We start from the raw sequence: 144179 nt of genomic DNA, 5'->3' as shown, positions 1-144179 counted from the left end.
ATTCTGGTCCAACCTTCATTTCTTAGTAAATGTTTCTTCCTTTCTCCCAAGTGATCACTTTGGAGATCTAGAATCACCTTTGAGTCCTCTCCATATCAGATCCATTCACACATTCTTATGCATTTGCCTTCAAAATGTCTTTTAAAAATGTTTTGAATCTGAACCTTATTCCCCCCCACCCATCATTGCTCCCACTCTGTACTCAGCCACCCTCATGCCTTATCTCATCTATGACAGTGTTCTTGTAATGCTCACCCTGCTTCTATATGGATCTCCTTCTGGCTTGTTCTCTGACTGTTATTTTAAACTCACGCATTGGATTACTTCATTTCTTAGCTCTGACTCTCGCTGAGCCTTCTTGTCCTGCTAAGAGCAAATCCCGCAGCTGCTACAGAGGTCAACAAAGTTGACATGCACTTCTGCCACTAATTATGCCTCAAACGACATCACTTATGGCACTTTTTATTAAATATTCTGCTCCATCTACATGATACTTGCTGATCATCAAATCTTGGATTAACTGTCCCCTCTGCCTGGAGTGATCTTTTGCTTGGCAGCCCATCCAGACTTCTATTCATATTTTCATCTGATTGTCTTCCTTTAGAGACTTTTCACTAACATGCCAGGGGGACATTCTTCCTTGTCTGCTCTATTCCATTTTCTTTTCCTGCTGTGTTATTTCCTTCGCAAGCATTAGCATAGTGTGACATTCGTATTTATCACCTACCTCCAGCCTTTGCATTATAAGGCCCCTGAATCAGAGATTACTTTTTAAATTTGAAATTTTAAACATTTAAAGCCTCTATACTTAGACAAGTACACTAGAATATGGCAGGCAAGAGGAATATGATGAATGAGCAAATAAAACTATCAAGAAAGGGATTCCTCTTTGCAATAGCTTACATATCCAGAACATTCTTTAAAAATATATACGATAGCTGCAACAATTTCTGAAAATCCTACCAGCTACGGTTACTGCCTTTTGGAAAAAGCTCATGTCACGTGACCAAAGAATGATGCAGTCTTATATTTAAAACCAATCTGGGAGAACATTTAATACATACTTTTATGTTGGTCCTGTATATTCAAAAAAAAAATGTTTCAACCACTTCACAGCTACCAAGAAACCCATCTTCTGCCCTTGTAGTTTGGATTGAAATCTGTCACGTCTCTTTTTTTGAGCCTAAGTCCTGGAGCACTAGTTGAATGTATTATCCTCATGACAGTCCTTCAAATGTTGCAGACAGCTGGCTTGGTCTCTTTTGGACTTAGTTTTCCAGACTGAACACCTGTCATTCTTTCAATTGTTCTATATGCAACATGATTTTGAGCTCCCCTCCAGACCTCTACTGAATTCTTTTGAATTTGTTGTGCTTTTTCCATTCTATTGGGTTCCCAAAGTGAACCCAACACTTTAGCTACAGCCTCTGTCTCAGAACTCAGGTCTCTGTATTCTTTCTTTCTTTTTCTTATAATGCATTTTTAATTGAAAAAAGTTTATATAATGTATTCTGAATACAGTTTCTTCTTCCCCACCTCCTTTCAGATCTTCCCTACTTGCCTACTCATGAAACTCCATACCCTTTCTTTTTCTCGCATCAGAAAACAGACAAAAGGATAAACATCCATTAAAAAGCCCAACAAACCAGAATAAAACAAGAAACACACATACAAACATGCCACATAAATCCATACAATTAGAAATCACAATATATGTAAGGAAATACCAATAAGACAAAAAGATGTTCAAACAAAGCAATCTGAGACAAAAAGTCTACAAAAACACCACTGAGTTTGTTTTGTATTCACCATCGACTGTGGGGCATGGGATCTACACTAAGTATTGATAACACTCAGCAAGACTCCGTTGGAAAAACTAATTTTCCTATTATAAGCAGATATCAATTGGAGATAGCTTCTTGGTTAGATATGGGATCCCTCTCTTAGGAATCCCATCTGGCTCAAACCTGTGCAGTCCCAACACATGTTTCCACAGTCTTTGTGAATTCATATATATACACCAGTCGTGTGTTTCCTTGCTGTCTTCTATCCCCTCTGGATCTTACAATCTTTCTGCCTTCTCTTCCACAAAGTTCCCAGATCCAGGGCTTTGAGTTGACCAACTCTAGGATCTATTCCATCTATGAAATGTTACCTCACATGAAGGCATCAGTCCTGGAGAACCAAAGCTATAAGATCTCCATGACACAGGGTAACAATAGGATATCTATTACGAGTCCTGGTGAGAACCCAGTATTGATAGTGTAGCAGAAACCAGAGACTTTGAAACAGACCAATGACTAACTGCAATGAACATTTGCAAGAACAGGTGTTTGGGCAAAAGGGTATATTGTGTGATACCCTTAGCTTCCATAGCAATGTTTTTTGTTCGTTTTCTCTTGAGGGCAAGAGGTTGCAAGGGTGGAGGATGGATATGGAGGGACAGGGAGATGAGTAGGATTTGGGGGCATGGTGTGAAATACATGGAGAATCAACAAAAAATTAAAAAAATAGAAGACACGCACCTGAACTATTTCTGCATGCTCTTAGTTCCCTTTCCCTTCCTGTTGTTTCTTTAAAAAAAAAAAATCCACATTCTTCTTCTTTTTTCTTCTTCTTCTTCTTCTTCTTCTTCTTCTTCTTCTTCTTCTTCTTCTTCTTCTTCTTCTTCTTCTTCTTCTTCTTCTTCTTCTTCTTCTTCTTCTCCTTCTTATCAATGGAAATTATGAATAAGTTGTTCTGTCCAGGCCTTGAAAAGTCTGATTTTGAGAAAATTTAAAAATCTTTGAATAGGACTTCACTTTGATCTCTGAACATTTTTTATCTATGCTTCAGTTCCCTCTTACTGTCTTTGAAAAATTAAAACACTTCGACACGTCATTTCTTAATCATCCTACATGTATTCTCAGTCTCCTATGTTTTAAAATCATATCTTAAGTCTCTGTGTTTTAGTCATGTGTGGGCTGGGCAAGCATGTGAGCTTCAAAAGAGCTATCTTTTCTGAATTAACACACTGATGGCTCCATCAAGGCCCTGGCCCAGTGGTAATCCTGAACACATGGCTCCACTGACCATTGCTGAGGCATTTCAGATAACTTGATAAGAATTCACCAAGAGCTGTTGTCCATATTATGCTCTTCTTTTGTATCATAGACTACCACAGGAGATCTCAAGAGCTTTTATGTTGGCCCAGGATCAGGATCACAGGTGAGGAGGACACAACATCTGCCCCAATACCAGAAGTAACTGGGACCAGCGGGACCTGGTCACCCAGAAACTCTGCCCGACCAGTGGCACAGTGTCCTTCCTGTCTGGGCTGGAGCCCTGAGCAGACGTTGAGTTCAAGCTCCAAAGCCAGTCCCACAACACCCAGAGGAAGATCCACTTCTAGGCGCTCTAGCACACCAAGGGTCATAGGATCAGAGGTGAGGAGGACACAAAATCTGCCCCAACACTTTAAGTAACTAGGACCAGCAGGACCCAGGCACCTAAGAACTCCCCCCAACCAGTGGCACTGGTTCCTTCTTGTCTGAATCAGTGCCGTGAGTAGACCTTGGGCACGAACTCCATAGCCAGGCCCACACCACTCAGAGGAAATTCCACTCTCAGGCTCTCTAACATGCCCAGGACTACAGGATCCCAGGACCACAGGATCCCAGAATCTCAGGATTCCATGATCCCAAGAGCTTGGTCATACCAGGATTTCAGAGTCCCAGAGGCAGCCTGACTCCCAGTAGGTCTGACACACCCAGGGTCTCAGGATCCCAGGATCCCAGAATCAAAGGATCACAGAGACAGCTAAACTCTGAGGAAGCTCTGACACAACCAGGATCACAGGAAGGACTAAAGCTCAAAGCACACATTGTACCCCACACAATAATAGTGGGAGACTTCAACACCCTATTCTAAGCAATGGACTGATCATGGAAACAGAAACTAAGCAGAGACACAGTGAAGCTAACAGAAGTTATGAACCAAATGGATTAACAGATATTTATAGAATATTTCATCCTAAAGCAAAAGAATATACCTTCTTCTCAGCATCTCACAGTACCTTCTCCAAAACTGACCATATGATTGGTCACAAAACAAGCCTCAACAGATACAAGAAGATTGAAATAATCCCATGCACCCTAGCAGATCACCATAGACTAAGGCTGGTCTTAAATATCAACAAAAACAACAGAAAGCACACATATACATGGAAGCTGAACAATGCTCTACTCAATGATAACTTGGTCAAGGAGGAAATAAAGAAAGAAATTAAAGGCATTTTAGAATGTAATAAAAATGAAGACATATCATACTAAAACTTATGGGACACAATGAAATCAGTGGTAAGAGGAAAACCCATAGCTCTAAGTGCCTCTAAAAAGAAACGGAATAGAGTTTACATTAGCAGTTTGACAGCACACCTGAAAGCTCTAGAACAAAAAGAAGCAAATACACCCAAGAGGAGTAGAGGGCAGGAAATAATCAAATTCAGGGCTGAAATCAGCCAAATAGAAACAAAAAGAACTATACAAAGAATCAACGAAACCAAGAGCTGGTTCTTTGAGAAAACCAACAAGATAGGTAAACCGTTGGCTAGACTAACTAGAAGGTATAGAGACAGTATTCAAATTAATAAAATCAGCAATGAAAGGGGAAAGATAACAATGAAATACATCTTAAAATAATTATGTTTGTTGAAAATTAACAGTTGAAAATATTAAAATCATGTTCTATCAAAAAGGAAAAAAAAAGAAAAGAAAAGAAAAAATCTTTTCTGTTACCACTAACCACAATGTTTAGAAAATTTCCAGTTTGCGTCCTTAGTAAGACTTGAACATAAAGGCTTGCTATGGATAAATTGATATTAGCTTCTAGCTCATTGAGGCTTTTTGAAGAAGCCTAAAATGACAACATACAGCCAGGTTAGGCAGTAAAGTAAGTATAAACACACATTCCAGTCCATTTGGCTGAAGGAGGACTTTCTTTGTGCTCAGTATTAACTCATTAAACATGTAGATATAACATGTTATCAACATGCTAGTTGATAATAGGGAAGATTAAAGTGAGTCACAAGGATGTGAAGTCATTTTCTTGGGTCATTTATCTACTGAGCAGTGGAGTTCAGCCACTCATTTACTTTCAGAACTTTAACACTTTCCTTTACGCTGTTGTTCACACCTTTCCCTCTGTTCATGTGTTCCTCTTGGTTTGTAGCTCTGTTCTCTGCTATCTCCTCTGAGTAACAGTGTAATGATAACTGATCGGAGTTTAGGAGTATGAACTTAGCTATGCCTGAGTTCAATCTCAAGTTGTTTTATGTAAGTCACATCATACTTCTGAGCCTTGTTTTCTATATCTTTATTAGGTTGAAGCTTGTAATATCCACTTTGTAGGGTTGAGATAAAGATTCAGTGTGAAACGTGCTCAGTACAGGGTGTGTCACACTTTGGAGATGTCCCACAGAACAGATGTTGTTGTTGTTGCCACAGCATTGAAATCATTGTTATTATATAAGGTGGGTATGACTTCTACTCAAAGCTTCAAGAGTCCCGTGAAAGGACTTGAGATTATCAACCCATTGGCTCCATTTCAGCTTAGAGAGCTCTCCTTCTAGCTATCTAAGGGACATTCTAACCAAATGCTGGGTTTACAAATTATCCTGCATCATTTAATGAAAGAATCATCTTTCCAAGTATCCATGGTCCACTCATTAATAACATGTCTGGGATTTGGTTAGGGTTTAACATTTAGCTCATTCTTATTTCAGTGTCTCTCAGTGACAAGCTTCATGTCACATTAAAGTGTCCCCTAGGCATTTCTGCATTTCTGATCTTTCTTTCTTTCTTTTCTTTTTCTTCCTTCCTTCCTTCCTTCCTTCCTTCCTTCCTTCCTTCCTTCCTTCCTTCCTTCCTTCCTTCCTCCCTCCCTCCCTCCCTCCCTCCCTCCCTCCCTCCCTTCCTTCCTTCCTTCCTTCCTTCCTTCCTTCCTTCCTTCCTTCCCCCCCTCTCCCTCTCCCTCCTCCTTCCCCTCCCCCCTCCCCCCTTCTCTCTCAAAGATTTTTCTTTATTTTATGTGTATGAATACAGCTATACACTGTAGCTGTCTTCAGACTCACCAGAAGAGGGCATCAAATTCCATTACAGATGGTTTTGAGCCACCATGTGGTTGCTGGGAATTGAACTCAGGACCTCTGGAAGAGCAGTCAATACTTTTCACTGCTGAGCCATCTCTCCAGCCACATTTCTGCTTTCTTTTCCAGATGAAAATTCCTCTGGAGTTTGGGCTCTTCAAAATTGTAAGTTGCTCCCGCATAATTCCCTAGCTTCTTTGGGCTTTCTAGTACCTGCTTATTATTCTTGTTTTACTTTTAGTCAGAGGAACTTCCTTACAGGATAAGTGGGCTCAAGCCTTCAAGGGTGTCATCTTCATCTCCTGGGATTCATCAAAACACTGGTGACACCTTTCTAACTATGTCCCAGATTTCCAAGCATTTTTTACGCATTGTCTCCTCTGATCTCCACACAGGGCACTATCCACAAGATACATTGCCATTAGCCTAGCATCTCTCATTTCCTTGGAGATTTTTTTTTTTAAGCAAATATTTTGTTCACCAAAGTACTGGGTTGTTTTTAATCAAGAAAAGAAAATCGTAATTGCTTTTAGTGTGAGACTGAATTGTGTTGGCTCATTGATAACTGCTACCATTTTTCTGATATAGTCTCTTAATGGGAGACATGCAATAATCCTTCATTAAAGATTCATGAGGATGCTAGCAATGCAGACACTGCAGAAACTGAGATTTGACTAGAGTCCCGGTCTGTCTTTCACAAGCTGTACGATTTTGAGTCAGGCACTTGTTTAATTTCTTCTGCTAAAATCAGGTTACCTCGTTCACTGTCCTCATGGAGTTGGTACAGGTATTAGAGAACATGAAATATTTAACACAGTCTCTGACCCATAGGATGCACTGGAAGATAGTTTTAAACTGAATATTCTTACCCATGGTATAACCATCCTTGTTTCAGCTGCTTCATATATATCATGTCAATAAATATTCCCAGAAGTGTTTCAAGAGCTCTGTGACAGATTTTGAGTGTATTGGCCTTGAGTCCAACTAACCATGATGAATAAAAGGCAGCACCTATCTAGATTCATCTGCTGCTGAAATGTTTGTGTTTCCTTCCGTCTTCCCTAGTCTTCAAGTTTGCCTTATTCTAAATATCTTTGAGGTCTTAGTTGGTTCTTGCTTAAACTTATTGATCCAAGCTGACATCTTTAATATCTATATAGATACACTTCACACATGGTTGTTGATACCTTTCTGTTATCTGTCAACCATTATGTCTAAGGCTGGGTTATATAGGTGAAGAAACAGGGAATTTTCTCTGGGGGAAGTCACAGAATGATATAAAGTTCTATTAAAGGATGTTAACCCAAAAATGCTAAGATAATATATAGCCATATTCTCAAATGAGATGGACCACCCAGGGAAAACATGTGGAAGGTGTTGGTGATTAAGAACACTTAGCAACCTGAGTGTCTCATATCCATAAAAATATAGAAACACCAGGTATGGAGATGATTTGAAGTGGACTTCCTGGAAATGTAAGCTTGTATACTTAGAATTGGAGCTCAATTCTATTCCGAAGGGCTAAGCAATGCCTGCAGCCTACCCTAGTCTTTTGAGGAAGGCTTTATTTAGCAAGAGCCACCAGAGTGTATCGATTGTAACGGAAAGTGGCAATCTGAAATAAGCATTAGATTGTTGTTCTCTCAAGATATTGTATGATTAATGGTCCACAGGAGAGATGGATGAATCAGCTAGGGTGTCCTTAGAAGTATGGCTATTTTAATGCATCTAACATGAATATAAGCATAAGAAATCAGTATGGCTCTAGTCTGGACACAGGTCTCAGATGGAGCTTTGGGCACATTTCTGGGATTTGTTGAGGTTGTAAAAAAATTTTAAAAACTCAGTTGCACTAATTGGTAGTGAGAAAAAATTTACAAAGGTAGGGGATAATTTTTCCCACTGAATACATTTTATAGGGAATATAGTGAAATAGCTTCCTGTTCAAATTCCATGTATGCATAACATTAGTTACACTGGGTACCTGGGTGGACCTTGTTCAATGGGTGCTGAGACTACAAAAAGGTTCTTTGTTATCTTTTTTTTTTTCAGCATTATCTCCACCGGTGAAATTATTTCCAATTCACCTTTATCTCCCTATTCTCTGTATTCCATACCTGGACTCAGTTTTTCAAGGTACGTGTCCATTCCCATTCTTCCCATCCTGGCTACATAGAGTTTTCTATGAACTTCCATAACATTCCCTTCCTTCTTCACTATTTGTTCTATGTTCCCTCATTGCTCTGTGAAAAACCAAGATTTCAATACTCACGAATAGAACATTTCTGCCCTGCTTTAAAGGACAAGCTAGCTTATTGCATTAAAAAAACTGGCTGTGCTCTTTCCTTCACACCTACGTTGTCTTGAAAACCCTTTTGGCATAGCCTGTTAGGAAGAATTTGTGGAGAACACAGACACTATTCAGTGTTGACTTGGACCCATTCCTAGGGTTGGTCTCTATTTCAGGAGGGGTAACATTGGTACTCTGCTGACTAGTGCTCACACCCCTGTAGTATCACTCCTAGTTTTCCCATAGTATTACAAAGAATCAAACTGAAAACTGCATGCTGTGGATAGCAGAAATCTATTTTTGTTTATTTCTGGAAGACTGAATACTAACATCAAGTTGTTTGATAGATACTTGATTGTTTTAATACCAAGACTGTTCCACAAGGCTTGCCTAAATTCTGGTCATCCATGGGTCAAATCTTTGAGTTATATGCACTGTTCCAATACTGCCTTTATCTTCACGTGGGATCCCACCTGTATGCATTCATGCTTCTAAATTTTTTTCTCTATGAGAAATCCAGTTGTTTTCAGGCAGCAGCACAGACCAGGACAGCTGAATGGCTTTTGGTGGTAACAGCATGGACATGGGCATCACCATGGTTTTAGGTGGTGGCATAGATCATGGACATCAGCAATGTCTTTGCTGGTAACGTGGGTCAAAGACATCAACTCAGCCCCTGGATGCTTCAGAGTCATAGACCCCTTGGCAGTAGTTTAGACCATAGACATCAACATGGTCTCAGATGGTAGCATAGGGTATTCTTATCTGCATGGCCTCCAGTGGCATCATTGCCCATGGACATCAACATGGTTTTAGGTGGCAGCATAGGGTAGAGTACATTATGTTATATCCCCAAATAATCAATAAAATATTATTTTAAATAATAATGATAATAATAATAATAGCAATGATAAAATACTACCAGTTGTATTATGCTAGGAACCCTGTCTTCATTTTAAATGAATTAATCTTATTTGCCATATCTTGATGTTCACATAATCTCACATAATTTGCCATATCTTGATCACATAATCCTCATAATTCTGAGTATTAGAATATCAGCATATAAATTGGGAGTTAGGGGTAAAGCATCTACAAAATGTATCCCACAACAATTATCTGTAATCTTTTCTAACTCTTCTAGAATATATTTATTTGTTCCTAGCTCTTCAGGGAAGCCTGACCCATGTGCACATTAGACACCCTTGGTCTCTCAAAACAACCCCCCTGTAGAAGCTGGGCCAATTGTGTTTGAGTGCCTTTCCTATTCCCATTGGAAATAGTCTTATTTTTTCCCCCAAATTTTCCTTTTTTTTTTTTTTTTCCTTCTTAACTTTTTGGCTCTGAAATTCAATTTGTATTTCTGATTTGGACTCCAGTCTTCTGGGTATTAAAATATCAGCTTTCTCCAACCAGTAGCCTTTGGCTCAGCTTTCTTTTGGCTCTTGGGGCCTTAAATTTGTTCTTGCTCCAGACTTATGGAATCCAACTCCTATCTTGCCAGAATCCAGGCTGGCAGTTTTGCCTCTGCTTGAAGCCACTTAGTGAATTTGGCAAGGGTCTCAAGAAACCCTTGTGGTACACCAAGACAGTAGCAGAAGAGATGTAAGTTCAGCGAATGAATTTCCCTCTCCTTGAGAACACATAGCCAGGTCGCATAGCCTTGTCCTCAGATAGGTTTCTGGTTCTAAGAGATGGAATATAATAACAAGCTTTATATGTGCCTGGGGCCTTATACAGAATAACCATCTTTGGCATTCTTTGTGTTCCCATCTGTAGTTTGGGTGCATGGGACTTGAAGGCTCTAAAAAAGCTTCTACAATGAAATTTTGCCTAGGTATAATGAATTACATTATAGATAAACTATCCACTGAATCCTTGAGTTGAAGACTGTTACAATAAGGAAAAAAAATTCTCATGGCATTTGAAGAGTTTTTAAGTAAGTAGATATAATTGCCCAAACTAAGAAGTCTGAGTACAAAAAGGAGGAAAGGTGAATTTTCCATCTCAGTTTGCTTGTTGGTTTTGAAAAATGGAATGCACACCTCTGTTGGCTAAAGGGAAAGAGTCCTTATCAAATGTGCCAGGGTTGAAGTTCAGCTTCTACTAAGGGACAGGGACCATGTTGAACCCTTCATTACTTACTTTCTCTCTCTCTTCATCCATGTCCCCCTTTACACACACACACACACACACACACGCACACACACACACACACACACAATCTTATTTAGCTTTCTTGGCGGTTATATAGCTACTTGTTAAACAGTTCAAATCTTTTGGAAGGTGAAGTTCAGATGTGGTTGGGGAGAAGAGTGAAATGGACAGGAATAGAAATTCTCTGACAGGGACAGAAGGGAAGGTCACCAAGTAAGCCAGTCTTCCGTGGAGTCTCCCAGAATGTGGAGCATTCAGTAAGCAAAGCACTGAATGAAGAGGAATGGAGAGAGGGTAACATGGAAATGGAATGGAGAGGAATGGAGAGAGGAATGGAGAGAGGGTAACATGGAAATGGAATGGAGAGGAATGGAGAGAGGAATGGAGAGAGGGTAACATGGAAATGGAATGGAGAGGAATGGAGAGAGGAATGGAGAGAGGGTAACATGGAAATGGAATGGAGAGGAATGGAGAGAGGAATGGAGAGAGGGTAACATGGAAATGGAATGGAGAGGAATGGAGAGAGGAATGGAGAGAGGGTAACATGGAAATGGAATGGAGAGGAATGGAGAGAGGAATGGAGAGAGGGTAACATGGAAATGGAATGGAGAGGAATGGAGAGAGGAATGGAGAGAGGGTAACATGGAAATGGAATGGAGAGGAATGGAGAGAGGAATGGAGAGAGGGTAACATGGAAATGGAATGGAGAGGAATGGAGAGAGGAATGGAGAGAGGGTAACATGGAAATGGGGTGAGAGAAACCTGGAGACTTCAACTGGCAGATACTTTCAAACATACAAACATGATGCAAGCAGGCTGTTTTCTTCCTCCTTTATTTTCTTCTTTTCTCTTTTCTTTTTTTTTCTTTCCTTTTCCTTTCTGATTTTGTTTTTGTTTTGAGACAAGGGTCTCCTGCAGCCCACACTGGCTTCCAACTTGCTATATAGCTGAGGATGACTTTGGTCTTCGAATATTCCTGCTTTCTGTGCTTACCTCCCTCATGCTGGGATTCTAAGCATATGTCATCTACCCAGCTGACGTGCTTCTGAGGAACTGAACCTAAGACCTTGAGTGTGCAAATCAAGCACCCTACCAGTCGGCCACATTTAAAGTTCCAAAGCTTTAGAGTTTTAGAGTATGTTTTCAGATTGTTTTGAGGTGGTTGTAGCCTATCAAAAGGAGCCCAGAACTGGGCTTGTATTCTGGAAGTGAATGTGCATCTCAGCCTCAATTCTGCCAACTCCTGTCTGAAAGACTCTGAGGACCAGGGCCCCAGGCCCTCTTTCCTTCTCTGCCAAACAAATATGCTCCTATCTTACAGGGTTGCAATACCTAATTTTCCTGAACTCTGGCCTGGCCTTTCAACTTAGCTGCTTTGCCAGTGTATGCAGTAATGTTGGGTCCCAACTTTTCCCATCACGGTATGTTCCCTAGAATGAGGACAGATTGTGAATGATTTTGCAAGCCAGGCTGGGGAGTTTGGATCTGCCCTGGGGTGAAGGAGAAATGTCAAGGATAATGAAGGCCATTAGAACCTTCAAGACTGGCTGTACTAACCAGTTGCCTGGAGCATTGCTTAGTTTTCATTTTTCCTCTTTGGAGTATTAGGAAACGAGAATATTGGATGGTTCCATGTTCATTTTAAAGTCCTATGTTATTCCCTCCTGACCTTTCCCTTTAGGGGATGCAGAGGGGCCACTGCAGCACCTCCTCTGTATATACAGAGCTGGATTTCTATTGTTCTGGGGTATTTATACTCAGAGTCCTAAGTGGCAGTTGTCATTATGTATGTTGTCTTCCCAGCATCTATAAGGTCCACCAACAGCTTTCAAATGCCTTCTAACCAGATGTCTGAGGAGACTCAGACTTTAGACTCAGTAGCAACAGGGCTCTTGGTAAAAATAAAAATATTGTTTCAGGGTCCTTACTTCCAACACAGGGATCCCAGAGGCTTTCAAAGGCGTCATTGACTCTTCTAACCATCATCACTGTTGATATACACAAAATAAGACTTCTTTATGGATCCAAGAATCTTAAGCAGGAAGAGGCTCTGCCAGGCTAACCAAGTGTTCCCTTGTTGCAGGATTTTCCCTGTCCAATTACATTAGGGCATCAGGAGGCCTATGATTGGACAGGGAAAGGGAGGCAGAGCTAAGAGTTGGAGAGACAGAGAGCGTCTCAGGGGAGAAGGGGAAGGCAAAATTGGAGGCAGACACGAATCAGCATGGCTTTAACCAGCCACAGGTAGTTATGGTATCATAAGGTTAGAATAATTGAGATAAAGCTTTTATCATTATCAATTTGTTCAGAAACTGGCATCTTGTAAATTGTGATTTTAACGATACATAAATTTGATTGGTTAATTATAAGTTTTAAGAGTTTTGATTCTACTGGGTAAATGGGTGTTGTGGTAGTTGACCATGGGGTAGACAGTCGATACGTGGGGCTGGCATGGTATCGAAAAGAACTAGGGAGCTCCAGCCCTGGAGAGTTGGCTGGTAGACAGACAGAGGAACTGCAGAGAGACCGCTGAGATGGGGTTACTCAGCTGGAGTCATAGGGTTCACAGTTTGCCAGCAGTAGCATGAGAAGCCTGCACGTTCATTTCGGTGCAGGAGTGTGCTAGTTCTTTTTTAATATTTCCCACAATGTTCCCTTATAGAAGGCCTTGGAAGGCTGCTGATAAACCATCTAAGGGATATATTTTTCTCTGAAAAATACGTAGCTTTGAAATTATTGCAAAGGTTGAAGGTGTCAAGCTAAATCTATCTTCTTTTTAGGCATGTCTGTGAAAGCTAAATCAGAGGTTGTTGCTAGGGAGGGTCAAGTATTCTGAACAGTAGCTAAGATGATCAGCCATCCTGACAACTGAAACATGCTGGGGAGGAATGGGGTTCTGATGCACAGAGAGCGCACATCAGACTAAAGAATGGTCAGTAAGCAGAAGAGAAACTATAGGCAGTGAAAAAGGCTGCGCTTCTACACTTTCTCTGAGGTTATCTTTTATCAGAAAAGCTTCAAAGCACATGCTTTTACTCTTGGGGAAGACTTTCAATCCATCCATCCTAGGATTCTTCTTTGCCCTGTTAATATTAGCAAACAACTTGTCTCTGCTGCTCACTGTGTGCCGAGTATTCACCTGATGTATATATATTATTTTAATTCTTAAAAGTGTACCTACTTTAAAAATTTAATGAATTTATTTTATATTAATTTTTTCGTACAATGTATTTTGATATTACTTTCCCAACTACAAGGCTTCCCAGATCATCCCCACCTTTCTACCCACTCTCATATGTAAAAATAATTTTAATTTGCCAAATGTAATTGCCGTCTTAAAGGCTTATTACTGAATAAACTCATCCTTTCTTATTCTGTCTGAGCATGGGCTGGCTGGTTCATCTATGGCTATTTTGGCTCAAAACTCCTTTCCAAGATGACTGACTCAAATTGGCTTCTTTCTCTGCTTCTCACTGCATGGCTCTGCTTGGGAAGACTTCCTCTGAATTCCAGAAACTGAACTGCAGTGACTGCAGTGACTGCATGAACTCAACTGAATTGAACTGCATTTAATCAGACTGCACTGAACTGCACTCAACTGAAGTCCACTGAATTGCCTGAACTCACCTGAACTGTGCTCACTGAACTGCCCTTCCCTCCTCACTCACTCTGTCAAATCTTTCTCTGATTCATCACTTTGTCTACCTGTCAGTTAGATGTCACTTTCAAACATGGCTGCTTCTTTCTACAAACAATTTTTTTTTTTTCGAGACAGGGTTTCTCTGTGTAGCCCTGTCTGTCCTGGAACTCACTTTGTAGACCAGGCTGGCCTCGAACTCAGAAATTTGCCTGCCTCTGCCTCCTGAGTGCTGGGATTAAAGGTGTGCGCCACCATACCTGGTTTACAAACAATTTTTACTTTCATTATTTGGGATTAAAGGTGTGTACTAAGGGTGCGTCTGAATTCCAACCAAATCATACTGCAATCCAAGGCATATCTGCATTCCACATAGACAACAGAAACAATTAGATTTTAGGCCAAGTCTATGTGATCTGGCTGGACAATAGACATGGCCCTAGTACATACATTGTTTAATCCCAAACAATTAAAGTAAAGTTAGTTTGTAGAAGGAAGTAGCTATGTTGTCGGATTAAAATTTCTGACACTTATATTCTTTAATTTTATTTTTAATTTATTTTTTACACTCCATATTCCATTCCCTGCCCCTCCCCATCCACCCTCCGACTGCTCTACATCTCACAACTCCTTCCCACCCTATCCTGTCTCTATGTGGATGCCCCCACTCCCCACCCCACCTGACCCCTAAACTCCCTGGGGCCTCCGGTCTCTTGAGGGTTAGGTGCTTCATCTCTGAAAGAACATAGACCTGGAAGCCCTCTACTATATGTGTATTGGGGGTCTCATATCAGCTGGTGTATGCTGTCTGTTTGGTGGTCCAGTGTTTGAGAGATCTCAGAGGTCCAGATTAATTGAGACTGATGGTCCTCCTATAGAATCACCCTTCTCCTCAGCTTCTTTCAACTTTCCTAATTCAACAACAGGGATCAGCTGCTTCTGTCCATTGGTTGGGTGAAAATATCTGCATCTGACTCTTTCAGATGCTTGTTGGGTCTTTCGGAGGGCAGTCATGATAGATCCCTTTTTGTGAGTGCTCCGTAGCTTCAGTAATAGTGTCAGGCCTTGGGACCTCCCCTTGAGCTGGATCCCACTTTGGGTCTGTTGCTATTGGAAATAGATCTACCTGAAGACCCAGTTATACCACTCTTGGGAATATACCCAAAAGATGTCCCACCATGCCACAGGGGCACCTGTTCTACTATGTTTACAGCAGCCTTATTTATGATAGCCAGAAGCTGGAAACAACCTAGATGTCCCACGGCAGAAGAATGGATACCGAAAATATGGTTCATTTATACAATGGAATACTATTCAGCTATTAAGAATGAGGACATCTTAACTTTTGCAGGCAAATGGATGGAACTAGAAATTAAAATCCTGAGTGAGGTAACTCAGACCCAAAAGGACATGCATGGTATGTACTCACTAATAAGTGGATATTAGCCAAAACAAACAAACAAACAAACAAACAAACAAACCATGTACAAAATACCCAAGATACAGTCCATAGAGCTCAAAAAGCCCAACAAGCTGAAGTGCCCAAGTGAGGATGCCTCAGTCACACTTGGGAGAGAGAAGTATGGAATCACAAGTGGGGAGGGAGGGAGGGACTTGAGAGGGAAAGTGGATGAGGTGGGAGGAAGGGGGGGGGAGGGGAACCTGATCTGGTATTGGGTGAGGGAAAAGGACTGAAGCCCTGAGGGCCAGCAGAAAGAATGTAAACAGGAAACCTCAGGAAATAAGAGGTTAGGAGGACCCCCCAGAATGCACCAGAAACCTAGGAGGTGAGAGACTCTCAGGACTCAAAGGGAGGGAACTTATAGAGCCCACCTCCAGCAGGAAGACAGGACATCAAACGAGGGATGGGGCTGCCATCCCACAGTCACATTTCTGACCCATAATTGTTCCTGTCTGAAAGAATTACAGAGATGGAAATGGAGAGGAGCCTGACACTCATATTTTTAAATTCTTTCTTACTGTGAAGAAAGAGAACCTTAGAGATATTGAACCATATTTCAAGGCCTATATTTCAGCTAGGAAGTGGCAACCAGAAACTTGACATCCTGAAGCTACCCTGCTTGCTGCTGTAGCCAGCTCCAAGAGTGATATTGGAAACAAACAAGTGTCAGAAGTTTTTTGTAAGTGAGAGATTTGGACTTCAGGGCCCAAAACATCATGCTGTTCTGACTCAGGGTTGCCAAAATATTCTGATGAGGTGGCTGTCTGGAGAGCTGGTTTCACTCTTTTAAGCACATGCTATCGTTTAGCATAGAATTAGTTGCACTGATGGTTTTGAGATCCACAGTAAGACTGCACAGAAGATGGAGGGAAATTCTCTCTGGGTGCTACATACTCTTCATAGGCAAAGGGACTTTCAGGTCAGATGACCTGACAGCAGTGAAGGAATTTGGCAGCTAGAAGAAGACAGATACCCAGGCTCAATTTTTTCAAGCTTGTCTGACTGCTTCCTCTGTCAGGTATTCTAGGGTCCTGCTGGCCCTGCCTCCCATCATGTAGGAGTACAGGCTGATTTTTAACACAGGGCTCCTATTGAGCTATTTTCCTCTCTCAATGTTTCGTTTGCAGGATCTGCAATATGTTGTTTTCTAAGATTCATGCATCTACTGAAGCCAGTAGCACTCCACCACCCCATCCCTATGTTCTTCTGAACATTGCTCAGGGACCATAGCACGCAATGTCAAACACGTAAGGTCATTTTTCAGTTCCTAAAAATCTACACATGCATTTGAATAGCATCTTTATTCCTAATTGTCCAAACTTTGTAACCATCAAGATGTACTTCAATTGGCACAGAGATCAACTAGGAACACGTTCAGACAATACAATGTTACTCACTAACACATAAATGATAGACCAGGCTGGCTTCGAACTCAGAAATCTGCCTGCCTCTGCCCCCCACCCCCACCCCCCACCCCGAGTGCTGGGATTAAAGGCATGCGCCACCACGCCTGGCTTTATTCTCCAGTTTTTAATGGCAAATACTCTGTTATGTATCTGTCTGAACCTGTAGAATGGATAATGCCAAGTGTAAGCCCCAATGTAAGCCATAGTTGCAGGGTGGTAGCAGGCCAAAATAGACTCAGTTGTTACCAATGTAACATTCTGATGAGAAATATTGATGATGGTGGAGGCACATGAGGATGAAATCCCTCCATCTTCTATCCGGTTTTACTGTGGATCTCAAAACTGCTAATATATAAAAGTCATTAGATGAAAAGAAGCACCAAGGCACAGTTGGAGAGGACCAAGCCACACGTCCCCTTGTCTGACAGGTATTCTACAACCCATTTCCACTGTGCATGGCCCTAATAAATGGATAAAATAAATATGAGTCAAGATATAAGGAAATTGCCTGGAAAAGAATTTTCCTATCTGGTCTTAAAGTAAGTAGACTGCTCAAGTAGACTCTTGTAGGTCTCCCCTAGTTCTCATTTCTTAGGCCTTCAAGAATCTGTCTGAAGTTACTGAGGATGGCAGGTGAACTGATCAGGGTTCCTGTGTGGTTAGCTTCCTCGCTACACCCTAGGTTTCTTTTTACAACAATTGCTTTTCTTTTTCTTTTCTGATTTTTTTCTTTTCTTTTCTTTTTATTCACTTTACATCTCAATCATAGAGCCCTCCCCCGAGTCCCGCCCTTACAAATCCCTCCCCTCATCACATCTCCCCTTCTTCTCAGAGAAGGGAAAGTACCTCTTGCGTATCACCATACCCTGGAACATCTAGTACTAGCAGGACTAGGCACATCCTCTTCCACTGAGGCCCAACAGGTAGTCCAGGAAGGAGAAGGGGATCCAATGGCAAGCAACAGGATCAGAGACTGCCCCTGTACCAATCGCTAGAGGGTCACATGAAGACCAAGTTGTGCATCTGCTACAAATGTGTCGAGGATCTATGCTCAGTCATTGCATGCTCTTTGGTTGGTGGTTCAGGCTCTATGAGCTTACCCTACCCAGACCCTGGGCCCAGGTTAATTGACTCTGTAGGTCTTCTTGTGGTGTTCTTGACCTCTCTGGCTTGCTTAATTCTATCTCCCACTCTTTTACAAGCTTCCCTGAGCTCTGCTTGATGTTTGGCTGTGGGTCTTTGCATCTGTTTCCATCCACTTACAGCATGACCCCCTTTGGGGTTGCATATCAGATATTTACATTTTAATTCATAACAGCAAGAAAATTACAGATATGAAGTATCATGAAATAATTTTATGGTTGGGGGTCACCACAACATGATGAACTGTATAAAAGGGTTGCAGCCTTAGGAAGACTGAGAACTACTGCTTTAGAGGAAAGAGCCATCATTTGTGAAAAACTGCTGTGAGTTTCCCTTCATTTCCCTTTTTAAACCATGCTTGTGTGCCTAACACTTCCTTTGCTGGGCCTGACTCAGACTCTGCTCCTCCTGACATCTTTATACAGACCAGCCTCTCTCCTATTGCTGGCCTGCCATCTCTTAATTTCTTCAGCCTTCATTTGCCACAGAATGAGAGATTTTTTGGATTCTCTATAAAGCCTTGTGCCTTCTCTCAAATGAACACTTATATATCTAATTTCCTTGTATGCTCTTTTTATCCACAGTGGGCTTTGAAATTTTTTAGGAGTTCAGATACTTGAAGATTTAGCCATTACTGGGAAGAAAAGTCATGGCTCATCAGGGGATCAGAACTTCTGTGTTGTTAAGATGCTGACTAGGATGCTCTATATTGTCTATATTGTTAGGAGATGATGTATGCACTGTGGGGTAACTTGAAGTGTTCCCTAGTCTCTGCCCATCATGTTCTAGCAACATTGTTCCCCAAGTTATAATGATCACAAACACCTCCAGACATTGTCAAACATATTCTGGGGACAAGGACATCCTGGTTGGGAAGAATAGGTCTAAATTAGCAACCATCCTAGTGTTCCTATTTGGTGCCCAACAGTGCTCTCATTTCTGGGAAAGCCCAGGCCTTCCACTCAATTATAAGAAGATCTGGCTTTGGAGAAGGCTCTTACAGGAAGCCATAAAGTCATTCTCTGCTCTCTCACCTTGGTTGTGAAGATAACACAATCAGGCTGCAGACGCAGGGGTTTGGGAACTTCAAAGATAAGCCGAAGGGAGTGGAGGGGCAGGAGCTGGGGCCAGAGGTCTTATCTGAAGCTTGAATATTCTCCCCATTATCATCTCAGCAAAGGGGACCTTGGGAGAATATGGGAGGAATCAAAGGCCAGATTGCTGTCTCTACCTTTCCAGAGTTAGAAAAGGGACAAGGAATTAAGAAAGGGAAGTAAAGCCTGATAGTGAGGTTCTGAGACATTTGAGGGTGAGAGAATGTGGATGCAGCGATCTATCTAGACTCTATACAGCCTGTGCTGGCTTAACAATCCAGAGTGGTGCTCTCCCTTCATAAAGGAGAATGGAATGGGGATGGAATGAGGGGCTACTGGGAAGAGAGGGGGCTGATACTGGGATGTATAAAATATTTAAATATAAAAAAATTAGCAGAGAGAGAGAAGAGAAGAGAAGAGAAGAAGGGAGGGGAGGGGAGGGGAGGGGAGGGGAGGGGAGGGGAGGGGAGGGGAGGGGAGGGGAGGGGAGGGGAGAGGAGAGGAGAGGAGAGGAGAGGAGAGGAGAGGAAGGGAGAGGAGAGGAGAGAAGAGAAGAGAAGAGAAGAGAAGAGAAGAGAAGAGAAGAGAAGAGAAGAGAAGAGAAGCAGGATGGCAAGGAGGAAGATGAGGAGGAGGGTGAGGAGGAATCCAGACCTCTAGGTCTTGAGAATGTGAAAATCTTGGTCTTCGTTGCATGGACACCTGCTAAATGTTCTTGGACCTAAACCATCACATCTTCCTTTGATAAGAGATGCTTGCACATTTTGGCATCATTCTGTTTTTCTGGACTTTATGATTGATAGTTTACTTTTTACTTTTCTGTTAAACCCACTTCATTGAAATCCGTCCTGCATACTGTAGCTGTGGCAGTTTATCTAAATAGCTTTGACCATTCTACATCTATTCAGTGACTCCTTCTTTATGGTTTCAGGGGCATCTACCAGGTAGGAGGAATCAGGTGTAGCCACTATGACAACTTCATCACAGATAATAAAGGCCTGAGCCAAGATGGCAATAACTGAGAGTGGAGAAATGAAGATCTAAATGGGTTAAGTTTCTTAAGCTTGAGGGCAAATCATTTGTCAAGGTTTAAGGAGGTGGAGAAAGTAATTATGAACACTTATAGATAATTTACTCTGGGCTAGAGTGTGATGTAATTTGCATGCATATTAACTCTTTCCATCCATCCAACAACCCTGTGAGATAGGAATCATAAATGTACTCATTTTATACATCAGGCACAGAGATATTTAGTGACTTGAAGATTACAGAGCACATAAGAACTGGGTGGGACTGAGACCCAGCCAGTCTGGTTATTTTGCTCTGATTCACCAGATTATAGTTACGTAGCAAACAGACCTCCAGCAGCTAAGTGGATAATAAGGCCATTAACCTAGGTATGAATGGAAGGAGGATGAACTTGAGAGCAGAACAATGGGTTTGGCTTGGGGATGTTATGTCTATAACTCAGGTCAGTCTAGGGATCCAGGATGCTGAAGCTACTGCATTGGATGTGTACTCAGGGGGATGTGTGCAGTCAGAAGACAAGAGGAGCAAAGAAACCCTGGAACACCAACACTTAAAGACAGATGAGAAAAGCCAAGCAAAGAGAACGAAAGAGAAATCTATCCTCATGGAGGGTGGTGCTCTGGGAATCGAGGGTGAATGAGGTTGAGAAAGGAAGACAAGGTCGACAGGGAGAAAGCTATAAAGGACTTCATTGAGATAAGGCTTGAAAAAGGCATTGTTCTTTGTTGGCCTCATGAGCTTCTAAGTTAATTTCCTCAACAAGATGGGATACCTCTTGAGGTCATGTACAATTTCTAGTAAAGAGCTGAGTGTGCAAGAGAAATTTATCACAACGTCTCTTTGCTTTGGAGGTTCAGGCTCCTGTTGTTTTTCCTCTTTGTTAAGACAGGAATTTTATTAGGTTTGTCCACACCTAGAGGGGAGGAGATAGGGTATTCCCAATCTTCCATGCACTTGACAGCGCTGGTGCGGATGGCTGCCAGATGCAGCTTTGTGGTTCTTTCTTTTTCAGTACTAGGGATAAATACAAAGGATCTGCTATGTGCCTCTATATACCAGACAGCTGATGTCTATAGCTAGAGTCCTCAAAACCTGCAAAGCTGGACATTACTATCCTTTCTCAGATAACGTGACTGGGGTGAATGTGTATGTCCTGAACAAAGAAAAAGATTTCACCAAGATAGTTCATAGCCACCTGAGTTCAAAGCCCTAGAACCTGATGCACCAAAGACTGAACGTCTTCTTTCCTCTTTTCTGGTTCTTCATAACTTCAGGCAACAGCACCATTTAGGAGGAGGTTGGCATAGTTTCCTCCTATTCTCCCATTAAATCGCTATCCTCAGGATCCAAAAGAGCCTCTGTCATATTTGCCTTCTTGAGAGGCTCCCCCCCATGTTGTGTTTTATAGGACATGGCATTGTAATGTGAAGCCCAAGGCCCCAGGCATCCATCATCTTACCATTTCTGTTCCTTTATTGTTTGTTCTCACTTAATGGTATAACCCTCAGCCTAAGCACAACCACTTGGGTCCTGTGTGATGGTACCCTGATTTTACCTTGCATGCTCTGTTTCCAGGGTTCATCCCGTGCCTTTCTCGTCTATATTTTGTGATGACTTTCTTTTCTGTTCCCCGTTATTTCTGTTCCTTCCTTTCCCTTTCCATGTCATACTTCCTTTTCCTTCTCTTTCTTCTCTTTTGGAGACAGAGTCTCTCTCTATAGTAGTGCTGGGTATCCTGGAGCTCTCTATGACGTGAACTCATAGAGATCTGCATGATTCCACCTCTCAAGTGCTGGCATTAAAGGCATGTGCCATCACACCTAATGCAGTCTTCCTTTCTCCCTCCCTCCCTCCCTCCCTCCCTCCCTCCCTCCCTCCCTCCCTCCCTCCTTCCTTCCTTCCTTCCTTCCTTCCATCTTCTCTGTATCCCTCCCTCCTTCTCCATTTCCCTCCCTTTCTTCTTTCTTTTCTTTTTTCATCTTCTCTGTCTTCTCCCTCCCTTCTTCCTTCCCTTCCTTTCTCATCCCTTTGCTCTTCTTTTCCTCTTTTTTCTTTTTTTCATCCCTCACCGACTCCATTTCCTCTTCCTTCTTCAGTTTTGGAAGTAGGGTTTTCTATTGCAGCATTGGCTGACTTTGAACTCAAGATATTCCTGTTTGAGTTACCCACATTCTAGGGATTATAAGCATGTGCCACGATGCCTAATAACTTATTCTTTTTATATTTTGTTTTTTTCTCTTAAAACATTTACCCGAAATTCCTAGAACTTAGAAAATTTATGCACTACTTCTCTATTTTGAGTCCCTTAGGGTAAGGGCAGTGATGCTTCTGTTCTGTGTCACTCTGTACTCTGTTTACCATTTTCTTGTTTCTTTCACTTGGTCAATCAGCTTCAGAAGAGAATGAACATACATGGTTTTATCTCTCCACTGGAACTGATTTCATACTTTTTAAGATGTGTCTAGATTTGGCGTTGGTGGCAGATGGTATCAATGTCTTAAGAAGGTGGGGAGTAGAAAGAAAGCAGGCAGTTGGGGAGCTGCCACTTCTGCATCATCATGGGCAACAGTACAATGCATCTCTTACATTTTCTTCTTCCTGCCCCTTTAGAAGGTGTAAGGGACACCTCACCCCTGCTTTCAGATACTGATAATTCTGCAGGACCCCCTGAGCCAAGGCTTGTCCCATCTTTGGAGTCTGGTTTTCTTTTTGCAAGATGCAAATAGACATACATGCATGGCAAATTTCCTCTGCTTTAGGATTGGTGTTGGGACATAGGCGAGGACAGAGGAAAATGCCTCCAAAGTCTTTGATTGGGTACAAAGGTAGGTATTCATCCCTCTCTTTGAAAACATGCACAAAATAAACTAGGCTCACTCATTGGAAGTGTTGTAAAGGACAGGGAGACTTGGACAGTGAGAGGTAAGCAGCTGGGATACAAAGGAAGTATTCCCTCTTCTACACACCTCCAACCTGCCCTCTTCACACTGGAAAAGCATCTCAGAGGAACTTGACTGCCTCCACTAAAAGAAACACCTAACACTGAGATTTTTCAGACAAAAAAAAAAGGGGGTGGGCAAGATAGTCTCTATGGGAGGAATAAATCCTCTCAAACCGTACACCATGGATGACCCATGATCTTTTCTGCTCATGAACCTGCCCTATGTAATCATACCATATAAAGACTAGGAATGGTTGACAGCGTCCTAGTGTATGATATCTGACTTGATCTGCACAATAGACCGGTGAGGAAGGCAACTCTTTCCTCCCCCTTCCTTCCCTCCATTCTACACAAGAGGACATTGAACCACAGAAAGTTCAAGTGACATTCCTTGTTTTGTTCACTCTCTCATTGTTATTAAATACTGTCACTATCCAGAAGTGATTTCGGTGCTGGTGATGCAGTGCTGTCTAGGATATACAGGATCTTGGCCTCAGGATCTTAATCTTACATAGGAACCCCAGCACCGTACCCTTTCCAATCTGGATCCCATCAACTGCATTTAATGGGTTATGAAAACAAATAAGTAAATAAAACGACATGAAATTGGGATGGGGATTATGTTAAGGGAATATAGTGAGAATTGGAAGGAAAAATAAGGAGATGTATATGATTATATATGCATGTATATATGTAGTTTGCAGATTTCTATATGTATTTATATTTCCTTTATATATGAAATTATTAAAAATGAAAGAGAAATTGCCATCAGGTCGCAGCACGTATTATGAAGAAAAGGAAGAGCTCTGCATGCACCGAGCTCATTGTTGATGTTGGTGTCTATGACATTTCCACCCCCAGCATTTAGATTTTTAGTGCTGGGATTTTATGAATCCTAGGTAAGCAGTCCACCATGGAGCTATAACCCCACCCTTAGGTGCATGCTTTTTAAAGAGTGATTGGGGAAGGATGGAGGAAGAAACAAAGACAGAGTCTAAGGGGAAATCTAAGAGAAGAGAAATTCTCAGTTCTTTTCATTACATGCCCACCACAGAGGCCTGACACAAGGACTTCCCTATCCACCTCTGTCTTCTAATTACATGTACACTACAGTTTCCTGACACAAGGACTTCTTTCCTCTAAATTTTCAGTTGTCTTTGGTCCTCGTAGACTCTTTTATATGATACAATAAGAAGACTATTCCTTAGGGCTGAAAAAAAAAAGACACTTGGCCGCTACCCAGGGACAGCTCAGTTATTGGGTAAACGTAGGGGCAGCCTCACCCTGGCAGTAGGTTGGCAGCTGCCCTGGAAAATAAAAATATAGACCGTTTACATATTCAGGAAGCTGATGTGTATTATGGGCACAGTCATCAAAATCAAACAAAGACAGATTTCTAGACAATATCTACAGGAAGCCATTTACCTGGACAATAGTAGTCCAAGAGGAAATTTCGGTCTTCAAATATTTGAAGGAATGTCATGTGGCTAGAGAGCCAGCCTGGTTTGGGGTGGCTACAAGGAAGGGCAGAAAAATCAGTGGTAAGAAATGAGAGGGAGGCAGGTGCAGCTTGGTGTCTGGGCAAAAACATTTCAACAGTCTCAACTGGCCGGGGAAATAATGGGGTGGCTTTGAGTGGCAATGAGATGCCTCCTTCCACCATTAGAAGTATGCATGTGAGGGGGTGACAATACCAGTTTAATAAATGCCTTTTATAATTCATTCATTTTCTTAACTAATACTTACTAAGCAACTGGTATATGATAGACAAATAGGTACCACATTGTAAAAAAACAATAAGCAAATGAACAAAGAGATATAAAGAGAATTGTAATGAGGTAGGACTGACATAAACATCACAAAGGCAAGGAACAAGACAGACATGACAACTGTGTGCAAGTATGTATGCATGCCTGTGTTTGTGTTTATGTATGTTTGCATGTACAAGCACATGTGTGTCTGAGTAACAGATCAATTGCACTCTGTTGGAGAGTTAGACTATGCATTCCTGAGGAGACAACTTTTGTGGTGAAGTCTGTGACCAGAAAGGTCAGAAAAGATAACAGTGTAGGTGGTGGAACTAGCTTGGTTGACCTAGAACTGAAAGCATGGGCACAGTTCATAGCAGTTTGAGACAAAGGTCATGAAGGTTCTTACTGGTTATGGCAAAACACTTAGCTATCTTGTAAGGGACGGTGAGGCCATATTTTCTGGATGGAAAATTGAACAAACAGACTGATTTAGCTTTTTAAAAAATTACATGTATGTATGTATGAATGAATGTATATATGTATACATGTGCACATGCTTGTGTGAGCCATGGTGCTAATGAACAACTCATAATAGTCAGTTGCCTCATTCTACAATGTGGATACTGGGAATCACAGTTCCCAATCAGGCTTGGGAACAAGGGCCTTGACTTGCTGAACCTTCTTGCTGATTCTCAAAAGAGTGGTTTGAACACAAGTAAGTCAACTAAGATGCCCTGGGTTCATACTTGAGATTCAGTCATCTATGTAGGTACAGCTATTGCATTAATGGTAAAGGTTTAAGGCAATATGAGCTTCTACTTAGGGTTATGCTACTGGTGCTATGCTGGCCATAGGGACTCTGTTAATGTATTATCTACACACCAGTTTATTAGATGGATGCTGGACAAGTTTAATTCACTTCAGTAGTCACTTGCTGGATTGTCTTCCATGTGCAAGGCTACAAGAGTCCACAAGGCATAAAGGGTAAAATGCCTTGACTGGCAAAGACCAGGTATTCTATAAATAACAGAATAAACAACCAGATGAATATGGTAGACATTCTACTGGGAGGAAAAGGAGATGTATAAGAAGTGGGTAAGAGATGCTGACTTTATAGTCTCCAAGGGGAGGACTCTGATAGAAATTTTGCAAGCTGTCGTTGGAAAGGAAGGTAGAAATGGAGCTTGGTGGGCATGCCTGAAGCCCCAGCTACTCATCAACAGGAAGGTTGCCAGCCAGCATGAGCAACTTAGTGATATCATGTCTCAAGAAGAAAACAAAAAAAGAAATTTGGTCTATAGTGCTAATGAGCATCAACCCAGCACTTATGAGGCTAAAGGTTCACATCCCAGCATCACATACAAAAATATTAACTAATAAAAGAATGAGTAAGAGAGTAGAATTTGTGAGTATTAAGAATCCACATGCGAATTTAGGTAAAGGAGTCCATAGAACATTCTTGAGGGCAGAGAACACTGAGACCATTTGCAACATCCGAGTTCTTTCCTTCCCAGATTGCTGGCTTCTGGCTTTTAGTGACACAGAAGACTTTTGCCTCTTGTTTCATAAAGAGAGAAGAACAGACCCCAGTTTTTCATGAAGACTTAGTAGCCAAGATGCTACTAAGTCTTCAAGGCACTAGGCTCCCTGGCTCTTTGCTTTGGCTCAACAACAGGGGATTTTTCTACCAGTCAGCTCACTCACTGCTCAGAATGCCTGGAACTCCAAGCGTTTGCAGATTGTAACATGGCCAGATCACTATGTGCTGCAGCCTGGACTCACCTAGTCAAATTACCACCAACTGGCCTGAAGCCACAGCCAAATCAGACCCACAGTTTTCCTGCCTTATTTAATCACCTGGGAGTGGAGTTCTGGAATGGCCTCTAATCTAGTGAACATACAGTAAAGAGTCTAAATGGAACAATCAATCCTTTTCTAGGGCTGAAGAGTCATAATTTTGGCATCTGGAACTAGATTTAAATGTTTCATACATTCCAGGAAGGAGAGAAGGGACTTTGATCTGCTAGGGCAGACACTCTGCCAGATGCTAATACTGCTTTCTTGTGTGTGTTGGTACTGTGAGAAAAGTATTATTACCAATTCACCCCAAATGCAAGAAACCGAGCTCCCGAGACTTGAAGGGCGGTAGTCAAGGACAAACAGTTTACTAAGTGTCAGAATTTGATTCTCAGCCCATCATTACCCAAACTTAGGTGTTTTCTGGAAATTTATTGTTGTATTTTGAGACAGGGTCTCACTATGTGTCCTTGAGTGGCCTGAAGCCAGAGATAGACATGCCTAGCCACTTGAGAATCTGCAATAATGCTCATCTTTTGAGATTTGACCTTCAATTCTCTTGTAGCTGAAGAATAGGTTTTTTTTTATTTTAATTTTCTAAGCTACATGGATTTACCCTCACACTATGCTAGATTCTGTGCCTTAAATTTTTTTAAAAATCATTTTTTAATTAGATATTTTCTTTATTTACATTTCGAATGTTATCCCCTTTCCTAGTTGCCCCTCCGAAAACCCCCTATTCCCTCCCTCCTCCCCCTGCTCACCAACCCACCCACTCCTGCTTCCTGGCATAGGCATTCCCCTATATTGGGGCATAGAACCTTCACAGGACCAAGGGCCTCTCCTCCCACTGATGATCAACTAAGCCATTCTCAGCTACGTATGCAGTTAGAGCCATGAGTCTCTCCGTGTGTTTTCTTTGATTGGTGGTTTAGTTCCAGGGAACTCTGGGGTTACTGTTACTTGTTTATGAGAAAGTTGCCATATTCTTCATCTCCTGGATCAGAAACAGAGACCAAGAGGCGTGAAATATCTTCTCTAAGATCGTGCTTCTCAGGAGACAGAATATAAACCAAGCTGCCCAAGCTAAAGCCAGTCCTCTTAGATCTGTTCCTCTGCAGTTTCTACTGGGATGCAGTTACATTGAAGAAGAGAGTGGAAAGACACTGGTTCATTTTATGAGGTGCAAAGCCCAGGCTCGAATAGGCTCAGCGTAAACATCTGTTAAACGGGGCTAAGGTTCATTGTGTGCAAAATGTTACCTGTGCATATTCTTTTTTGTGTGTGTGTGTGTTGGATAAAGGATGGAACGTAAGATCTTGTGCTTCTCAGGCAAGCCCTGGACTACAGAGCTATATCTCCAGCCCCTTAGATGCCACTTTCTACCTATATCCATTTGATACTTGCCCACATTTGTGGTAGTCTTTTTTTCCCCCCTACATTTTTTATTAGATATTTTCTTCATTTACATTTCAAATGCTATCCCAAAAGTCCCCTATACCCTCCCCTCACCCTGTTCCCCTACTCATTCACTTCCACTTGGCCCTGGCGTTCCCCTGTACTGGGGCATATAAAATTTGCTAGACCAAGGGGCCTCTCTTCCCAATAATGACCGACTAGGCCATCTTCTGTGTGCAGCTAGAGACACGAGCTCTGGGGTTACTGATTAGTTCATATTGTTGTTCCACCTATAGGGTTGCAGACCCCTTTAGCTCCTTGGGTACTTTCTCTAGCTCCTCAGTTGAGGGCCCTGTGTTCCATCCTATAGATGACTGTGAGCATCCACATCTGCATTTGTAGTAGTCTTAACACAAGTCAGAATTGGGCTACCTTGACTAGTATGACTACCAAGGCTTCTACACATGGTTTAGGATGTTGAGCAATACTATTTAGACAATGTAGCAGCATTGGGGGGCTCTACTCTACAAAGACCCCCTCTGGAGGGTAGGAAGAAATCAGATAGGGAGAAGGGAGGAGTTTTTTGTGCCTGCTTAGCCTCAGAATTCTGAAAAAGGAAGGTGGCCCTCCATGACAAGTGCTAGCAGGAGCAAGAAGGCAGGCAGGAGTGGAACACAGCAAATGAGTGAGTCTCATAAACTCACATGTGCACAGGTGCTGACCCTGCTCCTACAGTGTAAATTACTTCTCATCACTTCTCAGCATCCACAGCTGGGGAAATTTTCTCCTTACATTTTTTGAATGAAGTTCTATTTTACTTTTCCTCTAGAAGGAGTGTCTCTTCTTGCCCTCAAAGGAGTTATGGTGGCACATTCTATTTCTCTCAGTTAATCAATGGGTAACTCTTTAAAACTGGCAATGCTTTATACTTTATTGGGAGTTTCAGGAGGGCAGAAGCTATGCCTTCCTGTACTTTCTCTCTCTGGTCTGACTCTTTGATGAATGGGATGTGGCTCAGTGGTAAAGTGCTTGCTCAGCAAGTGCAAGGGCTCAGGTTCCACCCCAGAACTAAAGTGAGCATGCTCAGTCCATTTCAGACAAGCATCTGTTACAGCATTGCTCATCTCTCCCAGGAAGTTTGTAAGGAAGGCAGAACAGTAAGTCAGTCCATGGCTTAGAGAGAAGGCTGGGCCTGGAACAGATGATGGAGGGGACTTACATTTTTACTCAACCTGGACCGTGCTGATGTACAATGGAGGGATGGTCCAACCATCTCCACATCTTCAGTTGGCATGGTGTGGATGTTACAGTGCTAGGTATGGGAATAGCTCGGAATAAGAAAGTCACCTGCACTCAGAACTTCATTTTCCTAGAGAGAGGGTGTGCAGGGCTTCTGTGTGGATAAATATGAGAAATGAAAATAACAATACCTTGGGCTAACTGCTCGCACCAAGGTGATGGACACTGACACAGAAGACCTCAGTGAAGACCTCAAGTCACTATACAAGGGAAGCACCATTCACATCCCAGTTTGCCGACAAGGAAATGGGCCATAACTAATTGAATAACTTGACCAAGGGATTTACACCAAGCCTGGCTTGTTCACTAAGCAATGACTGACATACCATCCTGTGCTGGATGATCAAGAGCTGGGGCTGTGTGTTTGGGGCTCAACAAAGACAGTTTCAAGCCATCCTTAAAGGACATTTATATAACCCAATTCTAGGTTTTTGGTGGCAATTTTAGCATTAGTATTTTCTGTTTTTTTTTTTTTTTTTTTTTTTTTTTGTGGGAGGGGGTATGGGTGTGGGTATATGTGTGGGTGTATGTGTGCTTGTGTGTGTGTATAACTATATGATTTTTCCCCCTCTTCCAGTTCTCTATTCTTCCCCAGGAGAGCAGTGCAGTTGATTGCCTAATATGGTCCCACCCCAGTGTCTCTGTATTTGGAGAGAGCAGCTTCTTGCTGCTGGTTTACGAGGAAATGGAAATGATTGTTCCTGGCAGTGAATCAAAAACAGGAGAGAAAGGAGTTTGGAAGTACAGAAGAAGAAACTGGTTCACAAGGAGAAGCCTGGACTCTTAGACGTGCTGGTTGGGAGCTATAAATATTTATGTGAAAGCGACACAAAGTTTGTATATTATTTGTATCCAGGCACGTCTTTGCTCCCATTGACACTGATTGTAGCCAAGGATCTCAGGAGTGGCACGAGGAGCCTGGAAGACTGCTAAAAATAAGGGCAGCCATCAGAGGACAGGAACATACTTTGTATCTGACACATAAATACTTCCTCAGACTTCTCAGTAATAGGGAGAGGTACAGAGCCTTGGCTGGGAAACAGGGAAGAGAATAGCCATCGATGGACAACAGTAAGTATCTCAGGCTCTAGTTTGAGAATAGGTGTCGAGGGGAAAGTGTATAGCTTCAGAAAGCTGGGTTTTGGGAATTTTTGTTCTTAACTGAGGGGGCCTGAGGTTATATGAGCCAGTGAAGAATTGGGAAAGGAAGGCTAACATTAATCAACACCAACTAAGGATAGGTATGGCATCATCAAGTCATGTATGGCTGTCAAGCCCAAGAGATGACATCACTATCCCAACTATAGAACAAATATACATGATGTTCTCAGGAATTTCCAAGATCATTCTGCCAAGTGGCAGGAGGCATAACCAATATATAATACATATATGCATGAGCTTTGGCATAGGGGAATAGCCATGCATATAACTGTGAGTGAATATCTCTTGCTCAGAGGTGCTCTGTGCTTCTTTTGCTTGAGAGCTCATGCTCATCTCTGAGAAGCTAAGCACCATTTCACTGTGGAGCTTAGCTTATATAGTGTTCTTTCCTATGTGTATTTCAGGTATAGTCTTCATCTTTCTATAGTCACCTCTTTCTATCTAGCTTCTGTCTATTTGATTGTAAGGCCTCGCGGCGCTGAGTCTAGAAGCTATTGCTGCACAGTAAAGATGTGCTCCAAGTGATCATTCTCAGTAGTGGCTAAGGGGGTCACTACATGTGCTGTGTGCTATAGGCAACCTGAGAACAGCATTGTATCCAACTGCCACACAATATCATGAGTACAAAAAGTTAGCTCTTAGATTTGTGGTCCACAGAAACACAGAACTCACAATATTCTCCAATGTGGAAGTCAATTTATTGGAGATATAAATCAAGATTTCCTAGTTGGGAAGTGGAAGGGGGGATGATATTACCTAGTGCTCATTCCTGAATGAGTCACAGATATCTAGTATTCAAGTGTTCTCTGCAGAACACTGTGGGGAGGTGTAGAGGCTGAGGTGTGGTTATACCTTCCTCTGCTTGAGATAGTAGTGGTGGTCATACTTAGTCAATGACAGAACAAAACACAAATACTTAGCTCCTCCACTTAGCTAGCTCTCTAGTGCAAATCTTGCTTCAGGTATGTCCACTCTATCGACCTAGCCCCAATCTAAATCTACACCACTGCTAAATGACCTCCTCTGTTGCCATTTGTCCTGAGAGTGCATGCCCTCTCTATTTTTCCTCTCAATCTCTTCTAGCAGAGAACTTGATTCAAGGCAAGAGCTCTCTGCTCCTGGACCTCTGAGTCTCCAGCTCTAGATTCAATGTGGCTTCTGCCAGCAGACCAGAGCGTGGGAAAGTGCAGTGAAGGAAGCTACGTGATTCGGGGTTGAAAGTGGCACCTAATGCTTCCTCCCACATTAGGTTGTTCCAGACAGTGCAAGTGAGGCTGAGAGACAACTGTCATTGAGCTGTGTGCCACAAAGAGAGGATTATGGAGTTTGGGACTTGCTAAGCTAGTCACTGGGATAACAGCCCATTTCAGCAGTGAGAAAGATGTGTGTTAGCAGTTTTAAGTCACCCAGCCAAGGTCATAAAGTCATGTCATAGGCTTGATGTAGGACACATAAGCCTATCTGCAAGTCTTCATTAACACACACAGTCAAGGTGTTGAGTGTGTTCAGTGGCTGGAAATGCTAAGGTTTCCATTTAGGGTAGGGGCTGCACCTCTATAACCTCATGGATGAAGTTTTCCATAATCAATGCGTTGGATTTCTCTCTTACTCAGCTACCGGGTTTCTTATTAGATTATAAAATAAACTATAATAAAATCTACTACTATGCGGGGACCACTGGAGCAGCAAATACCTAGGTTTCAATGTCTGAAGCAAGACACTTGTAATGATAAGTGCAGAGCAAAAAAGCCAGGTAAACAGGGTTTCCAAATAATGCCAGGGCCCTTTCTCCAAGGCTGCAAATTTATGCTAGAACTTGCCTAAAAACCAAAACCAAACCAAAACAAAACAACAAACAAAGTTGCATGCTTTTCAGGGAGCCTCTGGGTAGACCAATGTAACTTGTTTCTGAGTGAAAACACAAGAGTTTTCAGAATGGCCTGCTTGGAAGAGATAGTGATTTTGTTTTTCTTCTTCCTTTCATAATTTCTTATCTCCTTCCTCCCCAGTTAAAATCTCTGTTCTAATTTTTCCCATTTCTCCCTTCATCACACCTGTATCCTGCTGTCTACCTTCTCTAGATGACGTCATTTTCTAACAGTGGTTGTGAACAAGTACACACACACACACACACACACACACACGAACAAGTATATCCTTGTTTTTGATCTGTACAATGAGGATAGTAGTGCAGGGCTGAATTTTAGTGAGTACTTTGTGTAGGATAAAGACTGTATATGCCAGTCATTGCTTATGTGTTTATCATCCCTGAACAATCTCCACCTAGATTTATTCCTGCCAGATCCCCATGAAGTCCTTATATTCATTCATTCTGCAGGCCTACATTTCATGTGCATACTGAGGCTTTCTCATTCTCAAGTCCCCTAGTCTAGGACTGAGGCTTATTTGGGAAGCTTGGTCAACAGACAGACAGACAGACACACACACACACAGACACACACACAGACACACACACAGACACACACAGACACACACACACACACACACACACACAGAATCTCTATGTTTTGTGCATGTAATGTAAATGGCTGTCCCTGCAAAACTTGTTCAAATTTGGGACACAGTATATATTAATGAAATACTGTTAGATATAAAAATGAGTGTAAAGTGTACACGAGGAACACAATCACAGATTTAAATGAAGACCTATGCTGTTTTGAATAAAATAGGTACACAAAACCAAAGAGAAAGGCTGTACTCCTGGATTTATTGGAAATGCTTGAAAATGATTTTCAGTGTCTACTTCTCTCCTTTATTTTTGTTTTCCTTGGAGATAATCATCATGTTTGACTGTTTTGCCTGATGCGTGAGCTAAAGCTGATGTAAGTACATTGAATATTATAAATTATCTCACAAATACACCATATACACAAATATTGCTTGACATTTAAAAAGTTTTAAAAATGTTAAATAATGAAAAAGTATTAAAAACATCTCACTGAATGATATCTTGCTTAGTATCTCCAAGAATCAGCATCAGAAGAAGAGAGAGGAGACCTGCCTTGTTCCCACTGTATCTGTTAGCTCCTGGTTAAGACTTGTAGACAGTTTAGGATTAACGGCATGTGAGAGTGAGATGGGAGGCAGCAGGGCAGGGAGAGAGAGGGAATTGGGTGTGCTGAGAGAGAACGTTGTGAGAGCAAAGAAGTGGAATAGTCACTCATCCTAGACGTTTAGAGGCAAAAGCCAGTGTATGGATGATGTGTGAGTCAAGTGATGGAGAGAAGCAGAACCTAGGCAGTGAAACAAATGGATAACTAGACTTTTGAGGAGAGAACCAGGCTATGGATAGTAAGAGAGCATGCTATCCTGGTGTGGAGACTCCTAGATGCTTAGTACTCTCAGAGTATTTTATGAAGTGCTGGAAGTCAGCTTGAATAGCCTTGTAGGAGTGGCCTGGGAGATTTACACTGGGAGATCATGCCAGTGACAGCATGTACTAATGAGCTAGGGACCAGTGTAATGTCTTCTCCAAGGAGGATGAAATTGTCTTCCCTAAGCTTTTGTGGGGAATGCATGGTGGGTTGTCTTCCAAGATGACCAGAGACATAGCTCAGAAGAAACCTAGTTACAGTGCTAAACAAGTAGTGGTAGTGCCAAACATTTCTCAACCAAACCCCGAAACACAATCAGTTCAACAAGTCCCTCTCCACCCTTTGATATGGGTCCAGGGTTGTCACCTGCCTGGTTTAGTAGAACTGATTTCCTTCTTGAAACAATCCCAGATAGGTCCTAACACCAGATAGAGTGTGTTCCTGGGCTTAAGCCCTGGATGTCTGTTACAGCTCTTTGGTCCAAAGTCACACTCGAAGCAGTGGACACCACCCCTTTGCCAAACAATTGTCAGCCCCTGGTACTGTTCTTGGAGAGCTTATCATGCAGGCCTGGTGGAGCTTCCTGTCATAACTTTGTAGAAGGCATGGGGTTATCTTTCGGGAGAAGCTTTGGAGTTGAGAATAGACCTGCAAGCCCTTCCCTGCGGCCCATTTCATCCTGAGATGAGTGTGGGGAGGCAGATGAAAAGGGCCCTGCCCAGGTTGTTAAGGTTTCTATTATCAGCGTCTTGAGCCTGCATCAAAAAGCCATTTGTGAAAGGCATTTAACACTATTGAAGGATCCAGGCCATCTGACTGCTATTGCAGCAAGTTTATCTGCATCTGTAAACTCCCCAAGGTGGCAGCTTCCTACCAATGACCTGCTTTTAGCCATGAGCTGTTAGAGAGAACAAATTCTGCCAGGGACCAAGGCATTTGGCCATGTCAGCCAGGCTAAGGGGACGCCACTGCGTCTGGGAGAAAAGAGTTCTTCTGTAATTACCTCATTCAATTCTCCTTCACATGGGGAGATCTTGGGCTCCTGTTTTCTCCAGCTGTGAGAATGGAGAGCCCACAGCTCTCCATTTTGGGCGGATCAGAACGAGGCTGAGATTCCGATGCACAATGAATATCCCACCACGATCTGGTGACTCGTGTACATGTTTTTTTCTTCTTCTTCTTGTGCTGTGTGTGTGTGTGTGTTTCCTGTGCTCCCATGTCTACTCTGATCAGAAAAGAAAAAAGGAAATGTAGATGTAGCTGGCATAGATGAAGTTCATATATAAGACCTCAGATCCTAATAGAAAATATCAGGCTTCAAATTTGGGTCCTTATAATGACATTAGGGTGTTTTTGATTTATTATTTATTTTTAGCAGATCTCTTTTTTTATCTAGTTTATTTCATATTTATTATGCTATTGTAGAAGTACAGTTTATTTTTCTTCCTGGAACTTCTTTGGGAAAAAAAGCTATGTGTGTTGAGCCTTTATTTGACCTTTGATCCTGACTGAGGTCTGTAGACTTGTCTAAAGCCACCTAAGAACTGCAGGGCGCAGTGCTTAGTTTACCAGCACATGGCCTCCGATCCCACGTATTCGTCTTGCTTTATTTCTCTAAAGCATTTACTTGTGCAATCAAGTAGTCAATGACTGATCAGGGTGTTCCCCAAGAGACTTTAAACCCAGTGACCCCCTTTACAGATACCACTGAAATGCACTCTACCTATCTTTTAGGTTTCTGGTGGGGTTAGAAAGGTTGTTCCTGACAACAGAGGGCACCTTGTAAAGAGAAACGAAATTTCCTTTACCTTTCACATGACAATCCAGTCTCAGTACTTAAGCCTAAGTAAAGAAAACCAGGATATAGTATTTCACCTGACAGTCCATAACCTAAGTACCAAGTTGAGTGACAGATGAACAGACAAATGATAGATTGGTTTCCATCAAGTTTAGTTGTTCCAAACTGTAGTGAGAATTCTACAGTCTGAAACATTCTGAGGCATTTTTGTGCTTTTCTATGTAAAAAACATCCAACACTTTTTGCCCCAATATCAAAATATATTTTAAAAGCATTTTAAATGTCAAAAACACTAACAGGGAGAGAATATGTAAATTTGGATATCATGGAATTAATTTCGATTTCTTTTTAAAAATGTACTTATTTTTTCATAATTTTATTCATATCTAATTGATTATAATCTTCCCACTATCCTCCCTTTAAATTGAATCCCTCTTTTTCCTAACAAGTCTCTCTCCCCGTCTCTCTCTCCTTCAAACCAAATCCCCTTTTTCTAACAAGTCTCTCTCATTTTCTCTCTTTCCTTCCCCTATAAACCGAATCCCTTCTTTTTCCTAACAAGCTTCTGTCTCTGTCTCTCTGTCTCTCTGTCTCTCTGTCTCTGTCTCTCTGTCTGTCTCTCTCTCTCTCCTTCATTGTATTTAGTTAGGGTATCTTTTATCAACATCAGTGGGAGATCATTTATTTGATCAAGGACAAGGGCCACAATACTGGGGAATATGACTTCTCTTCTTCCAAAACCCAACTTACTAGCCTGCCTCAGGGAGTGGTTGGTCCTCATAATCCCCTTCCCCAGTCACATTGCTCATTGATGTGCTCAGCAGATAGCCACTGCTGTTGGGAGTTTCTTGGAACATTACCACTCCATCACTAGGAAACAGCAGCGTCTCCCAGCATTTATTTATCCTCCTGCTCTTACTTTCTTCCCATCCCTCTCACACAATGTTCCCTGAGCATCAGAGGGGATGACACGGATATCATGTTTAGGACTGAACACTCCACAATGATCTACTTTCACCGTGTTAACCAGTTATGAATCTCAAATGGGCATTGCCTGCTGTGAGCAGAAGCTTCTCTGGCTAAGGTTGGTCTAGCTGCTCTGCAGCCCTTACCCACTGCCATCGCTGACGCGTTGTAACATGGAACATTCTTCATTCTTCTCTACTGGGTGATCCTGGAGAGTTGCTGCCTCAGCCTCATTCCATAAAACAAGGTGCTACTATGGGGTGGTTTTAAATGGCTTCTTTTGGATGTCTTTCTATTGCTAAGGCTCTGTATAGCCTAGTCATTGCAATGGTTACTTCTCCCTTACTAATGGTCCAAGATCCCTTCTGTGGCATGATGCTGCTGCCTTGAGTTGTAGGTTTTATCAATAGGTAGATCTGAGCTTAAACCTTCCAAACTACCATTTTGAGATGATTAATGGACCTAAATGTCTTATCAGTAATAGAAGAAATAAATACATGAACAGCCACTTTCTCAAAATATATGACTGATGGACATGGATATTTTAGTGTCATATGTTCATATCTATCACATTCTTTTAATTTTTCAGCAATTTAATAAATTATAATCATTCCTCATTTGTGGATAGTACCAAAGCAGGCAATAGGCCAGATATCACCTTGAGCTGTAATTTTCCATCTTTTTCTAGTTTTCTCTTCCTTTATGATTCAGCCCTATAAAGCTCGTGTCTTCAGATCTTATCATTGAGACAGCAAGGGAATTCAAGGCATTGGTGTTTTTTGTATCTCTGAAGCTCCAGCCTCTTTTGGCCAGAGATACAGGGAGAGGTGCCTATGAGTGTTGCCTCCCCCCTCAGTCTCTGCTCACACCCACACTATTTGGCACCATCTTAGGAAATATTGTTAACAGATGGCTTGTCTATATAGCTCATTTATGTAGGTGTCTTATTCATTTTTTCCCTCCTTCTCTTCCACATTGATCCCTAAGCCAGAAAGAGAGGGTTTTGATAGAGAAATCCCCCACTTAAAATGTCTGTCTATCTATCTATCTATCTATCTATCTATCTATCTATCTATCTATCCATAATCCTATCATTTACTTTATTCTCTTTCCATCTCAATTGCTGTCCCTCCTCCCACAGCTGCTCCCCCTCCCTTCTCCTTCTACTCTGATAGAGTGGATGTGCCCTTGGGTATCCCTCCCCACACCCTGTTGCATCAAGTCTCTGCAGGGCAAAGCCCTTTTTCTCCTACTGAGGCCAGACAAGATAGCCAAGTTAGGGGAACAGATTACACAGACAGTCAATAGCTTTAGGGATAGCTGTGGCTCCAGTTGTTTAGGATCCAGTTGTTCACATGAAGACTGAGCTGCACATCTGCTACATATATGTGGAGGGCCTAGGTCCAGTAAATGGACCTCTTTGGTTGGTGGTTCAGTCTCTGAGAGCCCGAAGGGTCCAGGTGAGTTGACTCTGTTGGTCTTCCTGTGGAGCTCCTATCCTCTTCTGGGCCCTAATCCTTCACTCAATTCTTTCATAAGGGCCCCCTTTCTCTGTCCAGTGTTTGGCTGTGGGTCTCTACATCTGTCTGAAATGGCTGCTGGGTGCAACCTCTCAGAGGACAGCCATGCTAGGTGCCTGTCTATAAGCATAACAGTATATCATTAATAGTGTCAGGGATCAGGACTTATGCATGGGATGGGTCCCTAACTGGACTGGGTATTTCTTGGCCATTTCCTCAAGTCTCTGCTCCATCCCATTTTACAAGCTCCAGGAAATAAAGTTTTAGAGAAAAATAAGATCAATTACTTAAATATTTGATGTTTTAAAAATACCTTTATTCATAAAATTCTCCAATGGATTAAAGGATACATAACCAAGTCAAATAAAATTTCTGTAATACTGATAAAAAAACAAAAGAAAAATATCATTTACAAGATGGGATATTCAGTGGATCTTAGGGAAATCTTAAACTTTGCTGCTTTGAGTTTGAGAAGCTATTGACTGTTCTCAAAATTTAGAACAGGTAGCTCACCCAGGTGGCTGTTTCTAACTCAGAAAGTAAAAGGATGAGAGGCTGAGTGAGTTCATAAGGTCCAGCCAGGTCCCTGAATGTCACCTGCCTTCTATTTATCATATGTGGAAGCTTAGGCAAAGTAAATTAAAATAAAGACTGTTGATTGAACGTTGAAAAAAAAAGAAAGAATAAGAAATCCTGTTTAGGACAGTGTTCCAAATCTCTAAGGTAAGAGATGCAAATCAAGAGATGCAAATCTCTAAGGCAAAGAACCCGTGAATTGATTATTATTTCTCTGCTCTATAGCTTTGTCAAACATTCTTAATGTGACTCGTTTCTTTTCCCACCCTAGCCTTCTGTATTTTTTTCTTTTAGCTCCTTCCTAGTTAAGTCTGTCTTCTGTAACAGCTCTTAAAATGTCTTAATTTTTTAATTAAAATTTTCTTTCACAGAACCCAGATGTCCTTCAACAGAGGAATGGATACAGAAAACGTGGTACATTTACACAATGGAATACTACTCAGCTATTAAAAACAACGTCTTCATAAAATTCTTAGGCAAACGGATGGAACTAGAAAGTATTATCCTGAGTTAGATAACTCAGTTATAGAAAGAACACACATGCTATGCACTCACTGATAAGTGGATAATAACCCAAAATCTTGGAATATCCAAGATACCATTCACAGATCATGTGAAGCTCTCAAGAAGAAGGAAGACCAAAGTGTGGATGGCTCATTCCTTCTTAGAAGGGGAACAAAGCACTGATGGGAGGAAATACAGAGACAAAGTGTGGAACAGAGACTGAAGGAAAGGCTATGTAGAGACTGCCCCACCTGGGGCTCCATCCCATATACAGACACCAAACCCAGACACTATTGTGGATGCCAAGAAGTGTTTCCTGACAGGAGCCTGATATAGCTATCTCCCAAGAGGCTCTTTCAGAGCCTGGCAAATACAGAGACAGATGCTCGCAGCCAACCATTGGACTTAGTATGGGGTCTCTAATGGAGGAGTTAGAGAAAGAAGTGAAGGAGCTGAAAAACTCATAGGAAGAACAACAATATCAACTAACCAGACCCTACAGAGCTCACAGGAACTAAACCACCAAATCAAAGAGTACACATGGAGGGTCCCATGGCTCCAACTGCGTATGTAGCAGAGGATGGCCTTGTTGGGCATCAGTGGGAAGAGAGGTCCTTGCTCCTGGGAAGGCTCCATGCCCCAGTGTAGGGGAATGCCAGAGTAGGGAGGTGGGAGTGGGTGGGTGAGCACCCTCAAAGAAGCAGGGGGAGGGAAGATGGGATAGGGGCTTCCCGGAGGGGAAACTGGGAAAGGGGATAACATTTGAAATGTAAATGAATACAATATCCAATAAAAATGATATTAAAAGAAAAAATGTAATAAAATTTTTCTTTCACATATTCATTATATTCTTTTATATTTTCCCTTTCTATACCTCCTCCCAGATCCTTCCCACCTCATATCCATACAACTTTATATTCTTTCTCTATATCTCTCTCAGTCTCTCTGTTTCTCTCTTTTTGTCTCTGTCTTACACTCTCACTATCTCCCTCAAAAGAAGAAACAAACTACAAAGGTCAAGACAAACAAATAAAAAATATCCAGACAAAAAATTGTCAAAATAAAACAAAAAGCACACAAAAAACCACGGCATTTGATTTGAGTTGTTGAGCTGCTCCTGGTTATGGGGTCAGCGTTGGAGTGTGGTTGGTATACCTGATGATACTCCATCACAGAAAATAGATTTTTCTTTTTCTCAGCAGGAGTTGATTGCAAATAACTTCTTGGTAGAGCTGGGGTTCTGTGTCTACCTCCCCTTCTTAACATTGGGAGTTGGTTTGAATTGAACCTAGTCGGGTCCTGTGTATGTTGTCACTATCTCTGGGAGTCATATGTACTAGTCTCATTTGATCTACATGATAATCTTTCCTTGGAGTTTGCCACCTCTGGTTCTTACAGTTTTTCTCCCTCCTCTTTCACATAGATGCATGAGCCTTCAGGGTAGAGATTTGATAAAGACATCCTAATTTGGTCCAAGTACCTCAAAATCTCTCACTTGCAAACTGTCTGGATGTGGATTTTTTTTTTCTCCGAGTCAGGGTTTCTCTGTGTAGCCCTGGTTGTCCTGGAACTCACTTTGTAGACCAGGCTGGCCTCGAACTCAGAAATCTGCCTGCCTCTGCCTCCCAAGTGCTGGGATTAAAGGCGTGCGCCACTACGCCTAGCTTTTCTTTTTCTTTTCTTTTCATTTTTTTGGGGGGGATTTGGATCTTATCTAATTGCCATCTACTGTATGAGGAAGCTTCTCTGGTGAGGATTGTACAATGATGAAGGACGCTGATCTACGGTTTTAGCAATATGCCATTTGGAGTCATTTTATTGATATATTCATTTTGCAGAATAGTAAGAGAAGGTTTTCCTGTAGAACCCAAGACCTATGTAGTCTCAGGTTCTTGGCCACTTTAGCTGTGTCAGGTATAGGTTACATCTTATGAAGTGGGACATAAAACCAATTAAAAAGTATGGGTTATTCCTGTAACATATGTACAACTCTTGAATCAGTATAATTTTCAGACAAATCTCTATTATAGGTCACAGGGTTTGTAGCAGGGCAATACTGATGATGGTGATGATGGTTATGATTATTTTTTCCTGGTAGAATGAAAAGTATCTTGCAGTACCATGAATATAAGTCAGTATGAGTGAAATTTTTAGTAGGGCAGCAGCTTGATTTCTCCATGTCCAAAGGCCTAAGTATGATGTATCTTCAGCAATAGAGCTTTATCTTCAGATTGAAGAGGGCAACCCGTAGTCTTTACAATAGCCTGTGATATTTAGTGGTGGGTGACTTGACTTTATTATTAATCTTACAATGTTTTATGTTTATGAAAAATTAAGTACAGAGAGTGCAACGTTGCATTATTTCTAACATTCACATCCCAAGGTGAAAGTCACATGGTTGACAACGTTAACAAGTTGACATCGTTTGATGTTTGATCACTGAGTAGCTTGAAACCTCGAGTCTCAGTGTGCCCACACAAGCTAAGAACAATACAAATAGCGTCTGGCTGCCTAGAAGGAAGGGATTAGGTCATCTTCCTCTTAGTGGGAAAAGGATCAGATAACACGTGATTGTCTTTAATCTACTTCTAGAGTGGTTCTGGAAGACACAGATACCCAACCCTACCTATATGCAGGCTGGTGGCTGACCCAAACACTCAATAAAATGACATACAGCCTTTTTCTTTGAGGAATTTACAACCTGAGAGGAAACACATACAGATAAATAAGAAATTCCACAGAATAATGTTAAACTTCAGACAGTGGGAGATAAGAGTGGAAGAAACTTTAAACCCTCATTTTATAAGAGGGAAGCTTCCTTGAACAGATGCGCTTTCATCCTGCCTTTAAGAGTCCAGAGAAACAAAGACGTGGGGCTCCTGGGTCAGAAGATCCTGTAGAGGGTTTCTCTTAGGTAATGAACTGGGGTGGAGCTCTTTGCTGTAGGGTGTGGCTCAGGAGGTGGGTTTGTATGTCTCTTGGTGGATAATTTGTGAGTGCATTGCTGTCTGATGACAGACTAAGAACTGCTCATGTGTTTGCATCTGTGACTTGAGAAACACAAGCTTCAGGGCTGGAAGAGTCTTAGTCTAGTCCACTCTTTGTCCTCTTCACAATTTATAAGTGATTTAATGAGGACTTGTCCAAGCCATTCAGCTAATTAGATGGCACATTCCTCATTGGTACAACAAGTTCCACAGTATAAGGCCGTGTAAGTTCTGGGTGAACTGGTGAACTCCATCGAGTTGAGATAACATTCTCTCACTGGCCCTACCTGACTTGGGACTGGCAGAAGAAGGCAGCAAGAGTTCAGGTAAGATAGATGGCCACACCTATTAAGAAGGATTAGGCAAGTGCTAAGTGCATCTTTGGAAAAGGATAGTTAATCTGAACCTGGATTTTGATTATGCATCATCAGAAGCAAACTCTACATTTAGAAGTTTCAAATAATACTAAGATCCTTATATTTCCATTTAAATTGACTAAAAACTCTAACTTTTAGTTTGTTATTCAGGAGACATCCTCTGTTCCCATATGCTCTCCACACATTGGAAGTATAGATTGGCTTAAAAGAATCCTACGTGAGTTTCCAAGGATGGAGAGGACCTCTATCCAGAATCAAATTTATGCCAAAAGAGGCACACAGGTTCTTGGCCTGGGGCTCTGACTTATAATTCTGTATTCCAATTACAGGGTAGAGTTCTCAGCAATGCCCTGGCCTCTTCCTGCCCCTGCCTGCTAGGTGACCATCTGTGGCACAGGGTATCTCCTTGGCTAGAGAGATGTGTGTCTGGTTCAGTCCCACAGTGTGGGAGTCTCTTCCCACAGACAGCATGGTGCCAAGTGCAAACCCTAGCTACATGCCTGGCAGGTGTTTGTTTACGTTTTCTGGCCAGGAGGAAATGCCCTGAACTTGTCCTGGAAGCAGACAAGTCTAAAGGCTTACTAGCCTGGTTTCTACTTTATCTAAAAATATACAACACAAAGAAGTGCCTTTTACTGTCTGAGCAGTAATAATAACTTATTACTATTACTGAGATAATATTTCAATCCTGACTAAATCAAGACTGAGATAATAATTCAACCCCAAATGTACAGATCTACAAAAAATCATATTATTTAAAGTCAACTGTTTGTAAGCTAGCTTTAGGAGTGTCTTTTTCTAGATTTACCCACCCTTATGTGTGCTTGAGCGCATGTAGATATGTGTATGTATGTGTACATGTGTGTGTGCAAGTATGTGTGTCTCTTTGTGTGTATGTCCATGTGCATGTATGTGTGTACACTTGTGTTTGTAAGTACATTGTGCTTTATGTATCCTGAGCTGACTTTGAACTCATTATGTAGCTAAGATAGATCTTGAATCCTGATCCTCCTGCCTCAAGTGGTACACTTCACTCTCTCATTCCTGCCTAGATGATTTTTAAACAAAATTGGAAGAACACTGTAGACACTGGAGAAACTGATGAAAGTGGCACATTTCTTTTTCTTCTTTTTTACTAGATATTTTCTTTATTTACATTTCAGATGTTATCCCCTTTCCTGATTTCCCCTCTGAAAACTCCCTATCTCCTCCCCCCTCCCCCTGCTCACCAACCCACCCACTCTCAATTCCTGGCCCTGGCATTCCCCTACACTGGCGCATAGAGTCTTCACAGGACCAAGGGCTTCTCCTCCCACTGATGACTGACAAGGTCATCCTCTTCTGCCACATATGCAGCTGGAGCCATGGGTCCCTCCACGTGTACTCTTTGGTTGGTGATTTAGTCCCTGGGAGCTCTGGGGATACTGGTTGGTTCATATTGTTGTTCCTCCTATGGGACTGCAAATCCCTCAGCTCCTTGGGTCCATTCTCTAGTTCCTCAGTTGGGGACCCTGTGCTTAGTCCAAGTAGCACATTTCTATCTTTCTATACTCTGCTGTCAGCTCAGTAAAACAGGACTGATAATGTATAGTTACCGTTCCTTGCAAAATGTTAACTTACGTTGACAAGCAAAGGCCTATGTACATCGATGGAGCTCTAGCCTGGCATTGGTCACATGAGAGAACAAGCCCCCATGCAATTCCATACCCCACCGTTTGAGTCACTATGAGCTATTCTTTTTTATTTAGAACCCAGATATCGTATAGCAGAAGCAAGACATCTCTGCTATGCACTGTCTGATGTCTGACCCACAGTGGTGGGGTGTATTTTATATTCAATGATGCAATTGGGGTTGACTATTCTATAGCACTAGAATCTATAACTGGACTATGCAGTGATTAAAACAGAACAATTTGAGGTTACCCTTTTAGCTGTGTGGCACTGGCTGTCTCACATCCTCAATGAGCATTGCTGGGTTCTTCCCCTCCACCCTGCATCTTCTCTCTTCAATTTACACACAGTTTACACACAGAGTCAAGCCTTCTCCAAGGGGTACAAATCCTTTCACCTTTCTCCACCAGTTTGGAGGGCTACCACTCTTATCACCAATTACCAATTCCATTTTCTAAAAACAAGTTTTTATTTCTCCTTGAAAATTGTATAAGCCATATTTTGATCCCATGCCTTTTCCTTCCCTAACTCCTCTCAGATTGTTCCCCATCCATTTAACTTCATGCTTGCCCTTCTCTAACTCTTAAATAAAACAAAAATGAAGACAAGAACAGGAACAAATCTAAAACTGAGCCCATTTTGTGTCTGCCCGACTACTTCTGAGCATGGGGCCTGTTCTGCAGCGTGGCTGACATACTCAGCCCTATTCCATTGAAGAAAACTAATTTTTACTCTCAATTGAGAAAAGCTTCTTGGCTGAGTGTGGGAGTTCGTTCTCCTTGCCCTTTCTTCTTGCTATGATTTTGTTTAACTTGACCTTGCGCAGGTCTTAGGAACCCTGCCACAGTCCCTCTGAGTTCATCTGTGCACCCGTTCTGTTGTGTCTAGAAGATACTGTGTCCTCAGAGTCATCGACCACCTTTAGATCTTAAAATATTTCCAATCCTTTTCCCTAATAGAACCTTGATCCTTGAAGGTAAGGGTATGCTATTGATGTCCCATTTAGGGAAACTCAGTTCTTGAATGGATATTTTCTAACTCTTTACCTTGAGCAAGTGGAAGTTGACTTGAAGTAGCTGGTATTTTTGTGTGGAGTACATCATAGGACTTTCACAAAAGGCCACTTGAGCATGCCCAGAGATGTGGAAATGTTCTTTTCCTAGTTTTCGGGTTCTTCCCTACTCCTCCCCTTGAGTTACTGAATGGTCGTTGGAAATTCCCTTCCCTCTTAGTGTCATAACTCCTCCTACCTCATCTCCTTCATTGCTGTTTCCTCAGTGACCATCTCTGAGTGGCCATTTCTCGAACTGACATCTCAAATGAGGAGCTCTAAAGATAAAGGTCAGAATTTAACCCATCACAAAGATATCTCCATACATAATGCTGAAAACTCAGGACTTGGAGCTGAGCTTAATGAATTTCTTTATTTAAAAATGTATAACAATTTGTTTTTTCTTTTCTCTTTTTTCTTTTTTCCTTTTCTTCCTTCCTTCCTTCCTTCCTTCCTTCTTCCTTCCTTCCTTCCTTCCTTCCTTCCTTCCTCCCTCCCTCCCTGCCTCCCACCCCCCCTCTCTCTTTCTTTCTTTCTTTCTCCCTTCCTTTCTTTCTTTCTTTCTCCCTCCCTCCCTCCCTCCCTCCCTCCCTCCCTCCCTCCCTTCCTCCCTCCCTCCCTCCCCCTCTCTCTCTCCCTCCCTCCCTCCCTCTCTCTCTCTCTCTCTCTCTCTCTCTCTTTCTTTCTTTCTTTCTTTCTTTCTTTCTTTCTTTCTTTCTTTCTTTCTTTCGTCATAGAGGTATCAGATCTGAGCTCAACTTTCCTACTTTATAGATGTTGGGTCCTGAGAATGGATCTTCACTATTCCAGCTCTTGGCATTTCTTCCATAAAATGGAGATAACAAGGTTTCTACCTCATGAAAAGTAATGGCATATCAGTTATATTTTTTTTAAAAACCTCACTATTTTAACACTAATTTAAAAATTTACAAACATAACATTTCTTTGCTCTGTATGGTGGTGTTCATACTTTATACTCAGCACTCGGAAGGAAGAGGCAGGTGGATCTTTATGAACTCTAATTCAGTCTGGATAGCCAGGGAACAGATTGAGAGCATGTCTCAAAAATAATCATAAACATAATTATAATTCCCCTGGCCAACACAAAATAATTAGGCAGAATATTAGGTAAATCCTGGAAAATAGCTTGTTATTCAAACGTAAGCATGGACTGCTCTTTCCCTTTTTGGTGTGTGTGTGTGTGTGTGTGTGTGTGTGTGTGTGTATGTATGTGTATATGTAAGTATGTGTATATGTAAGTATGTATGTATGTATGCATGTATGTATATCTCTGTGTCAAAAGAACAGAAAGCTTGGAATCATTTACCTTTACTCATAAGTTCATCTAGCCTTCTCACTTCCTCTCAGGCAAGGTAAACACTTACAGCCTTGTGATCTTGCACCTCTGAATGTTAATTTGTAATTCTGCCAGAATCAGCGTGGTATTCATGTGTGCCCATCATCACTTTTATTCCTGGATGTCATTTATTTTCCTGCTCCTCTCCTCTGCCTGGTACAGTGCCTGAACATAGAGGCTCTCAACTGGTAGATGGTTCTGAACATATACATCTCCCTTTGCATACAGCCCATATTCCTACCTTAGTACTTTGGTTCCTCTTGTTGCCAGCCACGAATAAACCACACCCTACCTATTAAATGATCTTATTCACGGAAAATATTTATCACAGAGGTAACCATTCAAAGAACATGGCGTAGGAGTCAGAAGCTCTTGCGAGTCTACCCTGTAGCCCCTCTAGTCCACCTGCATATTTCTTGTTACCTGGCACATACATGTTCATATCCATACTCAATTTATAAAGGCCCTATTCATGGTGGTGGATTGGGGTGTATGGAGCTGTGTTGCTGATTATTCCACCCCAGCTTTGCACATGAACCGTGGAGAATAAACTTGTGCCTTGTAACTGGTACTGTGCTTGCCTCATGGGTAATGGTCAGGAGGTGGGAAGATAAAAAAGAGAAGTCTAAGATAGAGTCCTCACCCTTGAGGATCTTGATGTCTTACTGTGCAAGTGTGGAATGTTCACCCTGACCCTGGAGTCAGAGAGACAAGGCTTTATAACCTCTGCTACTCATTATACCTGCAACCTCAGAGCCTCATCTGCTTTCATTAAGCCTCAGTTCCCACATATATGGAAAACACATCCATGTAGCCCAGTGTCACACAGCAAGGATTGTGCTACTGCTGTCTGTGTGCCATTTGTTATTGTCCCTGCTTTTCTATGGGGACAGTCCTGATTCTCCTTCACTCCCAAAGCATTGGAGGAAAGATCCGCCTACTCCCAATGATCTCCTGCCCTCTCCTCCCTCTCTCCATCAATGTTGGGACTCCTTCTCTTCCCTGATATTTCTTGCACATCATTGAATGCAGCAGGGATTATTATTGCATGTAAGCCCATTGCCAGTGGGCTTGGCATACAGGTGTCTGTGGAAATGCCAAATGGCATCTAAGGTTTAATGATCTTCCCTAGGGTGAGTTGGCCTCCATCAGTCTTGGGAGTTGTCCTGCACTGCTTAACCAACCACCTGTTGCTCAGAGCCCACAGTGTGATCTGCACCACGGTTCCCACAGTTCCCAAATGGATAGCAGAGTCTCTGTTCTGGTGTTTGATGATTAAAGTTATTACTACAGAAAGGCTCCAGCCAGGAGCGCTAAAGGAACAGGAGCGAAGAGAAGCCCATCACGATTAAATATTCATCGAACAGTCACGCTGCTAGTGTTGGAAAATGACAGTGATGCCACATAAAATAAAATAGATGCCAAGGTTCCTGGAGCTATAAGGGAATGCAGTTTCCTTCTGCCACCTTCTCCACATCTTTCATCAGATGGGTATATTTCTCTATGCACTAAAATATTCTTGCTGTCTGAAGCAGCTTTTCCAAAGACCTACTCCTGACTTTTCAAATTACAGTCAAGTGACAGCTGAATATTCTTCATGTTCTAAGAAGCCACATTCACAGTATGGACAGATTGCTGAGCAATGAGGTCACCCTGAGGCTTCCTACGATTGGAGATCCTGGTTTAGCCAGACCCTGCAGTGACACATTCACACTGCTGCTGCTCAATGCCCTCCTTCACGAGGTCATCGATGGTCACCCACTTGAGATAGTGCTCTTCAACCCTTTCCCAAGTTCTGAGCATTTGACTTTTTTTTTTCCGGTTGATAATTTTATAATTCATACACATGTATGCTGTATGCTTCCCCTCCAACTCCTCCTGGGCCCCTCCTCAAATTTTGGAGTGCTATAATTCTGATATGCAATATGTATGTATATAACATATGTATATATAAAAATCTATCAAATTCCACTGGTGTTACTCTTAGATACATTTCCCGGGTCTATTCCTTAGCATCGGGAAACCTACGAAGGGACTTGTTTCTGGAGAAAACAAAGACTTCCTTCCTCAGCTCCGTATCTATAGGTGGGGCTGTGTGAAGTTCTCTTCCATTCCTTGTTGACATGTTGACAGATGTCATATTTTGCAGACTTCAAGCAAGTGTTCACTCTTGGAAGCAAGCTTGCACAGCTCTTTCTCATACTGGAAGAACCAGTCCTTGGTAAGAAAGCTTCCAGGTCTGTTCCAGAGAGATTCTTCAGGTACTATGACCAAATTATGTGGTGTCTCAGCAATAGGGTCTTACATTCAAGATCGGCAAGGCAACTAAGGGCAATGGAAAAAGCTTATATTGTTTTGGAGGTGTATTGGAGGCATGCAAGCGTAGAATTGGAGGTCTTGTTAGATGTCCCATGGCTGCTTGGAAAAACATCACTCTGTGTAGAATAAGTTCATCTAAACTATCTATATCGATATATCTATATCTTCATGCTTACATGGTATATGCTTATAAAATAATATGTCTTAATATGGCCCTTTCCAAAACCCCCAGTGTTATTTATCTTTTCCCCCTCTCCTTTTGCAATACCCATCATACCTTTTCCCTGGCTAGGGTCCTTCATTTTTCCCTTTTCCTTTCACACCACCTGTGTCCTACTGTCCCCTTTATGTCCCATCTTAGTCTCCACAATCTGATTATATTAACTTACATGGTAAAAAGACATTGAGTATACAGATCATTCCTGAATCTTGAAACAAGGTTATCTTGGTTTACTTAATTTGGCCCCAAAGGTTTCATGTAAGAAGGAGTCAAGAGTCTTAGTGCCAAAGAAGATGAATTAATGGCAGAAATACCAGGACAAGAGGGGTCAGACGATGGCCTCACTTCTCATTTTGGAGACAGGAAAAGACCACAATAAAGGTTGCAGGTGACCTCCAAAATCTGACTGGGGAGAACACACAGTATCCCCAAATCCCCAAGAAGGAATGAAACCATCCCGGCCATTTCCTTTTTAGCCCAGTAGAGGCAAGTGGGGCTCCTGTCTCCTGAATCACAGAGAGTAAGTTTGTGTGACTTTGTGACATTGAATTTTTGGTAACAGTCACAGCAGCAATAGGAAATGAACACAATGGAGATTGGAGGTCATAGGAAAATAGACTGGAATCCTCTTTCTCTGATTAGCTGTGGGACTAGAGACCAGTTGGTTAATCTCTGCAGTGCTTGTTGCTTTAAACCTTTACAATGAACTATAGAGAAATATGTTGTAGTTCAGATGAAGCTGGGTTGCTGACACCCCACATGTCACTGCTAGAAGTGCACCCACATACATGACTACTTCTCCCGGAAGTGCTAATGGGGCTCTTATTCGAAATACAAGTAAGCCTTTTTCAAACACATGTTGCAATCTCTCTGGTTTCTGTCACTTTCCTTCAGTTTCTGTGTGTAACAAAGTGTTAAAATGTGACCATCTCTCTTTGAGTTTAGCTAGAATCAAGAATAAGGCAAGAACCCTTTCATTGCAAGAGGAGTTCTGAGCCATTCTTACAGGACTGGAGTAGACAAAGCTGAAACAGAACCTTCAGCATCACTGTCGTTAGGGAAGGGAAGTGATGTAGAACTAGCGCTCAGTCCCCTGTGCCATCTTACAGTCTGGGCACTTGTTTACACACTCCTTTCTCATGTAAGTAGTTTCTACTCCTCTTCCCTCAATCTTTTCCTCACTCTTAAACTCTCTTCCTTGTCTCTTCCCCTTCCTTCCCTTCTTATTAATTGCTTTTATTCTTCTATTTTCCTTGATATTTCTTTCTGTTTTTTTCTCTCAAGAATTTTCTTCTTCTGGCCATGTTGAGAGTTCCCACTAAGGTTGTTTTAATTTCTTCCTGAATATTTAAAATGATTTATCATTTAAGCCTTTACTGAAGAATTTTATTGACCACACTTTGTGATTTGAAATGGTTGAGTTGACAAAAACATATAAGGGGATGGATTATGGAAAGTTGAATCAATTTTGTTCCTACCCCATGGTTGATTAGAGGACTCAAAATCATTCTGAGCATGTGTTCTATTCTCTTGGGGTTTACTGGACAGTTTTCTGGTGGAAAGTAATCAAAGAAGTCTACATAGCCACTACTCTTCCTCACTGGGTTGTACAACACTGAGGAAGGACCACACTGGGAAGGAAGGAACTCTCATTATGGGGGTTGGAAAGGATTCTTGCATCTTTCTCATAAGCAGGAAATAACCAAGGATAGAGGGTCATCCTAGAATAGAAAGAGAACCTTGAGATCATGTTGATAAGGTGGACTACCTTCTCTAAAGACTAAGGGTTGAAGTTAGGATGGATATTAGGTAAAAGATCTGTCCCACATGGAGGTATTTGATAGTCACTGATGAAGAGTCTGAGAGAAACCTGAGAGTGTCTTTTAGGAAAAAGGAACCAACCTTCCTACATGCAGGTCTGAGGAATACTGGAGGACAGTGCCCGTGCCAACTCAACACATAAATGGTTATGTGAGATTTTTCTTCCTATAGGTTGAACCTTGGAGAGCTCAGAAGTCAGTGTTGCCATTTGGGGAGGAGAGAACAAAACACTAAGTGTTTTCCCGGCTTTGGGCTCTCTGGCTACCCAATCTATACAGAAGTTCCAATGCCAACTGAAGCTCAGAGTCAAATCATTTTCCCCTGATTTATACACAATCAAATTGAGGCAACAGAAGTGCTGTCTGTCTTGATGGCTAGAAATAGAGATTTTCATTCCCAGCCGTGTCTAAGAAAACCGTGGAAACTATCTGAGAATTCATGCCAGGTCCAGAAGAGTGACAGTCCAGAGCGCTTTTGGGAAATGGTGGTTAGGAAGAAAAGGCGTGTCTGTGGTCTGCCAGTGGGCTAAAGTGTGAACTGTTTTTCCAGCACTCAGCAGATGCCTACACCCCCCCTGTCTCTCATTTCATCCTTTCCAGACCAACTCCTGAATCCCAGTCTGTGTTGGCTTCCCCCTTATCAACCTTATTTTTCATCTTCTATTCTTTTTCTCCCTTTGTAATAATATAAACTCCAGAAAGACATGTGTTCCTCTTTCCTCCACAATTCTGTCTTCAGCCTCTAGAACAACAGCTTTACAAAGTCAGTTTTTGATTCACATTCATCTAATAAAACCCACAGGTAAACACACCTGGCTGGCTTCATGTTCGTCAACTCAGAAGAACCCATCATTTTCTTAATATAAAACCTGGATCCAAGATTCTTTTTCTCAGGTACTAAGAGAGAGGAGAAAGTATAATAAAAAATTGGGTGAAGGCAGAGGTTGGGAGAAGGTGAGTGTGTGGAGAAGGTAGATGTGGGGAGAGGGCAGAGGTAGGGAGAATGCAGAGACAGGATAAAATCTTGGGCAGGAAGAAAATAAGAGAAAAAAAAGTAGAAGATGGGAAGGTACAGAGGTATGGCTCTCCTTACCAAAGGGTTGTTGTTAATACAATGAAATGGAATAATGTATGTGGAGAACTGAGGATATCTCATAAAATATACTAGAGCCATTTCTCAGTATCTGGGGGATTTGCTCCAGAACATATCTCCTCCCTTCAGATGCTCAAGTCTGTGAATACTTCTGTCCATGTATAAGAGTGTTTATATGTGACCATGGATGGTCTCCCATATACTCACAGCCTTCTCTGTGGGATATCAACACTGAGCATTGTGTAAGTGGCAGTAAATAGTAGTTATACTACACTGCTAGGAAAAATGATGGGAACCAAACTTATGTGTTCAGTATTGACAGGTCATATTGTTCTAACTCCAACTTAGACTCATGGTTGATTGAGATTTTACAGATAGAATCTAAAAATCCAAGGACCCAATAATGATATATCTATTGAAAAAATGTTTATATATATATATATTGTGTATAAGTCTTATTTAAGGTTCCTATTGTTGCAATAAGTCATCTTTCCCAAAAGCAACTTGTGGAGGAAAGGGTTTGTTTCCATTTACACTTGTAGTCTCTCACTAAGGGAAGTCAAGGCAGGAACTCAGGACAGGAATCTGTAGGTAGAGGCCCTGGACGAGTGTTGAGAATTAGCTTGCTCCTATTAGTTCATTCAACTTGCCTTCTTATAGGTCCAGTACCACAAGCCCAGGAGTTGCATCTCCCATAATGGCCCGAACCCTCCTACTTAAATCATAAATCAAGAAAATGGACCACACGTTTGCCCCACTGGCCAATCTAGTGGAACCATTTTTTCACATAAAACCTAGTCAGCACAACGTGTATGGGTGTTTTGCCTGCATGTATCTGTATGTGTGGCAGGTGCATGCTGGTGTCCACAGAGAGCAATTATATAGATATTTTTTTGTAACTGCAATTATAGTTGGTTGTAAGCTGCCACGTTGGTGCTGGGAATGGGATCTGTGTGTACAAGAACCACAAGCACTCTTAACCACTGAGCCATCTCTCCAGCCTTAATCACCATCTTTCTTAGATGTGACTGTAGCTTTTCTCTTCTTTTATGTGCACATGTGTACAGATGTGCATCAAAGCGCACGTTTGTGTGTGTGTGTGTGGTACATGTACACATGTTCTCATGCACACAGAGGGCAGAGATTCATCTTCACTGTTTTTCTTAGTTGCTCTTTGTCTCGATTTTTGAGACAGGGTCTTTCACGGACTCTGGAGCGTAGGAATTTAGAAAGACTTGCCCCAGTGAGTCCCAGGAATCCCCACCTGTCTCTGTTGACTGTCTCTGCTGTAATCTATGGCACTGGAGTACAAGTGCACCAACACACCCAGGTTTTTTTATGTGCATTCTGAGGGATCAAACTCAGGTCCTCATGTTTACGCAACAAGCACTCCACGGGTTAAGCCGTGTGTTCCTGGTTCCTCTAAATTCCCTGTTTAATATCAATTTCCTGTGTGTTCGGGTACAAGTTTCTGTGCACACTTCATGAGCAGCTCAAAGCCAAAATATTTTACTCATGAGTCATTCTTTTGCTGCCAAAGCAGCTCCTGTCTCCCCCGCTACCTCAGAGAGTCAGTGTAATAGGAAAAGCCCCTCTCTTTCAAACATCACTTCCTCTTCTCAAGTCCAGCTGGCTGTCAGATCCTGCTGCCGCCATGGGAAGCCCTGACATTTGCCTCCTGTGCTCCAGAGGTGACCTCTTACCGGTGATTCTTCTTCAATTCCAGCCCACGTGGTTGAAAGCTTGGCCCTGACAGAACATATGTTCCCTCACCGCAGAGTTTGTGTGTAAGAGCATTTTCTGAGAGGTTTCCTGCAGGACAAAATGCAGCCCACACAGCAGGAGGCTGAGCTCCTGCAGGCTGTAATGCCTTGGCTTTCTTACATTCTGTCTCCCCATGTCTCCTTGTCCTTGGAGAATTTCATGCTGGTTTTTAAGTTCCTTATGCCCAGATCCTTCTTTTGTTTTGTGTCCTCTGAACATTTCTAGAACTTATGCCTAATAATCTCCCTGTCCTTGTCTCTCACTCCCTCCTTCCCTGCCTCCCTCCCCTCTCTCTTACATAAAAACTTTTTTTGACAATATAATATAATTACAACATTTATTGCTCCCTTTCCATTATCCAAATGCTCCCATCACCCCTCTCCACTATCTCTCAAAACCATGGCCTCTTCTTACATGAATTGTTCTTGCATGCATATATTTCTGAATATCACTTGCTCAACCTGTGCAATGCTACTTGTGTGTATGTTTTCAGAGCTGACCATTTGGCACTGAACAAACAACTGTTGTGCTCTTCCCAGGGGAAGAGGATCTCTCCTGCTCCCAGCTCTCCTCGGTGACCTATAGCTCATCGTGTAGGCTTAAGGCTCCCGGGCTTCGCTTTGCAAAATTTGTTTCTAACACTCTTGCTCAAGGTTTCTGCCTTTCTTCTGGAAGTTAACTGACATCCTCAGTTATAATTATTTACTTTTCTTTCTATCCTTCAAGTGCAATAGATGCTCTTTAAAATGCACAGTTTGTTGACTTTGTTTTATTTTCAGTGTTTAAAACAGGAAGAGACAGAGGCTACAATACTTTGGATGAATAATGCAGATCTTGATTTCATGCCTAAACTAGACAGGTGACCTTGGGTTTGAGACACAGTCTTGGGATGACAGGTACCCTTGTTGCCTGCTAGTGCAAAGGTATATGAGAAATAGTTGTGGCTTCTAAGACACAGCCAAAATTACCAATTTGTTGCACCAGAAATTTAGGTTGCTCAAGTTTTTTCAAGGATAGTTTTATAATGTGTCAACCTGATAAATAACTAATAAACAAAGGGAAAAAACCTATAGGATGAAGAATTTTTATTACAAATGTTAATGATGTCTCTACCCCTAGCCCCCAAACTGCTTATGGGAACCTGTCCCCAGTTAGTTCTGATTGGTAAATAAAAATGCCAACAGCCAATAACTGGGAAGGACAGACAGAGGTGGGATTTTACGATTTCCTGGGCTTGGAGCCAGGATCAGGAAGAACAAGGGGTTGATCCACCATGCTTAGTGGGGAGTGTGGACAAAGGCGAGAGAGACAGGCTTCAATGTGGTAGACAAGCAAGGAGAGTGCCCTGGGCTCTGGACTAAGAAAGCTCACCCAGAGGACATTATAAGTAGGTTTGGAGCAGCCAAGGTAGAGTATAGAATTAGTAAATAATAACTCAGGATTAACGATATGGAGGCTAGGCAGTGGATCAGCTTTTGTACTGTTTAAGGCATATCAAAATATAAAGGTTGTGTGTTTGTCTTTCACTTGGGGATGTAAACCATTGGTGTGGGTGGTGAACCACACTGTTGGGATTTATTCATAATCACTTCTACAGACTTGTCATCCTGTGCTTCTTGAATTTAATAGTCATGCTCTCTTCTGATGTTCCTCATGTTGGGAAGGATAAGACAGAGATATTCAGTGAGCTGTTAAGGACTTTCTATTCTGCAAGGTTAGGAGCTGTCAGTATGGAAAAGACACAAGAAAAGTGGACAAAGGCTTTATAGTAACATCTATCTGGTTTGCCCTAAAGCATAGGAGATACATGGTCATCTGCACACCTGGATCAAATTTGACCCTTACCTTGGTGAGCCAGAGTGCCATGGCTTCCCAGTGCCAGGCCTGTGATCTTCAGATTATTTTTCAGTGTTGGTGTGTTGAATTCTCAACAGTACTATTAGGGCTTCCCTAATTTGATGATAAACTGACTAGTTCATTCCTAAATTAAAAGCAGAATTCATGGTAAGGTATTATACTGGAATGGACTGGAATGAGAGGGAGAAGGAAGGTCAGCAGGCCTTCTCCTATCTCCCATAGCTCAGGACGGTGCTTTGTCAGATCCAGGAAGGATCTTGATGTCCACTTCCACTGAGTGGGGGAAAATCCAGAAAGACAAGCACTGGCACTGGCTTTCCTAAATCACATAGCCCGAGGCCCATGGCTTTCAATAGGAACATAGGAGTTTCCTTCCTGGTTGGGTCATCTTCCTGGAGATCAAAGTTTAAATGCTTCAGTTCCCTTTTTCCACTGGCACTTATGAAAGACACATGGGCCTTGTCAGGCCATTGTTCATGAAAGAGAGATGATTGCTGAGCCTATAGGAGGTGGCTGACTGCTTGTCAGACAGGGTGCCAGTCAATTAGCAGGTAGTGTTTTCTAAGTTCTTACAGCTTCTCTATGTGGGAGATGCTCTCAGGAGGACTACGCCAAAGATGAGCAAACTGAGTGTCAGAAGGGGTTACTTTCCTAGGATCATAGAGTTATGGCATCCAGAGTTTAGAGTTTGGCTGCAATGCCTATCTATGCTCTCCACTGCAGTAACAGATATTATTTATCTGTAGCTCTGGAATGGAATGGATGAGACCCAATGAAGGTGTGGTCCTCAGCTACAAACCTCACTGCAAGAATAGTTTTAGTTCTATGTGCTGAATGGTAGGACTGAGCATCTAGTGGCCTGACTGATGTGTGGGGTATGTGTGGGGTTCAGATAGGGAATTCCTACCTGAACACTAATCATACAGATGGGATGTGAAACATATTTGGAGGTAACTCCCATGAGGTATAACTTCTTTCTATTTCTTCCTTTGTTTATCTTTCTCCAAAGCACAGAAAAGCAAGTGCTATATAATATAAAATGGCTTTAAAGAAAATAGCTTGTTCAATGTACATACTGCTTGTTAAATAGCTACAGCCTAAAGTAAGATGCTAACAGTTTGAATGTCGTCGCCTGGCTTGGAAATTATTACTCTGAGTTTATGTCTGAACATTTTCCTGACAAATCAGGGGAAGAAAAATAGCTCAATGGCAGTTGCTAGCACTTCACTTCAATCTGATATTCATGATGGATTTAATTGGCTTCAGAATTCTTATGAACACACTGGGTATTTTGTATAATTCACACTGCCACACTGTCCTCCAGGGCAGAATTCTATCAACTTTAGAGAGCTTGGCACTTTAAATTGCTTCACGACTGTTGGGCAGTTACCCCCACCCCCCATAAATAACACCTGGAATTAAAGCTTTTAAACCTGTGACTTATCAAGCATGTGTTTGGTGTATCATTTCAAAGCATAGTATATAGAGAAGAATAATTAACAGGTTGTGGAGATGAGGAAAATTAGACAATGTGAGAGCTCATATAATATAAAGTTTACACAATCATTAATGCCTCCCATTTTGAAGCTCTTTGTGCCTTAGTTTGTCTTTCTCATATCCTCCTAACTTGTTCCACTTCTTTCCCAGCTAAACATAGACACTTCAATGGGAAAAGCTACATTACCCTTATTTTATCCTCATTGTTAATGTTGCTAGAACAGAGCTATTAGGTGGGATAGCCCATTAAAGTAATGATAATAATAGCTACCACTTACATTGTTGAAAGCACATTATATATGTATGAACTTGACTCAAACTTGCTAAGTACTCTAAAAGACAGGAATTATTATTTCACTTATTTTATAGTTGAGGAAATTCAGATACACACTGCTTCCCTTATTCAAAGCCATATGGCTAGTAACATAGCTGCATCACCTTTGTTATAATAGATTACCTTAGTAACAAAACTACCAATGAGACAGCCTCTGTTCAGCTACCCAATCTGAGCCCCTGCCACTTCTCTTGCCACCTCATATACCGTTGTCAAGCACACAGCCTAAAATGTTTCCAAATTAGAGCCCTTCCCTGTTCTCTCTTTGACAGCCTGATGTCAACACTCTCGGTTACAGGAATAGCTCTTGGAAAGTTCCTGCAGCCACTGCAGAAAATTCCTCCCCTCCCTCCTTGACTGGCACAATTCCAACTATTAGGTTTTGTATTTGGGAGTCTGAACAGTGGGAGCCTGAGGGCTGAGACAGAACTTGGGGGGTTCAATAGAGGGCTTCCCTTCAACATTTGGGATCAGAAGGGAACAGCCAGGATACCTGTGTCCTTCTGGAATTCCTTACCACACAAAGGATACAAGTTCTTATCAACATATCTCATTTTTTTAAACATTTAAGTTTTTTAATTTTTAAAAAATGTTTTTAGCAATGTCATTTAAAGATAAAGAGGAGAGGCTTATACACTTAGAGGGATCTATAGGATGGATCACAGGACCCCCAACTGAGGAGCTAGAGAAAGTACCCAAGGAGTTAAAGGGATCTGCAACCCTATAGGTGGAACAACATTATGAACTAACCAGTACCCCGGAGCTCTTGACTCTAGCTGCATATGTATCAAAAGATGGCCTAGTCAGCCATCACTGCAAAGAGAGGCCCATTGGACTTGCAAATGTTATATGCCCCAGTACAGGGGAACACCAGGGCCAAAAAGTGGGAGTGAGTGGAGAGGGGAGGGGGAGGAGGGTATGGGGGACTTTTGGGATAACATTGGAAATGTAAATGAGGAAAATACCTAATAAAAATATTAAAAAAATAAATAAAATTTTTAGCAATGTCATTTAAAGATAAAGTGGAGAAGCTTATACTCTTAGAGGGATGTGCACACAGCCTTTCCTCCAAGAGCTGCATCTATTAAGTTAGGAAAGCCAGGCGACCTCACAGGAACCTTAATATCTTTCTTTATGAAATACAACCTAGATTCACTTTCTTATAGTTGTTTATGGTTGGTGTAGGGCCAGCAGCCAGCAAGTGCCCCTCAGCTCTGATGGTCTCTTTGTTTATCTGCTTCCCATAGGTCAATAGCCTTTCCTTACACTGGTTACATTATCATAAAAGAAAACAACTCTAGAAAAAAGTATGCAGGATGCACTTATTTCTACAGACATTCCTCATGGTCTTAGAACTATTGTAACTTATCCAACATAGAAGCGAAAAGATGCCAAGCGGGAATGAGAAATATTTCTTGAACATAGAGAACTTATTCACAGATCTAGGTACACATGGGGACTATAATGAAAACAGTTTCCCAAACTTAACAGTAGGTAGCTGTGCAAATTGTGTGAATTATATTAAGAAGCATTTGTCAGTATCTCTTTCACTTGGAAAGCCTTTCCTTCAACGTAGATTCTTGAGGCTAGTCAAACACTTAGCTTATTTGACTTGTCTAGCATATGGGCTCCCGGTGTACTGTACCAAATAGGATAGTGCTACTCAATGGACTATAATGTTGACTGCACATATCATTTTAGATTTCCCAGTTGCCTCACTTAAACATGTAAAGAGAAACAGATGAAATTGACTTCAGTTATCTGCTTTATTAGTTATGACTTAATCGAATATAGTTTGCTCATTTGACCATCAATATGACAACGTGTAGAATAACAGTTTGCATGTTTTTTAGAGGAATTGTTAAAATGCAACATGTTTTCTGCTTACAGTCTATCTCAGTTTGGCCCGGCCACATGTCAAGGGCTTAATGTGTATATGTAGTTCGTGGCTCCTGCATAGGACAGTGAAACGCTGGACAATGATTTATTCAAGAAATGATGTATTTATTGCCATTCATATCTCTATGACTCACCTTTCTGCCCAGGGCCAGATGCCAAATTTGTGTTCAGCCTTTAATTAATTAATTAATTAATTAATTAATTAATATTAGTTAATTAATTCATATTAGTGAATTGATTGACTTTTGTTCTGAAATTCAAACTCAGAGTGGGGAACATGGCGATAACCACTTTGAAGACATCCAAGTCCTAATACTTTTATCTTAGGGATGGGAGCTACCGTCTCACCCTTCTGACCAGACAGACTGCTTTACGTCTTTTTTTTTTTTCTTGCCATTGCCTCATTGGGGAGGCGGGGGCTGTCTTCACTCCTTGATGTCCACACATTTGTCATCTCCACTAAGAATCAGTGAGAACTGTGCTTTGATCCAACAGGGAGTTAACCAACTTGATGTCTCTGTGATTCAGAGTGTCCGTGCAGATCCACAGACACCTAGGCCTGGCTATCCCGCTGAGGAGTGGCTGCCCTGGAACTAGAACTAGCTGATGAGGGGAAACTGAAGGGGATGCTAGTTTCATAGACCTGCAGGTCTGAGAAGGGGTTGAGAGGAGAGGTGTGTGATCACCAGAGAAGGCATTATAAGCTAGGTGATAAGGTTGAGGCAGACATTTGACAGGGAATGCTGCAAAGGACAGGTGCCAGGTTTTCTCATAACCAGGAGGCCTGGTTCTCTGAGGTCCATAAAGGCCATCACAAAGGTAGAACTTAGCTGTGGCAGCTTTCCTTCTCTGATCTAGTTGAGTCTCAGCTTACCATGGAAAATAGTGTTATTCATAAACTGACATGATGCCCCATGTTTATAATCCCAGAACTTAGCTTGTCAAGGGAGTAGAAGAGATAGATAGATAGATAGATAGATAGATAGATAGATAGATAGAACAAGATAAGGAAGGGAGGGAGGGAGGAAGGAAGGAAGAATGGAAGGAAGGGAGGAAGGAAGGAATAAAGAAAGAAAGAAGAGAGAGAAATGAAGGAAGGAAGGAAGAAAGAAGGAAAGAAAGAATGAGAGAGAGAGAGAAAGAAAGGAAGAAAGAAAGAAAGAAAGAAAGAAAGAAAGAAAGAAAGGAAGAAAGAAAGAAAGAAAGAAAGAAAGAAAGAAAGAAAGAAAGAAAGAAAGACAGGGCTAACTCTTCTGAGGTCTGGATTCTAAAAAGCCTGGAGGCTGGAGAGACCAGTAATTGGAGGTACAAAATAAGAGGAGTACTGTGCCCTGCCATACAAAATTGGAAATTGTCAACCCTTACCTGCAAATCTCAGTCCCACAAATGGGCATCTTGGGGGAATTTGTCAGAAGTAAAGATTTTGCAGTCTGACTTTGACTAGAGCAGAGACCCTTGTGGATTTGAACAAGACCTTTTTGCTAAGTGTTTTAAGAATAGAAGAGTTCTGAGGGGCTAAACCAGCTCAGGACAAATTAGCTCTGGATAGAGTTGCAGAACCAAGGAGAAGGGGGAGGAGGAGGAGGAGGAGGAGGAGGAGGAGGAGGAGGAGGAGGAGGAGGAGGAGGAGGAGGAGGAAGAGATGTCTTTGTGGGGCTATCCCATCATGGACAACTGCCTCTGTTGGATTCTTTTTTTTTTAATATATTTTTTATTATGCATTTTCCTCAATTACATTTCCAATGCTATCCCAAAAGTCCCTCATACCCTCCTCCCCCACTCCCCTACCCACCCATTCCCACTTTTTGGCCCTGGTGTTTCCCTGTACTGGGGCATATAAAGTTTTCGTGTCCAATGGGTCTCTCTTTCCAGTGATGGCCAACTAGGCCATCTTTTGATACATATGCAGCTAGAGTCAAGAGCTCCGGGGTACTGGTTAGCTCATAATGTTGTTGCACCTACAGGGTTGCAGATCTCTTTAGCTCCTTGGATACTTTCTCTAGCTCCTCCATTGGGGGCCCTGTGACCCATCCAATAGCTGACTGTGAGCATCCACTTATGTGTTTGCTAGGCCCCGGCCTAGTCTCACAAGAGACAGCTATATCAGGGTCCTTTCAGCAACTCTGACCACTGAAACTAAGGAGAGATCTAGTCTCCCAGGTCTGCTGATAGAGGCTAACATAATCACCTGAGGAACAAGCTCTAACCAGAGACAACTAGCTCCAGAGATTACCAGATGGCAAAAGAATCCTACTAACAGAAATCAAGACCACTCACCATCATCAGAAAGCAGCACTCCCACCCCACCTAGTCCTGGGCACCCCAACACACCCATAAAGCTAGACCCGGATTTAAAAGCATATCTCATGATGATGGTAGAGGACATCAAGAAGGACTTTAATAACTCACTTAAAGAAATACAGGAAAACACAGCTAAACAGGTAGAAGATCCTAACTCTTTTGGATTCTAACAGTGGCTATGATCAACTTAACATGCCTATTCTTTTAAATAAATGATAAATGGGCTCAGAGAGGTTTTTTGACCTGTCTCATTACAGAGTGCAGCAAATACAGACCTGACTCTGATGGTCATGTTCTTTCCATTAGGCTAGACAAACACTAGAAAAGTATTTTGTGTATGAGACTCCAAGCAGAAAACCAGAGAGACTGAATGCATTTTAGGAAGGAAATGCTTATCTCTTCTACCCATCCCCACATTTTTGACTGACTGTGAAATTATCATTATATCAGTCTCTTCATCTGATTCAGCATCTCCTAATATTTGAAAAGAATGGTAATAGGTTGAGGTTGTGAGACATCTATTTAATCATTTGGAGTAAAGTCTCAGCCTGGAATTATTCCCTAAATTTCTCCAGCATTTTCTTCAGACTAAAAATTTAGAAGAAGCCTAGAGCAGAAGTTTGGATAGGCAATGTTCTCTACCTGGAATTTAATAAGTTACTATCTTTACACAGAAATTTCTATTTATGAAAACTGATACTTATTTTTTCCCTTTTTTATTATTTTCTTTACTTACATTTCAAATGTTATCCCCCTTCCTTGTTTCCCCTCCAAAAATCCCCTATCCCCGCTTCACTCCCCCTGTTCTCTAACCCACCCACTCCCAATTCCTGGTCGGTCCTGGCATTCCCCTATACTGGAGCATAGAACCTTCACAGGACTAATGGCCTCTCCTCCCATGATGAGCAACTAGGCCATTCTCTGCTACATATGCAGCTAAAGCCATGAGTCCCACCATGTGTTTTCTTTGATTGGTGGCTTCCACAACAGTGTCTGGGTTTGGTGGGTTTTTTATAGGATGGATCCCCAGGTGGGTCAGTCTCTGGATGGTCATTCCTTCAGTCTCTGCTCCGAACTTTGTCTCTGCAACTCCTCCCATGGGTATTTTGTTCTCCCTTCTAAGAAGAACCAAAGTATCCACACTTTGGTCTTCCTTCTTTTTGAATTTCATGTGGTTTGCAAATTGTATCTTGGGTATTCTAAGCTTCTGGGCTAATATCCACTTATCAGTGAGTGCATAACTTATTTTTCATTTGCCACAATGTAGTATGTGTGTGTGTGCCTTTATATGCAGCATTTTCTTTTCCCTCCCTCCCTCCCTTCCTCCCTCTCTTCTCTTCTCTTCTCTTCTCTTCTCTTCTCTTCTCTTCTCTTCTCTTCTCTTCTCTTCTCTTCTCTTCTCTCTTCTTTCTTTCTTTCTTTCTTTCTTTCTTTCTTTCTTTCTTTCTTTCTTTCTTCCTTCCTTCCTTCCTTCCTTCCTTCCTTCCTTCCTTTCTTTCTTTCTTTCTTTCTTTCTTTCTTTCTTTCTTTCTTTCTTTCTTTCTTTCTTTCTTTCTTTCTTTCTTTCTTCCCTACTTTCTTCAGTTTATATCCCAATCACAGCCCCCTCCCTTTTCTCTTCCCAGTCCTATCTTTACAAATCCTCCCCTATTGTCCCCCTTTCCCCTCACATAAGGGGAGCCCTCCCTTGGGTACCACCCTGCCCTGGGACATCTAGTCCCAGAAGGATTAGTCATATCCTCTCTCACTAAGGCCCAATCAGGCAGTCCAGAGAGGGGGAAGAGGGATCCAATGGCAGCAAACAGAGACAAAGACAGCTCCTACCCACTCCACTTGTTAGATGACCCACATGCTGACCAAGTTGCACTTTTGCCACAAATGTCTAGAGGGTCTAGGTCCACCTCCTTCATGCTTGCTGGTTGGTGGCCCAAGCTCTATGAGGACCCATGGTCCCAGGTTAGTTGACTGTGTAGGCTTTCCAGGAGGAGTGTTCCTCTTTCTCAAATCCTCTCCAACATGTACTGTCACTTGAGATTTTGATCTTAGCAGTTCTGATGGTTTAAGATAGAATCTTCATCATTTTTATTTGCATTTTCCGGATGACGAAAGATGCTGAACATCTTTCTTAAGTGCTTCTGTGCCATTCAAGATTCCTCTGTTGAGAATTCTCTGTTAGCTCTGTACCTTATTTTAAATTGTGCCATTTGGTTTGTTGGTGTCTAGTTTCTTGTGTTCTTTATATTTTGGATATTAGTCCTCTGTCAGATGTAAGATTGGTGAAGATCTTTTCTCACTCTGTAGGCTGCCATTTTGTCCTATTGATGGTGTCCTTACCCTTGCTAAACTTTTCAGTATTCATGAGGTCCCACCTGTTAACTGTTGATCTTACTGCCTGAGCAATTAGTGTTCTGTTTAGAAATTAGTCTCCTGTGCCAATGTGTTCTAGGCAGTTTCCCACTTTCTCTTCTTTTAGGTTTAGTATATGAAGTTTTTTTAAATACATTTTTTATTAGAGAGTTTCTTCATTTACATTTCTAATGTTATCTCAAAAGTCCCCTATACCCTCCCCTGACCCTGCTCCACAACCCACACACTCCTGCTTCCCGGCCCTGGCATTCCCCTGTATTGGGGCATATGACCTTCGCAAGACCAAGGGCCTCTCCTCCCACTGATGGCCAACTAGGCCATCCCCTGCTACATATGCAACTAGAAACACAGTTCTGTGAGGTACTGGTTAGTTCATATTGTTGATCCTCCTATAAGGTTGCAGACCCCTTTAGCTCCTTGGTTACTTTCTCTAGCTCCTTCTTTAGGGGCCCTGTGTTCCATCCAATAGATGACTGTGAGCATCCACTTCTGTATTTGCCAGGCACTTGCATAGCCTCACAAAGTCAGCTATATCAGGGTCCTGTCAGCAAAATCCTGCTGGCATAGTATATGAAGTTTTATGTTGAGGTCTTAGATCTATGTTTGAGTTTCATGCAGGATGATAAGTATGGATCTATTTTTACTCTTCTACATGTAGGCATCCAGTTAATCCAGGACCATTTGTTGTTGATGATTTAATTTTTCCATTGTGTGGTTTTGGCTTCTTTATCAAAAAATCAAGTGTCCATAGGTGTATAGGCTTATTTCTTGGTCTTTAATTCAATCCATCGATCAACATGTCTATTTCTGTACAAATACCATGCAATTTTTTTTATAAAAAAAAATACCTATTGCTTCATAGTACAGCTTGAAGTCAAGGATGGGGATACTTCCAGAGGTTCTTTTATTGTGCAGGATTGTTTTAGCTATTCTGAGTTTTTGTTTTTCCATATGAAGTTGAGAATTGTTCTTTCTTTTTTTTTTTTTTTTTCTTTGTGAAGTATACTTTTTTTTTTCCATTTTTTATTAGGTATTTAACTCATTTACATTTCCAATGCTATCCCAAAAGTCCCCCATATCCACCCACCCCCACTCCCCTGCCCACCCACTCCCCCTTTTTGGCCCTGGTGTTCCCCTGTACTGGGGCATATAAAGTTTGCAAGTCCAATGGGCCTCTCTTTCCAGTGATGGCCGACTAGGCTATCTTTTGATACATATGCAGCTAGAGTCAAGAGCTCCGGGGTACTGGTTAGTTCATAATGTTGTTCCACCTATAGGGTTGCAGATCCCTTTAGCTCCTTGGCTACTTTCTCTAGCTCCTCCATTGGGAGCCCTATGATCCATCCATTAGCTGACTGTGAGCATCCACTTCTGTGTTTGCTAGGCCCTGGCATAGTCTCACAAGAGACAGCTACATCTGGGTCCTTTCAATAAAATCTTGCTAGTGTATGCAATGGTGTCAGCGTTTGGATGCTGATTATGGGGTAGATCCCTGGATATGGCAGTCTCTACATGGTCCATCCTTTCATCTCAGCTGCAAACTTTGTCTCTGTAACTCCTTCCATGGGTGTTTTGTTCCCAAATCTAAGGAGGCGCATAGTGTCCACACTTCAGTCTTCATTCTTCTTGAGTTTCATGTGTTTAGCAAATTATATCTTATATCTTGGGTATCCTAGGTTTGGGGCTAATATCCACTTATCAGTGAATACATATTGTGTGAGTTTCTTTGTGAATGTGTTACCTCACTCAGGATGATGCCCTCCAGGTCCATCCATTTGGCTAGGAATTTCATAAATTCATTCTTTTTAATAGCTGAGTAGTACTCCATTGTGTAGATGTACCACATTTTCTGTATCCATTCCTCTGTTGAGGGGCATCTAGGTTCTTTCCAGCTTCTGGCTATTATAAATAAGGCTGCTATGAACATAGTGGAGCATGTGTCCTTCTTACCTGTTGGGGCATCTTCTGGATATATGCCCAGGAGAGGTATTGCTGGATCCTCCGGTAGTACTATGTCCAGTTTTCTGAGGAACCGCCAGACTGATTTCCAGAGTGGTTGTACAAGCCTGCACTCCCACCAACAATGGAGGAGTGTTCCTCTTTCTCCACATCCACGCCAGCATCTGCTGTCACCTGAATTTTTGATCTTAGCCATTCTAACTGGTGTGAGGTGGAATCTCAGGGTTGTTTTGATTTGCATTTCCCTGATGATTAAGGATGTTGAACATTTTTTCAAGTGCTTCTCTGCCATTCGGTATTCCTCAGGTGAGAATTCTTTGTTCAGTTCTGAGCCCCATTTTTTAATGGGGTTATTTGATATTCTGAAGTCCACCTTCTTGAGTTCTTTATATATGTTGGATATTAGTCCCCTATCTGATTTAGGATAGGTAAAGATCCTTTCCCAATCTGTTGGTGGTCTTTTTGTCTTATTGACGGTGTCTTTTGCCTTGCAGAAACTTTGGAGTTTCATTAGGTCCCATTTGTCAATTCTCGATCTTACAGCACAATCCATTGCTGTTCTGTTCAGGAATTTTTCCCCTGTGCCCATATCTTCAAGGCTTTTCCCCACTTTCTCCTCTATAAGTTTCAGTGTCTCTGGTTTTATGTGAAGTTCCTTGATCCACTTAGATTTTACCTTAGTACAAGGAGATAAGTATGGATCGATTCGCATTCTTCTACACGATAACAACCAGTTGTGCCAGCACCAATTGTTGAAAATGCTGTCTTTCTTCCACTGGATGGTTTTAGCTCCCTTGTCGAAGATCAAGTGACCATAGGTGTGTGGGTTCATTTCTGGGTCTTCAATTCTATTCCATTGGTCTACTTGTCTGTCTCTATACCAGTACCATGCAGTTTTTATCACAATTGCTCTGTAGTAAAGCTTTAGGTCTGGCATGGTGATTCCGCCAGAAGTTCTTTTATCCTTGAGAAGACTTTTTGCTATCCTAGGTTTTTTGTTATTCCAGACAAATTTGCAAATTGCTCCTTCCAATTCGTTGAAGAATTGAGTTGGAATTTTGATGGGGATTGCATTGAATCTGTAGATTGCTTTTGGCAAAATAGCCATTTTTACAATGTTGATCCTGCCAATCCATGAGCATGGGAGATCTTTCCATCTTCTGAGATCTTCCTTAATTTCTTTCTTCAGAGATTTGAAGTTTTTATCATACAGATCTTTCACTTCCTTAGTTAGAGTCACGCCAAGATATTTTATATTATTTGTGACTATTGAGAAGGGTGTTGTTTCCCTAATTTCTTTCTCAGCCTGTTTATTCTTTGTATAGAGAAAGGCCATTGACTTGTTTGAGTTTATTTTATATCCAGCTACTTCACCGAAGCTGTTTATCAGGTTTAGGAGTTCTCTGGTAGAATTTTTAGGGTCACTTATATATACTATCATATCATCTGCAAAAAGTGATATTTTGACTTCCTCTTTTCCAGAGAATTGTTCTTTCTAAATAATTGTCTTGAAATTTTGATAGGAGTTGCATCAAATCTGTAGACTGGTTTTGTAAGATGCTCACTTTACTAGGTTAATTCTACTGATCTATGAGCATGGGAGATATTTCCATCTTCTGATGTGCTTTACCCTGCTGTGACTTGATATCCTAGGGTGGGGCAGTACCCAAGGATAGCTTCCTATCCCTGAGCAGAAGGAGAAGGGTAACGAGGGGAGGGATTAGTAAGGGAGGGACTGGGAGGAAAGGAAGGAGGAGAGTCTATGATCAGGATGTAAAGTGAATAAATAATAAACTAATGAAAAAAGATTTATTTTTATTATTTTAAGAGTGTAAGTATATGTGTATACCTGTGTGCACAAGTGCAGTGCCTCTAGAATACAGAATGTGCCATCAGTTATACTGGTATTGAAGTTACTGGACATTGTGAGCTGCCTGACATGGAATCTGGGAATCAAACTCAAGTCCTGAGTTTTTTGTATTTTGTTTTCTTTCTTTTCATTTTTTCTTTTTTTTAATTGAATATTTTCTTTATTTACATTTCAAATGTTATCCCCTTTTCAAGTCCCCCCGCCCCCTGGGAGCTCCTTATCCCAACTCTCCTCCCTCTCCTTCTATGAGGGTGCTCCCCCACCCACCCGCCCACCCACCCACCCACCCACTCCTGCCTCCTGCTCTCACATTCCCCTACACTGGGACATGAGCCTTCACAGGACCAAGGGCCCCTCCTCCTACTGATGCCCGACAAAGCCATGCTCTGCTACATATGTGGCTGGTGCCATGGATTACTCCATGTGTACTCCTTAGTTGATGGTTTAGTCCCTGGGAACTCTGGAGGGGTTCAGTTGGTTGATATTGTTCTTCCTATGGGGTTGCAAACCCCTTCAGCTTCTTCAGTCCTTTCTCTCTAACTCCTCCATTGGAGACCCTGTGCTCCAGTGGTTGGTTTTGAGCATGTCATTAACCACCAAGCCATCCTCCTAGCCCTATCACCTTAAAGGAACTGTAGATAAGCCAAAGCCTGTGGAACACCAATCTGGACCACTCCTATTCTTTTGTAGCATAGGTTAAGAATAGCAATGAAGGAAGTTTGGCAACAAAACACCCATGGAAGGAGTTACAGAGACAAAGTTTGGAGCTGAGACGAAAGGATGGACCATCTAGAGACTGCCATACCCAGGGATCGATCCCATAATCAGCCTCCAAACGCTGACACCATTGCATACACTAGCAAGATTTTGCTGAAAGGACCCTGATATAGCTGTCTCTTGTGAGACTATGCCAGGGCCTAGCAAACACAGAAGTGGATGCTCACAGTCAACTATTGGATGGATTACACGGCCCCCAAAGGAGGAGCTAGAGAAAGTCCCCAAGGAGCTAAAGAGGTCTGTGACCCTATATGTGGAACAACAATATGAACTAACCAGTACCCCCCTCCCCCCAGAGCTCGCGTTTCTAGCTGCATATGTATCAGAAGATGGCCTAGTCGGCCATCAGTGGAAAGAGAGGCCCATTGGTCTTGCAAACTTTATATGCCTCAGTACAGGGGAACGCCAGGGCCAAGAAGTGGGAGTGGGGGGTCAGTGTGGGGGGGAGAGTATGGGGGGACTTTTTGGGTAGCATTGGAAATGTAAATGAAGAAAATACCTAATTAAAAAAATTCTGTAAAAAAAAAAAAAGAATAGTAATGAAGGAAGTTTTCTGTCTGATTAAGAGCAACATGGCTCAGAATCCTGATGGAACAGGTCTTAATTGTGTCTGAGGACTTGCATGATCAGCTCTACCCTCTACTCTCATAGGTTTTTGTTTCAAGGAGTCACCTGCTCATAGCCCTTTTCTTTGAATTATGTTGATATCTGGAGTCTGAGTATATCCTTTCCCTTGGCACTTAAGGGCCAGTTCCACCTTCTATAGGTGAAAATGAGAGATGCTGGGAAATTGGAAACAAGTGGGACTTCCTTTGCTTCACCTGCATTATTATTATTTTTTTAAAACTCTTTTGAAACAGTCTCACTATGCATGCCACACTTATATTGAATTCGCCACTCTTCTGCCTGTGTCACTGCATAGTGTTAGGATTAGATGTGTGTGCTGCCATATTCTTATTCTGAATCGGTTCAGTTGTCCTTGAAGTCTATGGTAAAGTGACAGATCTTTTAAGCAAGCATGCCACAGATTTTGTTAGTGGATTATGTGGAATAAATCCCCCAGGTAGCAGGCAAAATTTCCCCGGTGGTTCTACTTACAATGTCTGCTTTTATCTTGACAATGACTTCAATTTTATTAGTGACTTTCAGGATGAAAGGCTAGGGTTGTCAATTTGTTCTGTAAATGCTTGCATAAATTGTACGTATAATTTGGCCATTTTTTTTCAAACTTCTTTTCAGTTTTTAAGCATGACTAGCCAGAAAACTCTTTTTAGTTTTGGATCTGGAGTGATAATAATGCAATTATATATTTAGCCTAATAGAAGTGAGTCAATAAATCTCCCGTGCTCCAAGGCAAGATGGTAAATAGGTTAGGATTCTGGACTGTATTGCCTTGATGCTACTACTGAGCTGGAGTACAGCTATGAAAGCAGCCATAGGTAATAAGCAGATAAATAAGCATATGCTAAGCAATAGAATGCATTTATTCTTCTCTACCCTTTCTTCCACACACTCTAGAAACATATACTAGCATCTCTTAGGAATTGTGATTTGGGGAAATAAGATACCAGTTAAGAAGGTTTCAAACTAGTTCAACACCTTTTTCCTTTACCTAAGTTCCAAATAATAAAATGAGTGAAGAATAGTGATACAGCTTCCAGGACTCTTGCTGATATTACAAGAAATGCTTATGTAAATTTCCAGACAGGTGGTACTCACCTTCTTACCATAGCATCTCTGTCACTCACTAACTTCACAAAACCCTTGGTAGACAGACTCTCTTGCCACATGATCTTGGGTCATGAAGGTGCAGTTTCCTCCTGTGCAGTACATGGCTGTTCTTGACTTTCCGGCCCACAATTCTCGGTGTGGAGAAAATCAGGCAGCCTCCTCCAGGAATTTGGTAGAAAAGAATTTCTAGGCAGACTGCCTAAAAGCTTCACTGTGTTCTTAGAAAGCAGCTGTGGCATCTGGTAAGAGTTGACTACTTGAGATCATTGGCAGACACTGTTCTTTGAGGACTGACCTTGAGCAAAGCCCAGACAGTGTGCTGCAGAGATGAACCTGACAGAGTGTTTGCCACTTTCTGCACACTGGGAGACTTTAGCTCTGCCCAGTCCAAAGCTATAAGCTAGACTCAATGTTCAAGAATAACAGGGGAACAAAAAGGATCCCAGCAGACGTTTATCCATCTTCCCCGACTACTCCAAAGGACACTGTGTTAGACACACTAAGTTAGTTCTATTCTCACCCTGCTGTGTTGGGACAAGATTCTCATCAAGCTTGCTTGGAGCCATTGGAAGTTAGATCTGCATCAGGCTTTGAGAACACCTTGCTTTTTATCCTTTTGCTTTCTAATAAAGGCTGCTGTGGCCTGGTGAAGAGATTTAATTTTCCTTAAATCCAGGCAGCCCTAAAGCTAAAGGCAGGTCAAGATTTCTTCTTTGGAGTAATATTTGACTTTGCTATGAGAGTTTATTAGGAGTATTAAATATTAAGTATTTTAGAGAGAATGTTTCTCCTCTCATTTTATGACTCAAAATTTCAGGAAGATTTTAACATCTGTATGCCTTTAAAATTTATACATACTTATATATAGGCATAAATGTTTACATATGTATGCAGATACAGACATTTATATAAATGTACTTTATTTATTATTCTTTATCTATTTTGAATATGGTGAGGGTATTATAAGCAATACAATTAGAGTGCATATATTGTATGTGCATATATGGAAGTGCAAACACGTATACCAATGTTTTCTGGGCGTCCTTGAACTCCCTATGAAGGACCTAGAATTTATCATCCTGTTTCTACCTCCATAATGCTGGGATTAAAGGCATGAGCCTCGTTTATAGTACTCTGAGCATAGAAATGAGGGCATTGTGCATGTTAGGCAAGCACTCTACTAACTAAGCTACATCCTTATTCCAGGTGCAATAGGTTATTGGCTAGGAACATCCAGAAATGCAAATGGGATGTGGCTATACAAAGGGTAAAGAAGCAGTGGCAAGGATTACTGGAGATCATGTTGTAGACCTGATCTCACTATGAGAAAAAGAAGGAGCGTTAAATCCTCAGTGGTATGAACCATAAGAAAGAAAAAAAAAAAAAAAAGGAAAGTTTAAGGTATAAACAACAGGTACAAATAGGTTTCTCTAAAGCCAGGACAGCTTGACAGAACTGTCACTTTTAAAGACTTGCTGGAGAAAGCAGTGTTAGAGCTGAGGTACAACAACTGGATGGAAGTTGGTCCAACTTGGGAGTGAGGGTGTGGGAACGGTACTCCAAGCAGAGGGAAGAACATTCCTTAGGTTTCATCTAGAATGACATTTCTCCCAAATCTCTAGTCCCAGGAGATACAGGACCCAAAAAGTTCTGTGCTTAAATAAGTTGGGAAAATGTAGCATACCTCAGTGTCTGTGAAAGCTTTGTGGTTCTCACTGATACTGAGGAGCCTGAGAAAGTTTGCATTACAGATACTCCTTAACAGCCTGGGAAAAGTGTAACGTTTGGTTGAGCACATTTTGGGAAAAGTTGGACTAGACAAACCAATCAGGGCTCCCAGCTGATGCCAGCTACTTTTCAATCTCTGTAACCGACTGTAGGAGTGGGTAGCTCTGTAACTTTAAGAGATTGAAGAGGCTTAAAACTGCAATTGAGGAATTACAAACCCACATATTGAGAATGCCAAGGGTAATAGGTGCCTCCATGTGTTTAAACTCCATCCTCAGACAACTGGGCTGGCTCAGGATTTGCTTACAGGGTTGGCTAAGAAGCCTATCAGCAAGGCGAGTTGATTTTCAGCCAAGAATGATGGCTGTTTGATCCGGCAAATGTTGAAGCACAGCATTGATTAGACAGACCAAGGTCACAGGCAAGACATTACGTTGGCTTGAGGCGACCTTAGAATACTTAGAGAGCTTTGGAACACTTCTCCCCAGACTGCAGAGGAAGAGGAGAGATCAGTGATTCAGTAAGTAGTAGGAAAAAATTATTGGGAGAAGGAATCCAAGTTAACACAATAACAGCTTTGTACTGCAATCCTCATTTATTAACCAATCATGTATTCATTGTTCATTTCTTGGTACACACATACGGTGCAGACGTTGATGTTAATTCTCTCTTGAAAGAGTACGGAGTAGTTATGGACACTAAACATTCACCCAGATCCAGGCACTGCCAATCCGTTCGCCATCTTGTCTTCCAATTCGTGTCAGGGAAACTATGAATGACTCTGGCTTATAAAGATGAAGTGAAGAAGGTGTTTTATTTTGTGTGTGTTCTCTCAATATTGGTGTTCTCCCTTCACAACTTGATTTAGTCTGGCTCGGGATGACTGAGAATGGTATTTTGTATTTTGGTACATACATATTGTAAAAAAAAAAGAGATTTGTCGTGAAATTATCATAATGTATTTTATTTACATGATGTACTTTGATCATATTCACCACCCCACTTTCCCAGCCTTGCCCCACGTCTTTTTCCTCTTTTCCAATAGCTCTTTCCCTCTCCAACTTATGTGATATGTTTTTCCCCTCAGGATCCATATCAAGGAAAACTTGTACTAATTTTTTTTCCTTATCATGGCTTATTTCACTCAACATGGTGGTCTTCAATTTTATCTTCTTATAAATTAAATGATTTTATTCATTTATAGGGCTAAATAACATTCAGTTGTGTATATATACGCCATGTTTATACATATATTTGTTAGTAAGCATGTAGACTGGTGAACATATTTAAACCCTATCCCAGACTATTGAGATAGGAAGCCAGGATGGATAGACAACTCCTGCTTTAAAAACCTGATATTTGCTACTTGAGGTCAGGATCCATGTTTTGTTCCAAAGTATTTGAAGCCCAGCACAGTATCTGGCAAATAACAAGTGCTCAAGGATTTTTTATTGGATAAGTGAATGAAGAAACGAGAAATTTACACAAGTAATGCTTCATTGTTAATGTTGGTTTTCTCTTTCCCTCCTACATGCTGTGAATACTAATGCATATCTTTCAGTAGAGAATAAAAGAGTCTCAAGAATGCTCAGAAAATAGAAAGGTACTCCCCACCCCAATTAAATAACAGCACCCACCCCATCAGATAGTTAAAAATTGTCTTGTCTGCCTCAAGACCTCAAGGGAATATAGTTTTATTTGGATGGGTTATTAATATAATTACTAATTCTTCTATGGAAAGATGTCAACCATCTGAAAACATAAAAGGCAATTCTTAAAACTAGATATTTTTGTCCCAAATTTGATTTCTGAAATAGTCAACTAGTTCTAGATTCATGTAACTTTCTGCTGGGGAGTCTTGTTTATTTATGTGAGTGACAACTGGATCCCTCGTCAGCTTCTAGCTGCCTTTACTCCTGCTGTTTTCAGGCACAGCTCTTGAGATGAGGCGTATCCCAACTCACCCACCCTGCAGATGTACAGATGCACCGGCCTACTGGATCTACAAGTAGCTTTCTCTTGCACAACTTTTGAGGTTAGGGCTGCTGGTGTCAGCACAATGACAGCTTCCAGAGGTGATGATCCCTAAGCTAGCAAAGGGAAGCTTCTGTTATCCCCCCTTTGCTGTAACACTTAAGTTCTTGGTAATTATTCATGTCCATTTTCCATTGCACAGACTCTCATGGGCTCTTGAGCAAGACAATTTCATCTGAAGCCTAGCTTCAGTCTACGTTTGGTAGAATGTCCTTTGGTGATCTTTAGTAACTTATCCTACTTCTCAGTCTTTCTCCTACTCAGGTACAAATAAAGTATCTATTTCATAGTACTGTTCTGAACATTAAGTGACTCTATTTACACACAGACACATATACACACTTAGCACACACACACACACACACACACACACACACACACACACACACACACACACATACACATACTCACACACACAATACATATGCATACTTGTATATAAGCACATTCTAGGAGTCTGTATATTGTTAACCATGCAACATTGCTGATTCCTGCACATGGCTACCCATCACCCAATCACCCATGTCCACATGCCTTTGATGAACATGAATCCTGTTGTCCTTCCCACAACCCACCCCAGAAAACTTATGCTGGGTAGCTTGACTCACAATTGTTGCTTCTGGTATCTTCGTCACAGGTTGTGAATCTAGGTGAAGAGAGAGCTGTGGGGCTATTCATGGTATTTTTGTTTTTCTGCACTCTTTGGAAGCTGAACTTATAATATTTCTTTAGCGGACCCTTCTTAGTCTCATGGTTAAATTGGAATTTGACTACACATGCCATGAACTTCGGGGATGTGATTCTAACCAGCCATTCTGTTCTGTTAAAGCTCTGTGTCTATCAGCCCTATTTCAGCAAATTATTCTCTGCACCTCCAGTTATTACCCTCTATTCCCAATGATAGTTGAAACACTCTGAAGAATTATTTAGAAGAAGCTGTCTCTATGGCAAGACTCTAAGATCCCTTAGGGCAGTTGTCTTTTTTAGATCTGAATTCTCCATGTCAGCTTGCAGTGCCTGAAATATGAATCATATCATTCACACTTTTAAATTATCTGAACACATTAGTCGGGGGCTAGGGTCATTCCTGGATAATACTCATATTCCAACCTATACAGTGAATCTGAGCAATAAAAACAAGAGGAAGGAAGAGCAAGAAAAGTAGATGAAATTAGAGTGGTATGAAGTCAAAGTTTACACACTCATTCTGGTTGATTTCTGTTAATCCTTGCTGAGGAAGAGAGCTACAGAGAGTAGTAATGACCTTTGCTGATGCTCATACCACCAGAGAGTTTTCATTTCTGATTCTGACCATACTGGCTGGTTTTGATACAGCTGGAGTCATGAGAGAGAGAGGAGCCTCAGTTGAAGAAATGACTTCATGAGATCCAGCTGTATGACATTTCCTCAATTGTGGGTGGTGCCATCTCTGGGATGGTGGTCCTGGGTTCTATAAGGAAGCAGGCTGAGCAAGCAATATGAAGCAGGCCAGTAACCAGCATCCCTCCATGGCTTCTGTATCAGCTCCTGCTTCTAGGATCCTGCCCTGCTTGAGTTCCTGTCCTGATTTTCTCCAATAATGGACTATGATCTAGAAGTGTAAGTGGAATAAACCCTTTTCTTCCCAACTTGTTTCTTGTTCATTGTGCTTTTTCACAGCAACAGAAACCCTAGCTAAGGCACCTGGTAAATGAGACTTTTACAGCTCATGCCTGAAGTAGTTTCTTTACAGAATTTGAAAATACTCATGAAATGCTGTGTTTAAAAATAACATACTTCTACCCAAGGAGCTAAAGGGGTCTGCAACCCTATAGGTGGAACAACAATATGAACTAACCAGTACCCCCCCCCCCCCCCCGGAGCTCATGTCTCTAGCTGCATATGTATTAGAAGATGGCCTAGTCGGCCATCAGTGTAAAGAGAGGCCCATTGGACTTGCAAACTCTATATGCCCCAGTACAGGGGAACACCAGGGCCAAGAAGTGGGAGTGGGTGGGTAGGGGAGTGGTGGGGGGAGGGTATATGGGATAGCATTTGAAATATAAATGAAGATAATAGCTAATAAAAAATATTAAAAAAAGAAAAGAAAAAAAAAGAAAAATATATTATACAACTACAGCCAAGAGAAAGGAAAAAAAAAAACATACTTCTTTTTGCCCAGAGAATATTTGTTCCCATTGGTAAATGTACTTCCCACTAAGTATTACCCTCTGATGTTTTATTTATTTACTTATACATTTATTTTGATTCTAGTTCTACAAGTACCTGTATAAATTTGGGCAAGTTATTTCATTTTTCTGTGTCTTCATTTCCATATCTATGAAAAAAGAAATGCTAATAGTATCTCCCTGAAGGGTTGTAGTGAGGGTTTAATGGTGCATGTGCCTGACATGTAATAAGCACTGGTAAGTGTTAGCATTTTAGTTTTAGTATATGTAATGGTTTAGGCACTAAGTGTAGAGCATTGAATATCTCGGAACACAACTTTGAGGCATGGGATGAAGTGATATATTTAAGAACAGTAAATATGCTCCAAATGCTGACACCATTGCATACACTAGCAAGACTGTGCTGATAGGACCCTGACATAGCTGTCTCTTGTGAGACTATGCCCTATGCCGGGGCCTAGCAAATACATAAGTGGATGCTCACAGTCAGCTATTGGATGGATCACAGGGCCCCCAATGGAGGAGCTAGAGAAAATACTCAAGGAGCTAAAGGGGTCTGCAACCCTATAGGTGGAACAACAATATGAACTAACCAGTACCCACCGGAGCTCTTGACTCTAGCTGCATATGTATCAAAAGATGGCCTAGTCGGCCATCACTGGAAAGAGAGGCCCATTGGACACAGAGATAGGTAAGAGATACTATCGAGAAAACTTAAGGTGGGGACTCATCATGCACAGGGAGAGGGCCTCATAGAGCCATGCTTCTCACTGAAGGACTATGAACACTTCATGGTTGTTGGGGGACAGGGAGTCACCGTTTTTCAATGAAGTTGCCACTGAAAGATTGCCTGTGTTCCAGACAAATGCCCCTCTCCCCAAATGCTCATTTAGGCAACCATAACACAGAGTTACAAACAAAACAAAACAAAACAAAACAAAACAAAACAAAACAAAACACAACAAAACAAACAAAACAAAACACAAACCTCAAAAGACATCAAAGTCAATATGAGCTTTGGGAGAACTAGAAGGACTTTGGCGGGAGGGAAGGGTGAAAAAAAGCAACAGGGGCAACAAAAGCTGAGCAAAATTCATTATGTATGCATGAAACTGTCAAAAATGGGGAATAATGAAAGATGCTGATATCAACCTTTAACCACAATGCATGCACATGTAGGTAAGCATACTTACACACATATGTGCACACACATGTATTCATCACACACATACTCATCCACTGCACAGCAAGTACCATTCATTTCCTTGCTTCTAATAAAGTTTTAATTGTTTTAAAAGATTGCTTTATTTTTACTTTTAATTGTATGTGTCTGTGTGGGGGACATGCATTTATACGAGAATGGGTATCAGTGCAGGCCAGAGGAGTTGAATTCCCTATAGCTGAAGGTGGAGACAGTTTTAGGGCCCCTGGGTGTTAGGAACTAAACTTGGGTCCTTTGTGAGAGCAGTATGTGTTCTTTTAGAAAAATAATTTTAAAAGTTACGCAATATTTTTATCATATACTTTTCCTCATCTTCAACTTCTCACATCAATATTTTGATTATATTATTTCCCCTTCTACCTACAGATCTGTCTGAGCTCCCTATATACCCAACTTTAGATTCTTTCTCTTGTTCTAAAAAAAAAAATGCACAAAAAACCCCCCAAACTAAACCAACCAAAGAAAAAGCCTGATCCATGTTTTTAGCTCCAGAGGTCCTTTTGAAAAAGAATTAAATGTATTTTTAAAGAATTACATATATAGTGTATTTTGATCAAGTTCACCATCTATTTTCCTCCTCCAGCTTTGTGTCCCAAATTCATGTCCTGCTTTCTGTTTCTCCATCCACTTGTCTACCTATCCATCTATCCTTCCTTCTATTCATCCCACTGAATCTACTTTAGCACTCTCTGCATGTGCATGACAAAGGGGCTGGAGCCTTCCACTGTAGCATGGAGCATGGCCACAACAGATTCTCCCTTCCCAGTCTAGATCAACTGCTCATAGTTCCTTAGCAAACTATGGTGTTTAGTGCCCACTTTCCCCACTGATGCTGGGATTTTGGCTGACTTGATCTGTGTAGGTAACCACCATGGCTGTGAGCCTGTGAGTGCAACAGCTATGTCATTTTCAGAAAACAGGATGGCACAGTTGTCTCCCCCATATTTCACCTCTTAGGTTCTTTTTACTCCTTCTTCCTGGATGTTCCTTGAGCCTTGAAGTTGGGTACAGGACTCATGTAGATTTCCTATCTATGGCTGTCCACTCATGGGCACTTATTCTCAGAATGTCGACCAGTTATGTGTCTCTGCAGCAACTGCTGTCTGCTGAATAAAGGAGCTGCTGTGACCAATGCCGAGATCAGCACAGATTGGTGGTTATGGGTACAAATACTTCAAAATGCTTCTGATTTCTCTTAGAGTAGCAGTTCCCCCTTTAGCACCCATGTGGTTCCATTAATCAGTCCCATCTCTGCCTACTCTAGTGGCTGGTTTTGTGTGTCAACTTGACCCAAGCTGGAGTCATCAGAGAGAAAGGAGCCTCAGTTGAGGAAATGTCTCCATGAGATCCAGCCATAAGGCATTTTCTCAATTAGCGATCAATGGGGAAGGGTTTTGCCCACAGTGGGTGGTGCCATCCATAGGCTGGTGGTCCTATAGGAAAGCAGGCTGAACAAGCCATGGGAAGGAAGCCAGTAAGCAGCACGCACACACCACCCCCATGGCCTCTGCCTCAGCTCCTGCCTCCAGGTTCCAGCCCTGCTTGAATTCCTGTCCTGACTTCCTCCAATGATCTAAAAATGTAAGCTCAAACCCCCTTTGTTCATAGTATTTTGTTGCAGTTATAGAAGCCCTGACTAAGATACCTATTAAACTTTCCTGTCCAATACACTATGGGGGGGGGGGGAAATCAATTCTTACACATACTTTCCTTCTAGCTGCATGTTAAAACCTATCAGGGGATGTAACTCAGTGGCTAGAATGCTTGCCTAGCACGCACGAAGCCTTGGGTTTAATTCCAAGCATTGCACAAACCTGCCATGCTGTCCTACACCTGTGATCTAGCACTGGGGAAGTAGACGGAGATGACAGGAAGTTCAAGGTCATTTTAGGAAGTGTCTTTGAGGTCAATTTTCATTGCATGAGACCCTATCTCAAAAGGAAAACTAAATCTAAAATCCAGACTCGTGGAAACTAGAAGATGGTGGTAGTTTAAAACAAAGGGAAGTGGCTGATACTCCAGCTTTTAAGATCTGCTTACCTGTGAGCTTCTCCATGGAAACAGGAAAAAAAAAAAAAAAAGGTAAGTAAAGGCTCACAGCATTGTTCAAGGCAAGTCCTCAATAAATATGCATTTATCCAGTTGTAGAACAGCTGTCAAATGTTTTGGTTCTCATGCATGTTTAGCATTTGTAGTCCAGTCTCCTAAATGAGAAAGGCCAAGTTCTTAGGAGATAGTTTCACAAAGTCAATGATCCTACATCACCACAGTGCTTTTTAATGTGTGAATCCAGGTGCTTCCTTTCCGAAGCCCCTTCTGTAAGTACTAATTGCATGGGCACATTGGGAAGGAAGGAAGGAAGGAGTTATTTTGAAAGGCTAAGGGGAAAAACCATTTAATATAGTACGTAAGATGCAAAAAGTAATATTGAAAACGGATATTTGATAAATATCACTCGCATTTAGAAGAGTGAAAATCTGCATAGCCTGGAGGCAAGAAAGCTTGCTTACTAAAAAAAAAAAAAGTAAACTCTTGCTCTTCTTTAATTATGCAATTACAGAAAAGAATAAGCATATATTATTACACTTCTTACCTATCCTGGCAATTAAGATTGTAATCTGGGTGACTACTAGAGCTTGTAATGAGATTATATCCCCTATTACGGGAATGATCCAGCGGTGCAATAGAGGATGCTTCAGTTTGACTTACTAAGCTGTTGATCTTAGAGGACGGCATTAAAAGGCAACCTAGGTGTGCAGCATCCAGTCTAGAGTGTGGTGCTTGTGACGCTCAGAACACTTAAAATTAAAACTGTGGTTTGTTTTTTTAAACCATTCCCATTGAGATTGGAAAATCTCTCCACATGTCGGATAGTCTTCTTTTTTAAACTTGAAGATGTCCAGTTGTTTTCAAAACATTGAACTGTCATTGGCAATGATCTATTGTCTGGGAGTCACTTCTCATGCTACATTGGAATTTCCTGTACAATATCCACGATTAGGATTTATTTTGAGGCAAAAGATAATAAACTTTTTAACCTGGGTGACTAAAGGGAAAAAATTGGAAAGTTTTTGTATAATATTTAGTTGTGGGAGACAACCACTATGCGGGAGTACCTTTTCCAAAGACCTTCTTGGTACTTCTTGGTAATGTCTACTGAAGTCGTCTCTCAATCTCTCACTCTTGTAAGTTCTCTCCTCTTCATTTCAGGTTTCTGAGTGGCAGGGAGAGAGAGAGAGAGAGAGGAGAGAGAGAGAGAGAGAGAGAGAGAGAGAGAGAGAGAGAGAGAGAGAGAGAGAGGGAGAGAGAGGGAGGAGAGAGAGAGAGACAGAGAGAGAGAGACAGAGAGAGAGAGACAGAGACAGAGACAGAGACAGAGACAGAGAGAGATCTAGTGGTCCCACAAACATTTTAATGGAGAGCTTTATTTGTTTAGTTTGGACTGTATGTCTCGCTTGGGGTCATTTTCTGAATATCTGAATTATGAAGGCTGGATTTCCATTTCTGCTCTTGTTGCTCTTGGGTATAGCCCTGTCTCTTTATATTGGTAGACTGAGTGGGAGACTGCTTGGATCCTTGAAAGAAAGGTGGTATATATATATATTTATTCACTATTACTAGGAGAAGCCAGGTGTGTGTGTGTGTGTGTATGTGTAACTGTCTGTCAGTTGGGAGGATGGGGAACAGCCAAAACCTACAGAAATCCTGCATAGCAGGTTTCTGACATCTCATTGGTTGCCCTTTTAAGTACCAAACCCATAGACGATTTGGATAGCAAGGGTATTTGGATAGTCTTTGGATAGCAAAGAATCTCAGAAAATTGTTCATGCCTTTCAGGTAAGACTTTTATGAACTGCTATCACCTTGTTAAAATGTTAACCCTTGGGACCACACAGAACAAACTCAGCACTGGTTTCACCGACCAGTCCATGGAGTGGCACCTTGTGTCCTGGAAGTTATCTTTCACAAGCCATTTCTCATCTAAGATAGAAATATCCTGGACAGCCTTTAAACTCACCACCAGCCATAATGATCTAATGAGTAGTTCTTGAAATTTTGACTTCTACTACTTCTCAGAATATTTCTTTTTCTGCTTTACTTGCAAATATTCTTGATGACTGTCCTTATATTCTTCACAAAGATCTCTGCAAGAGGAGTCCTTCAAATCTGTTACCCACCCCCATCCCTACCATGTTATCTTTTGGTCTTGCTGAATATCAGAGTTGGTCTTTTGGAACAACTCTGGGTGCAAAACATGGTATCCCAAAGTCAGACACCATCTCTCTTAGTGTTTTATTGTTGTGAAGAGACATCATGACCATGAAAATTCTTACAAAACAAAGAATTTAATTTAGGCTTGCATTTTTGCATCATTTGAAACATTTTCAAGGGAAGCAGAAAAGATTTCAGAGGTTTAGTCCACTTTCATTATGATGGGGAGCATGGTGGCACATAGGCAGACATAGTGCCAGAGAAGAAGCTAGGAGTTCTACATCTATATCCACAGGTAGCAGGGAGAGAGAGAGGCTCTGGGTCTAGCTTGGGCTTTTCAAACCACAAAACCCACTCCCCAGTAACACACCCCTAATTCCTCCTAAGTAGTGCCACTCCCCAATGACTAAGTATTCATATCTAATCTATGGGCCTATGGGGACCACCATTGCCTTTGCTGTGCAACATAGTTTTACTCTCTTCCGTCTTTTAACTCTTCTCTTTCTACTGAGTAGCACTGCTTCTTTCACTGGACTGTGAGTCCATTGAGCCATTCCTGCCAGCTGCCTCCACAGCTCACTGACTAACCATAGGCAGTATTTTACAGTGCTTCTTGTAACAATGGGGAATAGTCAACCTAACTTTGTTGACCTCTTTCCACTCTGCCTTAACATTTCCCCTCCTGTTACTCTTGAAAAAAGTCTCCCAGATTTGGATCCAGTTGCTCCTGCATTGTAATGTGTTGATAGAGAGCCAAGTATCAGGTTCATCCCTCCTTCCTGAATTCTTTACTTTAATTAAATCAACTTGAGATCAAATTAATGTTTATATTAGATTCACTATAATGTGTTTTTAATTGACATAATTCCAGGCTAAAATATCTAAGGACTTTTTTTCATTCACTTTTCTCCTTGCCCCACACATTTTGTGCTTAATTAATCCATAGATGTTTCTGAGTAGTTTCTAGAAGTACCATTCTAGTGTTTTTTTGTTTTTTTGTTTTCTATTTTGTGGGAGAAAGTTGAGAATGAGTATGCCATTTTCTGTAACTTGCTACCCTACCATCAATCTTCTTAAGAATGGCTTTCAGTGATTTTATGGTACTGACTCCTTCTTTTCTTTATTCTTCTCCCTTTTTGTTCCCAACTCCACAATAAAAAGGGAATTTTAGTCTCTAGAGGACTATTGGAGATGCTTGGTGACAAGTTTGGTTGCTATCATATTTATATTTATAATAGGATTCCTATTAGCATTTAATGGGTAGATGCCAGGGATGCTGCTACCACAATGTAGAATTCACAAGAAGACTTCAAAGGGAAGAACCATATTGTTCAAACTCTCAATAGTACCAAATTTAAGAAGCATATTTAAGAGTTAAAAGCTGCCTCTCATCACAGCAAAATGCTCAGTGGAAATTAATTCTTCTTCTTCTTCTTCTTCTTCTTCTTCTTCTTCTTCTTCTTCTTCTTCTTCTTCTTCTTCTTCTTCTCTTCTTCTTTTTCTTCTTCTTCTTCTTCTTCTTCTTCTTCTTCTTCTTCTTCTTCTTCTTCTTCTTCTTCTTCTTCTTCTTCTTCCTCAGTCCTCCTTCTCCCCCTCCTCCTCCTCCTCCTCCTCCTCCTCCTCCTCCTCCTCCTCCTCCTCCTCCTCCTCCTCCTCCTCCTCCTCCTCCTCCTCCTCCTCTTCTTCTTCTTCTTCTTCTTCTTCTTCTTCTTCTTCTTCTTCTTCTTCTTCTTCTTCTTCTTTCCAAGACAGGGTTTCTCTGTGTAGCCCTGGCTGTCCTGGAACTCACTCTGTAGACTAGGCTGACCTCAAACTCAGAAATCCACCTGCCTCTGCCTCCCAAGTGCTGGGATTAAAGGTGTGTGCCACCACTGCCTAGCTCAGCTTTGATCTTCTTGTTGTCTATCTAATGCTATGACACAGGAGTGGCTACTTCAAAGTTCAAGGAGGTAAAAGAAAATAATTTATCTTTTGGTTTTATCTCTGTCATCATTTTCCCCTTAAAGTGAATACACCTGAACACAGTTATTTCCACAGTTGTCGATAGTAGTAGCTTGCTTGATGATGAATATTGACTTTCATTTATTTAGTTGAATAACTATTCACTAAGAACCCAATATATGCTAGATACTGTTTCCAGACTATTTTTTTAAAGTTTACTTATTCATTATTTGTACATGGGCCGTGTGTGTGCTCGCCATGGTTTATATGTGTGGAGGCTGAATGTCAGCTTGTAGGTTCTCTCCTTTTGTATCCAGGCTGGACAGCAAGTGTCTTTTCCTGCTGCAGCATCTCACTGGCTCATATTGAAGTTTATGTTCTTCAACATGTGTTATATTACTAGGCCTTGCACAAAGCTTTACATCATTTATCACCAAGATTGTTCTAAATGTTAATTCAACAAGTATTCTAATCCCCTCAGTGGAATAAGGGAGTGAAGCTCAGGACTTTGTTTAACATTGGGCTTATGATGCTGTGCATCTTTTGACTTGAAGAGCTCACCATTCTGGGATGATGGAGACACATAGACAGAGAAGCTTTAATACAATAAGTTTACACGAAGGCTGTGAACATCAGGATTTATTTATTTATTATCTTTTTTTATTGGGTATTTATTTCTTTTACATTTCCAATGCTATACCAAAAGCCCCCCAATTATGTGCTATGCTGGTTGGTTAGTTTTTATATCAACCAGATGCAAGCTAGAGTCAACTGAGAAGAGAGACTATCAACTGAGAAAAAGGCCTCTATATGATCAGACTGTAGGGAAGCCTAGAGGACATTTTAAAAATTAGTGACAGGTGTAGAAGGACCCAGCCTATTGTGGGTGGGGCCACTATAGGAATCGTAGTCCTGAATTCAATATGAAAACACAATGAGAAGCCAAAAGGAGCAAGCTAATGAGCAGCACTCTTCCATCGCTTCTGCTTCAGATTCTGCTGGAAGATTCCTGCCCTGACTGCCTTTAATGATGATCTGTGATACAGAAGTATAAGCAGATAAAAGCCTTTCCTCCCCACATTGCTTTTAAGTGTAGTGTTCTTTTTTTCATGGAACCAGTAATCCTAAAATGCATTCCCATCTTAAATAGAAGCTTGCACTGCAACCATTCCCTGACCTTTGTGCCTCAGAAAGTTTGGATCCTTTTCTAGATGCACATTATAACAGCGGACGCTAGCATTATGTTCAAGAGGGTTCTGGATTCTCTTTTGTTAGGAAATGAAATGAATTCTTATCTCTATGTCTAGACCGAAAGCCTAGCATTTCCAACAGGAAAAAGACAATTTCTAAATTGAAGCCAGACTTGTGATTCTCAAAGTCAGGACTAAAATTGTGAAACAGCTGTCAGACATCGACACAGTTTCCCAGGAGTCAGTTTGACTACATCTTTGCTGAATACAGAAATAAAGGCACACCTGTGGTCTAGATCTTGTGACACAGTGGCCTTGAGAACCTTAGGCCCAGGCAAGGTAGTGAACACATTTAATCCCAGGAGACAGAGCCAAGCAGATCTCTGAGTTAAAGGCCAACCTGGGACAGAGCAAATTCCACATCCAGGTGTGGTGGTACACACCTTTAATCTGGACCATACCTTCTTCTTATGTCCTGCATAAGGACAATGGAAAAAGGAAGGGTTCATTCTTGTTTGTGTGCTTACATTTACTTGCAGGTACATCTGTTGGAACCTACCTCTTCAGGATTCCAGCTTCTACAGAAGACCAGCTGGAATACCTAGCCTCATGGGACTGAGCAATTATTAGATTCTTGTACTTCCCATTCACAGCTACCCACTGCTGGATTAGTTAGACTGTAAGTCATTCCAATAATTTCTGTTGTATATAGAGGCATTCCATAAATTCTGTGACTCTATAGAACCCTGACTTGTCAATTTTAACATCTTCTATGAACTAATTGTTTTTAATCTGTTTCACATGCATGATCTTTTTGTGTTCCCATAACTTTTTGTGTTATATTTGGATCAGAGCCTGGTAGTTACCTCAAATTTCTATGTACCGTTTTCTACACACTGATAGAAATTTCCTTGTTGGAAAAATAGCAGTCTCCAACAATACTAAAATTCTCAGCCTCTCTTGTAGCTATATTTGACTATATGACTAAAGAGATTTAGAAAGAAGTGTTATGTAAAAACAATAGATACTTTATGTGACATAGATTTTGTGCGAAATTCCTTTTTTATTTTCTTCCGTCCTCCTAATATATTTATTCCTGTGGGTTTAGATGTGTATATGAAACTTGATTTCAGTGCAGGTCTCAAAGATTATGAGATGATCTTTGGGGATAGATGCACACAACATGAAAGAAAATAATACAGAAATGTCCCAGGTTCTGAATTCAAGCATAGCATCCATAAACTCTTGGATATCTACATTTGAATATTTTACTAGTTAGAAGAATAAGCTTTTTTCTTGTTTAGGACACTATTATTTTTGGGAGTCTATTAATAGAAGAAAAAAAACCAGTCATCTTCATTTACAGATGATGAAATAGGCTTAGGAAAGGAGTCCTGTCTGTCAATCATGCCCACAAATGTAAATGCTTCAGACATAAGTATTTTGATTGTAGTACCAAGACTATTGTTACTATTTTAGACTCTTTTACATGGTATGTTTTCCTTCTATTCTGCTTTAATTAAATTATGATTGCCTATGGCCCTTAATCTAGTTTGACCCCAAAGTCCTCTAATGTTCATTCAATTTAACTCTCATCTTCACGAAATGGCTCCTGGGGTTCTTCAGGAATTAAGGCACTGAGTGATTGGTAGGGCAATAGGATAAAGAGTGTTCATTACACACCATGACAGGAAATTTTGCTATCTTCATCCTATAGTACAATCCATTGTTTATCCAATCATCTTTTAATTAATTAGCAATTAAGCTTGCTCAGGATGTGAAAAATACCCATTAATAAAACATGACAAATTACTCTCATGGTCTGGGTAAAGTAGATTTCAGTTCTCTCTCTCTCTCTCTCTCTCTCTCTCTCTCACACACACACACACACACATTATTCTGCCCTCTGTCAGTAGTAGAAATCAGTAGTTACTTTTCCTATTATAATTTACTATTAATTTTTGCCAGGAGTATTCTACAGGGCAAACAAGCATGAGACCTGTGACTTTGTCCTAGATATGTCTTTGTGATCTTGAGAAACATATTAATCTTAATTGACATATGATGCCTAAAATACTGAGCCATAAAATAAAGTATAATTATTTTAACCCTGTCATAAGTGAAAAATCATATGTCACAGAACATCAAGGACTTAAGAACTTACACTGTTGAATTTCCTCACTTTCAAACACAGAGAACATGTTAAAAAGTAACACAGACGGAAAGTCAGCATGAATGCCAAATAAGTCTACTTGATATTTGGTTAAATAGCATAGATTTATTTAATTTAACTTCAAAATGGATTTGTCATTGGCTAGCATAAACAGTTGCACCGTAACAAAAGAGACTGAAGTATGTTTCTGGAGATGCCAGCTAGGTGTCCTTATGTATAGTGTATTGACCATAGCACAGTTGCCTCCTTTCCTTATCACCTTTGAACACACAGGTAGACCCTACTGTCACCAGCCACTTTGTGCCAGTTGTGATCTAAATCTTATCTAGACATGCGAGAGTTACTGATAATCTCCATTCCCTTTATTCTGTCTCCGAGAGTTGCCATTTCTCAGAATCTTGGTATATGTGGATTTCTCAAGATAGAAGCTCTCCCAATCCCTTCCAACCTCAACCTAGATCTTACTCTGTAGAGCTGAGTTCTCATTTCTGTAGAACTGTCTTTGATCTTGTAAAGCCTTTGAGAATCTGATGGGATCCTGGTTAAATATTAGTTGCTGGGATGAATGGAAAATAGATTACTCTTATTGTAAATTCTTGTTCACATTGGTTTTTTTATTGCTATGGTGTCTGTCCACCATACTAAAGATTGTTAAGTTAGACTTGCTTTGTAATGCCATTAGATTACTTGGACAGAAGATGTGATGTATGTGATCTAGGAGATGATAACAGCTGGTTATGAGTATAAATATTCTGCAACTATAGGGGTGAGAACTTTACTGTTTGAGTGGCTGATGTCCTCTGATTTGATTTTAGGCCATGGCATGCTTGAGATTAGCCAGGTAGGCCTTTTCATAATTCATGCACAAAGTACACTTCTATTACAAAAACAGCAACCCAAAACTCTGAAAGCATTACATGTTGATAAGGATGTGGAATGAGAAGGACTCTCATGTATTGGCCAAGGGAATGCCAAATAGTCTGATCACTTTAGAAAATCACCTGCAGTTTCTTCTAAAGCTAACTAGACAGTTACCATGCATTCTTTGCTTGCTGTTTATTTAAGTAAATTGGAATTTTATGTCAACTTGAAAACTTCCACTTGCTTGACTTATAATTTCCAAGACCTTTCACTCGGTGGAAGGATCAACAATGGTTCTTGTAGACAAAGCAAAACTATTTGATGCTAAAATAAAATGAACTCTCAAGTCCTGAAATACATGGAAAAAACCTTCCGTGTATACTATTAAGTAAAAATGTTAATCTGTATGATTTCACGTGAATGACACCATGGAAAAGAAAAACAGAGGACAGTAGAAGGATCAGAAGTTGCCAGGGACTATAGGGAGAATAGGTTACATACCTGGCACACAGAGGATTTTTCAAGACAGTGTAAGTATTCTCATGACACTAAGATTCTGGGTACATGACAGTAGAAATTTGCCCAAACCCAGAGAACGGAGAATTTCAAGTGAACCTTAATTTATAAGTTTAGTGTGCTAATCATGATCCAATGTACAATTAATTATAGCAAATGAATCACTCTGGCTAGACATGGGTAGTAAGCGAGGATTCAGGTGTATGCAGGCACATGGGTACAGAAAGCTTGAACTTTCTGTTCCGTTTTGCTCAAAGAATAAAGACCCTTTCAAAGGGAGACAAAAGATGTTGGGGTTTGGTGGACATTTCATATATGGTGATACTCATTTCTTCAACTAGTTTCTTTAGTGGCTGATTAAAGAACTCAAGCCTAGAAAGCTGAGAAAAGTCTGTAGGGAGAGACATGAATTCACTCTGATCAGGTATCCAAATCTGTGCTTGTCTTCCCTCAATAGTGACATCTGTCAAATAATGCTTACCCCACTGGCCTCCCTCTGCTCCCTACAAATGACCTGTGTTGTACTTTATGAGCAAAGCAAGTTGTGGTCCAATGTGACTCATTGGCAGCAGCCGGAAACTGGTACTTGAAAAGTCTTATAAAAGTCAGTCTGGCATGGTGCCTTCCTCATTACTGCACTCAGAATAATTAAAACAGCCCTTTGTCTGTGGAAACTAACATCAAAGGTCCTGACAAAGAGTATCTCTGGTGGGAACTATGATTATCACTGTTTTATGGCTGGGGAAACTGAGGAATGGATTTGTTAAGTGGCTTGCCCCAGGTCCACTGGTGGATCAGGGGCCTGAGACTACAGCAACTTCTTCCATCACAGTTCTCGTCTTGGTCCAGAATGCTAGCCACATTCATTAGCCTAATATTACCATTTCCTGAGCAAAAATTAAGGGATTAAGCCAATTCAAATCATAGCATCTGTACAACTGCGAGGGAAAGGTTATGGTCTCTCTGGGAACTAGGTCAGCAGGCTGAGGGTTTTAATTAAGCTTCTGGAATAGACTCTGGAAACAAAACCATACCAGGACAAGCCACGTACTTCATTGTCACGCTTATTTATCAGAGATATTCAATGTCTTGGTTGTTTAAAGCTTTTTACCATCTTACCTTCGCCTAATCTTCTAAAATACAGTTTTTCTTCACATTATGTGAAGAAAAAAGTCAGGTAGGAAGACGCCTCATTGTATTGGAAAAGTGGGCTGTCCTTATACTAATCACTCATTGTACAGGGAAATTAGTTTGAGCATCAGTGAGTGGGTTCATGTATTAATTAGGGGAGAATTCTATAGTGTTTTGGATCCAGGAATGATTATGTGACAGAAACTTGTCTTCAGGGCCTGAAACTGTGTTAAATCTATTGGCCAAGATTCTGTTCCCATCTGGGTATGAATCTCTTAATGCTGAGAAATCAATCTCATAAAGCCTTAGGCCCAGGAGCAAGGTCACTCTTCTCACAATTGAGGGATGAGAAGGAGATACTGAATTGGAGCCATTTGTGGAGTGGGATCATAGGTAAGCCTACTTTGTGTATAAGCATGAAGATTGGAGTTCTAGTCCTAGGCACCCATAGAAAAAGTGAGGTATGGCTATGTGTACCTGTAAGCTCAGCACTGGGGTGCAGAGACAGGAGCATATGCAGAGCACACTAGCCAGCTGGCTTACTTGAAAACAATGATCTTCTGGTTTAGTGAGAGACTGCTTCAAGACGAGATAGATATTGCTATCTATTATGTCTATTGCTGTGTAAGGATACTTGTTTTGCCTTCACAAGCACATAAATGGATGTATGTAGTCACCAACTCATGTGCATGTGTCCATTCAACATAGGCCCCCCTCACCCATGCACACATGAGCACACACACACACACCTCTTGAACATACATGCCCCCCACACAGAGTCCCCTAGGTGACAATTGCCTGGTGTGGTTGCCTACTAACTGAATATTCTATAACTCTCTGCTTATAGAATTCAAATGTCATCTCTTAGTCCAAGAGATTGCATGGAAGGCCTCATTAGATCTCCCTCTCCCATAGACATTTCTCAATACCGCCACGTCTATTTTAATCCTGCTATTGTATGTCTATTGCTGTGTGAAGTACCTAAATCAAGGCAATACATGAGGCAGTTATTTAGAGCAGACACAGAGGAGCAATAAATCTATGTGGCATGGCTTTGGTGGAGCAAGATTGATATGGGGCATAGTTGGTCTTATTTAAGACTTCATCCAATTGCAACTTTACCAAGACACAGCCAGGTTCACCCTGACTTCTGCTTTCCTGATGATTGAATTTTCCCAGTCTTCCTGTCATGTTCAGATAAAACACATGTGAACTCTGCAATTGAATACAGTTTTTAAAAAAGGAATATCTATTTATGTATGTGAAACTCTGAGGGGGAAGCAATAGGCGATAGTGCAATATTCTGAGCTTTCTAATGTTTGGTGTCATACCTTGGCCTTCATAGGGGGAAGGAACGCTTTCAGAACATTGGAGTGAGAACATATACACACAGAAGCTCAGGCCTGGGATTGAACCTTTAACCAAAGAACCCTGACTCCATATCTCCTTCCTTTGCATCATCTTGTAGCTTAGGGGAAGTAAATGCCCTACTGAGAGAAGGTGGAGAAGATGAGAGTGGAGCTGAGTGGGCAGATAGAACATACTCTGCACTTCATTTGACTTCATGTGACCCCCGTCTGTGAGCCCTTCCCAGAGTTTGTAATCCATAAAGTAATAGCAAGAATTCACAGTGTAGTCAGTCTCAGCTTGTATCCTTAGGTAAGCTGGTTGAAGTTACTAGCTTAGGGTCTCAGTTTCCTATCTATACAATGGTCATGGACACAAATACCTTATAGGTTTGGGAAGGTCTAAAGATTAAATCATCCAACATAAAGGAACAGGAGATTTGGCTCATTTGTTGTCTAGCTTGCATTTGGTACTGGGTTCAATATCCTAAAATTTGTGTGTGTGTGTGTGTGTGTGTGTGTGTGTGTGTGTAGAACTCTTCAGGACAATAAATATTTAGCTCACACATCTCACAAAGTTAGACTTACTTTCACCTTCCTTGACAGCATTATAAGTCATTCTGTGAGGAATGTAGGTATGAATAGATTATTTCACCCTGAATTTTGGATTGCAGCTATGAATAATTTCACCCTGAATTTTGGGTTTTATTTAGTTTTTCCTAGGTATAGAGGGCAATCCACCTCAGTGTAACCTCCTTTCTTCTGTAAGATAAGCATATGTTTCACTAATTACAATTAGACATACTTATTGGCCTGATTATGAATTTGATCTTATTGTGGCAGAACATGTGTATCAAAAGTTTTAATTCTTGTCCCTTGGGTGTTAGGCGAGGCAAGAACTCCACCTTAGAATTTTGCCTTGAAGTTTCAGAATTAATGAGCACAATTTTTCACTTAACCATGGATTTTATTGCTAACTATTCATTTTTTATAAATTATAATGAACTACTGACATGTATACAAATGCATAAACCAGCAGGACAGGCACTGTTTGTATTATGTTTGGAGGAGCTAAGACCAGGGTCTTATACAAAGAAATATGATTTCTTTGTTTATTATAGCACTCATTTCTTCTATTCTCCCTGCCCAGTGCTATAGCTGTCATGTCAAACTGTTGGAAATTATTAGCCTCCACTTAATAAATATAATATTAAATGAATTTACCCAGTGTTGAAAAACCTGGCATAGGTCCAACTTGAGGGTGAACATAGATCTTCCTGTAAATTGCCTATTCTTCCCTCGAAGGGCCTGTTGTGTATGGAAAGTACATTTCATTAAGCTCGCTGAAGCCCCATTTATTTAACAGCTTTCTTCCAATCTAATATCTCTCATCTAATGGCTCAGGTGCTGTGATGGTCGACATCATGGAGATTCAGAGCAATGGAAAAAAGTAGATAAATACAGGAGCATGTGTGAGGTAAATTATACATTACAACGACCTTTCTCCATTCACCTGGAAGTTCCTTTCTTCACCCAATTCACCTCTTAAGGGCTGCTCCATTTTAAAGCCATCTTTCACACAGGGGAGTGTTTGCATGGCTTTGTGCTGAATAGATTTAGGTAACAGGTTTATTCCTCTGAAATAGCATTTTCCCTTTAGAATAGTGTGCTTTGAGGAGCTCTTATCAACATGCAAATTGAAATTCCTAGAACCTAGGGCAAAGGTGATTAGAGCTTATGCAGAACTCAGTAAAGAAGACATTAAGGAATTTATTCTAAAAATAGGTGACTTCAATTTGTCCATCTATTCTATTCCCTCTTTGTTGTCTCCTCAATGCTCCTCTCTCCTGTGTCTTTTTAGACTGTGCCCCAATTTCGATTCAACCAAACTTCAGACAAATACAAAAGCCCCCCTTTTATTTCATTTGTTATTGAATTATATAATTAACTTCACATAGAATTAAGTAACACATACTGCTTGGGTGCCTGGCATTGATCTTTGGAAATAATTATCACCTTTTTAGTGAGCTACTAATATGTCTTCCTGCCCACATACCCAGCTCCTCTTCAGTGTAAATCCCATGGTATAATCTCATCATTTTCTACCTACATTAAAGTCTCTACATGAAATGCTCAGTTTTATCTGGTTGCATCTTTACAGGATCACATTCCTTGTTTCTTTCATCATTGGGTGTCAGGGGACTCTCTCTATTAATACACACAGTTAGTTATCTTGATTCTTTGTTACTGCGGTGGTGTATACCAGAGTAGGGATATGGCACTGGCACAATTGGGCACTTGGATGGGTTTCAGTTTGGTTGCAGATGAATAATGCTCCTAAGAGTGCTCTTGACTTTGTTAGTGGTCCCCGTTTATGAGGAACATTTGCTTTCATCATGGTGAGCATATTTTTAGAGGAACAATGATCATTCGTGGTAGCTCATCTGCTTGTGTGATGAATCTGGAAAAATCCTTCATGGAGTCACAGCTAAAAATGAGAGGTCTCATTGCCCTGCAGTTCATCAAGGTGGTTAGCATTCACAGTTCTTGCTGATAAACAGGTTGAACATGTTATGGTTTGGGACCATCTTCATGTTCTCATCTTTCTCCTTCTATAACAATTTTCTATTTTTTATCAGATGGTCTTTGTAAAAAAAAAAGTTACCTTGGTGAAAAATCTTTACATATGTCAAATATAAAATCTGTATTGATTTTGTTTAAAAAGTCTTTATTTAGCTTCTCCTTTTGCTTCTTCGTAGTGTCTTTAAATGAATAAAAGTTTTCAGTTGAATGTAGTGAAAGAGGTCATTCTTTTCCTTTAAGATGTGTCCTTTTTATGCTTTCTTTATGCTAAAGCCATAAATACACTCTTTTCAATGGCTTCTAAAGGCTTTATAGCTAGGCTTTTCACATTTACGTTTTGATTCCATCTGAAGTTGAAACTCCTGTCCTGCTTGGATCACATTATTTTGAAACTGGTAAATAACTGTTATCCCACTATAATTTGTCAACTAGCTTATCCTTTCCTCATTCTGTCACAATGAAGTCTTTTGGGGGTTGTGTGTTTATTTATGGGTTTACATTTTTATTTTTTTTGGCATTTGCCTTTTGGTAAATCTTTTCTCCAGCACTATATGCACTTTTTGTTCACCTATGAGTGACACCTATGGGTGATCTGCACGCTTTATTAATTGCTGTATATGTTATATTTATATCACACTATTGTAAATGTATCACATGCCAAGTTTTTACAGAAATGATGTGGCATGTCTTTGTTTTATTTCAACATGAATGATTTCAACGTCATGTCACAATATTTAATACCGTTGCAGATTTTTGTTTTGTTTTATTATTAACTAGTGGTTCTTAGTTGAGAGAGTTCACATTCATTATTAGTTTGAATTTATTAGCTGAGCTATTTTGCCTTACATGAACTTTAAATTTCCCCTTGTGCTTTTTACATATCTTTTCAGATTTGGAGGGGGGGGAAATTTTAATTTTTCTTTAAAAGAAAAAAAATGTACAGCAATGTAATTACAGCACCCCTCATCCTCATCTCATTTTCTCTAAGGTTATGGATCTTTTTATTCCCCGTTTCCTTAAATTGAAGTACATGTTTACATTTTATGTCCTTAAATTTTTTCTCCATTTATGCTTTTGATTAATCATGTTACCATGGTATCACTTATGAGTTTCATTAACAGTCAAGTTTCACGGATCCATGGTTTTCTTAGTTTGTAAATAATCTGTTTTTTGAACATCACTTTGTAATTTTCTAAATGTATTACTTTCTGAATATAAGGAAATTAATTTATGAGTATCATTTAGCTATCATGCAGTACATCACCTTGCAGTGACTAAGTCATATGTCTGTGAATGTTTTGAGGTTTGGCACACAGAGGTTCAAAAATAAATCTCTACATCAGCTGTAACCAGACATGCTGTGAGACAGCTACTAGGATAGCCCATGTCTCCTTCAGATCCACACAGTGGGCTATCTGGGATTAAATGATCAAAGCTCTTCATTTTTTTCAAGTTATAAAATGTGTTCATGTCAGTTGCTCACATCTCTCGTCATTCTTAGATCAACAGATGGGGGCATGAGATGTTACTATTATGGCAAAAAATGTAAAGGATGGAGTCCATTGTACAAACACTATTGACTCATTTTGGTTGCTAACTTCACTACATCTGGAATCAACTAAATGGCACCCCTGTGAAGGATTTTCCTGACAGTATTATGTTAGATGGGAAGACACCCCTTAAATCTGGGCTACATCTTCTGGTGGCCTCAACTGAACACAAAGAACTATAGACAAATGAGGAATGCTGGGAACAGGATGGGCAGTCCTTCACAGAGAAGGTCAAACTAGTTGCTTGTCCAGTGCCAAGTGGTCATCCCTGAAAACATACATATAAGTAACATTCTACAGACTGGATAGCTTATATTTAGTAACATGTATGCACACATGCATTCCTATATGCATGCAATAACAAAAGACAAAGAGGTCATGAATTTGCAGGAGAATGAGGAGGGTTACATGAAAGGGTTTGGCTGGAGGAAGGGAAGTTAAAAATGTACTTATATTCATTTTTTAAAAAGATTTATTTATTTATTATTATATGTAAGTACACTGTAGCTGTCTTCAGACACACCAGAAGAGGCTGTCAGATCTCATTACGGATGGTTGTGAGCCACCATGTGGTTGCTGGGATTTGAACTCCGGACCTTCGGAAGAGCAGTCGGGCGCTCTTACCCACTAAGCCATCTCACCAGCCCTATTCATTTTTTTTAAAAGGCAAAGAAGAAGGAAACTTTTAAATTTTGCCTGCTTGCTCTTACTTCCAATTGCCAAGTCTATCTTGTTGTTCAGGCACATCTTCAGTGCTATTAGAAATTATTTTTTCAGGGTTCCAATGTAGTCTGATGATCAGCAGCTCTCTCGGAATCCTCCGTGACTCCAGTAATAGATTAGGATAGTTGAGACATCCAGGCTCATGGCCTTTAACAACTACTGGATTCTTGGCCTATCTATCCATTGTGAGACATTCACTGTTGTATAGCCATAACCTGTAAGCCACTGAAACACACACACACACACACACACACACACACACACACACACACACACACACACTCTGAATCAGTTCTGTTCCTTTAGAGAACCCTGACTAATGAAAGCACATTAAAGCTTTGTTTCCATTCAACAAAACAAAACATTTATTGTGCTGCACGAACGGTACAATTAAGACACTAGTGGACTAGTGGATATTTCTGGAGAGTAAATGGAACTGCCAAAACTCTAAACACTGGTTTATTGTCATTGGTTTTTTATTGTTGCTGTTATTGTTGTTCACTAAAACCCATTTCCCTGGCCATCTTAGCACACACAGCAAGGAAAGGCCATGTGCTTTTTCAGACAACAGGAGGTCACTTGTCACCAAGTATGGCAGTCTTTATTAGGACCTGAGTATACTGGTATCATTTTCATCAGTGTTTTTGATATTTAAGAGCTACATTTAGGCTCATTATTTCAACCCTATATTTATTTTTAGCCAATTCAATAAAACATAAATGTTTTCATAATTATTGTGGAATACCATGTTCATTGTCATTCTTATGGCCATAAACAAACGTCTTACCAGAAGCAACCTAGAGGAAGGAATTCTTATTGTTTTACAGCTTGAGGGGATGTAACATATCCATGTGGGGAAGGCATGGCCAAGGGTACACCATGCATCTAGCCAGGCTGTATCCAGAGTCTGGAAGCAGAGGGTGATAAGGCTGGTGATAAGTCCATCTGGCAACCTCAGGCCATGGAGCCATACAGGGTCTTTCTTTCCACTTCAGTTATCCCATTTGCAAGACATCACAAACCAATATAGAGGCATATTTTCTTTTTTTCTTAGATATTTTCTTTATTTACATTTGAAATGTTATCTCTTTTCCTAGTTTCCCCTTTGAAAATCCCCTATCCACCCCTCGTCCCCTGCTCCCCAACCCATTCACTCCTACTTCCTGGCCCTGGCATCCCCCTGTACTGGGGCATAGAACGTTCACAGGACCAAGGGCCTCTCCTCCCATTGATGACCGACTAGGCCATCCTCTACTATATATGCAGCTAGAGACATGAGTCCTACCATGTGATTTCTTTGATTGGTGGTTTAGTCCCAGGGAGCTCTCGGGGGTACTGGTTAGTTCATATTGTTGTTTAGAGGCATATTTTCATGGTAATTTGAAATGTAGTGGTAAAGCTGACAATGAAGATTGGCCATCATAGATGCCATGTAAAAGTTTACTACTTGTATACAGTTAAAGCAGAGGCAAACATTTACTTCTCAAACATTTACTAGTTCAAACATTTTTCTTCCTTCCTTCCTTCCTTCCTTCCTTCCTTCCTTCCTTCCTTCCTTCCTTCCTTCCTTCCTTCCTTCCTTCCTCCCTCCCTCCCCCATTCCCTCCCTCCCTCCCTCCCTTCCTTCCTTGTTTCCATCACTTCCTCTTTCCTCCCTCTCTCCCTCCTTCCTTCCTTTCTCCTTCCCTCTTCCCTCCTCCCTTCCTCCCTTCCTTCCTTCTTTCTTTCCCTCCCCCCTCCCCCCTCTCTCTTCCCCTCCCTTCCTTCCTCTTGTTGTTAATGCTACCCTGCCTCTATTTGAGGTCTGGTCCCTCAAAGTTAGCCTTGTTGTTCCACCATATTAATGGCATCATTTCACTAAATCTTGGTTTTTCCCTACTTTTCAGATAGTTGGATGATAAACAGTTGCATAGTTTCCTTTCTCTTGGGAGCATTCTCATTTGTTTTATTTTATTTATTTATTTATTTTTTACAAATAATTCTACAGAAAAACACTGACGAATTTTGATTTTCTGTTCCTTTAATGTAAATCTGCGTTTGTTTCTTTGCTTTTCAACATCTATACTATCTATATGCACTTAATTGTGATTGCTAAATAGCTGTATTTAATGAACGTACAATGCTTTCATTTAAAATCAAATTGAAGTCTTATCATTGGTTTGCCAAGTACTCATGTTCTTTTTCTCTTTTCCTGCGGTTAATAGTCCTCTTTTTTCTACAGAGAAATATTTTTCTTCTGCTCTGAAGTTTCTGTACTATATATTTCTAGGGGTTGAATTAATTAACATATGCAGTTAGAACCAAGTCTTCACTGAGCTGGTAGTGAAGGCTACTTCACCTTTTCAGTGCCACTACAATAAACAAATACATTATGGAGAGATAGAAAAGATAAAACAAAACAAAACAACAACAGCAGCAACAGCAATCACCACCACCAGTGTGGTACCTGCATGGAAATGTCGAGATTTGTGTTGTCTTTGAGGGACTTTTCTGGGCCCATGGACCTAGTGCAACCGAGGCCTTGTTGGTGACCAGAACCATGTAGAAGCTCTTACTGACTGTAAAGAACAAGGAAGCAACTTCCTTGCAGGGATAGCGTTGATTACAGATGCATAGTTGAGAAAGAGAGTCATGGAAGGCTTCCATAATGACCCCTCCCTGCCCAACCCCACTAAGTAGCAACCTTTCTGCATTTCCTTTTCTCACCTATAAAATGAGTAATACATTCTAATTAATAGATAAAATACTTGATTGTTAATTGCAGTATCTAGCAACAAAATTTCTATTGTTAAAATTATTCGTTGGTTAAATGCACAAGATAAACTGCCATGGAGTGCAGTAGTCATCAAAAAGAACTCTTAAAAGTGGGATAAGGATGCTGAAATGTAGCTCTCCACAATTAATGGCTTCTGGTGAAAGTATGGGACAGGAATCACTCAGTTCTATTTAAGGGGCAGAGCATGAAAGTCTAACCATGCTCCAACGAGTATATAGATAACAGAAGTTGAATTTCTTTCCAAAATTTCTTTTTGGGTGTTGGGCAAGGTCATAATGGTAGAGGGGTGGATAGACATGGAAGGACTGGGAAGTAAGTGTGATTGCGGTGGATAATTTGAAATTCCCAAATAAGAAATAAAGACAATATGTTACAATAGCTACCTTCATTGCTTTTTATTTTTAATATATATATATATATATATATATATATATATATGTATATATATATTTAATATGTGTGTGTATGTGTGGGGGGTGGGGAGAGAGAGAGAGAGAGAGAGAGAGAGAGAGAGAGAGAGAGAGAGAGAGCACCTCTACAAGACCAAGCCTATGTAGGCCAAGTATCTCAAACTCCTTTGTAGACTTAGTAATGTAGAAGGCTTTCCAGAAATGTTAGTACATGCACATTTCAACAGTATGGTGAACTGTTTCATCTTACCTCACTCTTGTCAGCATATACGATGTTAGCTTAAGAATATTTTCCAACTTTGTACTAACTAGTGATTTGATCTCTAACTGGTCTCTATTTGTTTATACAGTTACAGATTGGTTCAACACTGCTTTGTTCAGATATTTATAAGTAATGTCAAATAATAACTAGTCCTCCCTCCCTCCCTCCCTCCCTCCCTCCCTCCCTCCCTCCCTCCCTCCCTCCCCCCTCCCTCCTTCCCTTCCACTTTCTTCCTTATTTTTTATGAGAGGACCTTGCTATGTATCTCAGGCAGTCTAGGAACTCATGCTGATTTTGCCTTATGCTCACAGTAGGTAAGATGACAGATACAAAACAGGATGCTTGTCTGTCTTTCTTTTTAAAATTTTATTTTGTAATAAATTTAGGCTCACATAAGAACTGAAAAACAGTATAGTTTTCATTGACTCTTCACCCAACTTCTTCTAATTAATACCTTTTATGCCAATAATGCCATCGTTAAAACAAAATTAACTTTAACAAAATACTTTTTATGAGGTCTTTTTTAGCCTTTTACTGACTTCAACATTCACCTGCTGGTCTGTGTAAGGTACCTAGATATTGAAATGACTTTGTTTTAGGGAGTTTTGTAATTTTAAGCCTGCTTATCTCAATTAGCAAATCAATTGAACAATTTATGTCCATATTTAACAAAATTTCCAAAATCCTACTGTATATCAATCAAAAAGTTTGTGTAAGGTTTTAGTAAATATTTTCTAAATAGTCATCTTCTTAAGCATTCATTTGAGTATATGAAGATTTTCGCATGGTAGGTTTTAAAAATTATTTTTAAGCAAATTGTTTCTGGTTAAATAGATGGTCTGGTAGGTTATTTTGTGCATTTAAGCGATGAATAATTTTAATAATAGAAAATTTGATGCTAAATACTGCAATTAAGAATAAAGCATTTTATCTATTATTTAAAATGTATTATTCATTTTATAGGTAAGAAAAATGAGACTCAGAAAGGTTTAGTACATGATGTAAAGTTACAGAGGAAATAGGGATTGGAGTCTAGATTTATACCCATATTTATCTGACTATGAGGGACATATTGTCCTATTGGATAATAACACTTCCAATTGGTAATGTCTGTCTTTGACTTCTGTTCAGACCAAACTGCAATCTGTTCTTATTCTTGATTCTATGACAATCTCAGATTTCAGCAACAGAAGACCAAAACCATTCCTTTTGGTCAAGGGGTCTCATTAGCACTGTTAATGGGTCACATAGCCATTTTCTTAATAGCATCATTTTTATATAACTCACTTCCCAGAGTCCTTTCTTGTAAGAGGGAGAAAATGTCACTGAAAATTGGGTAGTGTGAGAACCACAAAAGCTATGATTATACATTATGCAGTGAACAAATAGGAAGTTATCTTTCTCTTTTCATCCTTTTCTGCATCACTTGTCTAATATCTCCTGCTGGATAGATAGCCATGCCTCAGTCATTTCTGGAGATGATCCAGGCTTGAGGAATGTGACACTTGGCACAGTTATAGGTGCTGCTCCTTTCTGACAGGTGTCTTAGAATCAGGGTCAAGTTAGGGGATTATTTCAGGCTCTTTCATGTGCTGTTATACTTGTCTCTGGTCCAGGTGATTTTTTTCCCAGGGGTCTGGAGGATGACGACTGAAGGGAAATCCTCCCTTGCCTGGAAAGGGAAGATCACAGTAAATTCTCCCATAACCACTGATACAACACAATCCTCCCCTTCATGGAAAGAAGACAACTTGGAAACTCAATTATCAGCCTGGTTGCCTTAACATTTTATGTTCCACACTAGCCTTGTCCTTAGAAGCCAGCTGTTTCACTGACTGCTCATGTTCCCCACAGATTCATCTACCCCCTTTATGTATTTACGTTTGCATCCATAGTGGTCTCATGTTAAACTGAGACCTTTGCATATACTATGTGAAAAGCTTGACCTCTCAGCCTGCTTAATTTTTTTCACTTATAGAAGGGCCCCTTTGGTGGGGCTTTTCTTTATGCCTCCAGTTATTTTCTAGCAGAATTGCGTATTTCTCTAGTTGGTATTCTACATGGACATGGTGTGGTTATTTGCCTGCCAAATTTGCTTTCAGTCATTCCTACTCATCTCTGAATCCTCTTCCATATACTTATCACTCAGGCCACTTTTGTTTGTGACACTACACGAGTGAATTGGTGTTCTCTAACATTTGTAAGGTGTTTTGTGCCCTTAGCAGATTGTTTTCTGCTTACCACAAACCTGACAATAGGATGCGCTCCTCATCTTTGAACATGAGAGCACTTGCATCTTGAGTAGTGACACTTCAAGTGAGTGGCCTCATGACCTATGTATAGTTCATAATTCTTACTGAGTTGAAGTCAGAACAGAACTTAGCTGATTAAACATTCATGTTATGCAGGGACCACATTGGTAGAAATTCTTTAGTTTGTTACCTTTCTGACTATATAGAGAATGGTTTTATATATGAGGGTATTAGGGTGGGTCTTTATTGCCTACAGAAGAAAGCTCAAATCCCTCAACAAGGAATTCAAACCATTGCTACCTTTGTTAAGGTCCAGCTGTGCTACTTAATTTGCTGGGAGCCACATCACCCTATTCTTTGCTGGAAAACAATTTTCTGTTAAGGGCTAGGTGGTTGACATTTAGTGTTTTATATGTAAGGCAAAATATGTTCCAATGAATCTTGCTATAATGATATAATGACGACCAAAAGGATCCCTTAAATTACTAGTTTCAATAAAACTTTATTTTCCTAGGAGACACATACCCACTCTCCCAAACTATTTCCTGAGCCTTAGATGCTGGAGGGTTTTGTATCTATTACTATTGGGCTTTACAACACTGCATTTTGATTGGTTGTATTTTTCCTTTTTTAAAAAATTGGATATTTTATTTATTTACATTTCAAATGTTATCCTCTTTTCCAGTTTCCCCTCTACAAACCTCCTATCCCTTCCCCTGCTTCTATGAGGGTGCTCCCTAACCCACCCACCTACTCCTACCTCATCGCCCTGGTGTTCTCCTACACTGGGGCATTGAACTTTCACAGGACCAATGGCCTCTCCTCCCATTGTTGCCAGATAAGGCTATCCTCTGCTACATATGCAGCTGGAGTCATGGGTCCCTTCATGTGTACTCTTTGGTTGGTGGGTGATTTAGTCACTGGGAGCTCTGAGGGGTCTGGTTGCTTGATATTGTTGTTCTTCTTATGGGGTTGCAAACCACTTCATTTCCTTCAGTCTTTTACCTTACTCCTCCATTGGAGTCCCTGTGATCAGTCCAATGGTTGGCTGTGAGCATCCACAGTTGTATAGTGTCTAGGTTTGGTGTCTGTATATGGGATGGATCCACAGGTGGGGCAGTCTCTGGATGGCCTTTCCTTCAGTCTCTGCTCCATACTTTGTCCCTGTATTTCCTTTAGACAGGAGTAATTCTGCCTAAAAAATTAAAAATTTGGAGATGAGTGGGTGGGCCCATCCTCAACCGGGGGCCGTGCCTAACCTCTGGGTATGGTCTTGACAGGTTCTTCCTCCCCTTGGTTGGGCATTTCAGCCAATCTCATCTCCACTGGTTCCTGGGAGCCTCTTGATTTCCTGGCATCCCCTATTGCTACATACCTCTGTTCAATTTCCTGACCTGTTTGCTCCTTTACCTGATCCTGACCCTCCTTCTCTCCTTCCTCTCCTCTCTTCCTCCCAAGTCTCTCCCACCCTCTACCTCCTGTGAGTGTTTTGTTCCCCCTTCTAAGGACTGAAGCATCCACACTTTGGTCCTTTTTAAGCTTTATATGGTTTGTGAGTTGTATCATGGGTATTCCAAGCTTTAGCCTAATATCCACTTACCAGTGAGTACACACCACGTGTGTTCTTTTGTGACTGGGTTATCTCACTCAGGATGATATTTTCTAGTTTCTGTAATGACCACTGCCAGTTTCAAAAAAGGCACTTTGATGAGAGAGGAAGAGTCCCCTTATCTGTTAAATAAAGCCAAATAGGTTGTATTTAGAGATGATGCTGGTTTAATGGACTGTCAGGCGAAGGCTCTTCTCCAAGATCCATGACTTCAGTGTCCCTCAGTAGTTTGGCTAGGTTCCAGTACTAGCCATGATTTGATTCCTAAGTTCAATTAGAGAGCTATTGATTATTGCCAATCTATGTGTGTCAGTACTGCACCCTTAGAGTTACTGTGCCATCCTGGTGGTAGTCGTGACTCATAGATATCAAAGCTGGTAGGACTGTTGTTTCTTTTCTCCCATGGAATCTTACATAGCACCTTGAGATATATCCTGGAAGTCTCAGCAACACAACTGTCTAAACAACAGTAAACTTCTAAAGTAAATGGGGAATGCTCAAGAGACCCCCAACAATATACAAATTGCTACAGACAATTAAGGAATGGCAAGAGCAGGATAAATAATCTTCTTCAAGGAAGAACACATCAATTGTTTATCTGATACCAAATGGACAGATCTGAAAACATACATATAAGTAACTTTATACAGACTGAGCTGGTTGACTATGTATTTTAGAATATCTAATCTATCTATCTATCTATCTATCTATCTATCTATCTATCTATCTATCTATCATCTATCTATCTATCATCTATCTATCTATCTATCTATCTCTATCTCTATCTATCATCTATCTATCTATCTATCTATCTATCTATCTATCTATCTATCATCTATCTACATAGGTTCTAAGGATCAAATACAGCACTTTGCCACCTAACCAATGTCTTCCCATCCCCCTTCCCCTGTTTCTCTAGAGTTGAGTGTTACCCACTCTCATTACGATGATCAACACTTCTCTCATAGGATCAGATTTTGCTCTCCTGGTCTCTGTGAACCAAGCCACCTTGTATGCTATTCTAACCTTCACCTTGCACAGAGATAGCTGCTTTGGTGACATCATTTCCACTATGCTTATCTGTCTGATGTTTGTAATTTTCTTTCCAGCTAGAACTGGGACCCTTTGTGCCCAGTCTTGTGACAAGTCACAAGAGAATATAGAGATTTGAATGACATAGTTTGTGTTACTGAATGGCCAGTCTGGTAGAGAAGTGGTGCCAGCAATTCTAATGCGGTGTCAAGAACACACTCGGGGAGTCAGACTTGGGAAAGATGATATCAAATTGGGAGTATGGTTAGAGACAGCTCCAGTTTTGACTCTAAGTTTTATTTTCCTACTAATGAGCCCATTGTAGCTTCATTGTCTCCTGTGGCAATTCCAAAACCCTGTGCATCTTCAGTGTTCTTTTGAAAACTTTCGTGGGTTTACTACTTTTTCCAATTGTTCTTTTCATTAGTCCCAACTATCGCCTTCTGTTAATCTTTCTTGTGTATGACTTGTCAGTTTTGCTTCCATGCCTAATCTTTCCTTATCATCTGTTGCTAACTGTGTCACCCCTAATGGGACGGTTGACCTCCAGAAATCTCAGTTTTCTCATGTTCAAAAAGAATTTTGAATATTTTCTTATACTTGTTCATTTAAAAATTCCAAGAATTCCCTGAAATATTACACTGAAAGCATCTTTCCTATCTCGTGGTAATCAGAAAGTCCACTTAAACGACCTGTTTTTTTTTTTTTTTCTCCTTGCATCTCTCTTCTTGCTTTCTACCTGTCTGAATCTTAATCACCCTTCTAGACAGACTTACATTTTTGTAGCCTTGTGAAAATTTCTATAACCTTTTCAGCCAACTGTTGGCTTTTATCCTATTCTTAAGAAGCTAATAAAAAAAGGCTTAGGATACAATATGCTTATTTTTGGCTCTATTCTACTATGTGGCTGTTTTATGCTTTTGGTTTATGCAGACTTGAGTCTAAGCCTGGCTCTCTCAGTATGTGGCCCTATGATCTGAAGCTGCTTACCCCGCCCTCCCCCCCCCACCCCCCCCTCCGGGGCTTCTCTTGCCTCATTGGTAGAATTGGATAAAGAATAATGTCCCCAGTCATAACATTGCCTTCCAGTTTCTTTTAGGTTATAAATCCTTAGAAAAGTTATGATCAAAAATAGTTGCTATTTATTTGTGTGCATCCTTGTCTCTCCTTGCCCACTGGGCATCATGATGGGCAATGAAATGGTGATCCCTCTGGTGCTTTCATTGTCCCATCACAGTATACAGAAGAACTCATTACATACTTTTAGAATGAAAGGTGGCAAGTTACTTCTAGGTGGGGTTTGCGGATTAATGTGCCATGGGTTAAATCTGCCCGGATAATGCTACCATCCCTCTATCAGTAAAATGTACATTTTAATATCATGGCCACCCACATTTCTTACCATTGCCATCATTGCTAACTGTCATTAACTAAGGCAGACAGCATGCATGCTCACTCAAAGTCAATAATGCTGGTTTGAGAAGAGAAAGTCTGCTGCAGGGATCTTTCCATAAAGATTCAGGGCTTAAGACTGGGCTATTGAACCTTTGAACTAACACATACGTTTATAAATACTAACATTATCCTCTGGATGCTGATAAGAAGCTAGAGACATTGTGATTTCACTCAGTAACTTCTGCCTTTTTGCTTCTATGTTCTTTATCATTCTGGAAACAGATGATCATTTGGCACTAAGTCTGAATTTAATGCTATGTGCACTGACTGAACATCAAGGTTGTCCTCTTATTTCATTGGATGCTAGCATGTTTTCTTTCTGTTGACTTATCACTAAGCAGCACTGGGTCAGCTTCCTTGAAAGTACACAGTGCAGATTTCTTTCAGGCTTTTATTGGTTCACTAGTGATACAATGAGTTAGGTGGGGAGTGACTTATGATCTCACACATACAATGTAAATATTCTACCACTGAACAATATTCTACTAAGTTCCCAGTTTTCCCTTATTTAATCATGACTTATGTTTAGATAAAGTGTTTTCTTTTTTCTAAGAAAATGAAAATACTCCAATAGTTACTTATATGATGTTCAGGGTCCACAGGTCACAGAATAATAGCCTTAGAACACTTGGGTTACCATTCTTTGATTCTTTTCTACTTTTCTTGTAATTTAGATTTCCAGCTGAGATTTAGCAAGCCCAAAATCATTTTTTAAATGTGTACACCCTGTCAGTCACTGTAGTGGATGCCTGTGGTGGAGGAAACTGAAGAGTTAGGTATGCTTCCTGTCCATTAAACTTCCAAGACCAGTTGGGGTAACAAAAACAGATTACTTCAACAGAATGTGATGTGTGTTCAGCAATCATATCCCCAAAGTGTTAGAGCTGCAAAGGGAGGGATGCAGCCTCCTGACTCTGCAGGAAATTGTCACAGAATAGCATTAGCAATTGAACATGAAGATGGATAGATGGGAAAGTGTCAAGTGGAACAATGGGTGAGACATACCAAAAGACAGAAACTGGAATCACGAACAGGCTCTGACAAGTCCTGAAGGATGTATCGAAAGTTTCCTGTTATAAGGATGGCTGTATGAGAATGTTTCCTTCAGTGCTTAGGAACCAGGCACAGATACATCATGTCAGGGGTGTAGACATAATCCATTAGGGCTAAAGCAAACTGGACTTTTATTTGTTTTTCAACTTTCCTCCGTGGCCTTGTCACCTGAAACGAGATTCCCTTGCCAAAGGTACTGTGACAGCTGTCCTTCCTTCACCTTTTGGAAATGTTTGGCTCATATGAAGCAGAGCAAATGTGTATTCCACCATGTGCCCTAGCTCATGAAAGAGCCTGCTGCTGGAGTAGGTAGACTACTGTGTCCATATGTGTTTCCTATTCCCCAGTGTCTTCTGTCCTTAAGGAGGTGGCTGGCTCTTCCAGCTGTCCAAGAGTCATGATGACAAATGGCATAGGCTGTGGTGATCAGGGAACATGACCCCAGAGTGAAGCCAGAATTCTCTAGGGCTGTCCATAAAGAACCTCTGTCCTCTTGCTGAGCTCTCCTGTGTCTAATTCATTTATTAAGCTTGATGGAGCCAACAGTGTTCGAGAGGCTACTTCCTCTACCTGGTGTGTTGCTGGGTTGTAACTTCAAAGCTGCTTTTCACCTGAGAGCTAGATGGTGCAATCACAGGGAGAGTGTTCAACTTGTGGCTTCCTTGTTTCCCACAGCCCTGGAGGAGGGCTCATGGAGCCTGTGGAAATTTCAGGGAGGAAAGGAGTTTCCTGGCTGCTGTTTGCTTTGGAGCATACCAGGAGATCTTTGTGGCTATTTCTGTGTGTTTATTGAGGGATACTTTTATTTTCAATGACAAGATGGGAGAGTAAAGAGCCCTGGACTGAAAATGATGAAAGGGAAGTGAGAGAGAATGAAACGGGAAAGAAAACTAGTCTTTATTTCAGACTCCTTGTCCTTCCCAGGCCGTGTTCCAGGTCATGGAGCCCCATGGTGGGTCTTGAGAAACTGGCTTATTCCTAATGGCCCTGAATTAACAAGATTTTGTTGAATATTAATGACCATCAGGTAATGAGAAAGATTTCTAGGTTGTCAAGTGGGTTTTTTTTTTTTTTGGAATTTTTTTCAGTGTTTAATTTTCTTTAAAAAGAGTTAAAAATTGTCATGGCTTCCTGTCCTCCTGCCAATAAATAGAGGCCAACTCGTCCTTTTGGGATATTTTTTTCCCCTTTGAGTTGATGGAAAGATAAAGCTTCATCCTTTTTTGAACTTAGACATAATGTTTCTTTTGTTATCTCAGTATTTATGTGTCTTATACATAGGATGAAGCCCCTGCAGGTATCCGGCATGTCTTTATTTTTCTTTCTGCTTGGTGTGACATGGAGTGTAAAGAACACAGTCTGTTTTATCAATCCTAACTGAATTTTCACTTGCAGTCTTTATTATTAAAAAAAAAACCCAAACCCTTTCCTTAACTGATCTCACTTGAATGAATAAAGAGCATATAGCTCTGAGAAAATTTATAAACTGTGAGCATGTATTCTACGATTACCAACTACATAATGCCTTGGTTGAAACTCAGTTCTTAGGGGTTTATATTGGTCCTTAATGCAGCTCAGTGACATATGATTGTTGACAGCGTTTTTTGTAGGAATGTGTGGGCGGTTTATTCTAAGAGAACCACAGGATGATAATCATCCAGGTACATCTACCTAAAGTCAGGGATGTAGGATGGAGATCAGTGGTTGCTTACATTAGCCACCAGTCAATGACTGCTAGTTTTCCCACAGCCAAGCCAGCCATATAATATGACTTCCTCCCAGGAAAATGGGGATGGCCACAGAGAAGATATGTAGCATGCCATTCCTGGGCTATTAATACCTTTTGGTGTGAGTCCCCCACCTTTTCTCACTGGTTTACAGAAACAGAACACAGCATGAGGCTGCATGGAAAACAGAAACTATGGAGCAACAGCATCAAACTCCTTTAGGAAAGTACCCAAGAATGTTTTCAGCCTTGTGGATGATGCAGTCTTAGTCAGTTGTAGTTAGACAACACCAAGTTGATATGGCAACAACCTAATGCTTACTACATTCAGGAAAGACCACCCCCCATACCAACATTTAAGCTCAAGGTCTTAGTCTACACTTTCCCAAAGTCCTCACTGCTGGAACATATCCTTCTCTTGATTCACCTGGGTTTGACTTCTGAGCAGCTTTAATTCTGGCTGGTTTCATGCAAGGGACATCAGAAGGACAAATGTCTGTCCTTTAGAACAAGTGTCTAGTCTTTGGGTAAGAGATCCCCCAGCAGTTCTCTAAGGGAAACAGAATTCTTAAAGTATCTGGTCTCATTCTTGTTACACCATAAATTTCTTTGGGCTTGCAGAGACTTATGGTGGTCCTCCTACTGTGTTCTAGTGTCTCTGTATTCCTTTCTCATCTACTGTAGGATAATTGATGGACTTGTGGTGTCTAAATAAATGGGAAATGTTTTCCTGTTCTATTTTCTTCTTTTTATACTATAGAAGCTTATTTTCATTAACAACAACAACATTGTAGAGCTCTTATTATAGAAACAAAAGGGGGCCCAACAATATCTTCCAGGAGGCTGGTTGAAACGGAAGAGGAGAGAGGCATATCAAATATTGGAAACTATCTCAAATTAGCATCTTTAAAGAGAGGCACTAGAAAAAGATGGTAAATCCATGAAACCAAGTACAGAGGTGTACAAAAGAGTTGTCACAACATTTTAGGGCATGCTGCAAGATATACCACATTTTCTGTGATGTTTACAAGGCTCCATATGAATGGAGAACTCTCTGGTGTGCTACCATACTCCTCAAGTTGTCTTTCCAAGGTGACACCGATCACTGCTCTTGATTTTTGTCATTTCTTGCTTTACCTGCTTGGGTTCAATGTTCCTTGAGGCGGGGTCCTGGTTGTGAGCAATATAGTAACAATGGCTAGGCCCTCCATGGCCCGCTCACTGATCATTCTCACTGCAGGTAATTAGTTCTGACTCCTCAAGTTGTCCAGGAGGGTTCCCTCTAATATCTGCAAGAGCTATTCATTCTCCTCTTGTTCTATGCTGTAAATCCTCCAGCTCACCCCGATCACAGTGTTCCTTCGACGGACCAGTTTCATGCTCACACAGGAGTGACATGATTAGTCTCCTTTGTCTGCCTGCTTTCCAACACTCTCACTGCAATGCTGATGCTGTCACGGTCCAGGTGGAGATTCTACAACTGTTCCACAGTGCAGTTACTAGGGTTCAAATGTAACGACAATGACTGTACGTTCTTCCATATCTACAGACTTTTGATATGTGCCGGATATAACTCAAATAAATCAAAAAAATAGACACTCATCAGATCAGCAGTATTTGAGGTAGCTGCATTTATTTTCCCTTGCAATTTAATCAGGAGAGAAAGAGGGAAGGGAATCTGATATGTGTGTTCAGAGCCACACACTTAGCACTGAAGCTAAATTACAGCTGGAAGAAGTTTCTGTTCACCTTTAAAAGGTGGGATACTGAACTTAGAAAACTTGTAAAGAACAGAGATTTTTGTTTTGTTCTATTTAAACTTGAGTTTGGTTCACTCATTCATTCCAAGGATACATCGAAGAAAATTTGATTAATATTGCTGCTCAGAGTCCTAGGTTCTAGACATGTAGCTTTAAATTAAGTTATTAGGATCTTTGGGTCTCCCCAGTTTTGCTTTATGGAGGGAGATAGACCATAAAGAACAATATACTTAAAGAGCTAATAATATGTTATAACAGATAATGAACTTGGGTGGGGGGATCAAGGAAAGTATGTTAGTGGCTAAGAGCCAAGAAGTCAAAACAAACCAAGGAAGGGAAGTGTGGGAGTTGGGAATAGCAGCTCTTGTTGGCAAAGACAATTGCCAATGCAAATGTGGGAACACGCTAGGCAGGTTTGCAAACAGCGTGTCTGAAATACAGCAAGGATATAAGCAGCTTGGGTCAGGGCTCAGTCATGCCCTTTGCAGGCAGAGTTCTTATTTGGCTCTGTAATAGAAAGCCACTGAGTTCTTTTAGACAGAGTGCAATGTAATGATCTCTCTGATTTGGTAAACTTATTCTCATTCCCTGTGGCAGAACATTAGAGGGTCAATGGTAGATGCAGACAGAGAAAACAGTAAGAGAAAGGTGTGGGCTTTATACTTGGTGAAGATGGAGACACAGGGGCAGTGCCACATTTTAAGGGCTTTCTGGAAAGAAGTGCTGGCATTAGAAATGCTATCATATTCTATTTGGGTAAAATTACAGAAAAGGAAAAGAACTACCCCCCTACATTGCCATTTCCTCTGATTGTGGGTTCTCCCTTTACCTTGAGAATACCTGTTTTCTGTTGCAATGTTTTAGGCTACAAAACATGACATTAAGTAATACTAATAGACAGACTTTGACAGAGACACACATAAATCTAAGCAGATCACACAACAGGAACAAAGCAGATGTGTCCAGACTTTTACTTTCTAAGTGAGCATTTTGTGGAATACTGATGGGCCCTGGACCATCCCTGCAATTCCTATGAGATGCCTGGCAGAGTGTGTCTGTATATCCACATCTCCCGTCTCACTCATCCATGTGATTCCTTCCTGACCCCCTAAGAAATGTGTTGAGAGTTTCATATCAGACTTATTAAAATCTGTAACAAACTGATGGAGCTGGGAAAGGAGACAAAGTAGGAGAGAGTGAAGGGAGCTTCGTGGTGGGCTCTTCCCTTTCCAGTCTTGTATTCCTGGATCAACAGTCACAGCAAGAGGTTTCTGATGGTGTGTACTTGTGGCTGTGTCTGACTTGCAGCATCCCTGACAATCTCTCTGACAGCCATGATCCCCGAAAGAGCCCATACTGATGGAGTGTGCAGGACCTTCTTAGATGTGCTGCCTTTCTGGAAGGTGAGAGAAAGCCCAGTCCAAGTTCATTATATGGCAACGTAGTATGCCCCAGAGCTAAGCTTTCTTCTAAGTGGTGTGAAGTGAAGTAGCCCACAGCTACAAGCTTCCCATTGAATCTGATCGCACCCTGAGACACTCCTTGTTATGGCTGTATCTGTGATCTTAGCTAGGCTCTCTGTAGCTTTAACTCACACTACCCCACCACCACCACCACCACCACCACCACGTTATCAGTTAACAGTTGATCGCTGTAGAAAATTTAGAGATTTTAGAAAAATACTGACTGCAGCAGAACAATAATAAATGTCTCATTATTTTGTGATTCAGAGGGAAGCTGTTCTGTATTTTTCCTTTGCCCTTTTGGATGTTTCACTTATTTATTTATTTATTTATTTATTTATCTTCTGTGCATTTGTTTGTTTGTTTGTTTGTGGAGCTGAATTTACACTGTTTGTACAATTTTTTACCCTGTATCTTCCCTTCTACCCCAGTCTCCACAGCCCTTTCCATGACATTAAACACTCTTGGTGAGCTGCCTTTTATTCTCTAGAGGCACACAATCAGCAGGAACTACTCAGCATTTCAGATACTGGAGCGATCAATCCAAACATGGTCATTTGCCTTCTAGCCTGGCAACAATGGAAAATGTTTTCATTTGTCCTATTTTCGTGGCTTTAGTTCTATAAAGCTTTTCCTTCGTCAGCCATCAGAATCTCAGTAAAGTCTGTAGGCCATCACTGGGAAGAGAGGCCCCTTGGTCCTGTGAAGACTATATGCCCCAGTACAGGGGAATGCCAGGACCAAGAAGTGGGAGTGGGTGGGTAGGGGAGCAGGGTGGGGGGAGGCTATAGAGAACTTTCGGGATAGCATTTGAAATTTGAAATGTATATAAAGAAAACATCTAATAAAAAATAATAAATTCCGACTGAAACAACAGAAAACACACATAGACATTGAAGCTGAACTCCACTCTACTCAATGATAACTTGGTCAAGGAACAAATAAAAAAGAAATTGAAGGCAAAAAAAGAAAAAGAAAAAAGGAAAAGATCTGCATTGTTGGAATGTAGCTCCATGTGTTTATATAATCTCCCATTTCAGTATCTAATGCAGCACAGAAATCTTGTCTGCCTTTTACAAAGGGGCAACCACAGAGATTGCATTCATTCGTGTGGGGAATGTAAATCTAGAGCTAATTGTTTACATTTCAAACCAAGGTGCCAATTTTTAAGAAAATGTGATTGGGTAACATTTGATAAATTCACCACGCAAGCATGAGGTCCTGAACTCAGATCCCAATCACGGAGTCAAACTCAGGAAGGGAGTCAATGGAGGAAGTGCCTGTCCCCTCAGAAACAGGAGGATTTCTGAGGCTTGTTGTTCACAGTCCAGTCAAATTGGCCACTCCAGATTGAGTGAGACACCATTGAGTTCTGGCCTAGAAACACACACACACACACACACACACACACACACACACACACACACACACAAACACACAAGGGAGACATGTATTTGCTTATTTATACACACAAAGAAACTACTACTTGATCAGCTATCACATGGCAAGTGTAAGGCAGCATTTGGTGGCCTTATTATGGTTGCAAAGGGCTTACATAAACTTGTTCACAAAGTTATTTGCTGAAACAGCTAAAGCCTCAAGGAACTTATTTTAGAAACTTTCTTCATCTGAAAAGTTGAAACATTGGCGAGATCCTACTCAAGCTTTCTATATTATAGAACATTGTCTTGTTCAGACATTATGAGGTTTTTTTTCTATGTACTTCAGCTCAGTGTCTCAGATATGAGCAGTAGCTCTGAAATTAGACCATTTGGATTGCAACTCAAGAATCATTGTTTACTTAGTCACTGGTTGCAGACATCTCCCTCATGATCCTTGAGTATGGAGCCAACAATGACATTTGGTTGTAGCTTTTGGTGATGCTAAATATAATAACACATGTAATGTTCTTGGTATACTCCTTAGCACATGTTCAAAATACAAAGCCTTGTCTCCTACTAGTCAAAACAAACAGTTTTATTGATAGATAAGTACTATTTTAATTGCTTTATATGTGTCTAAATTGTTCTATAAATTCTACTTAAAACAAAAGGGACTTATTGTGGCTTACGGTTCCTAGTATGTCATAGGGGAAGAGCAGTTGTGGCCAACACACATGAAAGCTGGCCATATGCATTTACAAGCAAATCTCAGAAAGCAACAAGATCAATTCTGGTACTCAGCTTTCTCTCTCCTTTTTTATACAGCTTAGGACCCAAGAACAGGGAATGGTGCCAACTACTTTTAGGGTAAGTCATCCCACATCAATTATTCTTATCACGATCATTCCTCATAGGCATGTGTACAGACTTATTTCCTAAGGGGTTCTACATTATGTCAAGTTGATAGTCAATATTAATCATTGATAACACCATAGAGACTTGTAATCAAAAGGAGAGTCTCTTTCTTTACAATTTTGGGAGGAGGTAGGTACTGTTCCTTTTTCATATCTGAGGAAATAAAAGAGATTAAGCCACTAGTTCCCATGGAAACCAGGCCTGGTCAGATACAGTACCATTTGTCTACATAGAACAGATGGGAATTGTACTACTAGCAACATCTTCCATAACACAGGCAAGTCTAGGTGGTGGAGAGGACAGAAGCATCTTGGGTTCTACCCCATGTTTCTTCTGAGAATCATTGGATCTAGCAAGGAATGCTAGCAGACAGCAAGGGGAAAGGCTCCATGATACATCCTGGAGTACACTCTACAGTACTTCATGTTACTGCTACCATGGGCTTCTTATCTTGAGCTTCCCATCACTGAGTGTGGGCTGGTTGACTTGTGGAGAATACACAGGTTTCTTTGGCACAATGTTAGAATATTCTTAGATTTAAGAACCATACGTTTTAATTCCTGTAACTATCTCTTTCCCATTAGATTGGATTTGTCCCTGAGATAGTCAGTTCTACAGACTTCCATTCTCAGCTCTTTGTGGTTTCAGGTTGAAGAATTTTTTTCCGTAGAGGGAGGAGCAGAGGCTAAACGAGGGCCCTGTTGTATTACTGAAGACTTGAGTTGTTTCTGTCTCTACTTCTGTGTTTAGCCATTGTTCACTGCCTGGAAACATCTTCTGTATATGTCGCTCTGCCACAGCACTTGGTTCAGGGGTTTCTCAGCTAGACTCTGATGATGGAAGAGAAAAGAAGAGAATGTTGTTGACTGGACCCAGTGGAGGCCATAGGGTCCTGATCCGTGATTTGGGATTGGAGAAAGTGCCTTTGAAGAGGAAAGACTTTTATCTGGTCATCCAATCCTCCTGTGCACCATGTTTTCACTTAGCAAATGTTTGTTGAGCTTGTTTCATGCCAAGCTCAGGGTACTTGCTAGTGACTCAACAGCCAAGGGAAGGCCTTGCTGTAGTGGACAGCATGTGTGAGTTTGAAGAAATGCAGAAGAAACTCAAGAACAGTGGGGTAGAAGTGTGGGGAGGAAAGACTGATGTAACAGAGCAGCAGAGACAAAACCAATGAAACACTCCGATTCTTATATGATGAGGATTCTTACATAATGATCTCCACTCAGTGCTCAAGAACTGGCTAGCCAGGAATTCCTTACAATAGAAGGAATGTATACAACTATAGGCAGAACAGACTCATCTACCATCTAATCAGGTAAGGCACCTTGCTCTATGATTGTCTGTAGACTTATGCCCATATCTTTATTATTATTTTTTAACCATACATAGTAGATTGTTCAAAAATTCTTTGCCAACCCTTTAGTGAATTAATATAGGGCAGAGCTGAACACCGGTCTTTGAATTATGTGATACAAATTTAAACTCTTCATGACAGTAGAGCACAAAAAAATGTATTTAATAATTAATGAATGTCAGGGATGAACTCTGAATTAGAGCTGATCACAGCCACATGGCTGACACCCTCTATTTATGTCTTACATACTCCACGCCAGCATAGATTTGCAGAATTCCGAGCTTATTTGTATAGCTGCAGCAGATGAATGGGGCTGTGCATAGCTTTCAGCTCAGTTCTGCCCCGCACTAATTCACTTAATAGCTCAACAAATGTACTGGCCACACATACTGGGTGATGAGCATTGTTCTAAGACCTGCTGCTTGAGAATACATAGACAACTGGAATAAAAAGAGAATGAAACAGGGAGCTGATATGATTTATTCATTGAGCATTTTCAGAGCACATGGGGATAAATGAGGCATGGCCTTTTCCATTCAGGGTCCTCCCCTGTGGGAAAGTCCCCTGGATCTCTTTCCCTGTTCAAATGAAGCATCTCATCTCTGCTTCCCGTGCGTTCACATCTATGTTGAATTTCAATTTTGTTTTTCTGTCTGTAGCTTCTAGAATCTGTGTGCTTCTTTAGGATAGAATAGCCATTATGTTCATCTTAGACTTTAGTCCCTTGGAAAAAACTTACAGCCTAGCAGATGGGATGGACCAGGGAGCATCATGGTATAGGTATCTTTCAGAGCCATGTAGGCTGGGCATTATGGGATCTAGAGAAGGGAATGATTTTTTTTTCTTTCTTTCTTTCTTTTTTTTTTGCCTGGGAATACACACCATAGATGCTTATACAGTTGAGAAACTGGGATTGGGAGCTGATACAGGTCTTTCCAGGAAACTAGAGGAAGTTTTAAAAAGATCCCTGGGGAGTTTTTCTTGTCTATAGGGGCCTCCATCCTTTCCTTGTCCTGCATGCCCAGAGCAAGTGTCTGGGAGACTCTGTTGGCCTGATATTGAATGATTTCCTAGTCCACATGATTTCTGGAGCTAAGGATCTGGAGGCTCAGAGATGAGAAGTATGTAATGGGGGCAGAGCCGGCGACAAATTGCTGAGTTTCGGTTGCTGCCCTCAAATATAGCTGCCACTTCATTCTCTGTGTTCTCTTGCCAGCTGTAGACTTGGAGGTTCCTGGCAGCCCAGAGAGGATTTCCTTTTGGATGGCGTTCAGCAGATTGGTCAGACGTGTTGCTTCCTTATCTATTGCTGTTGTTGAAGAGGAGCCAGCTGGGCCTGTGGGCTTCCAAGATTCATGTAGACAGCAAGACAGGGCGAAGTCTCCTCTAATTAGAAAGACACTCTTTCTGCTCCAGTTGGTGTGAAAAATCAGACAATCATACATTGAGTGAGACTAGGGAACTGAGGAGTAGGTGTTGTAAAAAGACATGAGAAAGGAGTAATGAGGTTAGGATGACATTTACTGGAGGAATGAGGGTCATGGCTAACCTTGTCCCAAATTAACCATCTGCTTTCAACACACACACACACACACACACACACACACACACACACACACATACACACAAGTGCAGAAACACGCACGCACATAGACACATGCACACACACACACACACACACACACATGCGTGTGCAAGGTGCTATGTTGGCTCTGTTTTTGCTCCCAGGTTGTTTGTTCTTGGAAAGTAATAAATATGAAAACGAAAAGGTAAAATGAATATGCAAGACAAATAAGAAAATAAGACATAATTTGACCTCTTCTTTGACATGATTGTTTAATTGAACTGAATGATATGAGCCAATGTAGTTCCTTCCCTGTCCTCTTAAGAAAGCCACTATTAACTCATGATTTCCCAGTTTCTACATCCTGTTTTAGGCATGTAATAACTGCTAACTATTTCAAGTTTATTCACAACAGATTAAGGAACATGCCATTATTATCATTGCATTATCGATAATCAAACAAAACCTCAGAGGAGTTAGTAGGCTCAATGCTAATGGTAGCAGACAGATCTAGAGTCTGTTTATGTCATGATCTAAGGCTGACTTTATATGAACAATACCCTCTTTCTTGTTCATTCTTTGGACCATGATGTATGAGTTCATCCCCATCCTTTGAAATACCTTAGCCTGTTATTGACAAGTTTAGCCCCATAACACTTTCATTTATACCAATGCAGGAAGGAGATGCACTGAGAGATAAGGACTGTTTTACCACATAAAGGTTACCACTAATATTTCAATAAAAACTAACTGGCTCAAGGGGTCATTAGGAAAAGTCTTTGTTGTAGAATAGAGGCAAGAAAATAATGTTACATGGAAATTTGGATCTGGTTGCACATATAGACACACACAGACACATAGATACAGCAACATATACATGAATGTACATACAAACACAAAATAAAGCAGTAAAGCCAAGAAACATTTGGGTAAGAACTTGAGTTAAGGTCTTTAGGTTTCCTCAGATATCTTTTTATTAACACAGGATAGCTTAAATAGTAGACTTATTTTCCAACTATTATATATATCTTATAGCTGACAGGATTACAGAATAGCCTATAGTGGAAACAGCTTCTACCTCCATCTCCTAAGAGAGTTAAGTATATACTGAGAATTGGTATTATATGTTGGATTCAGAGTATGCTGGAGTCCTGGCTTCGAGACACATTAGCTTTGTGATTCTAGCAAGGTGTTTGATGGCTCTGAATTTGTTTTCCTCATCTTGTAAAATAAAGGTGAAATCTACACCACATGCCTCAAATGATTTAGTAGGATACAGAAAATTAAGAGTGTATGATGGTGTCTGGCATATTGTGGATGTACAGTGGCATGTGACCTCTAAGAACTGATTGTCTTTGCCAGGGTACACTGAATTAGTTCCTGGAATTGGGTACTTTCTGCATTAAAGGAGAGTCAGTTATAGGAAAACTAGAATTGTTTGAATATTTGGGACATTGCTATGATTCTGAGAGTGAGATAGACACCCACCCCACATACACACTTGGGGGCAGGGCAAAGAAACTCTTCTTATTTTTGGTAAATGAGATGACCTAAAATAGAAAATGAGAAAGATTGAGACTCTGTGTTTCTTTTTTCGAATGCTGACTCTAAGATCATTAACCGGATTCTAAAAATGAGTCTTAGAAGGTAATTGAACCTGTGGTACAGGGTTTAGGTTGTGGATAGGCCTGGTGCTGTTCGTATGTTGATGCTAATTCTGCTTTCCTGGGAGGGGTTGTGAACAAGGAGTGAGTCATATTCAGGTGACTTCTCGAGAACCAATTCCTTAATAAATAAAGGAGCCAATCGCTGGGCGAGTAGGCAAGACTTCCAGGTTGGAGAGGGGAAGAGAGGAAGCAAGAGAGAGTTAGGTCTTTTTGGACAGAGATAGCATGAGGATAAATGAAATTACTAATGTCTCCTGTTTTAGGTGGCGAGTCCAGGATTGAGTTCTAGCAGAACCACTTCTGAGCTATATGTTAAGACAGTATACTCTGTCTTTAATTGGCTTACAAGATTAGGATTTTAGTTGTTGCACCCAGCGATTGAGTTACCGTTGTTTCTGAACTAAGTTTGTGTTGCATTTTCCTTCACAGGGCAGCTTGTCTGGGTTCAAGAGAGAAAGGTACAGCAGTGGCAAAGTGTGGGTTTGCCTGAGGTGCACCACAAAGGCTGTGAGGGATTTGAAGCAAGCAGGGTGGAGATGTTTCAGGATCTCCGGGCCAGAGAGTCTCCATGAGATCAGAACAGGCTGGCTAGACCACCAGTAGCAGGTTGAGAGTAGCAGGGTGTGACACAGGAACATGAGGGTTCATTTTTAATATTTCCTGTAACAGGTTTGAATGACTTGGAGGTCCTGCACATCTATGATAGATCCTTACTCTGAATGCCAGCCTGGACCCTTCTTTTGGTGACTCCATTGTTATATCTGGGTTTCTCTTTCCTGTTTTGGAGGGAAAAGAAAGTCTGGGGAGCACTATCAGCATATACTTGTCCCAATGCTTACTGTTCAGATGTGATTTTATGTCAATCTCGCCTGTTATGTAGTCTATAACGGAACATGGGAGGTGTTAGCATTATCCTCTATGCTTCTTATATCCAATTTTCAGATGTAGAAATTTTTAGTATTTAAGGGAGATAGATTGTTCTTTCTTAACACATAGTTAGGAAGTGGTTCTGATAGAACTCAAGCCAAGAACTTTGGAATCAAGGGTCTCTTTGAAGTGACATTTCTTTCCCCTGTGAAGCAAGTAGTTGCACCTTTCTTCACCACCTGACTCGAATGCATATGCTCTCCTCTTAGGCCGAGAGACAAAGTACCACAGTGGGAAGGTCCTGAGTGACATGCTTCCACTAAACACTTCTCTCAAGCCATCTCCATCAACTGGCTGTTTCTGGACTTAGAAGAGAGTTACAAAGTCTTCCTTTATTATCAGAAAACAATTCTCTAACCCCTGTTTAATAATAAAGCAGGGTGGGAGGGTGGGTGGTTAGTGGCTGCTCATGGTAAAGGTTATTAAAATGGAAAAAGATTATACTTTAGTTGGAAGAAAATGTTTAGTTTAGGGGAAAGCTAATTATTCATGCATCCACTGTCCTCTTTCTTCTCTTCAGCTTGTGTGAGTATGCACGCACACAAAGCTAATTATGATCTAAGAAATCCTCTGAAAACAATAGTTAATTGGTTCTAAAAACATTTCCATTAAAAAGTGCCTGGGATTCTGGGGAGTCTGCAGGAGAGATTGCTGATGATTGATTAGTTGCAAAGTCAACCTTTCATTCAGTGCACCAGGCACTATAATGCTACAAAAGACAAGGGAAGTTAAGTCCTATCTAATATAAACAAAATCAATAAATACTTTACATCCTTGCTATTGTCAGGAGGGCAGGAGGATATGCAAAACTTTTCTAGAAGAAAGTAGTAGAAAATTGATAGTTGACTTTTGTAGCTGTGACCACAATACTACTTAGAACAACTTAAAATCAGGGAGAAGGACTTACTTGCATATGGTCATCATCCATGCTTGACTGACATTTCTCATTTGAGCAGAGCATCATGGGTGTGGATATCTGTGCAGGAGGCTTTTCTGCTCATGGTAGATAGAACTGACTGACCTCCCAGTCTTCACCACCTCAGGAACTATTTCTAGATACTAGGAGCCAAGACTCAACACAAAAATGTAGGAGAAAAAAGACTTTGCATTTAAACTATAAACAAAAGCTTTTAAGTTTGACTTCTGCTAAGTAAACCGAGATTGCCAAATTAAAGCGTACAGTGCTCGATTTTGACCTCTAAGAGTACCTAATACCTGCAAACTATGACAAACTTCTCTAGTAGAGAATTTGGAGATGGTTTGCTTCTCCAATTGTGCTTACCTAATCAAATTGTTGAGATTCATTAATTGAAGAAATATCTATTCACACAAGTTGTATCCTAAACCATAGTAGTATGATTTGCATAAGCAAAGGAGACTAGGGCTATGTGAGAATTTCTCTTACTAGGACTCCGAGTTCGACTTGTACAGAGTCATGTGGGTGCCGCATGTCAAACACAGCTGCTTCTTCCATGGGCCCAACTCAAGGTGCCACGATTGCTTCCTGGTCAGCATCCTCCCTTCAGACCTGTCCTTCATCCTTTCTGTGTAGGTTGGACAACCATTCCAACACAAACATGTACACCTGATCCTCCTCTCCATGGAAGATCTTCTTGGTTCCTCATTGTACTTAGAATGAAGCAGTTTCCAACACAAGGCCATGGCACCTGCCTTACCTCTTCTGCCTGATGCCTCCCTTGCTCACTTCTGACTTCTGATTGCTTTTCCTGTAGTTCCTTAAATTACCTATCCCATTTACTTCCAAATATTTCCACACTGCCAAGGAAATGTTCAAGCTTTGTCTCCTTATGCTGAGAGCATTTGCCAGTTTGTATAATCAAGGAAGCAGCTGAGGTTATACATGGACACTCTCAGGAGGTTCAATAGAGGAACGTTTTATCATTTACAACTTTTAAGGCTAAAAGGGAAAGCCACTGGAGATCACACCTGGACATAATTTCAAAACTTCAAGTGCCCCTGGCAAAACAAAAAAATACCACCAGTATTCCCTGCCTCTCCCTACTTGTTCTAGCTCTCATTTTCTCTTCCCCTTCCTTGTATTTCTCTTTGATTCTGTTCCTAGTGTGATATATTCTACAAGGTAGAAAAGATGTCCTACAATCATTTCTTAGTTACTCGGGCCACGGTAGGGTTTGTTTTTATGAGACATGTCTAAGACACATGGCTGGCTACCTGTGAATCAACTTACATAATACCAGGTACTATACATGGGATTGGGATCATTCCCCCCACCTCAGAATTGGGTGCTTATACCTTATTCAAAGGAAAGGGTTCCTACCAGTGAGAGCAAATGCATACAGACTTTAATGGAACCTTCTTGTAGTCATAGATTGGTAGTGAGGAATACGAGAGGCCTGTGGAGGCCAGAGAAGGACATCAGGTATGTTCCTCTACAGTTAGCTCTCTGCTTTAGTGCCTTGAGCAAGATTTCTCATCAAAGCAGCATTGAGAGGCTCACCATCTTGGATCTCAGTGAGGTTGTCTGGACTGCAAGCTCCTATGAACCACTGTATTTGTCCCATAGTTTTGGGGTTACAGGCATTTGTAGCCAATGCTCAGATTTTTACATGGGTTTGTTTTTGTTTTCGAGACAGGTTTTCTCTGTATAGCTCTGGCTGTCCTGGAACTCACTTTGTAAACCAGGCTGGCCTCGAACTCAGAAATCCGCCTGCCTCTGCCTCCCGAGTGTTGGTATTAAAGGTGTGCACCACCATGCCCAGCTTTACATGAGTTTGAATCCAAGTCCTTATACATAGAAGCAAGCACTCTACCCACAGAGCCATTTCTTGAGGCTCCACCTTTGATCTTTGGATGAACAACTTCCTTGTTGAAATATAAGCTCTTGGGCAACATAGCACAGACATAAAATCTGTCAAAATTGACCTGTTGTGTTCAGGTTACTAATATCTCACAAAACTTTTATTAACTTTTATGAATTTAATGAACAAAGCGTTCATTGGAAATTAGTTATGCATGTTGGCAATTGCTTAAAAATAGATGTATATTATTAAAAACCATTCTTTCTGGGAATGTTTGGGGATTGAGATTTTACAACAACAACAACAACAACAACAACAACAACAACAACAAAATGTTGACTCAGTAAGATTCCTCCTTGAACCTTCCCACATATGGTTTTCACATGCATCACACATAGCAGGAGAAAGACAGAGAAACAGAAATATCTACTTTAGCACACAGTCATTGTTTAATTGCACAATTATCAGTGAGCAATATGGTGAGGTGAACATGTGTTCTCAATAATTGCCACCATTTCCCATGGAGTAAGCATGTATTTACTTACTACATTATTATTGCAAAAAAAAGTGTGTGATTTTGTTGGTAGCTATGTAATTAAATTATATCTCCCTCTATTATTTTAGCTGAAACCACATCTGGTGACTTCCAAAGAGCTGTTAGAAGCAATCCAGTACACACTTTGGAAATCTGTTGAAAATAATGCATACATTGTGAATAAGTTTATAGCTGATTTTTAATAATTATGGATGTTAATATGAATTTATTGTTATTTTTCCCCTAAATAGGAAACAGCCCTTTTTGTAGGTGCAGTTTCTCCTGGCCATGTTACTACTATCTTTATTCAAATATCTGATTTCTTCAACATCAGAGGAACAGTAATATTTTAAATATCTCAGACTCTAGGGATTATGATACAGGCTTATGAACATTCAAAGACTCCCCAGAATGGAGATCTTTATAGCACCTACCTCCCCACACACATTAAGATCTTTAAGTGTCTAAGTGACTAAATCACTTTCGTTTTCTTTTAATTTGTACATTCTGGAAAGTAGAAAAATAGTATTTTATTCCTTATTACGTTTTACTAATTCAATATCCATTGTATGTTGAATATTTCAGTCTTTTTTTTCTTGCATATTTGTGATCAATTTAAGATATGGATAGTAGTATTTACAGTTGACAGAAAGTTCAACATCTCTTAATTTAAAACTGTGACATTTCCTCCTGTGTTCCAACATGACTACCTTCAGAAGTGAACAGAGAATACTTGTCCATAGGCCTTTGTATCAGTATTCAAAAAGCTTTGGAAATTATATCTAAAGCCAAGAAGAAAGCCCTGAAAAGTGGAGAAAAGAAGGAAGATTGGTGTGAGACTGGAGTCATTCAGTGAATGTCATGGCAGTGAGGGCCAAGGGGTTTCTTATCCTTTTTGTTGTTCCTCTTCTTCTCATAAATCACAGGATCAGAGCAACCTCGGAAATGGCAATAAACATAGAAAGGAGACCAAAAAAGACAGGAGAAGCTGCCTCTCTCCATCGGGAAGTTCAGAAAAGGGCAGCCGAGCAAAAAACGAACCTTTCGGCCTTCATTTGTCATGTTTGACAGACAAAACCATAGCCCTACCTCATCTTAACTGTCAGTGCCATGGGAACCTGGATGCCCCCTCTTGCCACTTTGTAGGAAAAGCCACAGCTTCCTTCCTTAGATGATATTAGAGAAGATAGCACACTGGGACTTTTTCCCCGGAAAGAATTAAGTCGTCCTGTCCACATTTCCCATTACCTCCTATCTCGCCAGGCACTGCCAGCCTGAGTGGTAGCAGCAGAGGATCTGGGTGGAGGTGAGTGGCTACCCACATAGGAGTAATGTGGAGCTACTATTCTAAGGATAGATAGTGACCCAGAAAGACATTTGGACTTCTACCTCTGCCAAGTTGTTATTGGGCAGTGCTATCCTCTTCTTGTTGGCTTGGTAAGAAAAGAGAGCTACTAATATGGGAGACTTCATCTCACCATCCTACATGCCCAAAGTTCAAGAAAGAAGTCATAAAATATAATCAATACCCATGGACACATACACAACGGGGATGTAAGCCCTGTTTGGCAGTCACTTTAAAACACCCATTTAACAAATATTTCTGCAATCAACTAACAATAAATCATAAAAGGAAAAAATAACATGAAAATACTTTGAAAAAATGGTACAAAAACAGCTAAGCAGAAATTAAGCCAATCAAATAAGTAATACTAGGTTTTCAATAGCAGAGTAAAAGTCACTGAAACTTAAGGTTCGGCGGTAAAAATGTCTCAGTTTGAGTAACAGTCAAGGAAAGCATTGACAGAAAGCAAGATTGCAGTTAAGGAAAGCATCAGCAGAGAACATAGACTTCAGATTGAGATTGTGGAGAACTAGAAGGGAAAGGAGAGGATAGGAGTAGGGTGAGGAGACCAAGAGTACACACAAGACATGAACGTAAAAGGCAGGCTATGATGGTGGACCTTTCAGTCCGAGAGGATGGAGAAAGAATGGGGGAAGAAAATCAACCAAACCTTTCCCCTCCAAAACTGTATCATGAAGCCTAACTCTATGTATGATAATAAAAATCCCAGAGTTTCAGTGACCTGTAAGACTCACTTAAAGCACCAACACTGATATCATGAAAGTTCCAGAAGAAGAGAAAAATGCAGCTGGCACTAAAAGTTATTTGAAGAAATAATGACTGAATTTCTCAACAGCCAAGGACCTATAGATATTATATACTCAAAAACTTTAACTATGATGAACTCTGAAAATTCCATAGCTGCTTGTCACAAAACACTCTGTATGGCTTAAATACACAAAAACCAAACCCCTAAAAACCAAGTCAGTAAGACAAAAGCAACATCATATTGCCAGAGGAGAAGAATTCAAATGATAACATATGTCTTGTCAGAAACCACAGAGGCTGTGAATGACAGTAATTTTTACCAATTCATAAAGGACTGGAAATGTTACTTGGGAGTTCTATATCCAGAGAAAATACCCTCCTTGAATGAAGATGAAATGAAGATACTTTCAGAAAATGAACTCAAAGAATTATCAAGAGAGAAATTTCTCAAAATACAGCTGTTTCAAAAGGAAGTAAATGACAAAATAAAAGGAATTTTAGGCACAAGGGAAGACAAGTAGAGAATAGAAAGAATAGAAATGTGTGTAAACCTTACACTTTACTTCTCTCCTTGAAATTTTTGTATTGTGTTTGATGGTTTAAACCAAAATCTCCACACTGACTGTATTAACTATGTTTCTGTTGCTGTGGTGAAACATCATGGCCCAAAACAACGTATAGAAGAAAGAGCTTGTCTTATGTTCCAGAGAGGTGAGTCCATCATGGCAGGGAGCACATAATGATGAGGGACCAGGACACTGAGAAACTGCATCTCAACCACAAACTTGAGGCAGAGAGAAAACTGGGAGTCAGATGAAGCTATACAATCTCAAAGTTTACCTCCAGTGGCACACTTCCTCCAGAAGGTTCCACACCCTTCCACATCCTAAACCTCTCCAAATAATGCCACCAACTGGGAACAAAGTGTTCAACTATAGGGAGCTAGGTGGGGCATTTCTGTTTCAAACCACTGTTTCCATAAAGATTTTATCTTAAATGTTTTTTTTTTAAACCTGACCTCCATCATTCAATTCCCAGATAACCTTTATATTTATCATACTCTTTAATTAACACTAGAGCTGGGTAGATATTTACCCTCTAAGATATCAGAATCTATTTTCCCTTATAATTTTGAATTATAATTTGCCATCTTCCATCTGGGTAGCTCTTAACTCCAATTGGCCAGCCCTCATGGCCATGAGTTCATAACTCACCTAACCCATGGTGTCTTCTCCTCCCTCTACCTTTCTTTCTCTTTGAAGATCCCCAAAGCCCCATCTATGTCTTTATTCCCCAATCAGGGATAACTTGGTTAGGGGGGATAAGATTACATAGTGTCACGTATATGTGTGCAGGGGCAACCGAGCCTTGAGGACTAGTATTTAACATTATGAACAAAAGACCAAACCTCAACAAACACATCTTGATTTGCTTATTAAAGTGTGTCGAAGTAGAAAGCATTTAAAACTATTTGTTAAAAAAAAAAAACCTAATAAGCTGTAGAATGATCTTGAAGGGGATTAACAGGGGGTTATTTGTGGTAGCTTGCATATGTCCTATATGAATCCACATATGTGACAAAATGGCACAGGATCACACTTACATTCTACGTTTACCAGTACAAATTTTGATATTTGCCATGGTTACAGAAAGGAAACCATTTAGTGAAAGTCGGTGAAGGATAAAGAAAACCTCCTTCAGATATACTACCCAGATAATTATAATTTTCTTAAAGTTTTAAAACATGCAGAATATCAACATCTGAATTCAGATTAAAATGCCTTTATATCAATGTTTATTGTGACACTTTTCACAAGAGGCAAATTATTAAATTATCCTAGATATTTATTGGTAGAAAAAGAAAAAGAAAATGAGGTGTGTCTGATTTTCTTCCCGATTGGCTAGCGTTATTAGTTTTAGATGGTGTGGTGCATTTGATGGGGGAGAATTCTCAACTGTGCTTCTTAGCTGTGGTCCTTCTGTATAATAATACTCACTGGTGCAATTATGACAAGTCTGTTATGCGGGTAACTAAACACTGGTTGGATTTGGTCAGAGACCTGATCCAGAGGAGGGAATTCACATATGTGGCTTGGAAGGTCATAGGCTCTAGTGGAGATGCTACTGTTCTTCTGTTAAAATGAAAATGGAAACAATATGCCTATCAAATTGTCTTCTAAGTCATTATATTTATGCCCATACAACTGTACGGCTCTTAACTTTGGTTGAAGAGATTTTTTTTTTCAATGAACAGAATTAACTGCAGAGACCCAACTGGAGAAAGCATGAGAAAAATTAACTGTTGAATACTCAGTTCTAAGTGAGAGTTAACTTTAGCTTCTCCAAGTCTGAGGGAATATTATAAAGGGAATATTATAACAGGCAAAAAAAATGCCAAAAGAAGCTGGAATAGGGAGGGGGGATGGTATTGAACAGTGGGTGTTGGGCATGACATGGCTGTTGATTGCACTTATAAACTTAACAGTGCTATGATTAACTGCTCAGAATCTGTACAAATTTGGGGGCTTCCCATCATCCTATATGTAACAGGGAGTAGTATAGGAGGACTCAGCTCTTCATGAAAATTATACACAGTTTATAGTTGACGGTGGAGGGAAAGACATTTTCTACAGTGGTGTAGCCACTGGGAAGTTGGCGTCATTCTCTAAACAAACCATCCTCCATGCTCCTATAAGCAACTTTAATGAACCACATTGGGTCATTACAAAGAAAAGGCACAGAAGTAGAAGGGAGCCTATCTAGGAAGGGGAAAGTGATGAGTATGAGAGGAAAAGGGGCAGAGAGGGCAACAGGGTGAATATGATGGCAGTATACTATGTTCATATGCAAAGGTGTCGCGATGCAACCCAGTATTATGCATAACTAATACATGCTAATAAAACACTAAGAATAAAAAAATTCATTGCGAAGATAAGACTACATTCTAGAAAATGTTTGCTCTGAGGAGGATAAGAATGGGCACAGGAAATTAACATTGGGGTACCTCAAAGTTGAAAAATATATGAAAAATACTTTATATCTTGGGTAGCAAATGTTGTATTCGTTGCATTACTGTTACTACATTTTCATGTCCAAATCTAAACACACACACACACACACACACACACACACACACACACAGACAGAGTGAGAGAAACAGAGACAGAGACAGGGAAAGACAGAGAGACAGAAAGACAGGGAGAGAAAGAGAGAGTGAACTTGTAAGCAGGAGAACAGCAAGAGGGAGAAATGGACAAAGACAAAAACAGAGTGAATAATGAACAAAGTATAGTCATGTGCTTGAAAATGTTATCCAAGGAGCTGTAGGGGTTTGCAGCCCCATATGAGGAACAACAATATTAACTAACCAGTAACCCCCAGAGCTCCCTGGGACTAATGCACCACCCAAAGAAAACACATGGTAAGACTCATGGCTCTAGCTGCATATGTAGCAGAGGTTGGATTAGTCAGTCATCAATGGGAGGAGAGGCCCTTGGTCCTGTGAAGGTTCTATGCCCCAGTATAGGGGAGTGCCAGGGCCAAGAAGCAGGAGTGGGTGGGTTGGTGAGCAGGGGAATGGGGGGGGGGAGAGGATAGGGGGTTTTCAGAGGGGAAACCAGGAAAGGGTTTGAAATGTAAATAAAATATCTAATAAAAAAGAATTAAATAAAAAGAAGGAGCCAGGCATGGTGGTGCATACCTTTAATTCCAGCACTCGGGAGGCAGAGGCAGGCAGATTTCTAAGTTCAAGTCCAGCCTGGTCTACAAAGTGAGTTCCAGGACAGCCAGGGCTATACAGAGAAACCCTGTCTTGAAAAACAGAAGGAGAAGGAGAAGGAGGAGGAGGAGGAGGAGAAGGAGGAGAAGGAGAAGGAAGAAGAAGGAGGAAGAAGAAGGAGGAAGAAGAAGGAAGAAGAAGAAGAAGAAGAAGAAGAAGAAGAAGAAGAAGAAGAAGAAGAAGAAGAAGAAGAAAAAGAAGAAAAAGAAGAAAAAGAAGAAAAAGAAGAAAAAGAAGAAAAAGAAGAAAAAGAAGAAAAAGAAGAAGAAGAGAAGAAGAAAAAGAGGAGGAGGAGGAGGAGGAGGAGGAGGAGGAGGAGGAGGAGGAGGAAAAGAAATCCTTTGCTCTATACAAAGAAGCTCTTTAGCATAAAAGCTGTGCTGTTTTTGCCAAGTCGACACAGTCGAGAGACACCTGGGTGCTGGGGGAACACTTTCTTGCTTGCTATTTGATAGCTGAGTATACAGCTCACTATGGGCAATGCCAAATCTGGCCAAATGCACCTGGGTTATATAAGAGAATTGATTGTTAGCCTGGAAGCAAGCTGGTAAGAAGTGTTCCCTATGGTGTAGTCTCTGAGTTCCTGCATCCAGGTCCCTGTGTTAAATTTCTGCATTAGCTTCCTTCTATGATGGAGATAAGGATGGAGATGATGGATTTTCACTTATAATCTGAAATACACCGGTCTCCTCCAAGTTACATTAGGTCATAGTGTATAACACAGCAACAGAAAGCAAACTGTAACAATGTGACTAATAGAAAGTCTATATTTAAATGATTGAACAAAAAAGTTCAGCTACATCTTTGTGGCTTTCATAAGCACCATGTTGAGCAAAGATACACACACACACAAAGTTATGTGCTATCTGACTATACTTTTGAAATTATTTAGTAAAGGCAAAAAACGTAGGGACAGAACTAGATCAGTACATTTCTGGGAATGGGCAGGTGTATTTACTGCTTGAGGAAAAATTGGAAGTGATGGTAGAAGTTATACAACTATTTAAAACATTTATGAGACTTTAAATTATGTCTCCATACATTAATTTAATAAAGTGAAAGGATTGCCCCATAACAGTTGAATATACGTGTTGTTTTTTCTTTCACACCACTTAAAGACAATCTGCTCACAAATTCCTTTGAGCAAACAACAGTTTCCGGGATTTCTGTGATAGATCTGTGACTACAATTCCCAGAAGTTATAGCCCTGGGAGCATATTGAAGAATGAACATTATGAACAAAAACATCATTTCAATCAACTTTCCGACTGCGGGGTTTTCGTTAACGAGTTTATCATGCTATTGAGGATTTAAAAATTCTCTACTTTCCTTACATTCATGTGGGCATCAGGGGTTTGATAACTACTGTCACTTGGCCCCCCATGGTTCAGAGAGTCTTCCTGATAATTGGAGGGTTTGCATAGATTTAAGACTATGTAATTACGGTCTATAGGATTAGTTGAGCAGAACTGAACCCACAGTATTTACAGTTCACTAAACATTCCCTTAAGCATCCACATATGTGTAGTATGCTATAAATACTATTCACTTATTACAAGAATGTGATTTTGATAATTACCAACAATTTTGTTCACCAGAATGTTGGTGACATCTGTGGACAGGAGAATTAGAGTGTGCCTCTCATTCCCCTCCCCCACCTCCAACCCTCCTGCCCTTCCCCTTTTGGTCTTCTTTATCTCTTGAGTTTTGGCTGTTTCCATATTGTCTTCCAGTCCCACTGGTACTGTTTCCTACCTGTACTGCAGTGACCTTTGAATTTGGAGGTAGCTTAATGGGTTAATTTCACTAGATTAATTCTCAGTCATAAATGGGATTTAATCTACCCCAAACTGCTTGAAATACACCCCTTACCCACCAGTGCCTTCATCACCTTTTTATCTGAATTGAATAAATACTTTTGCAGTTTGATGTTTGGTATCCATGAAATACTTTGCTCCAAGATTTGGATGTTTTTATTTTTATGAAAATATGGTTGCTTTAATAATTTGATTTGAAAGTGTCTTTCTTTTGATACTACAATGCTGGGTCACGTTTTGTAGGTTCTCTTGGCTTTTTGGCTTACGTGAATAACTTCTCGGTAAGCATCACTCTACAAACAAGCCCATATTAGCACAAAACGATTGATACTGTTCTGATTTTCTCCCCAGGTCTAAAGCTTGGATATTTTCATTTGTTTCACTTGTTTAATTTTTTAGATTACTCTCAGGAGGAAATTCTAACACTAACAGTTTATGTGTATGTAATATGATATCAAGCCTTCTCCATCAGAGCGGCCCCTAAGAGTTATCCTGTAGATGAAATGAGCCCAGTAAAGAAGAGCCAAGGTGTCACCTGCATTCAGAGCCGTCTTCTGCGGTACTGCCCTTGCTCCATTCCTGGGCTGAGTTTGAACTTGGGTTGCTTCCTTTTCTTTCTCTTTATTGAGGGCCCGTTAGTTGCCCGCACTGTTCTAGGATTTGGAGTGTTTCTATGAGTAAGTAGGCAGGAAGACAGAGAACAAACCATAAATTAGTGCCATGATATGTGAAAGGTCAGTGATTGGGAGAAACATAAAGAGATATGGGGGTACAACAGGTATCAGGAGCCTAGCAATGGGACCATAGACATTTCAGGTGGGAAGTTAAGACAGACCTTACAGACAAGTGATGTCATAACCAAATCTTACTGTCACTCTAAAGAGTGTCCTGGGCATAGGGAACAGAGACTGAAGGTGGAGCTGTTCATAAACTAAGGTTCAGTGATGAGGAGTGTCTCTGAAAGAGGTACAATAAATTAACAGGGAATCCAGTTCAGGGCTTGTCAGCCACCATTGGATTAGAGTCAAGTCTGTCTGCTGCATAACAGAGGCTGGCTTTTGCCAGCTGCTTTATTCAATAAGCTTTGTAAGAAAATCATTATTGAATTAGTTAGCGTGGGTTCCATCAGCCAATTCTTGGTGTAGAGATATACTAGAAATACTCAATCTTGTTTCTAGCAAGGCCTGGGATAATTCTGAAACTGTTCAATCATCTCCTGTAAATATGAATTAAACATTTACAGTTGTATTAAATATTCGGAAGATAGGAACCAAAACAGTCTATCAAGTAATTGTACATATTTGTGCATTTACAAAATGCATATTCATGAGAACTATGTAAATATATATTTAGTAATTTCCTCTCTTATGTGAAGAGCCATGTCTGATCTACAGATGGTAACTTCCTTGCATTTAATTATGTGTACAGCACAGTAATTCATTCTGAAATTGTCCTCAGAAAAACACCTTTATCTGGCCCTTGCTATGAGTTCACTGCTCTTTAAACTGAGGGAAAAAAAATCTAGACCATATCTATCTTTGCAGGGAGAATTTGGTGGAGAAATGATAGTTTTTTTTTTTTTTTTTCCTGGACAAGTGTCCTATCATTCTAGTCTTGTTCATCATGGAAATGCTGTTCACGCTGCTTGCCACAAAGAGTCACAAAAGAAATTTAAGTTTAAGTGAGTACATGCCTAGATTTGGTGTTGCTCTGACATTCTAGACACAGAGTAACACTTTCTTTCTACTCAAAAATGCACACTGTGTCACCTGTGGTGCCTTATACTTGGGATTTCAGCCTTAAAAGGCAGAGATAGGGATACCGATAGAAATTGCAGTCTAGTCTAGTCTGCATGACTTCTAGGTCAACCAAGGCTAGCAGTGAAGCCTTGTTTTTGTTTATTTGTTTGTTTGTATGTTATTTTGAGACACTGTTTCTCTATTTAACAGACATGGTTGTCCTGGAACTGGCTTTGTAGGTAGACTAGGCTATCCTGGGACTCACAGAGATCTGCCTGCTTCTGCTTCTCAAATGCTGAGATTAAAGACATGCCCCACCATTGCCCGGCCCTACAATCCTGGATTGTTTCGTTTGTTTTGTTTTTGTTTATTTGTTTGCTTGTTTATAAATATACATTGAAATCTTCAAAGTTGAGAATAATGATACTATTTAATTCAGTCTAATTGATTAAAAAGATTTCCAACTTCATATGGCATCTATTATTAGCAACATAACCTCTCATAGCCACTCATGATAACTCTACTGGGTGGAATCATATCAAGGAACTCTCTGGATAGGGGATAAGGAGAGAAAATGCTTTCTAATTAATCATCTAGACTGGAATTTGGGTAAGCCTGGGAATTTTGGATGGCCCCTGGAAGCATGGACCACTACTGCTTAGATTCCTTCTTTGTGTTGACTTAAGAGGAAGGATTGGCTTCTGGTCTTAGGAGATGATGTAGTTAATCAACTGGAGGTGAGCTTTGTCATGTCATCTAATCACAGCAAAAAACAACTCCTCAATATAACCCACAAGGTTCTTTGTGATCTGTCTCCCCAGATCTCTGGATTTCACTGGTACCCTTCACTCATCTGTTCAGGACCTCACTGATACCCTGATGCTCTTGAACCATCCCAGGCTCTCTGTAGTCCTTGGGTCCACAGTATTATGAATTGCCTCAACCATAGCAGGGTTGTTCCCCCACAGGGCTTTACTAAAAAATGACCAGCTCAGTAGGATTTTACACCCTCATCTTATTCAAGATCTCAACTACCATCCCAATATTTCAATCACCCTCCAGCCCCCGATTGATCTTTTCTTCTACCCCCCTACTGCTCTTCCACAGTTCCTTTTACTCATTCACCTTGTTAATTCTCTAGATCTCCAGCAAGAATTACATTCCACAAGGGCAGGTGTGTTGTCTGCCCTGTTCATTGCTATATCACTGGCATCTTGAATAGTGCCAAGCTACAGGGTAGGATTCAATAAATATTTACAGAGTAGATGAATGTCTGCACACTGAAAAACAAAAATAAAGATCTTTATAGTGATGATTTAAGAGCACAGACCATTTCAGAAGTCATCACGTAATGAGGGAAGAGGAGAGGGAGACAGACTGTGTACAGTGGAGGCTGTGCTGACAGATTTTTTAAAAACACTTTCAGCTTCTCATAAACCTGGGTTACACGATGGTCTGTTCCTACCACCCCAACTTTGTCCTTAATTTTGAGCTACCTTTTTGGATTCATTTTTTTTTATTACTATCAAAAAATATCTATGCAAGAAGGACAAGACTCAAATAGGTGATGCTAATTATTTTCTCAGCACGCAGGGTGCCTCGGAAGTCTGAGATTCCCACACAGCAAACAGCTTTGTGGGTTTTCTTCCCTGCTTCCTCTCTCTGATAACTAGGTCACAGACAACTGGTGTTTCCCATGTGGCAAACGGAGCACTAGCATGCATAGAAATCGCCGCCTCTTCTTCCTTTGCTTTTCAAGCACCGCTGAATGCCTCCTAAGGATCTCGTCTGCTCTGAGCTCCGCTAATGTTTCCACTCTCATGGAAGTTGGTGGCGCCAGAGGCTGAGGCATGCTCTGACTACTGACTCGAAACACGCTTTGATGAATTAGCGCAAGATGGCCAGCCATTTACTTTAAATTTTACCCTTGATTCTTCCTCCAGCAAACAATTAAGGAGCAGCAGTGGCTTCCTGCAGGGGAGACCAATGCCTTCTGTCCTCTGTGGAAACCGCTTGGCATTCTTCCAAATGATGAATGGCACGGACCATTTTCCCTTAGCTTCCAAACATCCGAATAAATAAACATATAAACACGTGAAACAAATTCAAAGCACAAACAAGGAAACCCATCTTGATTACCAGCAACTCCCTCGCCTCAACAAAGAGGCTGGAGAACATATCCTTGAACTTAATAAAACGAGGAGCCAAGGAGCAATGAGAGGCCACAGGAGTAAGTGGGCCCAGTGACAAGACGCATGTGCTCCTCGCTGAGTGAGTAGCTGCGACCAACCTCAAAAGCTCCTGAGTAAGAGGAAAATGTCTCTTTAACAGTATTAAGGGACAATTTATTATACGCATCCTTCCAGGGAAGCACAAAGACAGTGCAGACCCTGACATTTGCATTATTTCCAGACAACAGCAGAGCAGAAAGGGACACTGATTTATTTCAGAGCAAGTACAGGTGAATTTAATGCCTCTTGGGACCGAGCCAGAGAGGACTTAACCCATTCCGAGGTTCTCGGCGCTTGAGGAGGAGCTGTGGGCTTTTGGAATGGTCTATCTGCTTCTTTGGTTAAATTCCAGGCAGGTTCTTGAACGTGCCTTTCCCAATCGCTATCATGAAGGCACTTGCCAGGGGAGGGTAGAGGATGCAAACAGAAGATCTGATTTTAAGCTTTTGCCAAGCTGATTCCTTTCAGTGTTGCAAATGGTTTAATCCTTTTAAGATGAAATGATCTCTCCGGTAAACTGTGTCTGCTAATACCCCCTTGGAGGACTGCACTGAGGATAATGCAGGTAAATGCAGTAGAGTCAGTCATTCATGCATGGACTAAGTGTCATTGTTTTGGGATGACATCAGTTTGGGATTCCCGAGACACAAATACAATTCAGAGATTTACTTCAGATATTGTTATTTGGCTAACTTAACCAACAGGATTTTTATTTCTTAAAAAGAATGGCCCAGAATGGGGGAAAAAATCACAGTTACTGCTTAAACTTTGGCATTGGAGAATTATTAGATGCAAAAGGTCATAGTGAAAACTACCTTGAGCATGTCTCTCCCAAGCAGCTTTCTTGGCAGATGGAGAAACTAAGGCTCAGGGAAGCAAACTAGACCATGAGATAGTATCTTATGAGATAATTCTCTCTCTCTCTCTCTCTCTCTTTCTTTTTTCCATTTTTTATTAGGTATTTAGCTCATTTACATTTCCAATGCTATACCAAAAGTCCCCCATACCCCCCCCCCCAACTCCCCTACCCACCCACTCCCCCTTTTTGGCCCTGGCGTTCCCCTGTACTGGGGCATATAAAGTTTGCAAGTCCAATGGGCCTCTCTTTGCAGTGATGGCCGACTAGGCCATCTTTTGATACATAGGCAGCTAGAGACAAGAGCTCCGGGGTACTGCTTAGTTCATATTGTTGTTCCACCTATAGGGTTGCAGTTCCCTTTAGTTCCTTGGGTGCTTTCTCTAGTTCCTCCATTGGGGGCCCTGTGGTCCATTCAATAGCTGACTGTGAGCATCCACTTCTGTGTTTGCTAGGCCCTGGCATAGTCTCACAAGAGACAGCTATATCTGGGTCCTTTCAGCAAAACCTTGCTAGTGTATGCAATGGTGTCAGCGTTTGGAAGCTGATCATGGGATGGATCTCTGGATATGGCAATCACTAGATGGTCCATCCTTTTGTCACACTTCCAAATTTTGTCTCTGTAACTCCTTCCATGGGTGTTTTGTTTCCTATTCTAAGAAGGGGCAAAGTGTCCACACTTTGGTCTTCGTTCTCTTCTTTCTTTCTTTCTTTCTTTCTTTCTTTCTTTCTTTCTTTCTTTCTTTCTTTTCTTTCTTTTTGCTATACACTTGGTATTGCTTTTTTTTAAGTTAGATATTTTCTTTATATACATTTCAAATGTTATCCCCTTTCCTAGTTTCCCCTCTGAAAATCCCCTATCCTCTCCACCCCCCCCCTTCCCAACCCATCCACTTCCGTTTCCTGGTCCTGGCATTCCTCTGTACTGGGACATAGAACCTTCACAGGCCCAAGGGCCTCCTTAGGAGATAATTCTAATATTAATTGCTTATTATTATTTTATCTTGAAATTTACCACACACACAATGCCCTCAGTAAAGGCTGGTGAAGGGACAGGACTCAGTCATAGCTAACACCATTATTGCGGCTGTGAACGATGGCAGCTTAGAATTTTCTCTTTGGATCTATATTCCAGCATCCCTTATTTAAATGTCGACCCTGGAGATGGAGAGATGGCTCAGAGGTTAATGATACTTACTGTTCTTTTAAGTGTATAAACCAGAGTTAGGTTTCCAGTCGAATATTAGTGGCTCTGTGGGATTACGGTCTACAATCCCAGCTCCCATAGAGCTGTAGCTTCAGTGCCCTCTCCTGGTCTCTGCAAGTACTCACACATGTGGTATATGCACACACACATACTTACAACTAATACACATCAAGCCACCTAAGTAGTAAACTGATTGATTAGCTGAATTGTCTTAACATGCACTTGGCTCACAGAAACCCAGTCACATCTTGATCAAGGCTGGGAGTGTCATGGCTATCCTGAGCTCTTTGAAATCTTGAAAGCACCTCCTTCTTATTGTAGCATTGGTAAGCTGTGTGATTTGCAAATACGTTTATTTTTCATTAATTCATTAAGTTAATTTAATCCTTACCATAGTATGGACAGATAGACAATATTGTTTCCATTCCCATGAACAGAAGATGGATGCTGTAAGAGTATCAGTGAGTAAGATGTGCCAATAGAGTAAATGATTGGGATTAGAATTGAACCAGAATATATGTTTCTGCCTCTACCTCTGTCTCTCTGTCTCTGATTTTATTTTATTGTGTGTATTTTCTAAGGTCAGAAGAAGTTGTTAGATTCCCTGGTGCTGGTGAGATGCCTGATATGGTTGCTTAAAGCCTTACTAGAGGTTTCTGAGAGAGCAGTGTTCTCTCTCCCCTATTTTCTTTTTATTTATTCTCTCACACACTACATCCTAGCCACAATAAACCCCTCTTCTCCCAGTTCCCACCTCCACCCATCCCATCCACCTCAGATCTACTGCTCCTCCATTTCTCATCAGAAAAATGCAGTCTTCCCTCCCAGTGATATCAACAAAACATGGCATAACAAGATACAATAAGACTAGCCCCAAACCCTCATATCAAGGTTGGAGAAAGCAACCCAAGATGAGGAAAAGGGCGCTAAGAGCAGGCAAAAGAGTCAGACACACTCACTCCCACTGCATGTATTCAGAGGATCTGGTGCAAATGCATGCAGACGCTGTGATTGCTGCTTCAGTCTCTGTGAGCCTCTATAAGCCCAGCTTAGTTGATTCTGTGGCCTATTTTGAGAGTAGGTCCCTTGCTGTCCAGCTATCTCTCCAACCTCAAGCCCAGATCACCTCATTCATTCTACTTATACAGTGATAAGAAGAAGGAAATGGAAAAAGAGAGCAGGCTTTTCAGGGAAGGGGGAGTGAGGAAAAACCAGGTGTGTAAAATAACAGTAAGGATGCCTGAGAAAGCCACAAGCCACCATACTATTTACTAGTCATAAAAGTGGGGGAGAAAAACGTTATAATATGTGTAACTACTTATGTAGACAGGTATAATTTAATTTTAATGAAGCTTGCTCATTTGGACTGATGGTGTTCCCTCCAAGACCCAAAGACCACCTAATTAAAACCTTAATACTAGACATTTGAATTCTCTTTTGAATGGTTAGTCAGGGCTGTCCAAGAAACTTCCAAAGCCAAAATAGACATCTTTTGATCTGTTTCTTCTTGTTTCCTACTGTAGTAGTTTTAATTTAAAAATGTTTCTCAGAGGTTCATATATTTGGACACTTGCTATTCAGATGGTAGCAATGTTTGGGAGACATCAAGAACTTTTAGGATGTGGAGGCTTGGAGGTACCATATCACTGGATGGAGGTAGGAGGCTGGCCTTTGAGAATCACAATTGTGATCTACTTCCAGCTCACACTTTCTGTTTCCTGAGTGTAGTTGACATGTGATCTGTTAGCGTATTGCCCTTCAGTCTGCTGCCAGGTTTTCCTCACCATTGTGGACATCTAGCCCTGCAGAATGGTAAGCTGAAAACATGTTTTCTTAAGTAGCCTTTGGCCATAGTTTTTATCACAGAAACAGAAAAGTAACTAAGGCACTCAAAATCTTATTTAGCATCCTTCTGGTTATCAGGCTTGATACCGAATTAGGCAAAAATGAATAAATCAGCCTTTACGTGTATAGAGATCACTGAAGATGGCTTAGAGGTTTGGAGGTAAGTGAAATGTACATGGTCTTTATTAAGCACCAGCCCCATTGAGCACAGCCCATAAGGGTTAATAGATACAGATAAATATCTAACTGTAGGAAGTTGGAATAGGCAGATAAATCCCTGCCCAAGGATTTGCTGCCACCTTAGTAGCAGAAGAATAATTAACTACAGTCTCAGCAGCCACCCCTTTAAAGAGGGTTGAGTTCTCCAAATCCCTGCTCAGAATCTTTACTCACTGATGCATGCCCCAGCCTCACTTGGATGTGATGAATGAAAGGTAGATATGACACACCCAAATGGAATCTGCAAGTTGCTGATCCTTTAAAACCTACTTTTGTAAATACCAATAAAACAAGTCTCAACACTCATTCCTCAATTCACGGAATTCATTCAACCCAGAGCCCTGGAGGAGGGAAGCTCCATTGCAAGAATGGTCTTCCACTAAGAGGTCTCACCAGAAACTAAAAGCTACCTTCCTGCCCCTCCCCTTCTCCTGATGAAGAGTCAATTATTCTGTAATCCTCCTGGTTCATGCCTTTGTCTGCCTTCACTTTGTCTAAGTACCAGAACTGATTATGTCTGCCAAAGGGATGATTCTATCCCAATGTGTTACAGTCTGGAAGCAGAACTTCCTAGGTATTCTGTAAATATTTGTGGAATGAATAAATGAATGGATAGCTAAGGGAACAACAGCCAAGTTCAAGTTCGGGCTTTATCATTCACCATTTGCCCCATTTCAGGACAGGTGTTTAATCTGTGTGTTCCTCAATTTCTTGCCTTTATGAACAGATTAACATATTTCAACCATATAAATCACGCGTTATTCATTCTGCACCCTCCCAAAATGAATGATTTTCTTTAATATTTTCCAAGTGGGGTGTGTGTGTGTGTGTCTCACAGGGATGATGTTCTGAAAGTAGCAAAGGTAGAATTTAAGTAGATGAGTCAGATTAAGCTATAGAAAGAGATATAAGATATAAGAAAACTAGCTCATCAGCTTTGTAGTTAAAATTGAGTTGCTGGTTGATGTTGTATTGCATAGCTATTAGGTTCTGGAGAATGAGAACTATGACACAGACTATGTATCTGGAAAAAAAAGGCTGGTTCCCAGTGCCATATGAGAGAAAAAAAATAACTGTGAGTGGGTGATAGGAGGACATTAGATGCTTAAGGTACAGGAAAAGGAAGATGAAATTGATCTCATGTACCCAGAGGCTTCACATTTGCTGGCTCTCCCAATATCCAATCATTATCTTGTGCTTTAAAAAATTTCACTCATTTCTTCATTAAAGGTAGATTGTTGGATGCCTGTTCAACCTGTTAAGTATTTGCACTGGGTCTCAGGTAAATGGACCCTAATCATGTTCTTTAGGCTTCATTGAGGACCTCTTGATGTTCATAGGCAAAGAGAAGAACCTGGAAGATAAAAGCATTAGTCAATTGAAACAAGCATGGGACTTCCACAAGTAACTCAGTTGGAAAGGCATAGATAGAGCATGGGCAATGTGTTGTTGGAGATTGAGACTGTTATGATGTTTCAAGCAAGGAAACTAAATAGAGGTCAGTGAATGGGAAAGCGGTTGTAGCCAAGACCACATTTTATAGTGAAGAGGTTGGTGCATATGAACTGATAGCTAGCCATGTTAGAAAAAGTAAGAGTGAGTTAGTTATCCACCTTAGAAAAACAATGAGTAGAGAGATTCCTAGGTGGAAGCAAGGGCTTGAGGACAGATGGTAAGAGGATGCAGGACTCTGTATGAATCAGAGTAAAAGAGGCCAGTTGTGTTGGAAATTGGAGCAGGGCAATGAGCTACCAAGTAGAAGAAGAGGGATCCTGGAGATGAGGAGGAGGCATTTTTTTAAATGTCATAATTGCCAGGACCATAATTTCAAGTGTTGGAGGGCTTGACAGTCCATTTCAGTGAGGTGGCAAACTCAGCATTTTCCTCACCCTCACTTGACCCCTGAGAACATGGAGTGCATGTGGTTTACTGGCATCTGTTCCATGCTTTTACACTGAGGAAATGTTACGGCATCTGAAGATGACTCAACCAGTCCAAGTAGGACTGAACTGATGATATGCCATTGATGGAGAAAGCTGGGGAAAAAAAATCACCAAATCCCTTCAAATTCCATATATTAAAATTAAATAAGGCTTCAAAGATGGCTCAATGGATAAGGACAGTTCTTCAAGGAGGAAGACCTACCTGAATTTGAATCTTGGAAATACATGTGAAAAGCCAGTCAGGGCTATACATGTTACAACCTCAGCATTGGAAGACAGAGAACAGTGAATCTCCAAAACTCACTGACCAGGTAGCCTAGTTTAACAAAGATTTTCCAGTTCAGTGAGAGCCCTCATCTCACATGTATAAGGCATAGAATAGAATGGGAAGATGCCCCACTCTGGCATCTGCATGTGCGAACACCCCATGCTCACATGTATACTGCACATATACCAAAAGAATGAAACAAGTACTTAGACTTATCACAGCTTTGGAGAATTCTTTCTCCATTTTATGTTTCCCTGAGACAGGGGAAATAATACATTGAGATGTCAACCCACAGAATATTGGAGTCTCTGTCTGCTTTTGCCCTTCCATTTCTTCCAATTTTCCATGTCTGAAGAACATGAGCAGACATTTCATTTAAAGATGCTCACCCCCATCTCTTTACAGTGCCTTGTAAACATTTGCTTATTGACTTGCCCTCACAATTGCAATCCTATTACCATCCACATATGATTATTATTTTATAAACATGGAGACAGAACTATACCTATTTCTCTTGCAACTCTATCACCCACTAAAGGGTCTGATAGACACCTGAGCAAATTAGTATTTACTGATTAACATCAGTGGTGGATCATGCGTGCTCACTTCTTGTGAAAACTGTCTCTACGAATGGCACTCCTGGGAACAAGGGTACCAGGGTGTGGCAAGCAAGTGTTCTCTCTCCTGTCCATACTACACATTCTGTTTGCTGAGAAAGAATTTGTCTCTGATGAAACTACATGTGGTGTCCTGCAGTGGCTCATAAATTCCACTTGACAGAAACAGCTGTGCGAACTGCCTAAGAATCAGCAGAGTCTATTCAGTAGTTTTGGGGTGGGCCCCTGGAATGGAGAAAATTATAGTGTATTTTCGCTCCTTCTTTCCTCTTCACTTCTCTCTGTATCTTAATTTCTTTCCTGCCCCAACCACCCAAATTTGAATTTATTCAACATTGTTTTTTCTTTTGATTTTTTTCTTCTGTCATCCTGACTCACCTCACCCAGTCTCTTTCCTACCCATCTCTTTCCCCCTAGATCCACCCTTTACCTCCCCTCAGAAAAGACCAGGCCTTCCAAGAGCATCAACCAAATACTGTGTAACAAACTACAGTAAGACTAGGCACATATTCTCACATCAACACTGGGTAAGGTGACTCAGTAGGAGGAAAAAGGGTCCCAAAAGCAGGTGAAAAAGTCAGGGACCGCCCCCTACTCTCACTGTTAGGAATACCACAAGGACACTGACCTAAACAACCACAGCATTTACTCAGAGGGCCTAGGTCAGACCCATATGGGCTCTCTGATCTCTGTAAGTCCACTTGAGTCCTGGTCAGTTGATTCTGTGGTCCCTGTTCTTGTGGTGTCTTTGACCCCTCTGGCTCCCCCAATCCTCCCTCCCCTTCCTCTGCAGGACTCCCTGAGTTCCACATAATATTTGGCTCTGGGACTCTGCATCTGTTCCCATCAGTTGCTGGATGAAGCCGTGGTTTTTCAGATGAGAATTAAGCACATCCAGCACGCCCTACAGGCAGGACAAACTGTGTGTCAGAGGTTTGGTGGCTGGGTTGATGTCTCAATTCCTCCCCTTGAGGCATTGACTGGTTACAGAAGATGGCTGCTTCATGTTAAGAGACAGAATACGAAAGCTCGTGTCTGGAGAATTGATTTGAGATGATAGATCCTTTCCGCCCAACTAGTATCTGGGTTTAGTAACTCGTTTGTTTGTTTGTTTGTTTGTTTGTTTGTTTGTTTTAAATGCTTTCAGGACTCCATCTGTACCATGTCACAAACAATGTACTTCTCCGGGCTCTTGAAAGAATATGAGTAACTACTATTTGGAAACCTGAACTATATATAGTAGATTCTCAATAAATGTTACTAGAATCTGATAGTAGGAAAGGCAGAAAGGCCAAGGCTCTTGGAGCAGTTCAGGATCGAAAGGGGTACATGAAGAACTTGGATGTGGGTAAAGTGATGATTCACTTGTTGTGTTATATTTGTCATGGCTGTGGCAATGAAGAAAGACACACTAGCCTTTGGATTTTATTTCCCAAGGGCATGGAGAAATCCTTCTTTGGTAATTGTCATCCAACACTAAAGGTAATAGTACTAAGTTTAGAGATGTCATGATCAAAGAAATGTAGATCATTATTCAAGAGACTTTTGGGAGCAGTAGAGGTCACTCTTAAGAGTGCCACTAAAGGGCACTTCCCAGGCTGCGGAATAGGGCAGAAAGGAACCACTGGTCCAGGCTGCCTTGTAGAGCAGCAACATCGGTAACAATGTCCTGAAGAAAACCTGCCCCTGTCTGTGCTCTCACAGGGAGCATGAGGCTAGCTGTCATCTTGTGCTTCACTAGATGTAGACCAAATGAGTTTGAATCTAACAGACCAAATCATTTGTGTGTGTGTGTGTGTGTGTGTGTGTGTGTGTGTGTGTGTGTGTGTGCTGCTTATGTGCAACTATAAAAGAAACTTAGACCTTATGAATCATAGTCTTCCTGGTTTTATCTGCGGGCTTTCCTGTGACTATTCTGGGGCATGGCTCTAACTTTCCTGGATGTAAATAATTTATCTTTCCTAACACTTTTTCCAGTTCTTGTACAGTTCAGACTGGTGCTTGGAAGACACTGAAGATATTGAATCAAAGTAGTCTTAATGGAATTGGCTTTAGGCCAGATACTTCTAAATTGAGCTTGTGCATTCTCGTGGCATAGTTTCAGTGTGTGGGGAATCATTTGTATTTGTTAGTAAACATGGAGAAAAAGCTGAAATCTCCAGGAAAAAAAAAGATGAAAAGGGGAAAACCAACTTTACAAAAAAAATGCAATAATGTTAAAATGAACCTCAATAGGTTAATGTGTATGGTAATGGATTTGCATAGATTTTTAAGACACAATATGTGATCCCTCTTCTTGATCTTCCCTGGATTTCTGGACACACCATTCTTTGGATTATGATCCATACTGATCCACAAGTGGGTGAGGAGTCTAGTTTATCACAGAATACAGTGCCTGTTACAGAGAATGTATTAGCTTAATATATAATAGAATATTTTCTTAATTATTCTAGATTCTTCTTTCTTCAAATGAGTGCAAACTCCTGGAGGAAACTTCTTTGTTGTCCTTGGAGACATGGAGGCTGGCCCATAGTCTGTTCTTGGTATATGTTCATTTCATGTACAGTCCAGCAATTCACTTTTGCATTTCTATTAATGAAGCCA

At 40.8% G+C, this 144179-nt stretch overlaps 1 long non-coding RNA gene across 1 annotated transcript; it reads left to right on the top strand.

Annotated features, from left to right (window-relative positions):
* Window positions 1–50439: 50439 nt before the first annotated feature.
* On the top strand, window positions 50440–125607 carry D030024E09Rik (RIKEN cDNA D030024E09 gene). The gene is made up of 5 exons (NR_040350.1): window positions 50440–50511; window positions 51993–52084; window positions 114023–114064; window positions 114863–115430; window positions 123869–125607. It is a non-coding gene; the product is annotated as an RIKEN cDNA D030024E09 gene (long non-coding RNA).
* The last annotated feature ends 18572 nt before the right edge of the window (window positions 125608–144179 follow it).

This window comes from Mus musculus, chromosome 15, assembly GCF_000001635.26.
Source record: "Mus musculus strain C57BL/6J chromosome 15, GRCm38.p6 C57BL/6J".
Taxonomy (NCBI): Eukaryota; Metazoa; Chordata; class Mammalia; order Rodentia; family Muridae; genus Mus; species Mus musculus.
This window is presented reverse-complemented; position numbering and strand designations above follow the sequence as displayed.